We start from the raw sequence: 144179 nt of genomic DNA, 5'->3' as shown, positions 1-144179 counted from the left end.
AACTGCAGCCTGTGTAAGATGGTGCTTGCACCACTTACTTTAGATATAGGTTCACTATATCTATCTATATCACTAAACTTAAAATCCTATCAGTCACCCTTATGGCAGGCCTTATCAATCCTGAAGGCAAGGTGCTAGGTTTTACTCGAGAGGGTGCCCCTGCATGGGTAGGGCCCCTCTGCAGCCTTCGAAGACCACTCTCCGGGGTTGTCTGTGATTCAGCCAGACATATAGGTAGGGGTGCATTATAACCTCACGGTAAATGCTATCTCGAAAATGGCTGCAAAGACACATATCACACCTTGGAATTATACCTCGTGGGAGGTATGATTCCACTCTTCTAAAGCGAGCTTCGTGGGGTCACCGATCTACCCGGTATCAATAGTCTCGAGCCGGACAGCACAAAATGGAAGCTGCCAGCCACAGACACATTTCTGCCCTCCTGCTGCTGAGCCAAACTCAAGCTGAGAAAGGCATGAAAATAGGTATCCTCTCACGGGGAGGTGACAGGATACGCAGGCACCTTAAGCGCACATGACCAGTAGCTTCTCCTGAGCTTCTGCGGACTCTGAAGATTTCAGCTACACAGGAGGTTGGTTCCTAAAGGTCCCCGAGGTTGCTCTGCCCTCTCACTGAGTTTGAGGCCAGTACCCCTCATGGGGATTGCGTAACCCGAACCCCTGTGCACCGCTTCCATTTACAAGTGCATATGCTTGTTGGTGATTCCTGAACTTCTGCATTGGACTTTGTGTAGTCCTGACCCTGAGCAGTAGTTGCACCAAAGAACTTCAGCCTCCTCATACCGAGTGCTCCGTGGGCTGGTGCTTTGCAGTCTTGCTTGAGGTCCCCTTGTGACTCTTGGTCCTTTGGCCTGTGGGTCCCCCAGACAGTCATCTTGATTTTTCTTGGGATTTCCTGGTTGCTCCAGATGTGCCCTGACTCTCCATTGCTTGGTGATTCTCCTGGACCTTGCTGGTCCACACCGTTACCTGTTTGTCCATCCTGCATGGGTTACTGTAGCCAAGGCTTGTTGGTGCTCCTGCAGGACACTGACCCTTCAGCACTCAACATCCTTTGTGGGACTGCTCACCTCCAATTCCAGGTCATCCTCTACAGCTCTGGGACCTTGTGGCTGCAGAGTCAAGCATCCCTTCTTCGCACCTAAAGCACCCGACATCGGTGGGCATTAGTCTACCGAGCCCCTGGTCACTCTGAAGTGACCCAGACTCTGCTTTCAGGTTCCTCTCATCCAGAATCCACGCTTGGATTCCACTGGACCCTTTTAACCTTCACGGCAGCAGTGCTTCTTCACTTCCTTCAATAGAGAACGACAAGAGTTTCTGACGCTACTTCAGACCTATGCACCCGGCTCCCCTGGGATAGGTATTCTGATATCAATGTATCCACAGGTGGGGTGGCTCTTTATACTCTTGAGTTCCGAAGGGTTTGTTCGAAGTCCTCTTAGAAGGGTCCTTAAATTTATCTTTGCAACCGCAACTTTCCCATAGAGTTGGATGGAGCACGCAGTTGTGTTTCCTCACTGCACCGACCTCCGTTTGTCCCCTGTGTCATCATCTTGGGTGGTTCCTTGTTGTCCCAGCGATTCTACATGCACTAGGCACTGTGTCTGGTCAAGTCGTGATTGTTATACCACTATTTCAGTATATGGTTTGGTCTCCCCCTGGAACCCGCTGTGTATTGTGCTACTTACATCTGTTGTCTTGATCCAGTATTGCGTGTTTTGTGTTCTACCCTGGTGTAGAGGCTAGTAGAGAGTGTTATATTAATAAACACATATTTTTATATAACTACTTTGTGGTTCTCCTTCATTTAGTCATTCAGGATGTGATGTTCTGGAAGATTAAGCCTGAAGGCTGCTCTCCATAGCTACCACTAGGATAGCTTTCAATAAGGTTATCTTTGACCTCATACAACATAAGGGTCGTGTGGATTGGTACAGTGTGCCCACTTTAATTAGTGGACAGCATATACCAAGCCACCTTCTCACAGTGTCTGAAAAGTTTCAGCGCTCCGTCCATCATCTCTTTGTGTTTGCTTTGTTGGCTCTAAGTTGGCAAGGTATGCCCAGACGTGGGTCCCTTGCTCACTTTGCCACTGGATTCAAGATAGCCTGGCTGACGTGGGGTATTAGCCTGAAACCGGCCCCAAGATGCTTGTTTACGGTCCAGGGAAGACCTGGCTTGGCAGTTCGGGTTGGACTATTCCCATGAGGAATAGGGTTAGGACTGATTTGGATATGGCTGGGTCTGAATTTGTGTGGCGAAGTGAGCTAAAGAACGATGATGGATTCAACCCAGATCTGTGACTGGGGGTGAGTGTCTGAAAAGCTTCAGCACTCCGTCCATCATCTCCTTGTGTGTGCTTTGTTCGCCCTAAGTTGGCAGGGTATGCCCAGAAGTGGGTCCCTTGCTCATTTTGCCACTGGATTCAAGCTAACCTGGCTGATGAGGGGTGTTACCCCGAAACCGGTCCCAGGATGTATGTTTCCGGTCCATCGAAAACCTGGCTTGGCAGTTTGGGCTGGACTATTCTTATGAGGAATATGGTCAAGGCTGATTTGCATATGGCTGGGTCTGAAGTGGTGAAGTGAGCTAAAGAACGATGATGGATTTAACCCAGATGTGTGACTGGTTGTAAGTGTCTGAAAAGTTTCAAGTTTCAGCGCGCCGTCCGTCATCTCCTTGTGTTTGATTTGTTTGCCCAAAGTTGGTAGGGTATGCCCAGACGTGGGTCCCTTGCTCATCATGCCACTGGATTCATGCTAGCCTGGCTCATTAGGGGTGTTACCCTGAAACTGGTCCCAGGATGCTTGTTTTCAGTCCAGGGAAGACCTGGCATGGCAGTTAGGGCCGGACTATTCCCATGAGGAATAGGGTCAAGACTGATTTGTATATGGCTGGTTCTGAACAGGGGTGGGGAAGTGAGCTAAAGAATGATGATGGATTTAACCCAGATCTGTGACTAGGGTTGAGTGTCTGAAAAGTTTCACTGCTCTATCCATCATCTCCTTATGTTTGCACTTTCAGAAAGTAGGCATTTTCTTGTTTAACCATTCTGTGTGCCCCTGCCTGTTTTTGGATTGACTTTCTGGTTTTGGAGTGACAGGGACTGGAGATATGCATTCACTGTAGACAGCCTCAGGGGGGGGTTGAGGTGTGCCTGGCCCTTCCTGGATGGCACAGAGCTGAGCTGAATAGGGCTTGGCTACATTTAAAGTAGTGGGAGGAGATTTCCTTGCACCGGTTTGACTTCTTGCTGTACCGCTCCAGGTGGGAGGGGGCAGAGCTCCAGGAGGAGAGGGCAGGGAGAGGGTATCCTCACCCCTGACCTCTGTCCAGCCTATGGGTAGAGACCCCACGCTGGTGTACTAGTTGCAAGATAACACCCTTGAACTGGTGGGAGAATTGTGTGAGACACCTGCCACAGGGGTCCTGATAATTCTGGGGTTACCCCTTCAGGTGGGAGGGTGCAGAGCCCCAAGGAGGAGGACAGGGTATGGGAGAGCCCACCCCAATATCTTGTCCAGCTGCAGGGTAAAGACCCTGGACTGATGGGTCGTGTCAGGACACCATACTTGATTTGGCAGGAGGGAGAGTGGACGAAGGGTTCCAGGCACCTGTGGCTACTGTCCCCCACTCTCTGATGCCACAGGGGTTAGATAGCCCTGTGAGCCCTGAGACTTGGCTCGCATCATTGGCAGTTGTCAGTTGCCACTTTGACTTGCTGTCCTGTGGACAGAGTTGCCCCTTCGAGGGTACAGGAGTCACACCCCGGGGGTGGACACTGTGTTGGCCATGTGGGTACTTTCTACCTTTGGGACACATCTCTGAGGGAAGAAAGTTTAGACGCTGCACAGATGGGTCCACAGGTGAGGATAAGGGTGCCCCATGGGTCAGCATAGGGGACCCTAAGAGTATGGATAGAGGGATCCAACTGGGTTCAGGGTGGCGTAGAACAGGAATAGACCCCTGCTGTTGCAAGCCAGGTTCCATGTTCTATTATCCAAGCAGGGAAGCCAATCGAGGTATGGGTTGGTATACGGTGAGTTTAGGCTGGAAGGGGGTTGTGTTGGACGTGGCTCTTTTTGCAGGGTTATCCCCAAACTGTTTGCTTCCTCCTCCTATTTTCTTTCTGACCTTTTATTGATGGCTTTAGGACTCTGGGCACGTTACCACTGCTAATCAGTGCTAAAGTGCATAGGCTCTCTGTGTAAATTGTGAACGTCATTGGTTATCTATGATTGGCTTATTTGATTTACTGGTAAGCATCTAGAAAAGTGCAATGAGTGTGCCAGGGCTTGTAAATCAAATTTGACTAGTGGGTCTGCAGCACTGATTGTGCCACCCACACGAGTAGCCCTGAAAATGCATCTCAGACCTGCCACTGTTGTTTTGTACTGCCATGTCGACCTGGCAAGTGCACCCACTTGCCAGGCCGTAACCTTCCCTTTTCTTACATGTAAGGCACCCCTCTGGTAGTCGAAAGGCACCACCATGGGCAGGGTGCAGTGTATGTGAAAAGTAGGACATGTACTGGTGTATGTGACATGTCCTGATAGTAAAATACTTCCAGTTTCGTTTTTCACTACTGAAAGGCTCTCTGCCCCATAGGATAGAATGGGACATACGTATGTAACATCTTACAAGTATAACTTCCCATTGGGGCAAGATAGAGAAATAAAGTTTAGCCTCTCGGAACTCAGAATTTAATAACACATCTTTTAGTAAAGATGGTTTTTATATTGTGTGTTTGAAAATGCCACTTTTAGGAAGTACTCCAATCAGTAAGGTTAGGCAATATGAAATCTTTAAACAAAAATCAAATGTCAATACTGATACTCATTCAATCTATCATTCAAACTTGATGACCACACTCCTTAGCTGGGCTCCTCCCCCTCCACCTAGGACGACTCTTGGTGGCCCGCAGCACTTGGAAACCTCCCCACACCTACGTATCACACACACAAAACCACATAATCATCCTGAACTCCTCTCTCTCAATGAACTGCCAAATCAACACCATTTTGTCCTCCTACTTCCACACGCTCCGCCTGCTTCGTAAGATCTTCAAAGCCATCCACAATGCCGGACCTGCATAGCACAACCACCGCTTCTGCGTCTACAGTCTCCCCAGAAATCTCTTCTCCACCCAACTGGCCCTGACCACCATCCCACGGATCCGCAAGACCACTGCTGGAGGGAGATCCTTCTTCTACCTCGCTGTGAAGACCTGCACCTCAGGCAATCATCATCGCTGCAACAATTCAGGAAGGACCTCAAGCCCTAGCTCTTCGACTGAACCGCAAATCCGACCCCCCCCACTCATTGCTTTGAGACCCTCACAGGTGATTTATCCAGGAGTTAGCACAGAGGCATGGGGGAATCTTTAATTGTGACACTGTTTGGCCAGGTCGGGCGCTGCAAAAGGGGTACACATACTATCTGGCAGTTGGTGTACATAAAGGGGAGAAGATGCATACAGATGAGGTGTTGCTCCTTATCATATGCACTTGGGTTTTCCATTAATTTTACAGTGGGGGAGATCTTAGTATTACCCCTTGTTAGTTCTGGGTTTTGGCAGCATTTTTGTCAACTTGACCTATTCTGCTTACAATAAGCATGGAGCGCACTTTTGTTATCCGCTGCTTTTAACTATAGACTTTCTATGACCAGCATCTTTTAGCCATTGGCTTGAGACTTTGTCAGTCACGCTTGGCTCAACTCAGAGACTGTTTACTGCTCACTTAATGCACATCTCCCAAGATTTGGTGCACAGAACTTTTCATGAAGTATCAGACTTTTAGGTGTAAACCTTACTATCAGTTTTCGTAATGAACTTGCAGCTGGTAGCTGTATATCCATGAGGCAGTGATCTTCCCCTTCCAGCAGTGCAATAAACGAACATATACCCAAATTTACCTTTGTGTAAATCTTCAAGATTGCTGGGAATGTGACCCAGGCCATTGCAGTGTCAGATGAGGTTCTTCACAGGCACCCCCTTTCCTATCTTGGTCAGCTTTCTGTCATCCACAGGCCGCTGCAACTGCTCAATTTTGATGTTATCTTATGTTATGTGTATTTGTAACACACAATCGCCTGGAAAGGTATCCTTGCACTGATGCAGGAGCATTCTGGGACTAACTGAGGTGAAGCCTCATTGAAAGAGCAATGTCTTCAATTTTTGCTGAATTCAAGAATCGAAGAGTCAACTCTAATGTGCACGGACAGTTCTTTCCAGGCTTTTTGAACAAGTTAGGAGAAGTCGTGACCACCTGTCCTTGTTCTGTATATGTGTGGGATGTGTGCCAGTAGGAGTCGAAATGAGTGAAGGGGTCTGGTTGTTTTCTGGAAGCCGATGAGGACGTTCAAGCATGCTGGTTCTGTGTTATGTGAAGCTTTCAAGGTGTGAGTGAATAGCTTCAAAGGAGCTTGTCTGTGGAAGGGAAACCAGTGGAGGCTGCTGAGGTTTAGGGTGATTTGAGTGCGGCATAGTAGGTTGAGAGTGAGCCTAGCTCCTGAATTCTAAATGGTTTGGAGTCGTCTGGTCAGTTGCATGCTGATTCTGGCAAATAGGGCTTTACAATAGTCCACTTTGCTGGTGAATGAGGGCTTGGGTGACAGTTCTGCAGGTGCTGGTTGGGAGCCATTTGAAGATTTTTTTCAGCAACTTCAGAGTATGGAAGCAGAAGGCAGATACAACTTTAAATTGAGGACATGGTGAGTTGATTATGAATGATAATGCTGAGTTTCTTGGCATGGGTGGGGGGGCAGGTGTGAGTTTTGCTATCCACCAGGTAGAGTCCCACGGTGAGGAACATGTGCCGAAGATCACAACTCTGTCTTGTAAGTGTTCGGTTTGAGAGACATGTTTTACTTCATGCTTCAACCTTGGTCATGCAGGTGGAGAACTTGGCCCGAGTGTTAGGAAATTTGTCGGAGAGATAAACTTTCGGCTGAATGTCATTGGTATAAGACAAAATCTTAATTCCCAGAAGTATTAAGACAGGCTGACTGACTGGGCCTCGTCTGACAGGAAGGAGCATATCCAGCCGAGTGCGGGTCTTTGGGTACCAACTTTGTGCAGTTGAAAGAGGATGGGGTGAGAGACAGGGTCGAAAGCTGGGGAAAGGTCCGGGAGGAGGAGGACAGTGGTGTTTCCTGTCTGTAATCCTATGGGTGTCATCTGTTGTGGCGATTAGATCTGTTTCTGTGATGCGGTTCAGCCTGAAACCAGATTAACTGGTGTTGAGGAGATGGTTTTTGTTGAGCTGGGTGACTAGGTGCTTGTTGATCAGCATCTGGATTATTTTAGATGGGAATGGCAGCAGAGAGATGACTCAGTAGTTGGTTAGTTCCCTCAGGTCTGCAGAAGCCTTCTTGAGGAGGAGGGAGCAAGGAGGTGGAAATATTATTGCTTGTTTCCAGGATAGGTGGATACGGTGATGGAGGTGTTCATGTTTGGGGAGACAACTGAGCTGTAGGGATCTAGTACTTTGATGACGATGTGGTGGGGGCAGGGCTCCAAGAGGGCTCTACAGGGCATTTGCTTGTTCACTATCACTATCAATAAAACTTTATTCGATTTCTTGATTAAGACAATCATAAAAGCACATAAAAAAATACAATAAAATTACCAATTCATATAAATGCAATATGTACAATATCAAGGATTCATTTTAAGTAAAACAATGATCTTGATCTTATCTTGATAGAGAGTTGTCACATAATAATTGTATTCCTACATTTAATCACATTGTTCAAGAAGTAATGATAAATTCATTCTGTAGGACAGACGTGCGGGACGACAATGCCTAAAACCAAGTGATCTTAAAATAGGAACAATCCATCTCCTTCAATGAATGGAATCAAATTTGCAGAGGAAAAATAGATGCAACGTCGACTGTGACGATACATCATCGCATGGGCATTTACTCATTGGTCTCGACCAATCGTTCAGTTCAGGGAAACTAGTTGTTCTATGTACAATGCCTAGTCTAAAATGGGTTAGCAAGAACCTATCATAGTCACCTGCGACAATCCTTATATACGGTTGCATATAAAATGTAGTTAAAATAAGATGATGTCCTGAACGGTTGGTTTTATCATTTTGGTAGTATTTCTGTTTTCGTCCAGCTAGCGCAGGCAGCTATTTTTAAGATCTTTCCTAGTAACGGAACTCAAGGTATTAGTGTCATTGTAGTACTCTGGGTGACCTAGATTTTTTTTAGATCTCTTTATTAGACAGCTTGTGATAAAAATATGATCAACAGTCCAAACAAGGACTACAATCCGTAGCAAATTATAATCAGTACTAAAGGTGACCTAGATCACATGTAAATGTTTTTACATAATTTAACCAGCTGATTTGCAAAGCCCCATCTACCCCCCTACTGTCAATCAAGATTTGGCGATTAAGAAGTGCTTCCTCTATGGTCCAAATTCAATGCCATGGTAAGACTGGCTGGATCTTTATAATGTCCACTAAATATGGCAAACCCAGCTCTTTGTGACATATATACGTGGAGGTGCTATCAGGGACAGCAAACAGAGACCTAATAAAGGTATTCTCGGCAATCTGTAGGGAGTTGAAACAGCTTATGTGCTTGTTAGTTGTTGTGGTTTCTTCTGTGATGATGGCGGGTCAGGTGGTCAGTGTGGTTACTAGGGTGTTGGTTAAGATGATAGTAGTGCTGCGAGGGCAGAGGGATCAGATTGGGGTTCGAAGTTGTTATAGATTCTGTTTGTATTGTTGCAGAAGAAGAGGGACAACTCAGTGCAGAGGTCTTGTGAGGGGATGATGCAGGTGAAATCTTTCAAAAAGGTGAAGATTTCTTTAACTGTGATGGTTATCTCATTGATGCTGTCTGCAAGCCTGGTACATTTGGCGGCTTGGACCTGCTGGCCTGTTGTAGCATCTGAGGGCAGATTTGAAGGTGTTCCTGTCTGTGTTGTCCTAGCTTGGTCTCCTTCTATGGTCCAGCTGCTGGTGATGTTGCTGAAGGTGGTGAACATTGTGTTGGGTAAATGTCCAGCGGTGTATGTATGGTTCTTCCCCATACTCGGTAAGTGCAAGGTTGGCCAGGTCCTCAAGTACAAAAGTTGTGTTTGGTTCAGTATTGTTTTCTAGGTGAAAATTGAGGTGCTTGACTCATGCATCATAGGTGCGATGAAGTCTGCAAAGGTGTTGGGAAAGTTAGTGTGGGGTCCCAGTAGGTTGGCTATTTGCGTGCTTGTCAGGGTTAAGTTGGCTATGATGCGGAGCTTGAAGGATAGATGCTCTATGTTGCTTGGGGGCGGGTCTGAGGTGGTGGTGCAGTGGATGGGGTTGTTGATGATGACTGCAGCTCCGCCTCTGGGCCTGTGTGGTCTGCATTTCTGGTGATCTCGTAGTCTTGAGGAATAGTCGTGGTGATGCTGGGGGCAAATGCAGGGGCAGTCTGATTTCCATAAAGAAATCCCAGTGATTGGTTGTGAAGAATGTTCCAGACTTTGGTTGCATGTTGAGTGAGAGAGTGGGTTTTAAGAAGTATGTAACATAGGGAGGATTGCGATATGTGTCTGGGGCGTGTTTGAAGTGCTGTCAGTGTGGGTATGGAAGAGTGCCGGAGAACTTGCAGGTGGGGTAGGAGAGTGCTTGGTCGGTCTTTTGCAGCGTGGCATGGTAACATTGCAGTGAATTGTGTTCAGGGTTGGGCACATGGAGGGTTACTGTGGGGTAGTGCTAAGCAGGAGCAGGGTTCCTTTTACGTACGGGAGCAGGCGGGCTGTCTTTGGCCAGTTTTGGTGCACTAATGGCATGCCAACAGTGGGCATCCATGCTGTGGCTGCCATTAAGCAGTTCTGGGAGAGGGGTGGAGAGCAGGGGAGGTGGCTGGAGCTGGAAGGGGTGAAGAAGGCGGGAAGCTGGAGAGCAGTGCAGGTGGAAAGGCAGGAACACTTAAAGAGTGCCGGGAGGCATCAAGAGGGAAAAAAGCTAAAATAGCAGAGAAAAAGAGAGAAAAAAGAGTAAAATGGGCAGGTTCAAAGGATGCATGGAAAAACAAGCGACTGGCGCTCTAAGCATAGTGGAGCAGTTGTGCAATCGGCTGAAGGGGTGCTGTGGCACTACAAAAAATCCAAAATTGCATCAGTGGAGAAGCAAAGGTTAAATGTATGTAAGGCTAAATTCTGTGAGTTATTGGGAGATTGCTTAGATCCATTAGATATCAGACATGAGAGTTTCAGGGGAGAGTCTGTTCCTTTGTGGGTGCACCACTCCTTGGCTTTTGAATTTAAAAGGTGGAGATCTGTAGGACAACTATATGTAGCTGGGAGGGGACAATCCGCTCTGCGTCTTTGGGCAGGGGTCTAAACCCAAATAGTCCAGAACATATTCTACTCTTAGGTAAAGTGGGTGAATTGTAAAACCGCTACAGCATTCATAGCTCCTATTGGTTGCTTTCAGTTTGTGAGAATACAGTTTGATTTGGCTTCAGCGGCAGTGGTGTGAGAATGGTTGATGCACAAATTGTTTAATGCAAGAGATGTAGTAATTTTCTTCCAGGATGATATCCTTATGGGAAAAACTGAGAAGAGCTTGAATATTGCTTGAGGGTAGTGTTGAAAAGCCTCAAAAACATTTAAGTGTAGAATCTAATAGATGTAAGTTTGCAGTCCTATCTGTTACATATTTAGGGCATGTTGTAAGTGTAACATATATCAAACCCAGAGACGTTTCCAGGCTTGGGCAAAGTGAGCTCTGGCCCAGGGCCCCGCCTTTCATGGGCCCCCCTCTTTTAGTGATGGGAAAAGGTCTGCCTTTCATTTAAAACCAATTCTACTTCTCGCTTTAAATCGCTTTCTTTGTTCCCATCCAACTTATCAGCCCATGTCTCACTTATCCTTGCAAACATGTGTTACAAATGACATTGTGACACTAGTAGCAATCATGTTGTGGTTGGGCTGGGCATGCACATGGAGCTTCAGGTGGGTGTGCATGCCCAAATCAATCACATTTTTCTGTTCAATCTAAAGACAATGCAAATAGCTACTGAAGGAGAGGACTATTACATTCCTGCCTGGTGTCTTATGGATTCAACACCATTTCAGTTCAGTCTCAAGGTGTACATAAATATCGCCCCCAAAGTCTGAGGCAGCCCATCGATAGCAGACTGGCCAGCAGAGAGCTGTCAGCTTTCTGCTGTTTTTGTGCTATTTTACCGTCATGCAGAATTTCTGTTTATTGCTCCTTCAAACTATTTAAAATAAGGACCAGATGGCAGATTGGGACTACAGAAAAATGATCTTCCTATAAGCATTGTTTTTTCAAATGTTTTCAGGACTTGTGGAAAGTTACAAAGTGTTCCTTCTGTGTTCCAAATGAACAATCACTCCAAAGCAAATGAGAATGATGCAGATTAAGCGGGTTCCCTTTCAAGATGTGATGCTGTTAGGCTTCCACCCAAGAATTACAAACTGAGATGGATTTTATGTACTGTGTTCAGTCTAGGTGGGTTGCGGTGTGAGGGTAACAGATTCAGGATAATGGGATGCACACCTTCTCTTGAAAAGTTCCCTTGTTCTGTGTAAATGTTTGTCGTCTATGTACTCTATCAATTAGTCTTTGTAGGCATGCAAGCTCGTTATGCGCTCTGTCCCAATGCGCTGCAATTGAAAACTGAACACGTGGGCACCACATTTCGGTACCCTTAAAGCTGCACAGCCAGAAACGAATTCAATGAATCAATTCATTAAACCTCTTAATTTTTTCACCATTTTCTCCAACATATTTCATCCGTTTTACTTTTTGCTTCTCATCAATTCATTTTACTCATTTATTTGCCATTCTTTCCAATTCAAAAAAGGTCCAGGAATGCCAGTTGTTTCCTCATGTCACATTTATTGGTTACCCAATGCATTTCGGGAAAATTTCCCTTCTTCGGGGGTATGCCTATAATACAAATGAATGAATCAACTAGTGTTCGCTTGTCTTAATTAAAAATACATAAAACATGCTCTACGCACTGCTAGTTCTCCCTATTCTTCACTTTTTGTAATCTCGTATATTACATTCCTGTGCATGTCCGATATTGTTTACATGTGTAACCTTCTCCCTTGTCTTTATAAATAGTGCCAATGTTTGCTCAACAACCCGCCCTTTCTTTAATCTAAACATCAGATGCTGACCTACAAATTCGTCGCGCATCTTTAAACAAAGCAGCTTAATATTCCGTTTTCCATGCAACCTTTAAGTTCAGCCAGCTTACCGTGCCATGAGTCTATCTGTATTTTAGTCGAATTCTCTTCAACATATCCATCTCCATTGTATAATGTTAACATTCATTCCGCGGAGCACGCCGCTGAAATGCTCCTGTTTGTTCTTCCGAGGAGTGTAGATTAAACCTTTGCCGGTTTCTCCTTCCCTATTTCAATTAAGCTTCCCTCAGGTGCACGATCACGTGCTCTCCAGGCTCTCGCTGTACTCACATCAATCATCCTAACGATCTAGTCACGTCATTCTGCTGCTACTGATGTAATAAACTACAAGGGAAATTTTCCCGAAATGCATTGGGTAACCAATAAATGTGACATGAGGAAACAACTGGCATTCCTGGACCTTTTTTGAATTGGAAAGAATGGCAAATAAATGAGTAAAATGAATTGATGAGAAGCAAAAAGTAAAACGGATGAAATATGTTGGAAAAAATGGTGAAAAAATTAAGAGGTTTAATGAATTGATTCATTGAATTCGTTTCTGGCTGTGCAGCTTTAAGGGTACCGAAATGTGGTGCCCACGTGTTCAGTTTGCGGTGTGAGGGTGCCACTCTAAGCTGACTCTGAGAAGTACAACATCTTATCTCCTCTGTGTGTGGTGCCCGTGAGTCTTCCATATTGACAGTGCTGGTTCCTTGAGGCATCCACCTTTTTCCCATTGTTTTTTTTTTTAAATAAAAACTTGTCCTCATTGTGCAATAAACTGGTTGAGATGAGATGATAGGATTTTTTGCAGATTGGGGGCCGTAGATCTCGATCTATGCTATTCAGACCCTGTCCCCAGACATACACCTACGTTTGGAGGATTGGAGGATTTAGTGTATGTGGGGTATCCGTTCGGCCTCCCGGCCCCCTTCTGCACCTCTCCTTACTCAATCAAATGCCAGTTTTACCTGCACCAGCAGGTCCCACTTGATTTTATTTCCAGATTGCTTAATCATTGGACTTTCAAATTACCTAGGCATAGCTGTCTCACCGTTACAATTTTCCCCATGCTGTTCCCATATATCCCAAAACTTCGTCTCTTGGTACGTACTCCTGCCCAATCTAATCTATTTGCCCTACGACTGACCCCAGCCATCCCGCTAGGGTTGGAGGATTATGATGAATCCAGTTAATGCAAATTTCCCATCTAGCTTATAATATCGAGAGGAAAAGTAAGTTGTTCAGCTTTTTACTTAACCTGGGCCTTCTCCTACTGTCAATTCCATTTCCAACCCCAAACATGACTAGCTCCAGGCTTACCTCTATTTCCTGGTGTAGAACTTCTGAGAGAATCTTACCCACTTCTTTCCAGAAATCCTGTAGTTGGGGGCATCTCTGGAAGATGTGGGCATCGTCTGCTCTCTCCTCCCCACATTTCGGACACTTTTTCGCCTCTCCTCTGCTTAATTTGGACATTTTCTTTGGGGTCCAGGTCACCCTGTATAATGTGAGCAAATGGTTCTTCCTGAAAGGTGCGGACTTGATTATATGCCAGCATGTAGACAGTGATACTTGCCGTAGACTCTGTACACCCAGCGTCGGCAGGTCTTTCCCCCAGATCTCCATGGGTAAGCTGAAGACCTCCTCTCCTGCTGATATAAATGACCAGTACCACTTTGCTACTTCTTTCTTCATTACAACTCTTATAGTATTCGTATCTAAGTCTCTATTTTCTGTGCCTTCCTTCCCCAAAGAGTTTGTCCAGCTCAGCAGTTGATAAAATTTAAACTTAGACAATAACGAGAGTTGATCCCAACAGACTAGTGAATTCTTGCTTATTATATGCCAGCATGTAGACAGTGATACTTGCCGTAGACTCTCTACACCCAGATAAACTTCTGATATCTATTATTAAACCACTCTCTCCTAAATTCTAGTAGGATAGAATTAAAGATATAAGTGAATTTTGGGAATATGATCATCTTCACCAAATTTGAGCTGCCTAAGAGCGATAACGAGAAGGCTTTTCCATGCATTAAGTCATTTTCTTGTTTCAGCTAGGACCTTAATAAAGTTTACATGGGTTATTTTCCCTATATCCCCCACTACCTGTATACCCAGATACCATATTTGTTGCTTCACCAGGGGGTTGTTACTCTGTGTGTTCCACTCCATAATTTCGGTTTTCTGTTGGTTTATCTGGTAACCTGATAGTCTCCCAAACTGCTCCAGTACATTTATTGTGCTAGGAAGCGACCCTAGTAAGTCATCTGTAAATATCATTAAGTCATCCGCATATAGTGCGACCTTTTTAGCCCAGTTTTTATACTTAAAGGCATTTATTTGTTGGCTAGGTCTCAGGGCATTTGCTAAGGGCTCTATATACAAGTTGAACAACAGTGGTGAGAGGGGGCATCCCTGTCTAGTACCCCTTCCAATGTTTATCTCATCCGTTTGAGTTCCATTTACTAATATGCGTGCAGATGGGTTCTTGTATGTGGACTTTACTGCCCCTGCAAAGCTATTTCCCAAGTTATACATTTCAATCACTTTGTGTTTTGAATTGTTCTGCCTCTTACAAAGCCTTTCTGATCCTCATGACTCAAATTACTAGCCACTTTACCCAGTCTTTTTGCCAAAATTTGGGGGTAAATCTTGTAGTCACTAATTAATATAGAAATTGGCCTATAACATTGACACCGTTTTGGATCATTCCCGGTTTTAGTAAAACACAAATTGTCGCTTCTTCCCAAGAAGACCTTGGTAAGTCCTGTCCTTTAATAAATGACTCATTAAATAGTTTGGTTAGTCGAGGAATGAGCTCTTCTTTCAGAGATCTATATAGCTCGTTTGGCAGGGCATCTGGGCCTATGGCTTTTGCTGTTTTCAGTTATTTTACCACTCCCATTACTTCTTCCTTGGTTATTTTGGAGTTTAAATCCCCTCTATAATTTCTAGATAGGGTCTGTTTTATCCAAATCTTGAGATAGTCTACTATTTATTGTTCACTAGCCGAGTATCTTCTGTATATACATTTTTAAAGAAACTATTGAAAGCCCTCCCAATAGCAGTTTCATCTAAACTGGCTTCTGCTTGGCCTTCCTCTTGGATAGATGAAATCTTATTGCGACTTTGCTCAGTCTTTGCCTTCCAGGCCAATAATGTACCGCAGCCCTCTCCATATTGAGAGTGCGCTAGTTTACTTGCCTCTCATTTTTCCTTGATTGCAACTTCTAATATATTAGAGAGCTCCTCCTTCATCACATTAATTTCCTGTTTTAACTTATCCCTTACTTGTATTGTATGCTTCTCTTTTGGTCTTCTTTCTAGGGCTAGGCCTCCCTTTTCCAAGTTGCTAATCTTATTCTTGAAAGTCGTGTTCCTAAAAGCAGCTGCACTAATTAGAATCCCTCTAATTACAGCCTTATAAGCATCCCATCAAAACAGCCATGAAGTCTCATTTGTGTTCACTAAGAAAAAGGAATTTGTTTCAGTTTTCAGGCTTTCAACTATTTTGGGGACAAGAAGCGGGGTTTTATCCAATGTGCACTTTTTTTCACACTGTGGCTTCTGGAGACATATCTCCATCTGGACCCCTGAGTGGTCAGAGAGGTGCGCCAGGAGGTGTTCCACCCTTTTCACATTGTTACATAATGCCTTGTCTACTAAAAAGTTATCAATTCTCGATGAGTGGCCTAATTTTGTATTCTTAAAGGTACATTTTGGACATTTTGCTCCCTTTTCTAACCAGATATCTACCAGGCCTAGATCCTCTAGATAAAGTTTTAGCCAACTCCTCATTTTTGGCAGTGTAGTGTAATTCCTGATTGGCAATCTATCTTTTCTAGCGTATATCACCAAGTTAAAATCTCAGCCGATTATAACTTGAGCTGATATATCTAAAAGATGTGTATACAAGTCCTGCATTGCGGCAGCATCATCCATATTGGGGCCATAGTACCCTGCTAATGCATACATTCTCCCAGATATGCATACTTTTGCTATGGCCCATCTCCCTTTCTAGTCGCTGCTAGATGACTCTACTATTGCATTTGCTGATCTCTTGAACAGAATGCTCACTCTCTTGACACAACACTCCTGGTCTGTGCATATATAGGAGTCTACCCTGCCTTGCTTCTTCATTATTTCTTCTCATTCTGCTTTTAAGAGATGCGTTTTTTGGAGAATTACTATATCACAATTGGTACTTTTTAGATATTCTAATATTTTTTGTCTTCCGCTTCTGACCCTCAAACCGTTTACTTTCCATGGTATTATGCTAACTCCCATGTCCTTTAGTGACATCTTAACCGTTTCTCTTGTTATTGCACAAGTTGGATCAAATTGTTTTCATTTTTTTTCCTGTATGCTCCCACACCCTTAGTGAACTTACTCTTGGACACCCCTTTTTTTCCCAACCTCCCTGTGCTCCTAACCCACCCATAAAGAACCCTCCTTCTTTCTCTGCATTCCTTACACTGGTTGTGCCTTAATCTTATTTATTAGGGATTCTACTTATTTAGCCTCCTTCAGGTTGTGCATCTGTTTTCCCCACATTATTCTCAGGTACTCGAGGAAGAGCATCTGTACTGATGCCCCCAGAGATCTCAGCTCCTGCATATACTGCCCTAATGCCCACTGTCTATCCTGTGTTGCTTTTGAGATGTCCGATCCTATTCTAAAAGTCCAGTCACTTTTCATATGGGATCTGGCTCTTATTGTTCCCCTAGTATTTTCTCCTTTAGGGTATACGTTCTAAAATTGATTAGTATCTTCCTTGGGATCTTCCTTGGTTTGCCTTTTCTGAATGGGTCCCTGTGTACCCTCTCTATATCTTCTGTCAAAACCCATGGGAAGAACTCTTTGAGAAGAGTGATCATGAATCCTTTAATGTCCTTGCCCTCTGGTACAGTTAGGATTCTCATGTTATTTCGCCTCGCCTGATTTTCCAAAGACTCAATTTTACCCCTGAGGTCCTTCTCATTCCCCTTCAAAACCTGGATTTCCTCTTTACCACTTAGCTGATTGAGGGGAGAACCTGGCGGCCGGCTAGTGGACCGGTCGTGAGCTCCCGAGCTCTGTAGGCAATTATGGATCTTTGAAGTGAGAGGTGCGCAAAACAGAACATTGTTGCAGCAGAGGATTACCCGAGGGGAATTTGGATATGTCCCATGGGTCCGCAAACAACACAAGTGAATTTTCAGCGTGGTGGATGGGAGAAGAAACAAGTTGCGATATTGACGTGGGTAAGCAGGGTCTTGGAGAAGCGGCAAACTCGGTGTGGGAGCAGGCGGTTTCCGTGCTCAGAGTGAACAGGAAAGCAGCCGCCCGGGTTTCCTTCTGGGGTAAAATGCTGGTCAGCCCCAGTAACAGCGGTACCAGCATCTACACAGGGAGCTGCAGATCAGTGGAGATAACAAGCTCTGCCATGGCGTTTAGAGGGGCAAACAACCTGAGAGGAGGGTGGATAACCAGACAGGACTGCAGAGGAAGAGGGTAAGCAGGAAGGGTAGATGATCAGGCTGAAGGGGGCATCCACGGGCAGGACGTAAACGCTGTGCAAAGAAATAGGAGGAGAAAGGAAGGTAGAGCCAGAGGGTCTTTAAGGGAGCAGTCCCAAGACCTTACTCTGAGAAGGGGAATAAGATACTGCCTCAGGAATAGAAACTTAACTGCGAGTCTAGCAGTGAGCTCAGAACCAAGTCAAAACCACACTACCTTTACAGCGCAAAGACGCGAAAAAATTAACTGGCTACACCCCTGCAAACTGCAGAGTTTACCCCAGCATCTACCTGGACCAGAGCAGTAGGCCCAAAGGTGAAAATCTCCCAAGTGAAACAACAAATTTGGAAGGACAGAATATGGAGGAAGGCAAGCAAAAGATGGCAGAGGTCAGCTCAGTGGCAGATATTCTGCTCAGTACCAACAGATTTCAGGGGCTAGAATTGTCGATGCCACAGGCGAAGAATGCCCTCCTCAGAGCTCCGTAGAGACAGGCAGACAAGTTCACGCGACGCAAAGGAAAAGCCAGGAAGGAGCAAGAGGAACGGAGAGCTTAATAGAGACTATGTTCTCAGAAATAAAATAAAAAATTTGCAACTTCGGAGAAAAATCAGCTTAAAATTCAGGGAACCTGTGAAGCTTTGAAGACAAAAATTAACTCCATAGCGGATCGTATTAACATAGTGGAGGCTACCGTGGAGGAGCTAGGGAAATGTGTGGAAATCAACAAAGAGGAAATCCGCCTTTTTCCCATTGTGTTGCTACTCTGGGCTTATTGACTTAGCCCCTTGGCTATTCTTAAGCCTTTAACTTTGCCTCACGGGTAATCTACCTGGAGTATTAACATATATCTGTGTTGTTTTTGGTGCTCTCCCTTGGTGTTTTTTAAGCACTGCACATTGCCTACATTCTGAATTAATTTCAAGGTTACCGTTCCCACAGGCCATCCTCAGTCCTGATGAGACCCTCTTATCCCTTGTACAGTCCAAACCCTGTCAACACTATTCACAAACAAACCTCCTGTTACTTCACAACAGTGTGTGAATAGTCAACCTTTTGCCGGGTCTAATAAGACTGAACTATATGGTTGTTCGCTTACCAACATACCTTGGATTTTCACTCATTGTTTCACTTATTTGTTTGGCTGTGATTTGTGCTCACATGGTGGTCGCTTCACACTTGCAATGTCCATATAATCATTTTCAGATGTGACTGATGAGGTGAATAAATTCCCATTTTTGCACTGGAAACCCATGCTGTGGATTGCCACGATATAACACCACGGTAATTTTAATATTTCATCTATGATACTTTTAAAAATGAGCTCTATGTGAACTATTGTGATTGTTGGTACTTCTAATTCCCAGGTTCACGACATTTGGGTTGCTCTTTTTTATTTATACGTACTGAAGCACTTGTAATTAGAACTCTTTGGCATCATACAAAATATCAACCACATGTTTGGTGTGCAGACTTAACAGGCACATTACTCTTCATGTTGTACAACTACACTGACGCATGCTCTTAGACACAGCATTATACATCAATCTGTCTGTTGGGTGTTTATTACTTGGCTGATTGCTGTAGCTAGTCCACACCCTCGCTGATTCTTGCTTTTGAGTCATTGTTAGTGAATAGAAGGGGTGCCCCATTTATTCTTTTTTTATGCCTCTGCATGTAACATATCCCCTCTCTTCTGGATATCCTTCCACTTTGGACCAGTCCATTTGGGGCCTGGGTAGACATATGGGGATACTTCGCTAGTCTCTTTTTTAAATGCTGCGAGGGTCAAGTTAAAGTCAGTTTAATATTGGGGTTTATTACCATGCACCTATTGACTATTCACCTTTCCTATCAGCCTTTGAGAAGAAACACATCTGTGGGGAAATCTCATATAGGAATAAGTCAGCACACGTGTTCAGTGTTTCCAGATGTTCATTGGCAACTGCACAACATTTGTCGATCTCTCTACAAATGTGAAAAACAAGTAATTCTTGAAAAAAATCCAACTTACGCTCCAGAGACTGAATCTTCTCCTTGAAACCTTCCAAGCATGTAAGTATTAATACTCCATTAAAAAAATAATAAAGATTGTTGGAAACAAGGAAGTGGAAATAAGTCCTTTCATTCTGACCAATGGCCAGTCACATTTCACGGCTATTTGGAGAGTATAGTTAGGTCTTCCCTGGGGGAGAAGGCATGTACTCACAACTGATTTGTGAGTAAATAAGGCTTCAGTGTAGCAAAGAACTTCTGCATAAACATAAAATAGGAAAAAACCTGTGGTACATCAGTCCCTTATTGTGGTAGAAGTTGATATAAAGGTAAATGAGATTAAGGGCCTGATTTAGAGTTTGGCGGAAGGGTTACTCCGCCACAAACGTGATGGATATTCCGTCCTCTGTATTACAAGTGCTATGGGATATAATGCACTCATAATAAGGCAGACGGGATATCCGTCACATTGCAATAGAGTAAATTGTCCGCCGAACTCTAAATCAGGCCCTAAATGTTTTACTAATGCAAAATATGGTTTTGCAGAATCTGTTTTAGGGGCAGATATTCTCTAGAGAATACATAATATAGAGTCATAAAGAGGTTTCCTGAGGTTCTCCTTTGCACTTAACGTAATAAGTATCAGCAGTAAATTGCCCACTTAATGAAAGACTATAATTGGGCTATCTCCTAAACTGGATATAGATATGGTATTAAAAAAATCCCAGAGTTTAACACAGAGATTTACAAACCCTGTAATACAATCAAAGACAGCAGTAGGTGCTTGTAGATTGGTTCCATTAAACAAAACGATTGCTGATAGGTTCAGAAGCAGTTCTGATAGACAAATATATCCCTCAAAGGATGATAGACATTATCTTAAAAACCCTGAATAGCAAGACTTTTTCAGTTTGTTACTAATGTAACACTATCTGGAATAGAACAAATGGCTCTTGCACTCAAAATACCTGTGTGCACAGTAAACTAATTTACCCACTCCTGACATCGCTTGCGCCTGGAAGCCTTTCCTGTGCATATAGTGGTCTAACATGCAGTGCCTTTGAGTGACGTTATCTATAGGTCCAGGAGCTCTATAGTCCAGGAGCCCAACCACCTCTAATACTTGGGGTATAGCCTCCATTCTTCCCATGCAAACGGATGTGTATTGTACAAATATAATTTATGGAGAAGTTTATGTAAGTAATTGCATATCATTTCTCTATTTCTTTTAGGATTTCTGAAATGTTAACAATCAATTCGATATAGCTTGACATCAGTAGGGTATGAATGAGGTGAAAATGAATAATAAATTAAATGTTTTTTCAACAAGGGCCCCTAATAGGTTTTGTCCAGGGCCCTTAAATTCCTTAAGATGTCCCTGATTAATCCCAAGATCTTGTGAATGCTATTAGAAAGACGCCATTCCAATGAACAAGGGTGAGATTAAGTCATAAAATTTGAGTCCAAATTTGTTGAGAATTTTTCAGAAAAAAATGTATGAACTAAGTAACGACAGTTAAAGGACAAATTCAAGTTTGGGTGGAAAACAAAGAGCAAGGAAAATCTCGAAACAATTAAGCGGGACATCTGTAATGCTACATCACTGCATGGTTTAGACCCAACAGGGTGAAGAGAAGTTACTATAGGCTTCACTACTTGGCTGTTGTATCTGTTAGAAGACCGTATTCAGTGATAGACAAAGAGACATTGTCTTGTGCATGCTTCATGGAATGCTTTAAACCAGTGATTCCCAACCGTTTTAGAACCACAACTCAATATTTAGAACAACAAACCTCTGCAACCCAACTAGCTTTAATAGACATGATGCAGGTACATTTTTCAATGTAACTAAAGCATTGTCTGGTTGCACTGTTATTTACACACAATACATTTTCCATTCAAATTGGCACTAGATTTGCACAGATATACAGTCTTACTTATAAAACTATATTGCACACAAATGATAAATCGCAGAAATCGGGTTTCACTGAGGGGCATATGTATGAAACAACTTTTTAGTCGCAAATGCTGCAAATCGCAAAAAACAGCGTTTGCGACTAAAAATCCACAAAACGCGATGTATGAGCAAAATCGCATCACAATATTAAGGAATCGCAAAATTTGCGATCGAAGGAATCGCAAATTGCGATTCCTTAAATGCTATGCAACAAGCACCCAAGTTGTGCTATTTCACCTTAAAAAATCGCAAATTACCACCAACTTCAAATTGGTGGTAATTTGCGATTTCTTTTAAAAATGCACTTTTTGGCATTTTTCAAGGTGACATGTGGCGCACATACATGCCACATGTTCATTTCAGGGGTGCATCAGGGTGTCCTTGTGACACCCTTGCACCCTTGAAATTATTCTCAATTTGCGATTCCCAAATTGCGAATCGCAAATTGAGAATGACATCCCATACATTCCTATGGGCCTCCTGGCCCATAGGAATGAATGGGAAGGTATTCCTTAATTGCGATTTCGCAATTTGCTAATCGTAATTAAGGAATACTAAGAAATCGCAAACAAATTGCGAATATTTAAATACATCCCGTTTTCCAATTCTCAAATAGCGATTCTCAAAAAATCGCTATTTGAGAATCGCAAAAACGGATTTTCATACATATGCCCCTGAGTATTTATTATTAATAGATCACCAGGGAAAGGGTCTTGATTTGTTATGTTTCTATTGAAATCTGTTTTTCCATCACACATCAGTATTACAAAAAAGTGTTTTCTTTTTCCTCTCCCAAATGCTGTAAATGTACAGTTCATTCACAGTTATTTTCATTTTGTTGTGTGTTGCAAACATTGCATCATAAAACCCTTTCTTTCACACTTCCTGGACCCCAGCAAGATTGTGACATAATTCACTTTCCTTTTCTTTCTCTAACTGCAAAATGATTGTAAACACCAGTCTCAATGTTACAAAAATTAGCAGCAGTTTGTCAGAACACATTGCTTGTCATTTGACTTCTGTATTTGATGTGCAGTGAATATGACAAGAGAAATACAGAATTTAAAGGCATCTATTGTTATTGCTTGGACTTTCGTGACTTTCGTGACCCACCAAATATCAGCTCGTGACCCACAGTATCAGAAGTCCTGCTGTCAACAGTTAATATGGAGTTAGGAGGTTTTAACTACTGCTATTATATTTACAGGTTTGCCATGCATTTAATGTGATTACAAGATTTCAGTTACATCTTTTAGTACTTACCTATAGTTGCAGATTTTTTTTTTTTGTTGTAGATTACCATAGATGTTGCGTGAGAACGTGCATAATGAGTGGGATAAATTCCAAGTTGTCATGGTGGAAGACAAGGTAGTGTGGCTATTTCTTGCGAGGAATGGAGAATGGAAAGGAAGGTTATGTTGAGGGTAAAATATGGTGTGAAGTTAAGGATTTCATAAGGAAGGGATGGCTGATGAACGAGTGTGTAGGAAATCTACTGAAAGCGTTTTGGGAGATCATGAGTGAGTTGCGTTTGGAAGATAAATTCTTATGCACAAAGGGCAAGATCATTGCACCTGAGATGTTAAGGGTAAAAGTCATCCAATTGTGTCAAGATGGTAATTTTGGCATTGTGAAATGCAAACCTGGGGCAAAGGAATCCTTGGGCATCCCACAAAGGTATCAATATTAGTACTCACTGCTTTGTCAGAGAATGCTTTGAATGTGGTAGAACTAACAAATTACAGGTGACTCTCAAACCACATAATGCTTTGTGAGGGTTGTATGATAGTACAACGTGGGCTATTACCACGCGTGCTGTAAGCGCTGGATAGTGCAATAGTTTAATTTTCGATTCCAACTCCAGCCCACCTTACAGTAGGGAAGGTGTTGGAATAGAAAATTAAACTATTCCTTGTCCAACAGTGCCCTCCAGCGCAAGTTGTTGAAACGACTTGCGTTGTAAAAGCAGCGTAGTAATGGCAGAGCGTGGTAATGCCCGCGTTGTAAAGGCTGTTCCCCTTTGTGAGATGCCCAGATGGGTTGTTGGACGTTTCATAAATTGACACATAGGCCCCAGTCCAGAGGAGACATTTCATGTTCTTTGTTTTGCAAAGAAGAAGACATCACAGTATTTATCAAGGAGCGAGTGATGGGATTGATGTTCTGGAGTGACTTCATAATGACATACTCTAGGCTATCATCCTGTCTTTGTTTTGGATGAGTTATTATCTTGATATTTCTTTGCTGCTATAAATGTTTAATTACAGAAGGGGCTCATGATATTTGCCCGCATGCTTTTAATACAATGTAAATTATCTATCATGTTGGATCACTGCGGATGGTTAAGTAGCACCAAGGCGTCCACCAATAATATTAACGTGTAGCTCAAGGTAACTTTAGCAAATGTTGTTCTGAAAAACTGTATCTAATAATCCAGCTGCGGTAACGTGCTCAAATTTGAATATTTGTAGAGAAGTGCCACACCCAAGTAATGCATTCATACATAAATGGAGATAGCAACCATCTTTCCTCAATCTTCTGCACTTGTTAGGTCTCGCCTAAGCCGGGCATATGCGCTGCCTAGGTGGAGACCTTTTGAAATCGATTTGCTTTTTAGGCCAAAAACGTGCACGCATTGCATTGCTTTCAATGGCAACGCATGCACGTTTGGCCATTCCCTTGCGAGAGTGAGCCTTGACAACATCTATTTGTAATTAACTTGCAAACAGATGGTGCCCCTGGTCGCTCCCGCAAGGGAAATGCTCTGTGGGTCTGTTTTTTTTTGTTGCTCCTTTCCAAGCGTCGGGCTCCTTCCTAGGTTTTTCTGAAATCTGCATTTACGGGGCGTGACTCCTAGAGTCTATGCGGGTCTGTGCCTTGTTGTAGGAGGCACTTGAAAGAAGAATCTGTGCCTTGTTGCCATTCAGGTCCCTAGTGCTTTCCAGTCTTGAATAGAATACCAGCAGTGGACCTCTCCCTGGAGGATTCTACAACCGTCTAGGACCGTCCTGTTTTTGCCATTGTTTGCGCATATCTCATCTTGTAGTCTTTTTTTTCTTTACTTTTATTTGACAAAATTGTTCAAACGTACACATTTTCACGTTTACTATCAAGCTAAGCTGTATTTGCCGAATTTAAGGTCAGTTTTTGCTAGGTATGGATTAACAATATAGCTGCCTGTCGACTTTTGTTACTAATTCTTTAAAGACTGCATAATCAGCGTTGTCTCAATCCAGAGGAGTATTACTCTCTCACCTCACGCCGTTGGCCAATTCGTTACCTGTCCAATCCATATGAAGTGCTTGCATTGCAACACATGGGCCAATTTTACATTGAAAAAACTACACTGTCATCAGAGAATCAATTCAGTATCTCATTCATGCATTGTTTATGGAAATCAGTCCTTTTTTGGTATGTCCTTTACTTCAGTGACCAGTTTTGTTTTTGTCTGGACTAGAGTGTGAGGCATTGCCCCCTTCTCCCCTCCCCACACACATGTTTGTTCCCTGACCTATATAATTATCACCGCTGCCATTGCTGTCACCTTTGTCATTAACACTACCACCATTACTACCACACCACCACCACCAGCTCCTCCACACCATTTGTTGTTGTCTGGTTTGAATGCTTTATCTCATAAAAACAAGGCATATTGATTTTGCCAGTGCTTGTTTTTGTTCTTGTTGAGCCGATCTATCAGTTCCCAAAACCAGAAACTATATGCCAACCTACACATGGAAGGAAGGATCCTTTCTTGTCATCATAGACAGCTTCCCTGAAATTTATCCTTATTTATCAGTTTGACTTTTGATGAAACCCTAACTCTACCCAGCATGGTATGATACAGGAACTCGAGCTTCCTGGTCTGTAGTGTTGTGCATTCAATAATGACAGACACTTACTTGAGATTACTGGAGCTTTATTGGCACACTCCTTACTCGTCCCTGTCCCTACTCTAACTGCCCCTTTCCTGCCCGTGTCCCTGCTCTTCCTCCACCCCATGACTCCGCCCACGCCCAACTACTAGAATGCTCAAAACATAACATCTCCTCCTTTGTTAACAAAGAATGAACTGACTTTATTAGAGTTCTTCAATCAGTCTCTGAGGCCTGTGAATGTTCCTTCTGGGTCGCAGATTCATGCCACCATCATCCACTTCAGTGTCAGTCCTCTGATCAGGTCGCTGGACTGGGCCTGTTTGATTGGGTCTTGGTGTTTCCGGTGGATCTCCATCCTGTTCAAGCGCCTCTTTCAGGCCAGGTGTGCACTTTTGAAAATGGGACACATTCCTGGTGATCCTTCTCTTTTCAGACGCCGCCGTGACCATGGTGCCCTTCTGTTGGGTGACAACCAAGGGTTCGTCTTTGAAGGTGCAATCTGTCTTTCGGGATTGTTCTTGTTTGACCACCACACAGTCCCCGGTCTGTAGTGAAGGAGACTTGGCTCTCCTTCGAGTGTCTGCATACAGTTTCATTTTGTTCTTACTGGCTTGATCAGCCAGGGCCACCTCCTGGTGGACACGTGTCGGAGACACTGGTCGCAGAGCACCCTCCCACGTCGGAATCCTTGTTCTGATGGGTCGCCCCAGCATAAGAGTGGCCGGGCACTTTCCTGTGGTGGCATGGGGGGTAGTTCTGTATGCTCGCAGGACTACGTTGAGGGCAACTTGCAAGTCTTTCTTCTCGAGCATGGCTTGTTTAAATGTTTTCTTCAGAGTCGCCATGAACCGCTCAATGGTGCCATTAGCCTGTGGCCACAGAGGCGTGACCTTTCGGTGTCTGAAGTTAAGATTTCTGGCGAACTCGCTAAACTCCTGGCCATTGAAAGGAGGATCATTGTCTGTTTTGAGTTCCTTTGGGACACCCCATGTGCAAACACCTCATCCAGCACCGCAATTGTGCAGGAAGCATTAGTAGATGTCACGAATTGGGCTATAGGAAACCTCGAGTACTCATCCATGATAGCCACTACATACTTGCCAGATTGGAGGGGTCCATAAAAGTCCATGGCTAGTTCTTGCCATATCCCACTGGGTAACTTAGTCATTTGAAGCGGGGCTGGTGGTGTTCCATGGCTAACGAGTTGACACTGGGGGCAATCCTTGAGGGTGGCCTCCACCATGGAATCGAGCAGCGGAAACCAGACTCGCTCACAGAGATTTTTTTTGGTTGCAACCACTCCCCTGTAGCCTTCATGAGCCAGGTTAATGACTCCTTGTCGTAACTGCCTCGGGATGACAATCCGATGGTCTCTCAGGAAGAGCCCCTCCGAGGTGGCAGATAGCTCGTCACTGATGTGCCTGAACGCTTGCATTTCTTGGCGGACCTGAGGATCGGTCCTCTCTTCCTCGCTGTCATGCCTCCATCTATGGGAGCGCAGCCGGCGCATCACTCTCTGAAGAATCTCATCTTGGGCAGTAGTTTCCTGGATTGCCTCTAGTGGAATGGCTGGAGGTCGGGCTGATCCTACTACAAAGTGTATATATTCTTCAGCTATTGATGGAGGCGAAGCCTGGGATGCCTGAGGGTGTCGGGAAATATAGTCCGCGGGGTTCTCCCCTTTCCCCGGTTTGTGTATGATTGTGTATGTATATTCTTGCAGGCGCAGGCCCCATCGTTCGATTCTAGGTGGCATCTTGGCATTGGGGTTGCCAAATATGGTGACCAACGCCTGGTGGTCCGTTATCATGGTGAAATGTTTACCATATATGAAGACATAAAAGTGCTCGCAAGCCCAGACGACTGCAAGGCTCTCCTTTTCTGGCTGAGAATAGGCCTTTTCGGTTTCAGATAGACTGCGACTGGCATAGGCCACAATGTGCCGTTGATCAGTGTCTTTGTCGTACTTGGCTAAGATGGCACCTAGACCCACTGGACTGGCGTCCACCGTTATTACAGTCTTTCTTTTGGGGCTAAAGTATGCCAGGTTGTCCGCCGCTTCAACGGCCTGTTTTATTTCCCGAAAGGCCCTCTCACATTGGGAGCTCCACACAAACATTTGTCCTTGCTTGGTGAGGGTTCTCAGTGGATGACTGATAGTGGCATAATCTTTTATGTTTCGGGCACAATAGCTCGCCATGCCCAGAAAGGAACGAATGTCACTCACATCTTGGGGACTCTTGGTAGCATTGAGTGCAGTTACTTTTTCCGGGTCAGGCCTCATGCCTGCTCCCGAGAACACATGGCCAAAGTACTTGAGGGTGGATTGGTGGAATTCACACTTGTCCCTATTTAGGGTCAGGTTGGCCTCCAGAAGGGCATGGCACACTCGATCCAGCGCCTTGTCATGCTCCTGTGTATTCGACCCATATACCAAAATGTCATTGCTGTAATTTAGCGAGTTGGGTATGTGTCTGATGGTCTGACGAATCATTTCCTGAAATATTTCAGCTGCTGATGAAATGCCAAAACTCAGCCTCTTGTATCTAAACAGACCTAAGTGGGTAGCGAAAGTGGTTATATATCTTGATTTCTCATGGAGTTCCAGCTGGTGATAGCCTTTATTCAATTCAAGCTTAGAAAATACTCTGGCTCCATTCAGGGCGGCTATCGTGTCACTCAGGTGGGGTCCCGGGTGACTCTCTCTTTCTATGGCGGTGTTGGGGAGTCTCATGTCCAAACAAAAAGATTCTATCAAAGTGTAGTGATTTTTATTATTTTTATTAAATACTGTGGGTGAAAAAAACTAATAGATGAGCTCTCTCTTAGGGTGGTAAAGATGGGAGCACAGTGTGCTTTTTAAAATACCCCTCACACACTAAAAAAATCCAGTAGTGTCATGCTTCATCATTGGGGTCTTCCCGTCCCTCTACGGGGCGGGGCGTGCTACGACCTGACCGACTACGCGGGAGCACTAGTATAGTGACAGGACTATGTGACTGTGCAAGTGTGGGTGATGTCAGTGAAGTGTAGGGACCTAATTATGTGTGGGAATAAAAAAATAAAAAATCCTCTGGCTAGTGGAAAAAAAAATTTATTCACTTCCCTAGCTGGGGACGTTAAGAAGGGGGTTTTGGGGTAGAGCAATTCGCTACTACCTGGGCCAGAGGATTTTTAATTTTCCGTAGAGGGACGGGAAGACCCCAATGATGAAGCATGACACTACTGGATTTTTTTAGTGTGTGAGGGGTATTTTAAAAAGCACACTGTGCTCCCATCTTTACCACCCTAAGAGAGAGCTCATCTATTAGTTTTTTTCACCCACAGTATTTAATAAAAATAATAAAAATCACTACACTTTGATAGAATCTTTTTGTTTATACATATCTGACCGGAGGGTGATTCTGTCAACACCTCTTCACTTCCTCAATTGTTTTGGAGTCTCATGTCCACACATAGGCGCACTTTGTCCGGAGTGCCTTTCTTTGGGACGATGACAACAGGTGACACCCATGGTGTGGGACCGTCTGTTTTTTCAATAATGTCAGTTTGTAACAACTCCTGGATCTCATCTTCCACCGCCTGCTGAAGATGCAAAGGCACTCGTCGAGGGTGTTGAGCTACAGGGCGCACTTGATCGTTAATGTGTAGACGGATCTGGCATTTGTTCATCTTTCCAAGTCCAGTAAACAGCTTAGGGAACTTACGGATTATGTCTGAATCATCACTGAGTCTATAGAGGATCTCCACAAGGCGGAGACGTTCCGCAGTCGGCAAGCTGAGGAGGCACTCAGCCTCAGGGCCTTCAATGACATGGATGTATGCTGTCACAGACTTGTCTTCATGGGTGAGAGTTGTTTCAAATTTACCTAAACATGTAAGTGGTTTCTTCGCCATCCAGGTGAAGACTCTTACATGTGCTGGACTCAGGTGAGGTGGTGATCTCATTTTATTGTATTCTGTCACGGGCATGTAGTTGAGGGATGCCCCACTGTCGAGCATGAATTGTGTTGCATGGGTCCCCACTCTTATGTCCAATGGGGATACCTTTTTAGTTGATCTGGGTCTGATACCATGCAAACATATTCATCTGTATAATCAGACTCTGCAGACGTCGATCTTGATTCTCTCGACGGTGATCGTTTCGGTGACCTTCTGGTCCACTGGGATCCACGAGAATCTCGACTGGAACGGGACGATTCAGAGGATGACATCGCCCTGTCGTGCACTGCTTTGGCGTGATGTCTTCTGGGATCGGACCGCAGCTTGTTCGTTTCACCTCTTCGTTCTTTGTTGTATACTCCACACATCGCTTCAAAGTGATTCTTTCGCCCACACTTGTGGCACTGTTGACCCATCGCCGGACACACATCTGCATGTGGATACTCGTATCCACATCGATAGCATTTTCTAGACCGTTCTGACTTTCTTGCATGTTCGGCTTTCTTGTCTATCCGGCCAGACCCGTAGCGTTGACGTCCTTTGTGTTGATGACGAGAGGCCGGTCGGGATCTCCTCGGTCGTTCTCCCGAACTCCTGTGAGAGTTGGTATTTTGCGTCCAGAATGCTTGTTCTTTCCTCTCACTTCTTCCTGTCTCCATGGATTTGGCATGTTCCTCCGCTTGATCATGTACCCTTGTCATTTCTTCTATCTCATCAAGATTATGGCTTTTTCTTAGCAATCTCCTCCGCAGTGTCTCGGAGTGACAGCCCTCGATCACACGTAGTCGGATAGCGTCTTCCGTTGAGAACACATCAAAGTTGCAATATTGAGATAGTTGACGGAGTCTGGAGATGAAGGTGCTCATCCTTTCTTCTTTGTCTTGACGAGCTTGATGAAATACATATCTCTCGTAGTCTACATTCCTCTTGTGTATGAATTTCTTATTCAGCGCCTCTTTTGCTTTGTCATATGTTTCTTTGTCGTCTGCCGGCAGTTCTTTAATCACTTTGCAGACTTCCTTGCCAACCAAATTACGCAATGCAATGAGTTTGTCTCTATCTACAGTGACCTTTGACCCCTCAAGATAGTCCTCAAAATCTTCTAGCCACTCCTGCCATCGGGGGCCCATGCTTCCACCAGCCACTAGCGTCAGTGGTTCAGGGGGACGCAGATGTGATATTCGAGGCTCAGCTGGGGTAGCCACCGCAGCATTGCCACCATCTTGCTGTGGTGGATTTGACATCTTTGCAGGAGATTGTCAACGTCACCGTTCTTTCCACAGGTGTTGATTGTGTTTGTCAGTGCTTGTTTGGTATACACCAATTCTTGCTGACTTGCTGCTTACTTCTGCCAGTCCTTGTATTGCACGTCTCGACATTATAAAATGATTAAGACTGTCAGGCCCTCAGCTGGCTGAGGTGCACGCTGCGAGCGAGGACAGGGCTGGTACCAGTCCAACAGGATGTGAACAAACGTGGCTCACACAAACAACGCGTCCTCTGTGGGCGCCATGTTAGTTTCCCGCAGCTCGAGGGTGGGTGCCGCGTGCCAGATTGGACGTCTTCAGTAAAGTGACACCATGCTAAGTGCATCTGTGTGCCGAGGCTTCGCTGCTACAGCCCGTCCGTACCCTCTTAATAATGCATTATCCTTTCAAGAAAGCGGGTTTGGGCTTAGAGTTTTTTTTTTTTGTAAAATGTGAATACTTTCCACATAGCTATATATGCGCGCCAGATAAAGTTTTATATAGCGCAAACTTGATCTTGCTCTGACGCTATCGTTATGTGCGTGTGTTTTCTCTTTTAACATCTGAAAGTAAATACAAAGTGAAAATTAAAGCTACTCTGTATATTTATATCTCACCTACTAGGCAACAAAGGGCTTTTGTGGGTTTACCAAATCGTGCAGTCTGCTTACTGTCTGCATTGATTTCCGTTGGGTGGCTTTAGTGTCACTATAAAAACAAGAAGAACAATTCAGGTCCCGGGCCGGCACCAATCACAGCGCGGCCCGGGGAATGACGTCACGGGGGTGTCCCGGGCCGGCAGCCAATCACAGCGCGGCCCGGGGAATGACGTCAAGGGGGTGTCCCGGGCTGGCAGCCAATCACAGCGCGGCCCGGGACAAGGGGCGGGACTTAAAAAAAGAGTCAGAAATGCCCACGATTCGCGTTCTGACCGGGAGAATGTGATTGACGCTGATGTCTTCCAATGGCTAGCCTCCATTTATGGAGCTTGCCAATGGGAGACAGAGGCGTGACCAAAGCCCCATATGTAAGACATAAGATTTCGCCGTGGGCGCAGCAACTGCTACGCAGTTGCAACGCCAGGGCGAAACCTAAAAACCTTCACCCAAGCGATGGGTAATTGGCCCTTAAGGTTTAGAGACTGATATGGCCTCTTTTCTTATGGGATGAATTTAGTGAAAAGCTATTAAAGAAACACATTAAACAGTAGGTTTCATGTATTTAATGTCTTTACTTGGACTGCTTGTGTTGCGGTATGTGCTAACATGCGCTAAATTTAGTGGTTAGAAAAATAAGCTGTGGCATTTGCAAGTCTTTATTTAGTAATGCGCATCAGTAAAACTAAACTGGTTGGAAAAAATCTTTGCATTTCAAATAACTCCGTGTTGATTAATGTTTTCCCTTGGGTGTGTTTTTGTGAATTTCTTTTATACAAGGTAAGTAGGGGTGATAGAAAAATCTCTCCACTTGAAGGCTCATATAATCTTGAATTAGTATTCATGTTCTTCATTTTAGAGTAAAAGATGATCAGTGTAGACTTTAATTCCAATCTGATTTATTTTGTAGTCCGAAAAGCAGTGCACATGTTGCACTTTTTTTCAGAAATGTATCACTGGCACGACTTCCGTGAAACAGTTGCAGAATGTCTGATTTACTTTGTTTAAGATGTGTTTGGGACTACTTCCTGAATAATTCAATTAAGGATAGAAGCCGTTAAATTGAACGCATTCAGAACAATTATGGCACTCTGTAGAGGAGTACATTATATTTTTCTCTCCATGATTTTTTAACCTAGCCTCAGCATTGGGTGCTGGCAACCTTCATGTTGATTAATACTAGCCTGCAGTAGCACCCTGGTAATTTCTGCCTTTTATCTTGCCACAAGCGTAAATTGTATTAGAACATTGGAATGTGGAGCACTCCATTGAAGACAATGGAGTGCTCCGTGCTTCTACGGGCCGGTAAAGTCCTGCAGAGTAACATTCCAAAGTTGTTTTTACAAAACCCTCTCGGAGCTTGAGGGGATTTAAATCCCTTGGGCTCCGAAAGGTCTTTGTTAGAACATTCTGCCCTCAAGTGGCAGAATGTTCTAATAGCCTTATAGCCCTTTGCAGCTGGGCTATATCAGCTATTAAAGTCCTGCTCCCTTGTTAAAAGCCATTGCCTTTGGCTTAGGCCTTTAACGCTGGAGCGGACCTTTATTAGCCGGTATAGCGCGCTACAGCGGGTTATAAGGCTATAGAATGGCCTTGGTGGACATTCTAGTTGACTCATAGCAAATCATTTTTCTTAGATCGAATGACAACATATAGGCTGCTGGACAATGGGCTTTGTTTGACCTGTTAAAAGAATAAAAGTTAAGAATGTTCTTTTAGATAAAATTCACTAAGTGGAATCTTTCGGCTTTATCAAACCATTGGAATGTTGAGCGATCCATTGAAGACAATGGAGTGTTCCAGGCTTCTAATGGCTGGTAGAAGCTTGATGCATCAACATTTAGTGGTTGTTCATAGCAACAGTTGTGAACAAAGGCCTCACTTAGCCCGAGGGGATTTCAACCCCCTCTGGCTCCATGAGGCCTTTGTTTTACAAAGGAGAACATTCTTCGGATTGGGCCTTTAACGCTAGAGTGGGCCTTCAATGGTTGGTAGAGCCCGCTAAGGTGGGCTATAAGGCTATATTAGAACATTGGAATGTTGATAGCTACGCTGAAGACAATTAAGCTTCATGTTTCTGGAAAATGACAAAATGTAGTTCTGATCTAGATAATGCATCGTAAAACCTTTGAATAGATGTGAAATTTAGCCTATTTAATGACATTGATTTAAGGGTTTAATAATGGTATAATGATAATGACAAACAGATTTTCTACATGCAAAAATGTATATTTCCTATGTTAGAGATAAATAGTACATTAAATAAGTAACGTGCACTGAAAATGACATAAGAAAAGTAGGTGCTATACAAATTTTAGCTAAAGCTGTATTTCGTGAATCTTTCCTGTTCACATTCCTTTAAATATGTGTGCCTTAATAACATATAATCATAGAAAGACTTAGATGATCTATATGTGTGAAAAACTTTTAATAAACATTTAAAATATGTATGAGTACCCTATAATTACATGAATTAAGTATGATTTGATTGAAATGTTTATTAATGCATTAATTTGGGAGATTAATACTTCATGTTATGAAATGTGAGATTCATATTTTCGCATTGTGAAGAGAACTTTATTTACATAGACCTCAAAATTTGCTTCTTTTTCTTCCTTTTTCGAAAGTGAACTTATGAACTGCATAGTTTGCAGCCTATGGGAACTTGTGTTCTAACTATCAATTGCTTCCTTTGACATCGGTAGCACAATTTGACTGAACTCTCAACAAAAACTGATACATGCTAGAACAGATGCATGGGAACTAGCAGGCGGAAATATGAGAGCATGAACTCGCCTACTTATTGAGTGTCACATTGTTCATATGACTAAACATACAATGATTTTAAGGAAATTATGTGATTTGGACTACTTAATTCTTCCTGATTTGCATACTTTCTATCTACTGCATCACCTCATCCTATCGAAGACGACCAATGGGACAGAGTGGTCTGACAAATTTGGTGATGCCAAGGGGTGTCCCCCAGAAATTAATGAAGAATAATTGCGCAAATTTCGGAACTGAACAGGAGATAGATGCTTCTTTGCCTTTGAGAGACTGGCTTGGCTTACCCACTTTACCCCTTAAGACTGACAAGGACAACGCAAACTGTGGCATAACACTGATTTTGGCTGCCGGCTAGTATGCTAGCTTGGTAGAATAGGTTTGCACCATGCTGCTGTGACTCCGATGTTACAGCGACGTACTGAGACAGATTTCCTGTCTTTAACAAACTGGAACTGGTCATTTGGAACACACTGAACTTTCCTAATGATTTGTATGAGGCTCAACTGATATCCCATTGATTTATATGCTATGGATATCCATGATTTCCCTCCTTTGAGGAAGATTAATTTCACTGTCATCCTTGTAACTTGCAGTGTTGGTTTTACTTATTAAATCTAACAATAATTATGATTTTAGGATTAAAAGTGTGTGCCATTCAATGTTCTTTGCCCTTAAAACTGAAATAGTAAACTTTTATATTTAACCTAAAAATCTGTTGATTCTGACTCATTATTTCCTTATGGGTAAATCACTTGACCAACGTTCCTTTCTGGTTGAATTAGGTTTCTGAATGTTATGAATATAACTTTGTAGTAATTATCTTGTTCCTGGGCCACATTCAATAATTGCTTATCCTCTGAGTATTCCAGTCCTTTTCAGAACAGAACAAGATCCATCGGAGGACCAAGGAGGTTTTGACAGGTAGCAAGTGGTTAAATGAAATAGGAATAACATAATTAGATTGTACAAACCAAAGGCCCAGCATGTCAATGCTACAACACAAAATTTAAATATTCTAATACACAGACTCTGCCTTTCTCTTTCCTGCATCTCGAAAATATATTAATTAGGCAGAGGAAAAAGAAAGGCAGAGGCCATGCAGGAGGACACACACAGCCTTCACCCATCCCTCCTTCTGTAGCACAGTGCTACTAGAGCTTCAGATCGAGGAAGGGTGAATGCTGCTCAGCGCTGGGTCTCCCTGGTTTGGCTGAACTACAAAAAGCTGTTCGGTCAAGTTGATGAGAACTGGGGCTGATTTTGGCCCCCTTTCACAGCTCTTCCTGTGAATGTTCAAAAGTAACCGCCATGTCCCTCCATGCAGCTGTTAGCTGTTCAACATTCACAGCAGCAGCTGTGAACAAACGCCTCACGGAAACTGAAGGCATTTCAACCACCTTGGGCTCCATGAGGCCTTTATTTTAGTAATTAGAACTTATGCCCTCAAGGGGCAAAATGTTCTAATAGCTTTATATCCCACGTAGCTGGGATATACGGCTATTAAAGGCCTGCTCCCTTATTAAAGGCCCTCGCCAAACGCTGGAGCAAGCCTTTAATGGCTGTTATAGATAACCAATTGAATGATGGAATTGGAATTAAATTGGGCTTTGTATGTAGCAGTGTATGATATGTCCTAAAACATACACTACCAAGTGGATTGAGTTTAAATCATTTGTAACTGGTCATCTGGAATTTCTACTAGAAATATAATTTCAGAGAGTTGTTATAGTTGCTAGAAAATTACATTTGATTTTAAATGATCGAACATTAGGATGATTTATCAAGGACGATCTTTGAGTGGAAGCTTTTCTAAGGATGGGTATAAGACCAAACATAATAAAAAGTTGGTTTAAAATTCTATTAGCTTAATATGTGTTTTTTATCAAAGATTTGGATACTGCATGCTTTTGGTGCGGTTGGATGACACAGCCAAGGTTTAGTCAAGTTTGTTTCCAGTCCAATAACAAAAGGCTAATTTCGAATAGTTGCTAATTTCATCACATACTTCTTCATTGGATCCTTCTCCCAGTCAGGCAATGATGATAGATTATTGGAGACTTCATTGTCAATAGGCCATCCCCATAATTTAAAGAATGAAACCAAATTCTTCCCAACTGCTTTTGAAAACATATCTGCCCAGAGATTCATCTTATACTTGTTTTCTTTCTTGACTTTGGAAATATTATGGTAGGCGGAGAAAAGTTGTTTGAAAGGCTCCCAACCAAATCCTTCCTGGAGCTGGGGAAATAAGGAAAAGATAGTAAGTGGAAGTACTCAAAATGTTTGTCAGTAAAAACAATATATGTTTCCACACAATAGATACGCTTTTTTAAGAAGCCTACATTTCTCAATTCTCACACTGGCTTCATGCACTAGAAAAGTGACAGGAGAAAACAGAACGTAAAAAGAGGAGAGGGGATGTGAGGAGAGCGGAGAGGATGGAAGAGGGTGGTTTAGGTCAATGTATAATAAACCGTTGTAATTACACCATTGTTATATTTTCTGATGTCTCAGAACTAAATGGGTGCCCCCTTAAACAACATACTGTGCTGCGGTCTCTAGCAGGTCTGGAGCAATCTGCTTTCCTGCTCTGTGGGCTCACAGGCTATGTACAATGGTCCAAGGGATAAGGGAGGGTGGGAGGGAAAATGCTTTGGCTCAAATCAAGGCAACAAGGAGGGAATGGCAGCAGCCCACATATACCTTTCATGAAACCTATGATACTTCCTATTACCTTTGGAATAGATGCACTTGGAGTACCCTACGCCAATATGACTCATTACAACGTGTACTAATACCACACGTGCCATTACAACGCAGGTATTACTACACGTTGAAATTACAATGACGTGCAATTACATTGCATACTTTTACCACGCATATGCTTTGACAATGCATACCATTACAACGCAAAGGCATGTGTGGTAAAGCTATACTCATGGTAAATGTATGCAGTGTAAGTGAAACTACCCTGCACTAAACCCTAATTTAGTAGCCCTGCATGACTATCCCTGACCCCCAGTACTCTCCCTACATTAAGACTACCCAGCACGATCCCTGACACTACCCTAAACCCAACAACACTACCCTGCACTACACACACACCACTGCACTACCCTAAACCCTTAAACACTACCTCCAGCACAACCCTCCCCCGAACCTCAGTCCGCTCCCTACACGTAAGCACTTCCCTGCATGATCCACAACACTACCCTAAACTCTAAAATACTACCCTGCACTACACACACACCATGGCACTACCCTAAACCCTAAAACACTACCACCAGCACAACCGTCCCCCGACCCCCAGTCCGCTACACTTAAACACTATCCTGCACGACCCCCCAACACTACCCTAAACGCTAAAACACTACCCTGCACTACACACACACCACATCACTACCCTATACCCTAAAGCCCTACACAAGCACAACCCTCCCACAAGCCCCGTTCGCTCCCGACACTTAAACACTATCCTGCATGACCCCCAACACTACCCTAAACGTTAAAACACTACCCTGCACTACACACACACCACAGATCTACCCAAAACCCTAAAACCCTACCTCCAGCATGACCCTCCCCCAACCCCCAGTCCGCTCCCTACACTTAAACACTACCCTGCACGACCCCCGACACTACTCTAAACCCAACAACATTACCCTGCACTACACACACAACACGGCACTATCCTAAACCCTAAAACATTACCTCCAGCACGACTCTCCCCCGACCTCCAGTCCGCTCCCTACACGTAAACACTACCCTGCAAAACCCACCGACAATACCCTAAACCCTAAAACACTACCCTGCACTACACACACATCACAGTACTACCCTAAAACACTACCCTCAGTAAGACTCTCCTCCTACCCCAAATCCCACTTACCTCTCTCTTCTCGTGGTTCCTCTCTCCTGGTTCCAGCGATGTCTGAGGGGCGGTGCAGGTCGTTGTGAGGAAACGGAAGAGCCTCAGTTTCCTCACAACTATGTGGATAGCCATTACATCGCATGCGTTGTAAAAACACATGCGATGTAATGGTATGCGTAGTAATGATGCGCGTTGTTACATTGCATGCATTGTAACACTTGCAATGTAATGGTATGCGGTGTTAAAGCCGCGTTGTAATGGCTGTTTACCACCGCACCAACACTTGTAAATGTAAATGTATTTCAATTTATATAGCGCACGAATCACCCAGGGGTCTCAAGGCACTTGCTTAGGGAACCCGTCCTGGTATTCCCCTGTGAGATACCCCGGCAGGGTATTCACAAGGTGAAAGCCAGGCATCCCGCCGCGAGGGGCTGTAGTGGAGATTAAGCAAGCTATTGCCCAGAGTCGCAGAGTGTGACCCCGTGAGTCGAGTAGGCACCGGAGCGAGAATTGTCGAGTCCGTGGAATTTTTTGAGCCCGAGACCCGCCAAGGCGGGGAATCGAACCCTGGTCCACGGCTGATCTCAGCTTCCGGGTCTGCCGCCTCTAACCACTGAGCCACGCTTCTCCACAATCACTTCACATATCCAATTACTACTCACACATATTGCTCACATTCAAAGGGATAAGAGAGAGCCTAGAGGACATGAATGTCCAATGTGAAAAATACAAATCAAAAACACAGTGAAAAAGAATCAATCCCCCAAATCTGTAATTGTTTGTGTTGTATAAACATGCGTTAAATAAATGGATGTAAATCAGACCCCTCCTTATAGTCACTGCTAAATGAACCTGCCTAAGTGTAGGTTAAAAAACTGAGATGATGCCAGATGTTAACAAATATAAAAAGCATGCAAATTCCATTTTGTTGTTGAGACCTTTTGGAATTAAAGTGTCCAAAAACCGTTTCAAATGCGTTTCACGCTGTAATAGTCTCTTGTTGTAATCCATGTCCACTTGCTGTTGGACTACCTCCAGAATAGTGAAATGCATTTGCGCAATAGCGTGATGACACTCACTCCAATGTACAGCCAGTGGCGAATTTAAAGATTTGTTTCTGATGCTGCTTTTGTGTTCCGTCATTGTTATCCTGATTTTTCTTTCAGTTTTACCCACATAAAGTAAAACGCATGGGCATTTGATCACATAAATCACCACTTGAGTGTTACAATCTGCTGTGTAGTTCAGATTAATCATCTTCCCAGTCCAAGGATGAAAAATGGTCCAGCCTTCCAACACATTGTTAAAATCAGTACAGTTGTAAAAATGTTTTCATCCCTTTGTGCATGATCTTCCCAGTAGTGCTTTGTCTTGTCAACAATTCTCTCAAATTGCGGGTTCTTCTATATGCAAATAAAGGCAGCTGGGCAAATAAATCAGGTTCTGTCTGAACCAACTCCTATCGTTCCAGAATGATTTTCTTAATCAGTGATGATTTAGTGGAGAATGTAGAAACAAAAACCGGTTGGGATTGGGTATCCTTGTGCTGTTTCTTCAATAAAGATTATCTTTCCAAGGATTATACTCTTTGAACAGCATGATCGACTACTTCCAGAGGATAACCGTGTTTCAAAAATCGCTTTTTGTATTCATCCATAGCAATGACACAACTGTCAGCATCTGAAGTGATCCGTTTTATTCAGGTTAAATGAAAAAATGGCAAGTGTCGCTTAAGAGTTGGAGGGTGGAAACTACTGAATAGAAGTGCATTATCGCTATCTGTAAGCTTTTTATATACCTCAGTGCGAATCTGTGTCCCTACTAAGGTGATTTCCATGTCCAAATAATTGATCTTCTGTGGCTGAACACTATATGTGAACTGGATACTAGGATTCTTCTGATTCAGGTCTTCCAGGTGATTCTCCAAATCTAGTAAATCTCCCTTCCAAATTAGAAGAATATCATCAATATAGCGACGATACAATAAAAGCCTCTGCGTCCACTTATTGTCTGACAAAATATGTTCAGTCTCAAATTCCTGCATAAACAGATCAGCATAACTGGGTGCCCCCGAGAATCCCCTGGATGTCCCATTCGTTTTAAGAAAAAATGTGTCCTTCCACTGAAAATAACTGTGGTACAAACAAAAATGTAACAACTCAAGAAGAAAAACTTTGTTGGCTTCCAATTCTCCCACTCTTAAATATTACCATTCAATGTCCTCTATTCCTTCATTGTGAGGGATCGAGGTGTACAAGGCTACCACGTCCACCCTGCATTGCCAGATCTGCTCATCGGAAACCAAATGAACATCTGCAAGTAAATTCAGTAGATGAATTGTGTCCTGCAGATAAGATGAACCAGCTTGTACCATTGGTTGTAGAAAACAATCAAGATATTGTCCAAGTGGTTCATGAATTGACCCGCAGCCTGTAACAATTGGTCTAAAAGGGGGTCATTGAGGTTTTTGTGAATCTTCGGTAACATTTATTTTATTAAAATTTTTATTTTATTTTACAGAGTTTTATATAGTCCGAACTTGACTTGAATCGGGTATCAGAGGCTTTACATAGCACCAGTTGCATTACAGGAGGACACATTAATCATGTTTGTTAGGCAGAAAGGTATTTTGGGATGTTCAATGTATAGAAACTGTTTAGTGATCTTGGTAATCCATTCCATGTCCAAGGCGCGTGAGAGTAATGTCGAGAGAGTCTTCTGGAACAAAACCGTTGGGTCATCAGATAATGGCAAGTATGTGAGATCATCCTGCAAATGTTCAATAACCTTTATTTCATAAAACTGGCGGTCCCTTACAACGAGTTCTCTCCCTTTGTCAGCTGGTGAAAAAGCTAATGAATGATTGCTGGTGAGAGCTTTTAAAGCGGCTTTCTCTTGTTTAGACATATTAGTATGTCTAATAGTGAAAGTGTATACTTTTTTAAGATCCTTCTTAACGAGGGTCTCAAATAGGTCAATAGCTTTATGGGACACTGGAGACACAAACTTACTCTTTGGTTTGAATTCTCGATATCTAGGTTCTTCCTGACTAATGTGAGTGGAATCTCAATTTTTATTTTTTTTTAAATATTGAAGACACAATTTTCTGGTGACTCTGTAAACCACTATCTCCGTGTCAAGAGATCTGGTGTGGATTGTCGGAACAAAAGAAGTTCCTTTATTAAGGACCGATGTCTGTAAAGTGTCAAGGTGGTGCTAGAGATGTTGATCACTAGTGTTTTTTCGTTTGTCACCTGGAAGATCCTGCCGGTTTTATGAAATCTGTGCCCTCTGTGGGTTTTGCTGCTTCCTGAGATGTTACTGATGGCTGCGTGGACGGGTTGTTTGCTGCTGGTCTTATCTCTAAAAAAGAGACCATGGAAGTAGATGGGTCACTGGTAACAATGTTTGTTTCACCTCTAGACAACATCTCAGTTACTGGGGGGCGGGGCAATTAGCCTTGGTTTCACTGAGGGAAACAAAACTCTCTTCAGAGGATGCAGTGTTCGATTTGTTAAAGTTTCTCCTTTGGGCGTACACCTCCGCCCAAATGTAAACTTCATCTAATTTATAGTCTATTGTGTATCTCTTAAACATTCATATTTTCCGATTGTGTATCTCCTTAGCATAAATACCCAATTTGCTATTGATGTCATCTAGTTGAGTATCCCAAATACTTGAATCCATTCGATATGCCAATGAGTCTTTTATTCTTTGATTTCTTCTTTAACCCCTTCGACGCTCATGACGAGCTCAGCTCGTCATGGAGTTGCCATTCATTTCAATGGAAATTACATGAGAAGGATGGAAAAGGCCTTAGCATCCAAGTGGTTAAGACCGGAAAGAACCTGCGACAGTTCCTCTATTATAAGTAGCCTGAGATGTAACGAGCATTTATCTAAAATGGCATACCACTTATCCATGAATTTCTTATTAAGTTTGAACATCATGTGTTTAATGGCTAGTCCCAAACCCCTAGGGATCCTACTAGATTTTTGGTCTGGTACCAGTGTTGTGGCATGGAGTCTCTGGTTATACTCTCTACGCATTAAATATTCAAGTTCTCGAATTTGTTGGGTGACTGGACTGGTCGAAGGACCAAAGGTCCTAATTTCATGTATGATGTTGCATATATCATTTTCTTTCAATGCACATTATTTAGTAGTGAGTTGTGAGCATGATTTACGGGCTGTTTTTACTTTTAACTGTAAACATGCATGCATTCAAATGTATACGCGCACGTGTGTCCTTGTTAGCGTAGGTTTGGAGAACTTAGGAGATGTGTTTAATGTTTATGTTTTCTGTCGTCTTTAATAAATTGGAGAGTTGAAAACATGGCTTTGGGCTGCTGTTCGCAATACTCTTTTTACTTTTGATATCACGCATTTAAACGCGGAAGCGTACACGTGCCTTTGCACACACTGGTTTGAAGCATTCGGGTCTGACTTGTAGAAGTGCATGACTTCTTGTTTTCTGGTGAGGACACTTGCATGCCGTTTACTATTGTTTTACCATTTTTTACCACTTTCGTGAACTGATAGAAGATATTGGCTCACTGGGTCCACTTTCTTTTCTTTTAGATTTGGAAAGTTGAAAGTATTGCTTATGGACTTCTGTTTGCAGTCCTCTTGTTACTCCTAATGCGCACGCATTTAAACGTAGACGAGAACACACTCGTCTTGATAAAAGCTGGTTTGAAGCATCCGGGTTCAACTTATAGAAGAGCACGACCTCTTGGGTTCTGGTGAGTACACTGGCATGCCATTTTTCTATGTTTTTTTTTCCACTTTTGGTGTATTGATAGAAAAGATTGGCTTACTGGGTCCATATTCTTTTCTTTTAGATTTGGAGATTATAAGTTTATCTGATTATTTGTCTTTTTGAGCACTAATGGTATGGATCTGATTCAGTTGTCCGTTGCATGCGTTCATTATCGGTCACACTTTTCTTGATACATTGTTTTATGTTAGTTACAGAGGAGTAATCGGCTTTCTTTGGAGTCAGGGCTTCCCCGGATCTCCATTTTTGAGCACTTTTTGGAGTTCTTTTAGATGATTAAGAATGCAGTTATTTACTTCTCATCCACTGGTGACACAGTTGGGTTCGGTTTAATTATGGTCACGAGCATGAGTTTTGTCACTGATTATTTTCATGGGCACAGGGAGTACAGTGGATCCGTCTCTTTCTCTTATCTCTCACTGTTATCTACTTTTCATTTATTGTCCATTACTATCTATTTCTATCCTTGCCCTCACCACATGCAATGGAAGCTTATCATGCCACTGGACAGTTTTACTTCAGAAATTGAGTCAGTTCACTATGTGGATTTGAGTTATATATCTTCCACTGGCATCTGCCTACAATTTCTCGAATGAATTGTGATGATGGTTAAACATATGAGCCACACATACCATTGATTTGCTGTCTTTTCACGTATGAGGTTGTTTTACATTGTATTAAGATTGATATGAATCAGGTGTATATTCAGACAATCGTTGCTTCTATTTAATTTATAGATTCCCGTGACAAAGGGCTCACTGGAAGCCCGAAATGCATTGGGAAGCACATTGAATTTCATGATCATCTGAGAACTCTGTGTTATGAGTCAAGAATCTGGTCTATGACATTAAATTGACTGGATCCATATTTCTCCGTTTTATTGAGACTTTTATATACCTTCGAACCATTGTTTTTTAAGAACCATGTTGTTAAAATGTTTAGATTTTTTTTGAAGATATGCATATACACGTGTAATTTTGACTCAATGATTGACCCTACTGTGGGCTCTAGTAGTGCACACTGTTTCCAGATCATCCACTCAGATTGCAGGAGTGCACACTAAACTTATTCGTTGGTTTACATAGTTTAACATTTTGGATCTAATTAGGAGTGCAACACAACAACCTGCACACACTTTTAGAAAGTTGAAATGTTTTCTCTGTACTTACTGCTCTTTGTAACTGACAGCTTGTCTCTTAAACATGTCTGGGCTGGGTGACAGACACACTTTGTGCACTCCCTATAGACACCCACAAACACAGGAAGGCCTGGGTATGACAGAGGACCCAACTGCATTCTGATACCTTCCCTGGGCAGGAAGGGGGAGAGGAGGCTCACATTTACACCTAAATTGGCTTTTTCCTGTCCTCACACAAAACACTTATTTACCTCCCAGGCTTAGGCTGGCAGACATGGCTGGGTTGAAATGGATCCTCGTGCACTTCAGAGAGTACTTTTGAAGTCGCCCCCTACATCAAAGGCACTTTTGGGTATAAGTAAAGGGTCTCTACCCCCTGCACTCAGACACTTCTTGATCTTGAACTGAACCTGTCAGAGGACTGTTGTGCTGCTTAAAAGACTCAACTGGACTGCTTTTCAGGAAGGACTGCTTTTCTGCTTGTTGCAATACTGCCTGGTGCTCCCTGACTCTACTGGAAGGACTCTGCCCACCCTCTAAGGGATCTCCAAGGGATTTCTGACTTGCGTCTTGTTCTTCAACTACACTGCCATTAAAACCATTTTAGTCAGGAAGTTTGGGTTTACACCTGAGAAGTACAGGCAATGGTTTAGGGCTAGTCTCAAACTCTCTACACAAATATGGGTGGATGTCTTGGACAATTCTGGCAAGGCACTGAAGGGCTGGGTGAGGGGCAGCAAAGTTAATGATTATGAAGGGTTGTACAACTTGTTTTTGTAGGAGCACTTTCTTGATACTTGTTTCCCAGAGTGAACCAACACCTGATTGATAATAAGCATACTGACGCCAGGAAGCACGCTGAGGAGGTGGACCTCTGGGTCAGCAACAGATTGTCCAAAATGGTATTCTGGGGGGGAATCCCAAAAGGGTGGTCAGAGTTCCAACTAGAAGAAGGTAGGGGGAGGTAAAAAGACTGAAAACTCTAAAGGCCACCAGAACAACTCACAGGGGTAAGGTTCTGGTTCACCTTCCCAATCTGGCCACCAGAAGAAAACTTACCCTGACAAAGGTCAGCAGCCCAAGCCTCTCAAGTGCTATGAGTCCTACGAGTCTGGACACTTCAAACGGGATCCCAAGTGTCCAAAAAGAACACCAGTTCCTACTGGAGGGTAGATTCCAGCAGTGGCTGTACAGTGCTACCGGAGGAGTTTGTCCCAGTTAATGAGGGGGGAGTTTATAGGGGTTACCCTAGTGTCTCTGTGTAACAGTGAGACTGTTCCTAAGATCCATGTGACCTGAAATATTACAATGTATAGGCAATGGGTCACCATCAATGGGCAAGGTGTTCATGATCTGAGGAATACAGGAGCCAATATGACTATGGTAAGGAGTCAGAGTAGATCATTTCTAATGCATTCGACCAGGTTGTAATGGCTAAGAACAGAGAGGATCGCTATCATGTGGCCCAGGTTCCATTTGAGTGAGGTGTTCAGGTCTTTTGAGAGTTTCAGTGAGTACTGCCATGCCTGTGGATTGTTTGTTGGGAAATGACCTGACCCACACTACCTGGAAGGAAGTGGAACTCCAGGCTCATGTGGAAATGTTAGGGTTATCTGAGTGGATCTGTGTCACAACAAGGACCAAGGCTGCCCAGTAAGGGAGGCAAGAAGGGCTGGAGCCTGGAACAATGGCCCGGCCTGTAAAGAAGGGTAAAGGCAGAGGGTATGATAAACCAGCCCCTAAATGTGCCTCCAGTGAGATGGACGGGGCACCTGCGGTGGCCATCTCAGAGTCCACTGAGGAGGACATTGCTTCCCTTGAGCTTGCAGGATGGCATATGAAAGGAGGACCCACCTAGGAGGATTTCTGTAGGGCACTAAGGGAGTGCCCAATACTTTTGGGCATGAGGCAACAGCCTGAAACCCTAGCAGCAGATGATGCCTCTGGTACTTACCACATTTACTCAGAGGCAAACCTCCTGCATAGTGAGTCTAAGGCTCCCGGGCATGGGACATCTAGGGCCTGGGTGGTCCTGCAATGCTAACCGGCCTTCCTACTGGAGCTGGCTCACTAGATTCCCCAGGCAGAACACATAGGCCAAGACAAGACATTTTTAAAGAGTAAACCCACGTCTATTGGCCTAGGATCAAGAATTCCTCCAATGCATCTGAAAATCTTGTATGACGTGCCTGGCTAGTGGCCAGGCTAGTGGGAAAACAGGGCAGAGGCTGAAATCCCCTCTTAACCCACTGCCTGTTGGTAGCACCTTCTTTGAGAGGGTGGGCATCAACATTGTATGAGGGCCTATGGATCCCAAGACTGCATCAGAAATATCCTGGTTCCCGTGGATCATGGCACTCGGTACCCAGAGGCAATCCCTCTGAGGACTACTACAGCAAATGCAGGAGCAAAGACCCTGATGGGAATTTTTACCCAGGTGGGTTTCTCCAAGGAAATTGTGTCTGACAGGGACACAAACTTAATGTCTGTCTAAATGCAGTAAATGTAGAAGTGTGGGGTAACATACAGGTTCTCCACCCCTTACCATCCACAAACCAATGGGCTTGTTGAGAGGTTCAACAAGACCCAGAAAGGCATGCCTGAGGCCTTGAGAAAAAAGTGGGATGCCTGTTGTTTGCATACCATAAGTTGTTACAGAGAGGAGTGGGTTTTAGTCCATTTGAGCAGTTGTATGGTGACCAAGTAACAGGACATCTAAGTCTGTTGAAAGAAGAGTGGGAGCAAGCACCCAGGAAGGTACTGCAGGATGTAGTAAGCTACATGCTGGCCTTCAGAATCAAGATGGCTAAGTTATGGAATCAAGCTTCCACCAACCTTGAAGCTAGCCAGAAAGTCAAGAATGAGTGGTATCACAGAAACCTGGCCTGGGCGATGGAGCCAGTAAATCCCATGGCCCTCCAGAACCACTGGAATGGTCCATATGAGATGATTTAATGAAAAGATGAGGCCACATACCTGGTGGACCTCAAAACCACTAGTCAACCCCACAGGGTGCTGCATGCAAATCGCCTCAAACCACACTTAGTGAGGTCTGAGCTTACCATGCTTATCATGACTGGTAGAGAAGAGGGCGAGGGGAGTGAACCTCTTCCCGACCTCTTGGAATTCAAGGAGAAGGATGGGTCAGTGAAAGGGGTAATCCGTTCACCGACTCTATCTCCTGAACAACAGAGAGACTGCCACCAAGTGTTGAGGCAATACTCTTCTCTGTTCTCCTTTATCCCTGGGACTACTCACATATGAACCCATCTTGTGGACACTGCAGACAACCTCTCTGTCAAGAATAAATCATACAGGATGTCAGATAAGGTGACATCCAGCATTAAGGCTGAAGTGTCCGAAATGCTGGAATTTGGGATGATAGAACCCTCCAGTAGCCCTTGGTCTAGTCCTGTGATCCTCGTACCAAAAGCTGGCCCAGAGGGCACCACACCTGAACTGAGGTTCTGTGTGGATTACAAAGGGCTAAATTCTGTAACAAAGACTGATGTTCACCCCAGCACCCGGGCTGATGAGATTATTGATCGGTTAGAGGCTGCTTAGTATCTCAGTACCTCTATTATCACATCATGGAACTGGCAGATGTAGATTAAACAACTCTCCTGCCACCTTCCAGAGGCTGCTGAACCAGCTCCTTGCTGGTATGTAGGCCTTCTATGCTGCTTATCTGGATCACATAGCTGTCTTCAGTACTAGCTGGAAGAACCACCTTTTTTCACCTCCAGGAAGTGCTTCAGGCTCCACAGCAGGAAGGCTTTACTTTCAACACCAGTAAGTGCCAGATAGGGCAAGGCTCTGTGGTGTACTTGGGACACCTGGTGGCAGGGGGAAGGTGCAACCTCTTCAGGCCAAGTAAAAAACCATCATGGACTGGCTGCCCCCGAAACCCAGACTGAGATCAGAGCATTCTTGGGCCTCACTGGGTGATATTGGAGGTTTTTCAAGGGATTTGGCACCATTGTTGCCCCCTTGACTGAGCTGAATTCCAAGAAGCAGCCCAGAAATGTGATTTGGACAGAGGCATGCCAAACTGCATTTGACTCCCTGAACCAAGCCATTTAAAGAGCTCCTGTGCTGAAGGACCCTGATTCCTCCCAGGAGTTTATCATTCAGACAGATGCCTCAAAGCATGGCATAGGGGCAGAACTCTCCCAACATAAAGAGGAGGGCCTAGACCAACCTGCAGCCTTCACCTCCAGGAGGTTACTCCGCAGGGTACAGAGGGGTAGAGTGCTATTGAGAGATTAGCTTTTACTGCGGTCAGGGAACTAGAAGAAGTTGAGGTCATACATGTTTGGCACTCACTTCCTGATGCAGGCAGACCAAAGGCCCTTCAAGGTGGCTCATGGGAATGAAGAGTGAGAATCAAAAATTGTTGAGGTGGTCCATTTTTCTAGAGGGTATGGAATTCAGAGTGGAACACAGACCAGGAGTAGACCATGCCAGTGCTGACGGTCTGTCCAGGTTTTTCTGCCTCAGTGATGAGAACTCCATAGAGGTTGGGTAGTTCTCCCCACTTTCAGCTGGGGGAGGAGCATGTTTTAGATCTACCATCCTTACAGTGGTCTTTCCCCCAACCTGTTGTCTCCCATTGTTGCTGATTATGTTTGTTGAACTTAGGACTCTGAGCAGTTTACCACTGCTAACCAGTGCTAAAATGCATGTACTTCTCCCCTAATCATGATGGCATTGATGTATACCTGATTAGCATAATTGTTGTACTGATAAGTCCCTTGTAAAGTGGTATACCATTTACACAGGGCCTGTACTTCAAATGTTGCTATTGGGCTGTAGCACTGGTTGTGCCACCCACAGAAGAAGTCTTTCAAACCTGTCTCAGGCCTGCAACTGCATTGCCCATGTGCGCAGTTTACGGACACTCAACTTGCCATTTAAAACTACTTCTCAGGCCTTAAACTCCACTTTTATTACACATAAATCACTCCTAAGATAGGCCATAAGTAACCCTAAGAGCAGGGTGCTATGTAAATAAAAGGTAGGACATATACCTTTATGTTTTGCATGTCCTGGTAGTGACAAACAGCCTATTTTGTTTTTCACTACTGTGAGGCCCACACCTCTCATAGGACAGCATTGGGAATTAATTTATATACTTCCAAGCTGTAATTCCATATCAGAGAAGAGTAGCTTTTTCATAATTCATATGTTTTCGAATGTAATGATACAATTTAACATTAATGTTTTAGAAATGCCCCTTTTAGAAAGTGAACATATCTCTGCACTTACTGCTCTTTGTGCCTGACAGCATGTCTCCAATACACGTCAGGGCTGTGTGACAGCTACGCGTTGTGCATTCCCTCTAGCCAGCCACAAACACAGGAAGGGCTGGGTGTGACCGAGTACTCATCTGCATTTATCTGCATTCTGATAGCCTACCTGGTTTGAAAGGGGGAAAGGTGGCTCACACTTACATCTGAACAGGCTGTGTCCTGTCCTCACACAAAGCACTGGTGTACACCCCAGAATTAGCTTGGCAGACAGGACTGGGTTGAAAGAGATCCTATAGCACTTTGGAGAGTTCTTTTGAAGTCACCCCCTACATTAAAGGCACTTTTGGGTATAAGTATTTGGCCTCTGACCTTCTGAAATCAGACACTTCTCGAACTTGAACTGAACCTCTGTCTTAAGGACTGCTTTGCTGCGCAAAGGACTAAACTGGACTGATTTTCTGCTTTTTGCCCTGCTGCCTGCTGTTCCCTGACTCTTCTGGAAGTACTCTGCCTTTCCTCCAGTTGATCTCCAAGGGCTAGTTGGCTTGCCTCCTGTTCTCATGAAGTCCCAGGGAAAACCAAAGGATTCCTACAATTTTGCTCGTGCTGCTGGACTCTGCGTTCTGTGAGTCCTACCCTTGCCTGAGGTGCCCCTTCCAAGCTCTGGGCAGAAGTAGGTCCTGCAGCTGCTTCCATCAAAAACCGACACATTGCATCGACTTTGTGAGAAATTCTGGCCCATTGCCCTTCAACGCTGATGCAGAGGCTGCCCAACAACAGTGGTACCATAGGTTGCATGGCTCAATGATGATGCATTGACTTTACTTCAGTGAAGCTCAACAACGATGCATCGACATGACTGTATGGAAAAGATTGAAGCACCAAACCCTCAGTGTCGAACCTTTTCTCCATCCAATGTCCTTTCTCAGTGGGCCCTCCGTTGGTCCTGTAGCCCGCCTGCCCTCAATTGCAGTTGGCTTGAACTTTGGTTTGGCCTGTTGCACACGACCTCAAGTAACCTTTTGACTGCTAATGATCTCGAAGCACTATTTTTGATTTAATATTTAAAAATTAATATCTCGACTTCTACTGTTTGGATTTTTGTCCTTTTGGTCTTATCTTGCTCAGATAACTATTCTCTATTTTTCTAAACCTTTGTGTAGTCTTTTTGTGGTGTATTCATTGTGTTACTCAGTGTGTGTGTGTTAAACAAATACTTTACACATTGCATTTGTAGATTAGCCTGACTGCTTTGAGCCAAGCAACGAGAGGGTGAGCACAGGTTACCTTACTGTGTATCTAGCTTAATCTGACTAGAGTAATCCTGCCAGGCCTGGGTGCATACCTCAGCTAACCAGGAATCCCATTTCTAACATATAGGGCCTGATTACGATCTTGGCAGAGAGAGTTACTCCATTACAAACGTGACGGATATCCATTATATCCAATCAAACTTGTAATACAGCAGATGGGATATCCGTTACATTTGTGACAGAGTATCCTATCTACCAAGATCCTAATCAGGCCATTAGTCTTTCATCCTTGGGCATGAGAAAGGGGAGACACTTCCCTGTTGTCACACATTTGTCAACAGAAAGCAAGTCAGTGCATCTTTGTTTGTATTTATGCATCTGTGCCCCACTTTCTTATTTGTTCTTGACACCAGTGTTGCCAGACTCATGGGTGTGCAACATAGAAGCATACTAGACTTACTTCAGGTGCAGTGGCCCTAGCACCCAGCTCACTAAATCCATCCATCTCCCTCCCATCTTGCACTCCTCAGACGTGCTAGATCCAAGTACAAAAAACACATCTTAAAGGAAAAGGCATCCTTTTTCCGCACACAACTTGATCATGCCAAAAACAGACCGAGGAAACTCTTCAAAATCATTTGAAACCAAACTGCCCCTGCACCTCTAATTCTGATCTCCTCCTCAGCCAGATGTGAAGAAATGTCCCACTTCTTCTCGGAAAAGATAGCCAAAATGGATCAATCCTTCCTTCCCACGAAGCTCCCCTCTAACTCCAAATGCAATCCTGACCTTAACTCTAATGCCTTCTCCACATCCCCTCGACCAGTTGACCCCTTCTTTTGCTCGCCCACTATTCTATCGAGGCCCAGCGACTCTCCTCACCTGACTACTCCCTCAGCCCCCACTAACCACTCCCCACACCCTACCACATCTCCGGAATCCAACTCCCCTAACTCTCAATTAAAGAACAATGCCTCCTTGATCAACTTCCTCCCCATGACTGAGCTAGAAGTCCTTAAAATAGTTGGTAATCTTAAACCGTCCTCCCACACAAAAAGACCACTTACCATCTATCCTTGTCCCTGTCCTTAAACATATCATCGCCCAATTCTGTACCACAATCACCCACATATCTCTCTCCACTGGCTGTGTCCGCATCAACTTGGACAAATCTCTCCCATAATCAAGAACTCCAAAGCTGACCCCAATGACCTAAACAACCTCTGCCCCATCACTAACCTCCCCCTTCTCTCAAAGGTCCTGGAAAAATGCGTCCTACTACAACTAGATAAACATATCGAAAACTTCAACTTACTCGACACCTTTCAATCAGGCTTCAGGAAAGGTGGCAGCACCGAAACGGCAATGCTCAATGTCATTGATGACATCCACCACTCACTTGATAACGGCGAGACCTGTCTTCTTATCCTTCTTGATCTCTCTGCTGTGTTCGATACAGTCAACCATTCAGCCCTACTTAAAGAGCTTAAGACCCGCTTCGGCCTTAATGGCACTGCCTACAAATGGTTTGTCTCCTACCTACAACATCGACCTCAGCACATCACAATTCAAAACTGTCTCTCTAACCCCACTCCTGTCTCCCATGGAGTCCCCCAAGGATCTATTCTCTCTCCCTCCCTCCTTAACCTCTTTATGGAACCCATCACTGTCATTCTTAAACAAGCAGGCATTAACTACCACCTCTACGCCGATGACACCCAAATCTGTTACAAGGTTAAAAATCACGCTGACATCCTACACCCTCACCAAGATCCAAACCTGGTTCCATTCCATTCATCTAAAACTTAACGCTAACAAAACCGAAATCATTCTCTTCTCCCCTAAAAATGACCCTCTTCCCGTTCAATCCTGGAGTGAGCACTCAACTGCTCACTCACCCTGTCCAACTCCATCAAATCTCTTGGTATTTCTATCGAAAACACACTAACCCTTAACGTCCACATCAAAAACTCCGCTAAAGGAGCCCTCTGCACTCTCCGTCACCTCAAGAAAATAAAAACCTTTTATACCTACCTATGACTTTAAACTTGTAGTTGAATCACTTGTCCTTTTACGTATAGATTATGGTAACGCCATCCTCAACGGAATCCCCAAGGTCCACCTTGCTCCAATCAAAGCTGTGCTCAACCTTGTAGCCAGGCTCATCACTGACTGCAAACGCTTCAACCATATCTCCCCAGCTCTCAAATCTCTTAAATGGCTCCCTATAGAAGGTAGATCAGCCTACAAAACTGCTTGCATCACTCATAAAGTCCTCCACCAAAACATTCCAGAGTACCTCTCCAAGAAACTCCTCATCGCAGGCACCACACGACCTCCGAGAAGCACCAACACCCTCCTTCTAATCCCACCACTGCATAAAAAGAAATACACACAATCACGCTCCTTCTCTGGTAAAGTCCCTATCATCTGGAATGCCCTCCCAAAAAGCCTGCACTGTACCCCTCCTACTTTTAGCTTCAAAAAGGACCTAAAAATTCACCTCCTCAACTATTACTGGGGATCATAACTTGGGACCTGCACTTAATCTCCAACTCACCATTTTACTTATTGTCAGTAATATTTATCCTTTTCCTGTACATCCTCCTACAAACCACCTAATGTGTACAGCTCTTGCCCCTATTAATCTATTTTATTTGTATATCTCATAGATTGTTTTCACTATTCTTTTATCTACTTGTATGGCATGTTTGGCCAATTTAATATTGAGCGTCATAACCTGTGACCTGCACCTGTCTCTCCAATTCATCATGTTATTTTTGTTTGGTAACTATTTGTCCTTTTTCCGAACATCATCTTTCTAATTACTGGTTGTGTATAGCTTTTTGCACATTTATTTATTCTTGATTTTATACTTTACATGTTGTTTCACAATCTTTTTATCTTTGTGTATGTCATGTTTGCCTCATATTATCTTCTCATGTAAAGCGCTCTGATACCTCCTGGGTCTAGCCAGCGCTATATAAAACTTTAAAAATAAAAATAAAATAAAATAGGTTGGACAATTAGTTATTGTGCTACTGGGTGATTATTCTGAGCTTGAGCACTTGCCACTACCCTCTGAGAAGCCTGTGATTGCTCGCCATTGCTACTGCTGAGAGTGAAGTATTGAAGGTGTTGTACTTGGTACAATTTGCCGAGCCATAGTGGTATGGATTCCAGGACATCAGAGGTAAATTACCCAACCCACACAGTTTAGGCCCAGTAGCCCCTGCTTACCATATTGTCCACTGAACGGGGTCTGACAGTGAACCATATTCATAGATCCCCAACTGCCTGGTGGGGATCTCTGGGCCTCATTCACTAAGGTAAGCTTACAAGTTTGCATTGTTTTGGTATTCACATACTACAAGTTCATTGTACGTTTACGACTGCGGAGACTGCACAGTCGGGGGAAAACTCTGCTCATAAAATTATATGACAGGTTATTCTTTTCTTGTGTGTAGTTCTCTGCGCTGACTGCAGAGTCCTCACAGTCATAAACTTACTTTTAACTGATAGTTTCTGAATACCAAAAAAAAGTAAACTTTCAGAAAGGTTTAAGTTTACCCCTGAGAACCAGGCCCTCTTTGCCTTTAGTGCATCAGACACCAAATATGAAATGTTCATCTGTTCCCATTATTAAACATAATAAGGCAACCCAAGGTTATCCTGTTGTAGAGGTAGGTTTCACAGTAGTGAAAAACAAATGTAGGAGTTTTTCACTACCAGGACGGGTAAAAGTACATGTTCAACATTTTAATTACGATGCATCCTGCCCTATGGGCTACCTAGGACCTACCATAGGGGTGCCTGAAATGGAAAAAAGGGGCGCTTAAGGCTTGGCAAGTGGGCTTGACAAGTGCAGTAGCATCATCCACGTTCTCTTTGCTTAGAGGAGCTGGCATTAACTCGGCAGCCCTGATCAAGGGCCCAGTCAGCCAACCCACCCAAAATCTTACAAGCAATTCAAGTTCAAACTGGAGTTGGCACCCAAGTCTTCTAAACAAAAGGAATGAACATTGACATCATTGCCCGTGGAAATCGCCTCATCACAGAAACCTTAGGCACTGCTCTTGGAGCATTGCTGGCCTTGAAAGCAAACTAGGAAGTGATGACGTTTCTCTTTTAGAACAAGTTTGATATAGTTGTTCTACAGGAAACTTGGGCGGTCTCTCCTCCCAGCATCCAATAATACTCAGTTTATTACAAACCGGCAGGAAAAAAAAAACAAATGTGGCCATTTTACCGAAGGGGTTAATTACCTATACATTTCTTGCTGTGGCAGAGTACATAGAGTTCATAGAATCAGACCCAGGTATCCAAGCCACACTAATATCAAGTGCAACATTTAACTGGTCCCTGTTTATATAAAATGTCTACATTCAACTGTCTCCCATTTAAAAAAACACAATAATTAAGAAAATTAAAGGGATCGTTCTGTCTCAAAAGCGATGTATACCCGAGCCCGAGATCATCATTACTGGGGATTTTAACATGAACTTGGCCAGCACAGAAGCAACTGATGAGTTTATCATCCAACAGAACAACTTTTGGAACATTCAGGTTATAACCCTTAGGAACCGGAAACATAAGTGCAGGTAAATGTTTTACTTGACATTGAACACCGAGGGATGATGGCGCTTAACGGCGGGACATCAAAGGACTGCCCAGCAAACTTGGCTTTTATCAATCCACGCTTGGCCTCCATTATCAACTATACTTTTATATCACTTCCACTATTTGTTGCTGTTTGTTCTTTCCGAATAGTAGAGCATTGTGAGAGTGATTATCAGGCAGGTCATCGAGAGAATTCCAGCCATGCCTGGCTCCCCATTCACGGTGAACTATAAAAAGTGAAAATGGACGGAATATTCAATTGTTGCAATTATTACTAGAGCCAAGGCAGCCGTGGAAGAGTGTGAAAGTTTAAATCTACCTCTCCCAGAAACCTTGGAATATTTCATGACCCATCTTTTGGCTGACAGCTACCGCAATAGGCCTGCTCCATCTCAGCAAAATGGGTTCGTACACCCACTACTCCACCCAAAGTACAAAAAGAAATATATAGCATGTCGTCTGGCCAAGAAAAAAACAAAACCAGGCTCTGTCGCTGGTTTGCAGGAGTAGGCTCACAACAAAAAACTACAATATGGATGCTCTAAGGATGGCAAAAAAGGAATACCAAAAGGCCAACTGGTCTGACAAGAATAAAGACATGGATGCCGTCTCGGCCAGGATGCTTTATAACAGCAAGCAATCTAACTCAAGATCTTTTTACAACACTTCTCGGCTGGACTTGTACTGGGATCAACAACACATGCCGAAGTTCACCCTGTTCTGTCATCATCTTTCGGACGGGCACCCTCCTGCATCAAGTATTCTCCTTCACCCACACAGATGCGAAATGCGCCATCAACAAATGTCTCCTCTGCAGGCCAAGCCCCAAGCCTGGGCATATGGTACATTTCTGATCCCTGCTCAAATGATCACTCATTCTTAAGTGCAAACTTGACTTCCTCCTTCAGCCGAGAAGGTGGGCAACTGCCACAACAAGAAGTTTTTAAAGTTCAAATATCTTTATTGTTTATTTATAAAGAAATACATTTGAAATACAATAGCAATACAGCGACTCAAGATCAAATAGATATTATATAAAAACGAAGAATTTAAAAAAGGATTTAATGACCAGAACTATTGGACTGGGATAAAAGGGATGACATATTCACCATTTAAAAAAATGATCAAATAAATAACTTGACAAATAGTAAATATTATAAATTCATCAAATATTGAATATAAATCCCAGAAGTATGGAACACATAAAGCAACTACGTATATACCACGACCAAGACATATATTAGTTGTTTTGCTTAATAGAAAGATACATCAGCGAGGGAACACAGATGAAAGAAGTGAAAAGAAAAAGAAGAAAAAGAAATAGAGAAGAGGAAGAAGGGTAGAAAAGATGGGAACGGACAACTGCTACATCTCTAAGAATTTAAATTAAGAGATTGAATCAAAGGGATATTGAGCTATCTATCCCTGAGAAGACACATTTATATAATCCTCCAAAGGCCGCCAAACAATATTAGCAATTGCAAGTTAGTAATGCTTCTTTTCAACAAAAGTATAGGCTCCACGTAGAATTAAACCCATGCCCACCAGGTATGATAAGACAGAAGAGGGAAATATTTCCATTCCTTAATTATATTTTTAACAGCAATGGATAAGAGTAAATCTAAGAGCTCCAAATCCATGTTGTCAAGGGTAAAGAAGTAACTGTAGCCCATGGCCCTAGCAAAATCATAGGTAAAGAGAGAACTATAGATGTATTAAAAATGAGTGATAAATGTTTCTGTATCAGGCCCCAGAAAGTGTTTAATAATGTACATTAAAAAAACATATGTTGATGGGTGCCTGGTACTAAATCGCAATTCCAACAAATATCACTATCTCGTAACTTCAACTTATGTAAATGAGCAGGACTCCAATGTACAAGATTTAATGTGAAGAATTTAGATTGGATTAATGAAGGAGCAATTTTATTACATAGAGACACTTGCCCAATCAGTTGCCAAGTGTTTTGTGAAATATGTTTAAAAATCTCATCTTCAAAATGGTGAGACCATTTGACATGAGTAATTGTAGGGTGTGAAGGCAGTGGAGCAGATAAGAAAATGTACACATTTTAGAAGTGGTATGAACTGAATATATACATAGAGACGCGAATGAGACAATTACTGGATCTATAGAAGGTTAGTTTAGAGAGTTTAACCTTTAGTATAAAAAGAATAAAAATCCATGTTACTGAGATTATATTTCCTGGCTAGGAAAGAAAAAGAAAGAGGATCATGATTAGTATCATAGAGGTCTTTCACTAGTCTGATAACTTTGGCAGTCCACAAGAGAGCAATGCTAGAATCAATGTCAATGAGAAGGCAAGGATAAAACCATAAAGATGACCATCTTAAGTTATGAATAAGTTTGGATAATTTCTTATCAATATATTTTAAAGCACTAGCCGTGTCTGATATAATACATTGAGAATGAGCTAAAACAAGTTTAGAGGCTGTGATTAAGGAAGGAGTGGAAAAAAGAGCGAATAACTCTCGTACAATACGAATCCAAGGAGGTATATGTTGGGCATCAGGTAAGAACAAAAGTGCACCTTGAGACGCCAAAAAGGAAATTTGGTATTGTTTCCAATCCGGGAGATTACAGCCACCCACAACAGAGGGTTTCCTAATGTGTTTGTAAGCAATTCTAGCTCTCTTATCATTCCATAAGAATCTTGAAGTGATTAAATCAATCTCATGAAATAAAGAAGAGGAAAGCTTGATAAGAAGCGTAGAAGAAAAATTAACGATCTGTGTTATCATAATTTTAAGATTTTGTAATCTACCCCACCAGGAAATATATTTAGGAGACCAGGAGGACAAAAGATCCTTAACTTTAGTTATGATATGAGATTCATTATAAGTGATGGTATCTGGAAGACATAACCAGATCCCTGGATATTTAATACAAGTAGATTGCCATATAAAACCTGAATTACCCATGTGAGAAGGAAAACACAAAGGGTTTAGAGGGAACAATTCAGTTTTCTCTATTTTAAGAGTATAACCAAAGATGACCGAGACATCACTAATAATATTAGAGATAGCAGGGATCGCTGACTCAACATCTTCCGAAAAAATCAATACTTCGTCCGCGTAAGCAGCCAGTTTAGGTGTATACGAACCAAATTGGGAACCTTTAATATCCAGGTTCAGATTAGGTAAACAAAGAAGTGGGTCAATGGATAGGAGAAAAAGAAGGGGAGAGATAGGGCATCCTTGTCTAGTGTCCTGGCAAAGATTAAAAAAAGACGATGTTGTACCAAGTTGTACCAAGGTTATGAGATTCTAACACTACTTGTAGAAAAGCTAAGAAACTTTATCAAAAGCCTTTTCAGCATCAAGGGCAATCACTGGCGAAGATAATGAAGAAAGTTTTGCTTTTTCTAAAATATGACTAAAAGTACGGATGTTGTCTCTGGCAAGCCTACTCTTGACAAAACCTGTTTGGGAATCATGGATAAGATTAGGAATATGACTTTCTAAAATGTTTTGCTAAGATTTTAGCAAATATTTTTGATTCCATATTTAATCAAATAATGGGGCGGAAGTTTTGGAGATCTGAATGATCTTTACCTTCTTTTGGTATGACTACAAAATTAGCCTCAGCAGCCGTACCTGAAACCTAGTCAGAGACAATATAGTTATCGAAAATCTTCTTAAGATAATTCATTATTGAAGAAGTAAATGTTTTATAAAAGGCAATAGGAAACCCATCTGGTACGGGAGCTTTCCCAGAATGTGTAGCCTTAACAGCTTGAATAAACTCATCAGTATCAATTGGTTTTCTCAGCTCGATCATATCGGCATGCGAAATAGTATTAGTAGGGAGTAAATTAAGAAACTTTAGGCAGGCACTCTTGGTACATGGATCCTGCGGGGCATACAGATTTTCATAGAATTCTCATAAGACCCCAAGGATTTCTTGGGTATGAAACTTTTTCGAGCCAGTTTTATCAGTAATATGAGTAATATGGGTAGCATTGGTATTCCTATTCTGCTATTTTAGAGTAGCTGCTAACATCTTACCAGCTCAATTCCGTAACAGGATTTTTGAGAATGTACTCCAATATAAGCTATTTGAGTGACAATGGAGTTAAAAGAGTATTTTGGATGTTTTATATCCTGCAAGAGTAGTTTGTCATTAGTATGTCTACATAACTCTTCTCTCCGTTTAATGTCATTTCCCAAAGACTGAATAGATTATTTTAGGTCCCTATTTCTTTTGGCCATTTTTTTAATAATGTGACCCCTTATGGTACATTTAAATGCATCCCACAATACTATTGGAGAGTCGACTAAGGATTCGTTATCTTTAAAACATTTATTATTCTCGTTGTTACTTTTTTTGACATCATCATCTTCTAAGATTTCTGTATTTAGATGCCAATTACAAGGGCCTTTCGTATTCGTAAGCTTGAGGGTGGTTAAAGAGACTGCAGCATGGTCAGAGACAACTAGCGGATGAATCATCACATTTATAGTATGTTTTAAGAGGGAAGCATCAACCAAGAGATAGTCAATACGAGAGAAACTAGAATACAGAGAGGAGAAAAAAGTAAAATTGCTACTCGTAGGATTATGTAATCTGCATCCAAGAGATGATGAGACACACACATATTGAGCAAATGTTTGTGTGCTGTAGGAGGCCAAAAGTTAAAGGCAGAGTGTCTATCCAAAATAGGCTCAAAAGGAAGATTAAAATCACCTCCAACGATTGTGCTTGAATTTTGTGGAATGTCAGTGAGTTTTTTTGTTATTGCACGTCAGAAAAGCTGATCATCTATAATTTAATTTAATTTAATTGTGGGTTTATATAGCGCTAGGAATCGACTCCCGGAGGAGTATCTCCACGCTTCGACCGCTGGGGAACCCGTCCCGGCTCACCCGTCCTGGCTCACCCTGAGAGATGGTCCCAGATGGGTATCTCTAAGGTGCGACCAAGCATCCCCGGTGATCTGGGGGGGCCGTTGTGAAGATGAGGCAAGCTGATGCCCAGAGTTGCCACGTGTGGTCTCTGACTAGTGTAGGCACTGAGGCGAGAATTATTGAGTCCGCTGACCCTGGTCCACGACCCTGCCGCGTCGGGAATCGAACCCTGGTCCCGGGCCGTTCTCTGCTTATGGGTCTGCCACCTCTAACCAGTGAGCCACACTTCTCCACTCTATAGTGGGAGCATATAAATTCATAATATATAGATCATCTGAACCATTAGTTAGGCGAGTAATTAGACATCTACCATTGGTATCATGTTCGGTTGCAACTATAGACAAACCAGAGCTTTCAGAGATAAGGGTAACAACCCCATTTCTCCCTCCAGAAAGCTTCGGAGCTTGTAACATCTAGTACCCAATCTTTGCTCATGAGAAGAGCTTGAAGTAAGACTGCATCACCAGATATCTTACAATAATGTAAAATCTTGGTCCTCTTAACAGGGTGGTTAAAACCCCTAACATTAAGGAAAACTATATTTAAGCCAGGCATTGATATGTATGGGACATAAATAGTGAATACTTCTGATAAAAGAGTACAAGGGCAGTTAAAATATACTTAAACACTAAAGGAAATGTAGTAGATGTTCCAAAAGGAAAAGAAGCAGATGTCCCAGAATTAAAGTGGAGATAAAGAGAATGGATGAAGAGTAGGAAAAAGAAAAGAGGGAACAGATGCACTTAAAAAAAAATGGAGCAACATCAAAGTCTAACCCCACCAGGGGATGTCTGTAAGAGACATATTGCATGAGGAGTCAACGTGGAGGAGCAACAGCAGAGGCTATCAACAACAGTATAGACAGCTCAAGACCAAACAAGCCGCAGAGCAGCAGAACTACTATTACCTTCTCAAATGTATAAGTGTGGCACATATATCCCTTGCTTGTAACAATATTAGTAAATTATGTATATCTCTTGCTAATCAACGATAGATTATATGAGACTGAATAAATATAATATAACTGGACATCTGAAAAAAGATGACATTCCATAAACAAATAGAACATACAAAACATGCAAGTAGAACATGACTATAATAGTACATAAATACTAGCATATATTAATACAAACCCATACATAAGCTTCAATCAGATAAGATCTAAAAAGATACTCACAATATATAGGGTACTTATCCAACTGTAAAGATGTGGAGTAAAAATCTCATGAACAATACCATGTAATTGGGGTAAGTATTAAATAAAATATTAGATGTAAATGGGATGCCTATCATTCAGATAGGATCTAGAAAGGTACTCTCAATATATAGATATATATGAGTATATCATATTTATTTTATTTTTAGCAATAATATGTACCATGAGAATGAATATAATATAACTGAACATCTGATAATAGATGACATTTCATACGCAAATAGAACATATAGAACATGCAAGTAGAACATGACTACAATAACACAAATATTAGTGTATTCGTGTTTCAACCCATCCATAAGGTCCATTAAAATAGGATTTGAAAATGTACTCACAATCAATAAAGTACTTATCCGACTGTAAAGTTGCGGAGAGAAAATGTTATGAATAATATCATACAATTAAAGCAAATATTAGATAAGACATTAGAGGTAAATGAAGCAAACAACATAAAAAGCCAATTAATTAACAAACCAATCTAAACAACTATGCAGCTGTCATTCCAGTGGTAAACAATTGCGCCATCGAAGAATATATAACATGTAAATAAATACCACTGAGAAAAAGGGCACAGAAAAAAGATAAGAGGTAAAGTTAGAAATAGAAACAAAGGTTGAATACTTATCTATAACAAGGGTTTATAAAGAGACAAAATAAAGATGAATAAGAAAATAAATACATACATGCGGCCATTCAGTTAAAACAATATACCTGAAAGGAAGCATATTAACAAGGTAAACCAACAATATACAGTACCTATCTGTAGGGATGTAATCCAAAATAGAACTAAATGCAGCACATAGAAGTGCATAGTGCTGTAAGAAAACATGCAATTAGTGGAATGTGGCTAATCTAGAGTCAGAGAAACTTCAAAGTAATTACCACAAACTGTATGATAAGTTCAATATTTAGCAAAACCTACTGATATTGTGAACAAAATATAAAATAGGACCAACAGATACGTTAAATAGATGGAAAAACATTAGAAACATGTGAGGTCAATAAATACAGATCATTTGGAGCAAGAAGTACCCGGAGGAGAATCTGAGTCCATCTGAGATTCAAATTGATTATCCAAGAATGTTGAAAGATCTGAAGGTTCATAGAAAATCTGTGGACGACCTTTGAAAGTGATCCGGAATCTAGAAGGCCCAGCAAAAGAGAATGGAATGTTCATATCGGAAAGTCTTTTGCGTAAATTCAGGAAGCCTTTGCGACGGATTACAGTGTCTCTGGCAAAATCTTGTGAAATAGATATTCCATGACCTTCCCATTGTATTGTCTTGATCTTCCTTATTTGTGCCAGAATTTGATCTGTATGTTGATGGTGTAAAGGTTTAAAAATCAAAGGACTTGGAGAAGACATAATTCTAGGTTCAAAAGTTTGGACCCCATGAGCACGTTCCATATCAAAGTCTTTATTGAAAGAGGGATTCAGGGCATTTGGGATCCAGGTAAATAAGAAATCAATCACTGAATGGGCACACTTCTCACAATCTTCCAGTAACAGGACAATACGAAGATTACTTCTGCGATTCTGATCTTCCTGCTCTGTTAGAGCTCTCCTAAATGAAGAAATGGAATGCTCCAAGTTTTGAATGTGCTTCGCTTGCTTGTTAGTAAAGTCTTCCACACTACTTATTCTCAATACTGCATTAGAAACATGTAATGCAAGATTTTTTAGGTCATTACGAATTGCAGCCATCTGTACCTGAAGCAAATCTGTATTTGCTCTAGTACTTTGTACAATATCATGGACAGTATTGAGCTTGAGAACTATAGCTTCCAAAGTTGAGGCAGACTCAGGACTACCTTTAGCTGGTGATTCCGGGGTAGGTGAGGTCTGCTTGGAGCATTTCAGATTACCCTTGGAGTCTCTGTCTTTGGTGATAACACCCATGCCTTCCACCATTGGATAAGGTTTTAGCAACTACAACCAGATAGCCTTATTTTGGTTAGAAGGATCAGGTAAGGCAATATATTGGCATAAAAATTGGGGTGAGGAACTGCTGTGCGTAGCAAGTTACTCTCTAATACACACATGAAAAGAAGCGCAGGTTTTGTACGAGAGGAAAGACACCAGTAATAAGCCCCCAGGAAGCAAACCAACTAAAGAAAATGTGGCAAAAACAAATCAAGCGCTGACTTATAACTCGCTACTAAAAATAGAGACTATCAGCAGGCAATGTGCACATAATAAAGGAGATGACAAAGGCAGCCAATTTGTAGCGATAAGACAGGTATAATGACAGACAACTTTAAAATGCAATGTCACAGATAAAATACCCCTTAGTGGTAGGCCTGCAGTCTTGAAGGAAATGTTTGTCTCTCTTTCCCTTATGTTTTGTTAACCCCTTAAGTGCTGCCGTCGGCCAACGGTCGTCACGGGCACTACCTCCCCAGTGCTGCGTGCGACCGCTGGACGTCCAGTTCAGCACCGGATAATGGACAGCGCAGCACTGGGGAGGTTTGTTTACTAGCTCCCAAGTGGTTAATCACACAACTGGTTTAAATTGACGAGTCTTCTTTGTAACTTGGTTGACTACAGTATAATGATGCACTGTTCCTTATATGTATTGTGAAGGAGTTTTTAACTGCAAAAACATTTCATGGAATAAGATTGTGTTTTTTTTTAAATTGTTTTTATGGTTTGTTTTAATAAAATTTGTACATTTTATACACAAAACTGTTTATGTTGATGCTAAATTGAGCTTTCTGTCCAAGACCAATATTTGGGCATATTCTCTCAGTAATCTGACCAAGGGAAACTACCGAACTTTACTGTTTACAAGTACCCTACTCCCCTGGTTTCTAAGGGGTCTCTCTCAATCCTTTTACAATTGAAGGAAATGCCAACAAAATTATTAGTCTTGTGTTTAAAAAGTATACCATACAGAGGAGTTCCTGTCAGCTGCCACTCTATTGTATGCTCTAATGGCGTCAGAAGCAAGTGCTCCCTTGACTAAAAGTTGGAAATTGGAAGACCAGTGGTCTAATATTGGAAAAGTTGATGCTCACAGTACCTTATGTTCAGCATAAGAGTTAAGCACCTGGAAAGTGCAGATAGGGAAACTCCAACTTCTAAACAGCGAGCCGTGACGTGACTGCCATATCGGGCGCCTTTTCCGATTCTCGTCACGGTCAAGAGTACCTCATGAGGAAAGACGCCCAATGAGGCACTGTAGAATATCGTTCAGCTGCCTCCCAAAGTCACGGGTCGTTCCGTCGCTGCTCAATGTCCAAGGGTGTTCAAAAATCACCCAAAAGACATCTTTAATCGAGCTTACTCATCGGTGATACTGCAGATCTCAAAGAAACGCCTCCATTTCCGTTGCATGCTTAGCCATATCCCCCCGACACAACAAGAAGTTGAACTAGTCATCATAAAGCCCGGAAAGACGTGTCCCTGGGCCAAACGAAATACCCCAGGCCATCTACAGGCAAGATCCTCTGTTCTGGGCAAGTAAGTTGGCATTCCACCCATCCAACATTCCACAACACATGCATTCTAGTTGAGCAGCAGGAAGAAATAAGATACAACACTGCCCCCCACCTTCACTCCAATGAAGTCTTCACAGAGGTCTTACCCGACACATGGTGCAGGGCAGCCATTACTACCCCGCTTCATAAGGGAGGGGATAAAAAAAGCCCAAAATATTACCATCTCATAACACTCCTAGACAATGAGGCAAAATATTGTGCACCTCTCATTCTACACGACCTAACCACCTTAGCTGATGAGAATCAATAAATCCGACTACCTCAATCTGGCTTTTGGGGAGGCTCTGATACCATGATTAATATCCTAGCCCTTTCAACCATCTAGGGGCAAATGGAAAAGCAGAACCGTACCACCTATCATTGCTTTATTGATTATAAATCAGCGTTTGATTGCATAAACCGAGTGAAGTTCCGGAAGCAGCTTAGGTCTTGGAACATCCCCTCACACCTGTTTAGAATTATCAAGGACTTACACAACCACACATGGATGTGGATCAAAATCAGTGACAGCTCTTTATTATCACGAAAAATTCACACTCATTAAGGCCTTAAACAGGGGTGTGTGCTAGCCCCAGTCTTTTGAATATTTTTATGGCTGACCTCTCTCCCGCTCTTTGAAGAAAAGAATAGCCATGCCTCCTCCCCCTTCCCCCCCCAGGCCAGACAACTTCATGCTGAATCATCTTTTACATGCTGATGATATAGTACTATGCAGCTTAGCTAAGTTTGGCCTCCAGAGACATATTAACATGCTGCTCCAGCATGCAATGCAAAATGGCCTGGTCATCAACCAGAATAAAACTAAGGTGGTGATGGTCAGCAAAAAAATAAGAAAAACGTAATCTGCTATCTTGGCACTCACACATTAGATGCAGTAAAGGAAGACAAGTACTTAGGGTTCCTGCTGGATGACATAGGATTAGCCTCTAAACAGCTTCGTAGCATCCCAAATAAGGGCAAAGCTCTCATTGCTGCCTTCTCCACAGTGATTAATAACTTAAAAGGCCCTTCACTTGATCCACTGCTGAAGGTCATGGTGGCAAAAACCCTGTCTACTCTGACATACGGTAGTGAGGCGTTCTTGGTCCATGACGCACCCTCACTGCATAATTTCCAACCAAAAGTCCATTATTATGTATGTAACCTAACAAGGAACACCTCTCCCAGCCAAATCTGACTAGAGTTCGGACTCAAAAGGCAATCAATTAGTCATCAGAGAGCTATTGTCAAGACCTGCTTCAAATTAAGACAAGCAGAAATCAACATCTTGTGGTTGGCAAGCAACAAAGAGGGTTGCAGTAACATCTTTAAAGAATTCTTGGACAAGTCATTAAAGAACTTGCATATTGAAAACCTTTGGGCATTGTCACCTTCATATAAAGTCTTCAAAAAATTAGTGAAAATAGGCCAAGGTTGATTGGTCATCAACATTTAAGACAAATTAATCACAAGCCTTGTATCTAGCCTGCACTTACTCACTTAATCTGAAGCCTCTACTATGGCAGTGCAGCCTGGGCTACCCCCATCTTTAGCGGAATAACCAGCATGGAAATACACAGGGAATAGAGGGTGCCGGTTATGTGGGGCAACTGTCGAAAATCTCCTGCCCCTGACCTGCATTTGTCCAAAGCTTGGTTTGGAGAGGAGGCGCCTTCTCAAGCCCCTATTTCAAAGTAAAGGAATCAGTACATGTAGGCATGCCGTGATATTCTGTCTAGGTATAGAAAACAATGGTCCTAGACTAATTGCCTTAGGAAGGTATTCATTCAGTCAAGTGTCGATTGAATCCTAACACTGGTAGATTAAGGCATCTTAGTGCCCCACTATAGCGCAGTCCCGATGTTCAGTGTTGTACTCCTCCAGTCAAGCTATGGAGGCTTACTAAAATGCCTAAATCCACCAGTGTTAGGATTCAATCAACACTGTGGTCCTGATTACTGCCCATTGTATTTCAATACCTATTCTAATTCACCGCTACAATTATGTGGACTGCCACCTGAGGGGCTGTAACCCTGACTTTGCCTTGATACAGGTTGTCCTCCCATCCCCGTCCTGAGGAAGACCCGCTTGCAGAGGATACAAATCCTGCTCTATGCGCCAGGGTCGAAACGTCAACACTTCCCCCTTGTGGGCCTGTACCCTACTTCACCCCATCCCTACCTCTTTACAGAAGATTATATTCTGTACAACATCAAGAACGAGAAAATTACTTTTGAATCCATGAGAGACAAGCCCCATTGTAAAACTGATGCTACTGTAAACCATGAATAGTTTACTAAGGACATTACTATGTATAATTGATTCTTTTAACTACTCCCTGATTTCCCTCCCTATACATCTGTTCTATTCTCACAAGCACAATCCGTTTTCCACACTCCCCCTTGAGCAATCCTCTTTTCTGTTTTGAAACGTTCCCTACAGTGATCTGTTATAATAACTCTGAGATTAAACAGTCACTTTTGAGGCTATTTATGGTGCTTGTGTGTTTTTATGAGGATATACCTAATTGAATTGAGAAACTACTGGGGTACACTTATGATGTAACTTGAGTTCTATGTCTATCATGTTCATAGATTTTGACTTAATGAATACCTTCCTAAGGCATTACCAATACTAGTATTTGTCACCTCGTTATCTTGTAATGGTGAGATTCTGTTTAGGCCCAATGGACTCCATATCATCTTGTTTCTTCATGTAGTTCTCAAACTAATTTGAACAAAAACTGTCCAAACAAGTAAATTACTGCATCATGGCCCAGAGATCTTATTGATCAACCAGGGGCCAATCACATCCTCATTCGCACCTAAACCACTGACTTTCCGTAAGTCTCTCTCCGACCTATATGCTATCCTGGCCATGGACAAAGTCGCCAGCTGGACTCTATATCAAAAGTGGCATGACGTTAAGCTATTGAATTTGCTGTGCTATCTTTTGCCGTACATGTTTACTTTTATATTCTTGTGACTTGCACTTTACATGGATATCAGAGGGGTCACTAGTGAACAAATAAGTTTGGTTATCACTGGACTGCCCCTGTCTACTAACAGCTGATGCACGCTTGCACTTCAGCTTGCATTTATTGCTGCCCCCATAGTGACAGTGAATGAGTGATCATCTTATTCCTTCTTGCCATTCTGGTCTCCAGAGGGGCCGCCAGTGGACTAACATGTTTAGCAATCACTGGACTGCATAACTACTAATAGCTACTGCATGCATTCACTCTAATTTATTGCTGCTTCCATAGTTACTTTGAGCGAGAGGTCCTTTTATACCTTTCTGCCAGTTGCACTTTACCTGGTCCCCTGGTCTCATGCCTTGCCATCATGGGAGAGATCCCACAGAGATGAATAGTAGCTGTATCTTATTGTCTTGATTTTTATTGCCGCTAGTCACCCTGAATGAGTGGTTTAAAAGGGTAACAGTATCACCCAAGTAACATCTTTGAAGTAATAGACCTACTCTACTGATCCCTGGTATTACAGTCAGTTTGTTTTATGATTTTTTATGATCAATTCTTGTTTGTAAGATTTTAATTAATCAAATACAAATACAGATTGATTTGATTTGAATAGGATCAAAACAAATCAAGACACTTTCCTTGTGTAGAAGGAGCTTGTATGCCTGACAGGTGGAGTAGGCCAATAGGTATGAAGGTTTAAAGTCCCAATGAAATCTCTTATAACTATCTACTAGTGCTGGAAGGGTAATTGCTTTACATTTGTATTTTAAGATAAACTTGTTTATATGCCTTAAATTAAGGATGGCTAATTATGTAATTCTCAAGGAACCTATTATTATTGATGTGGTACCATTCCTTTAACATCTCCTAGATCACAAATATTGAACTTAATGTTGAAACTCTGATTGCTGTAGAGAAGGTTTCTTGGCATGGGCAGGAGTTGAAAAGACTGTTAACATTCTTGTGTTCCAACAGGGCTTGAACCCACAGATAAAGTGATCATGCACAAGCACCTATGTATTGCCTGTGAGCTGGAAGTCTATTCTGTTTCAACCCAAGCATACAAACTGTTTCTGGTTTTTAATGCACTGATTTTTTAGAATAAAAAAAGTAGATCCGTAGAACAGCAACTTTCTCACTTTGTGTTGGGCTTTAGCTTTGAGGCCATAGTTATGCGACAAAACTGTCATTGTCTCCTGTCCTCAGATCCACCAAATCAGCTGCCACTCTTGATTAGTGACATCTTGTCCTTCTGTGACAGCAAGGTGCCTGGAGATTAAGAATTTTCAGCAGCCTTTGCATTCTGGCATAGCTAACAGTCTGCAGGAGGGGGGGATCAAATTAGTGCTAAGCATCCAGAATCTGATAGGAAATATATCCATGTTTTTAATAGTTTTCTGAAGTTTTGCTCTGTTGCAGATTGACGCAGGGATGGAGGCAATTTGTTCCATGCCTTGGCGCCAATGACTGCTATGGATTTTCCTCCTCTGGTCATCATCCTAAACCTGGGAACATGAAGCAGATTTGCAGTGGATGACCTGAGTGCCCTTGACGGATGGTATGGTCTAAAGTACTTACGCAGATACAGTGGGCCTTGATGGTGAAAAGCTCTGTATGTAATGATGAGAACCTTAAACAGGATGCGCTTATGTACTGGGAGCCAGTGTAAGGCGTCCAAGGCTGCCGAGGCCGAGGAATTTCTGGGCAGTCTAAGGACTAACCTGGCAGCTGCGTGCTGGACCATTTGAAGTCTGTGCAGGGCTGATTTGTTTAGCCCTGCATATAGACTGTTGCAATAATCCAGCCTGGATGTTACTAATGCTACAGCGACCGTTCGTCTGGCACTCAGAGGAAGAAGGTCGAAAAACTTTCTAAGACCTCTAATGATATTGAAACAGACCCCTGCTACTTCTTTGGCTTGTTGGTTAAAAGACAAGGTGCTGTCGAATTTGATGCCCAGGTTTCGTGCAGCCTTAATAGTTTTTGGGGGGGCTTCTACTTTTTCGGGCCACCAATCTTGTGGAGAAAAACAGTTGTTAGGTCCAAAAGGCACAATCTCTGTTTTAGCAGAATTACATTTTAAGTGGTTATGTGTCATCCACTCAAAAGTTGCTGCCAAGCATTCTCTTAATGTCATTTCCGCATTAGATAGATTTTTGTCCAGTATCAGGACCAACTGAGTGTCATCCGCATAGGCAATTGTGTTGATGTTAAATTAAGAAATTAGTTTTAACAGGGGGACCATATATACGTTGAACAAAGTGGGGCTCAGGCTTGAGCCCTGTGGAACCCCTGTTATCATAGTTTTTTCTTCAGAACAAAATTTGCCCAGCATGACAATCTGACGCATGTGCGCCAGGTAGTTCTTAAACCATTCGAGCACGGTTCCTGCTATGCCTGCCGTAGCTAGGTGATGTAAAAGGATAGCATGGGAAACCATGTCGAATGCTGCAGAGAGATCTAATAGGATCAGGACAGCCAACTTTCCCTGATCCAGTGCAGCACGAATGGTTTCGGTGGATGACAAAAGTGCAGATTCGGTGGAATGGTGGGTTCTGAAACCTGCTTGACATGGGTGCAAGATGTCATTTTCGTCCAAGAATGTTGTTAGTTGTTTATTGACAAATGTTTCTGTGATTTTACAAATGGCGGGAAGAAGAGAAATGGGCCTTAAGTTGGACAGGGTTGTAGGGTCTTGTATAGCCTTTTTTTGCAGTGGTCTCACTGCTGCCACCTTCCATTGTGGGGGAATCTCCCCTGATTGGAGGGACGAGTTAATGAAGGAGTTTATGCAGGGATTGACCTCATAGATTATAGATTTGAGCAATACAGGGGGGCAGGGGTCAAAAGGCGATCCTGATTAAAGGGCAGATATTCCCCAAAGGGAATCTTCTAAGCTAATGTAACTGAAGCTTTCCCATCTGGGTTGATGCAGGTTCGGGTCCATTTCATCCTCAGGCTCTTCTTTCTCAAATTGGGGAAAGTCTTTAGTGAGGATGTCTATTTTTTGGGTAAAATAATTGGCTATATCATTACACAGGGTCTGGGAGGGAGGGATCTCTTGGGTTAGAATTTCGGGCTAAGTGAAGCTATTAACGATTTTAAAAATTTCTTTTTGTTTGTTGTTTGATGCTTCAATGCGGGCGGTAAAGTATTTGATTTTTGCATGGTGCGTCCCCACCCAGATGTGGGTGGGGACGTCTGTAGTGCTTGTCCCTGCAACTAGGATGAGTCTCTCCTGGGGGCACATAGGATAGATATGATTGGGAGCTGGCTCTCAAAGAGTTTTTTTAACTGTGCTCAAAGACTGTGGAAATATGTGCCTTGTTTGGACCATTAGGCCTTCTTTGGCTGCTGTAGTTTATGGCTTGGAGTGTTTTGGTTAATTCTGAGATTTGCAATGGTAGAAAGAGATATGCATAAGGAATCTGTTATGGTACAGTAACAGATATAGGAATCTGTTGGGCATTATGAACACATTTTAATAAATTTTTTGAGACCAGTAGAACTGGAGATATGCAATTTTAAAGTGTCAGCTGAGTATAGCACCTAATGCACAAAGCACCACTTCCAGTCATTTGGTTGTGCTAGACCAGGGTAAAGTCACAAGTTGAGGCTGATGGCAATGGAGCATGGGCTGGATACAAGGACCAGGTTAGTACCACTAAAAAAGTTACCTTCTCAAAATTCGGCACGAGGAGTCCAGTTCAGGGCGGAGGAGGCCGTGTGAAGGGCATCGTGGGTGCTGTAGCTTGAAGAGCAGGCCTAGCATCACAGATGCTTGTCGCTTTAACAAGGAAATACGGTTGGGCGTCTCAGATAGTTCTTGCTGGATCTTCGAGTTGCCAGTCCCTGTGGATTGTCACTGCTGTAGCGTGAATTGAAGATCTTGCATTGCTGGTGGTCGCAGGCAGCAAAGTTTCAGCATGAACGGGGACATTCATGACCAAAACCTCAGGATTTCTCCCTTTCTTTCAGAGGAGTGTACTCTGATGCCAGCCAAGGGCCCAGGGATGGCACCTCTTGGGGATCAGGGACTCACTATAGCAGAGGCCAGCAGGGCTCAGGCAGGTCCAGGCAGGTCAGCTGGGCTGTTGCAGGAAGGCCTCTGGAGCTTGCTGTGTCTCAGTAGGTCAGAACAAGAGGTCAATCAACTGACCTTTGGAGTCACTCAAGTCTTCTTGGGAACAATAAGATTTTCCTATCTCTTTCAAAGAGCAAGGAAGGCCTTGAGCAGCAGAGCAGTCACCTGGAGAAGAAGTGAGGCCTCAAGAAGCAGGGCAGTGGTCTGGTAGCTGTAGGGCAGTCCTCTGCGAAAGAAGGCAGACCTCAAGCAGCAGGGCAGTCCTCTGAGTACAAGGGAGTCCTTTTGAATTCTTCCACAGGATCAGGAGTGAATTGAACAGTGGGTCTGAGGGTCTTATTTTTATATGTGGTGCTAGCTTTGAAGTGGAAGAAACTTCTGGAGTTTCCTCTCCTCCATAGATAATTCTGAAATTACCTTTCTTCCTGCCCAGGAAATGTAAGGGGGTCAGGGAACAGTTCTGCCCCGCACATCCAGGCAGGGTCGCACATTCTGACAACACCTATTCCCTGTTGTCTCACTGTCTCTAAAGAATACACAAAGGCCAACTGCTATGCTGATCAAAGTCCTATTGCCCAGGACACAAGCTGCAGGCACTTAGGGCATCATTAGCATAGTGTATAACGAACACTCCTTCTTGAAAATTCTATCCTCCCTAAACCCGAACAACCACTTCATTGACCCACTCCCCACTAACTGCCTAGCTGCCGCAGCTCAATCCACCATTCCTAGTTGGACTGCAATAATTAACGCCTCCTTTCTACAGGGGTCGATACCTGATTCTCTGAAAGCCGGCCAAGTCTTCCCCATCCTAAAAAAAAGCTGCTGGATCCTGCTTCACCTGACAAATTTAGACCTATATCTAATATGCCACTCTTAGCTAAAGTTCTGGAGAAATGTGTGCAACAGCAGCTGAGTCAACACATCACCAACTTCCACTCACTAGATGACTTCAATCTGGATTCAGGCCTGGGCACAGCACTGAAACCACCATTCTTCACATCTTGGATGATGCCCTTTGAGCCCTTGACCAAGGCAAAACCTGTCTCCTTATCCTCCTAGATCTATCCTCGGCTTTCGTTACGGTCAACCATGAAACACTACTTGAACGCCTCAAATTCAGGATGGGACTGGATGGCCCTGTTCTTGAATGGTTTAGGTCCTTCCTCCAAAACCGGTCACAGAGATTCCTAATTAACGGTAACCTGTCCTCTCCCTCTCCGATCACGGTTGGAGTCCCCCAAGTATCAACCCTGTCCCCCACCCTCTTCAAACTTTTCCTCAAAACGCTAGTCAAAGTTCAACGCACCGCAAATATCTCCTACCACTTGTGTGCTGACGACACCCAGATTTACATAAAAATCTCTTTTTCTGAGGAGATTCTCTACCAGAATGAGGCCTTGAAATTGACTGTCCAATGGCTCACCTTTAACCAGCTCAAACGTAACGCAAAAAAAACTGAATTTCTCCTAATTTCCCCACCCAATACCAACCCTGACATTCAGGAATGGATCAAGGCGATCACAGCTTTAAACTGCCTACCAACCATAGTGGACTCTACCAAATCCCTTGGTGTAACCCTTGACTGAAGTTTGAACATGCATGACCACATCAACTCGATGGCCAAACCAGCCATATTTCACCTGAGCTACCTAAGGAAATTGAAACCTTTCCTGGACACTCCTGACCTAAAAATGGTAGTCCAGGCACTTGTCATCTCTAGACTGGAATATGGCTGCTCTACCCTCTCAGGTTTACCCAAGACCTCCTAGCGCCACAAAAAGCATGTCTCAATGCGGCCACAGACAAGTAACAGGCTCAAGGAAATTGAATCATATTCCTCCACACCTGGAAGTTCTGAACTGGCTTCCTCTTGAGGCCAGAATCCAACTTAAATTGGCATGTATCATGTGCAAGACCCTATACTCAAACTCTCTGGCATTTCTTGCCCAGAAACTCATGATATCCGGAGGAGCCAGAAACTCCTGTTCCGCCAGAGACCTTTTGCTCCAACCAGCACACTTGCTGAAAATAAACGTACAATCAGGCCTTTTCCTGGGGCCGCACCAAAAATATGGAACTCACTCCCGACCGGCATTTGATGAACTCCATCTCTGGTACGCTTTAAAAAGGATAACAAAAACTTCCTAATCGGCAAATTCCTCTCCTATTGACTTGAAATCACCTCAGTGACCTTGTCCCGCTTCCATTTACTTCCGACCACTACCTCTCATTGGGCCTATCCTGTTGCCATCCACCCGGCTCCTCCGGGCACCCCCCCTGGGATCTGTGACCATCTGTTTCTCGTAAAATGTATTTTCCTGTGTTTATCCCAAATATATCCACCATCCTCCTCGAAGTCTCTTGTATACATCTTGTGAATCCTGTAAAGCGCTCTGATACCCTAAAAGGTCAAGTTTATGCTCTATAAAACACAAATAATATATTTTGTCCAAACGTTTAGGGCATACCCTAGTAGTGGCTTATATGTATTAAAAACCAAGATTTAGGCATGGCGGAAGGTATATTTTGCCAGGTCGAAAAGGGCAGTGTTAGAATTGGGGGTCTCTGGTTGGCGCAAGTATTCACTTGTGACAAGCAGGGACCCTCTCCTCTAAGTCAGGGCGAAGGATGACCCCTTAGAATTACCCTTGCTCACCCTCTAGGTACGTGGCGTGAGCAGCCAAGGCTATTCTCCAGGCGTTGTTAGTTAAGCACTTGTAATAACACACACAGTAAACATACCAATCCCCCCACAAATGGACACCAGGCTGAAGTTATATAAAAATACGTCTTCTTTATGTAAAAATATATATATACAGGCAAGTATTTATCACAAGACCATCAATAACGTATTTTAAGTGGGCCACAATACTTTTTAAATCAAGGTTCCTTTAGAATAGTTCAAAACAGGTTTAGTCTCTTTGGCAAATGTGATACTCCTTTTACAAATACTTCTTCTGTATTTTTTGGTACATTAGGCCAGTCTTAGGCCAGCTGGACGCTTTGTAGCGCTTCTGAATGCTTTAAACGGGTGAAATCGGCAGCCCCTACCAATAATCACGCATCTCGCGTGAGAAATGTACCCGAGGCCCTACCAACTCTCACGCATCTCGCGTGAGTCGGCGTACGCGGCGTACAGCTTCAAGGAAATGCAAAACAATGGTACGAGCCGTACCCAGCTTGTGCGGCTCGTACTGCGGGGTGATTGCAGCGTACTGGGCACTTTTCAGAAGCCCGAGGCGTAGCAAGGCAGAACCCTGGTACGAGCCGTACTCTTCTTGTGCGGCTCGTACTGCGAGGGGGGGTTTCAAAGTACTGGGCCCTTTTCAGAGGGCTAGGGGCGCAGATTGGCAAAGCGCTCGATTTCTCTTAGCAACAAGCGCACTGTTTGGTTCTGTGGGGCACAGCAGGCAATACGACGCGCACAGCTAGATAACGGGGAAATAAAGCGTTGCGGGCCCCAAGCCCATTGTGCTAGCGCCGTATCACCATACTGCAGTTCTTTTTCTGGGAGAGTCATACACGGGGAGTGCGACTCGTTTCTTGGCTGTGTCCTCGGATCTCTCCTTTCAGCGGGTGTGTGCGCTCAGGCGGGCGCGGCCCACGACCTCGGTACAGATGGTACTGGGGTCTTCCAACAGGGGGGCGGCGGGGCCTGCAAACTCCTCGGGTCGGCGAGCGGGGACAGCAGGGCACGGTCCTTCGTGCGGGCTGCAGTCTCGGTGTAGGTCACCGGCCTTGAGGAAATTCCAGCGGGAGGGGCGAGTGAGCGCTCAGCGCGCTCCAGTGGCAGGCAGGGGCAGAGGAGCAGGCAGCCTGACCCGGGGGCAGAGAGCGACTCCAAGGAGTGAGGCTCTCACGGGTAAAGGGCAGGCGAGCTCCCGAGTGCCACAGCCCTAGGAGGGGGCGATGAGGGGCGCAGACTCAACTCCGGCGGGAGGCACACACGGCTGGCAGATAGAAACGAGCGAAGACACAATGAACCCACTGGTCCTGGGGTTCAGTTCAGGGGGCAAGCTCAGTCAAGCCCTTGGAAAAAGTTTCTAGCACAAGTCAGCAAAGTCTTTTCAGCAAGTCTTTTCCTCTCCTTCCTCAGCAAGGCAAGCAGCAGGCCAGTCCTTCTAGCGTCTTCTTCTCCTTCTAGTTGGGCAGAGGTTTGTTGTGGGAAACGGGATTCTGATTTACAAGGAGCAGGGCTCCTACTTTTATACAGCATTTTCTTTGTTCTTGCAGGCCAGGGGGCCTCTGCATAACTTCTTTCAGTCTCTGAGCACTTTGTTGGGTGTACTCTGGTTACTGCTTTCAGTGGGAGGGGCAGGCACATCAGACGCTCCACAGGAGGTGGAGCCAGCATTGTGTGGACAGGGGGTAGCCAGGAGTACCTTGTTGACAGTGCTTCGCCTTTCCTGGGCCAGGTGTCGGGCTGAGTCATCAGTCACTCCCCAGGGGGCGGAGCCAGCATTGTGGTGGCAGAGCACAGCCCTATTCAGAGTCCAGGCACACTCCCTCCTCCCACTAAGGTGTAATCCTGACATTCACCACCTGTCATCCCCCAGCCCTGTCACTCACATATCCCAGACAGTCAGATACAGATCCTAGCAGAGGCGGGCTGAAATGGTTAGGTAAGCAAATGCTAGCTTTCTAAAAGTAGCATTTGCAAACACAGAATATTAAAATAAACTTTACTAAAAGAAGTATTGTATTATTCTGAGTTCAGGCATACTAAACTTGACTTTCTACCATGTTCCCTGAGCCTGCTAGGATTATAGAGTGTAATAATTTCTGTAGCCCATCTTGGCCTAAGAGAACAGGTAGCCTTACAATAGTGAAAAAAGAATTTGGCTGTAATTCACTATTAGGACATGCCACATACATCAGAGCATGTCCTACCTTACACTTACAATGCACCCTGCCCTTGGGCCTACCATAGGGGTGACTAATATGAAGTTAAGGGAAGGTTTAGAGACTGGAAAGTGTGTGCACTTGCCCAGCCAGCATGACAGTACCGGACTGCACCCAGGTTCTGCAATGGCAGACCCTAGACACATTTTAACAGGCTGCTTCTGTGGGTGGCGCAACCAGCTCTGCAGGCCCACTAGCAGTATTGGCGTTCACAAGCCCTGGCACTCCTGGTGCACTTTACCGGGGACTGACAGTACATCCAATGAACCAATCATGGAAATCAATCACATTTACATTTTGCACAGGCAGAGCATATGCACTTTAGCACTGGTCAGCAGTGGTAAAGTGCCCAGAGTCATTAAACCAACAAAAACAGGTCAGGTAGAATATTGGAGGAAGGCAAAAAGTTCAGGGATGAACCTGCCAAGAGGGCCAAGTCCAACAGGCAGTTTAAAATGACACCCATGGTGCAATGGTATTCCTGAGATTTGTTTTACCAGGCTCCTTAAGTGGGTGGCACAATAATTGCTGCAAACCCACTGATAGTGTTTACATTTACAGGTCCTGGGTACATGCGCCATTTTACTAGGGACTTATACGTACATTAAATGTGGCAATTGTGTGTAAGCCAAATTTTCATTGTTTAGAAGAGTGAGCACTGTAGCACTGGTTAGCAGTGGTGAAGTGCACAGAGTCCTAAGGGCAACAAAAACAAGTTCAGCAAAAAAGAGGGGGGAAAGCAAAGCTTTTGTGGAAAGACCACCCAAAGGGCACATACAAAAGAATATTTGTGTGAGTCTGGAAAGGCAGCATGGTTAGATAAAAAGGTTTTAAACCTCCTTTAAAGGAAATAAACTCTAAAAAATGTAATTCGGGGCCTGGAATGACATAATTCAATGGTGTAGCAGTGCGAAATTAAAAGCAGAAAGTATGAGGCAAAAAGCAAGCATGGAGAGTGATATCTACAAGAAGAATGTTATTCCTTGATTCGTCATTAATGGCTGTAACATCACCTGCAGGTAGGTCTCCAGGCAGGTTGCCTCATGCCAGTTCTCCAGCCTTGATCCGTTCTCCAGATAGCGTATGGTTCTGGCACTTCTCTCTTCGTCTTGGAGGTTTGGGTGAGCCTTGTTCCTGCTGATATTCAGCACCTTCTCATGCACATACACTGTCCACATATTACACATGGCTTCGAAGGTGTGAGGCATGATTTGCCATTCACTGCGCTGTTGGTTGTGTCCTAACTCATGGATGGGGCCCCATAGGCCCTTTGATAAAATTGATTTGGCATCAACCAGACTTTTAGCAGACTGCACATGACACATTATTGGATATCCTGAATGCATCCAACCTAAAAGAAAGACAAACGTGCGAGATCTTTGTAAAACATTTACAAGTACAAAGGGACAATTTTGAGAGAAAGCAAAAGAAAACACTACAAATTAGGAATTCCTATTGGTACTGACCCTGTGGTTCAAATTCACACAGATTTGTTTCACAAAATGAGTGACTTGTGGTTTAACAGACGCAGCCTATTGTCTACTTTGGAAACCCTTTGGCGTCAATGAATATTTTCCACTGACAGCAGATTTGGATAGAAAAATATGTCAACAAACTCAGCGTTGGTGAAAGCCTCACCCTGGCAGGACCAACTGTCACACCTATCACTGCTGTATACATATGGGCCACAAGTTTTTGGATTTGAAAAACAGATGTACTCCGCTGCTTCACTATTCTTGAGTAAGAAACTACATGTACGCTGAGTTTTATTAACTTAATTTAAAAACATCATGATTGAAAGATGTACCCTTCAATATAAAGTTTACAAGCAACACATTTGATAATAATTCAATACAAGACACACAGAGCCACTTACAAGATGCCAGATTTAGTAGTAGTGTTAGAGCAGATTTATTATTTATAATTATTGTTAATTTGCTTGTGATTAAGTTAGCATAACAAGGCTGCAAAATAAAATCACTGGGACTTTCTTTGCCTACAATGATGGCTAAAGACAATGTGGCTTTAAAAGTTACGAGGAAAGTTTCCTATGTGCATGTTTTCTCCTGTGTTTAATTTTCATGGGATAGTCAAAATAGGATTAATTCTGTGGTGAAGTTTACGAACTGCATCTAACCTGTGCTTCATGTGTAAGTTGTTCCTGTAGTGTTGCAAATAATCAAGGCTGTTTCTGTTTGCAGTCACAACTTTTTGTTTAGTCATTTAAATGTTTTATTGTTTAACAGTGAAATGTCATTTTCCCTGCATGTAGGGTAAATTAGATAATTAATTATTTAATGTTTAGGCAGTCTTTAGAATAGCTGTTTTATGTAACACAATTTCTATGATATTGATTAGCTTATGTCATCTAACTTTTTTAGTTTAGCTCATGTTGCAACTACACGCCATACGAGGAGCGTGGTCTTCTACTCCTCTAAACCTATAAAAAGTGCATATTCTGGGGTTGTGTGCCAGACCTTTCCTTGTTTCCATACCAGCAGTCTCTAAGTTAGACTGTTTTTTGATTTTGTACTTAGAATATTTTTTGATTCTACCTATTGATTTATTTCTGGTGATTGCCCTTTTATTGAAACTTCTCGCTTATTATGAATTATATTGATAGAGGTTTTTGTTTTCTATGATGGTTCTTAATTTTGAAAAAAACTTCATGGTTTGTTCTTTGAATATTGTCCTGCGTAGATTTTTGCCTTGCTCCAATATGAAAAAACGAAAACAGGATGCCAGAGCTGATGTAATAATTTAAACAAACAATGTGCTGACCAGAACCTGAAAAGAAAATTCAAGAACGGGAATTGCTACTTAATAGCTTTTTATTTCAATTTTTTAGAAAAGCGGATTTATGTTTTTTCAAACGATCAAAAAGAACATATTCAAAAAAGGACACGTACAAATGGGAGGACTAAATGTTTGTCTTCAATCATTCGTTATTACAGACATATCACAGGCTTTCAACAAACTTTCACACCATTCAGGGAAGGGACTATAGAAACATACATTATAATCTTAAGAAATATATATTTACAATTTCTACTTCACAAAAGAACATAATGCCACGCTCTGCAAACACAGTTTTGTAATAATAGTGAAAAAAAGACTTTTTTTCAGGTGTACATTCGTCTTAGATAAATTCTAACTTTCAACGTATGATTATTCGTAATGTACAAGCGGCATGGAGAAATTAATTAAATGACCAAGCCGTTTTTGCAGATATATTGTGGCAGGAAGCCTACGCGTTTCGAATCCCAATTGTTCTCTTAGGATTCTCCTCAGGGCCTTGAATAGTATCTAAACAGGGCACAGAAAAAGATAAAACACGAAAAATAAATTAATAAATCATAAATACTGGATGACAACCAGAACAACAAATAAACAGATCAGGATTCGCCTTTTGCTCATAACATGTATCTAGACCAACTATCAGGAAACCTAGCTCGGCCAACCCACCCACACACTCTGTGGCTTACCAATAAGTGAAAACGTCAGGATGGTGGAGGAGGGTCGTACGTTGTAATCACGGAACCGTATCTAAAGGGTGGAAGAACATATCTCAAATGATTTTGTCAAAGAGTTAGGTGCAATCTGAGAAACCCACAACACGTTGTTGATACTTGCCTTCATGAAGCGTTATGCTGCTTGGAGTGTTCAAATTAAAAACCAGGACGGTGGGTGGTGGATGAATGCGGTCGGGATACAGATATCTGCCAATTTGAAAGGAAAGAGTTTTTTTTTTGTTAGGGCATGCCTCTGTTTAGGTTTGGACGGAGAGCGGAAAACCGTACCTAAGCACCGGAGTTACAATTAAGAAAACCGCTTGCGGGTATTTAAAGCCAATGTCACACTACGTGCCTAAGGCAGGGATTTTGACACTAAACTGCACTGGTTAGCGTCGGGCTCTAACTAGATGGCAGAGCGTTCTCTTACCTAGATCGAATTTAGACTGCTGCTGACAGTCTAGCAGAAACAATCCTGAAGACACTTTTATTTTGTTCGTGCACGGGAGCGGTAGGTCGGGGGTCGGAGTACAGACGTCCTTTAGATTCCTAAAAAGGGTTACAGAAATGTTTTAAAAGAATGGAAGTGTGCTACACGGGGGTTGCCGTGACTTTATTATGCCATACACAAAAAAGCCGTTGGACGACGTAGGGTATAGTCTGGTGCACTAGGGATAGTACACTCAAATAACGATATTTAGCACTCCACCAACTACTGGGGCATCGTCCTAACCTCAGATTAGACTACACAAATAAAAAAAGAGCTGGGAGTGCTTGTTTATCCAGAAACAATTAGATATTTTAATCTTCAAAAGACACAAATAAATCAATGGTCCAAAAAGTATAGTGTGTAAACATATGCACAGTCAAAATTCTTGATTTCCTTGATGTTCAGCAGCCGACGCGTTTCGTCCTATAGGCAGGACGTCATCAGGGCTGCAAATGCAAATACAGAAATACAAATATATCAATACATATATACACTCTCAGTCAGTCATACCCTGAAAAGAGAAAAAAATCTGAATATTATTACAACTATTAGGTACAGTACAGCTCATAGTGCCGTGTAGTGCTAACAAAATATTTTTTTTTTTTTTTCAAATAGCTTTATACTGTTTGAAAAGGTTCAAAAAATCTGAGACATAATAATAATACAAAAAAGAGGAGCCTCATTATAAGAGTACGAGGTGAGCTGTGTGTCAATAATACATTTTTACGAAATAACTATGCAACAGTTTGCAAGCGTTTTATCCCAGGATGTAAATAGAAAATTTGTGGGTTTCTATGAGAAACAGTAGATTTGATTTCATATGAGAATTCCAGGCAAACAGTGCCCGCTCGCTTTTCAAACAGTATAAAGCTATTTGAAAAAAAAAAAAATAATAATAATTTTTTTGTTAGCACTACACGGCACTATGAGCTGTACTGTACCTAATAGTTGTAATAAGATTCAGATTTTTTTCTCTTTTCAGGGTATGACTGACTGAGAGTGTATATATGTATTGATATATTTGTATTTCTGTATTTGCATTTGCAGCCCTGATGACGTCCTGCCTATAGGACGAAACGCGTCGGCTGCTGAACATCAAGGAAATCAAGAATTTTGACTGTGCATATGTTTACACACTATACTTTTTGGACCATTGATTTATTTGTGTCTTTTGAAGATTAAAATATCTAATTGTTTCTGGATAAACAAGCACTCCCAGCTCTTTTTTTATTTGTGTAGACTTTATTATGCCTTTTCAATTCGGAAACTCACCGTAATGTATACGGACTCCTAGCTTACTGGATCAGTTTAAACTACTGGCGGCGCCATGTCGATAACTGAAAACAATTATAAAAAGACACATCTTAGTGTGTACACTGTTATTGACATATCGACGTGGATCGTAGCTAGCTGAATCTCAGTACTTACTTTGGTATCATGGAGAAGGACGTGAATCCGCTCGCGTCTATGTCGGCACTACCTCTGGGCACATGCGCATAGCAGGCCCAGGCGAGACACTGTCAGGTTTTTAAAGGGGCATGACGGAAGGCAAACCACCGACTCCTTAAAGGAATACCGCACATTAAATCATAATACCGCGTCTTCGTGGGACTCAGTCCCCTCAGGGGCTGCAGTCTTCCCCCTAGAGGTTCATGGGCCGACCTTAGTATGCGAGACCATCATGCTTCAAATTTTAAAGTTCATTACACATAGTGCGCACCACCCCCACCTGGGGCAGGCTGGAAAGCACATGGGCACGCTTACTGTTTGGGACGGCAGGAATCAATGGCTCATATTTCAAAGTGGAGTGACAACCTTGGTGGTGGTATACACTTCGTGTTTACAATTTGAAGATTTCACTCAATTCATTGAGACCAGAGATTGCCGTATCGAATTTTACAATTAAAAAGGCTTCTCGTTTGGAAAGTTGTAAATTCAGATCACCTCCACGAGGGTCCTTTTCGATTCTCGATATCACGGTCCATTTGAGATCACTAATTGTATGTTGCATTTTTGTCCAATGTTGAACCAAAGGGGCATTTTCAACTTTTTTGTTGAGTCTAGACTTGTGTTGGGAAATGCGTTGACGCACTTCTTGACTGGTTTTTCCTATATACAGTTGTTGGCACGGGCATATAATGCCATAGACTACAAACTTAGTCTTACAGTTACTGAAAGTGTTGTGTTTCCAGTAGATCCCATTATGCTGAAATAGGGAACCTTCAACCGTAGATTCACAACAAAGGCAAGTTCCACATTTGTGGTGTCCAGTTATGGGAGGCAGTCTCATCATTTGACGCAATGTAGGCGGTTTTGAAGCAGGCATGGCTGCACGGACAATGTAGTTGGCAATATTGTTTTCCTTTTTAAAGGCAAACAAGGGTAGATCTCTAAGGCTCTCGTCTAAGTTCTTGACTAGGTGCCAATTTTGTCCAATGATCCGCTTTAGCTGGTTTGCGTTAGGGCAAAAAGTAGTGACACATACCTGTCGCTTCACATTAGCTTTTACTTTTCGTTCCAGTAATGTTTCCCGTGGGGTCCACCTAGCTCTCTTCATGCAATTTTTTACTAACTTTTTGGGGTCACCCCTATCGCATAACTTTGATATCAAATTGTCAGCATGATGATTGAAGTCTTCCTTAAACGTGCAGTTCCGGCGGACTCGCAAGAACTGCCCGTAAGGGAGATTTTCTTTGAGGCTTCTGGGGTGGTTACTGTTGAACATTAGAGATTTATTACGATCAGTTGGTTTTACAAATAATGTGGTAGCCAGTTTGCCTTCTTTTGGAAAAATCTCAACATCAAGGAATGCGATTCTGCTGGTAGACTGGGTTAAGCTGAATTTTATATCAGCAGTCCTGGAATTTAGCCATTGATGGAAGGCGGTTAAGGTGTCACCATCTCCTGTCCATATCATGAACACATCATCAATAAATCGGAGCCAAGCTCCGATATATTGATGGAACGGGTTGTTAGAATGTATATAGGCATCCTCATACATAGACATGAAGAGCACTGCCAGCTCCGGCGCAAAGGGGCAGCCCATTGCTACCCCTTTAGTTTGGTAATAAAATTCTCCATTGAAACAAAAATAGTTTATCTTAAGGGCAAATGATGCAAGCTGTACCAAGAATTTAGTTGGTACTTGCACTGGGCGGGATCTTAGATCTAAGAAGTGTGACAGGACCGCGACTGCTTCGTCCTGAGGGATCTGTGTATACAGTGATGTCACGTCTAAGGTGACTAAAATATCACTGTGTTCACGATAGTTGATGTTAGCCAATTTGTTTATGAAATCCGTTGTGTCTTGTAAGTAGGATCTCACCTGACACATAAACTCCTTTAAGAAACAATCCACGTATTTGGCAATTGGCTCAAGCAGAGAGCCACATCCTGCCACGATGGGCCTGCCTGGCGGTTGGTTTTGATCTTTATGGATTTTAGGTAATACGTAGAACATCGGGATTTTGGGGTATTTGATCTTTAAATATTCCAGCTCTTTGGGACCAACAAATCCTTGGTCAAATCCTTCCTGTATTATATTAAACAGTTCGTTTTGAAGATCTGTAGTGGGATCTTTACCTATCTTGCGGTAGCAGTTGGGGTCGTCTAGTTGCCTCATTACTTCGGTGGTGTAGTTGTCGGTGTCCCATATTACTATGGCACCGCCTTTAATGGCCTGTTTAACTATTACCGAGGTATCATTCTTTAAGTTGTTTAATGCAGTCATCTGCTTTTTGGTGGTGTTGAATTTCACAAACTTTCTTTGTTTTTCCATGGCTGAGATGGCAGAAAGGACACTTCTTTCAAAAGTAACAAGTTCTTTCGGAATTTTATTCACAGGGGGGCAGAAAGTGGATCTATTTCTCAAACCGGTCACTTCCGCCGGTTTTTGTATGGAGTTGTCACTAAAAAATAGAGTAAGCCGTAGTTTTCTGCAAAATTCAATGAACTCAGACTTCATTTTCACAAAGTCGGTTCTTTTCGAGGGTACAAAGGATAGACCTTTTGCCAGGATGTCTTCTTCTTCTCGTGTAAGTACCTTCTTAGAGAGGTTAAAGATGGGCGACGCCTTTAATTTTTGTAATGCTGGCGTCGTGTTTTCATTTCCCATGGGATTGTGTATCTCGCCCTGCCTCTGGGGCGCGTCTGGCCTCTCCCTAAAAAATGAGGGTTAGAAGATTGAACCTGTTGTTGTTGATTAGTGTTCCAATTTTTATTCCGGCTGGGGCGGTTGTAATTGCCACTGGTGTCACTATCTGTCCCTGATGAAGATGTATCTGAGAAAGAAATAAACTGTTTTCTAGACCTTCCTTTGTTATCGGGGAGAAAGCGTCGTGATTCTGTTTTCGAATAGAAGTCTACTTGGAGATATGGATTGCACCTAACTCTTTGACAAAATCATTTGAGATATGTTCTTCCACCTTCCACCTTTTAGATACGGTTCCGTGATTACAACGTACGACCCTCCTCCACCATCCTGACGTTTTCACTTATTGGTAAGCCACAGAGTGTGTGGGTGGGTTGGCCGAGCTAGGTTTCCTGATAGTTGGTCTAGATACATGTTATGAGCAAAAGGCGAATCCTGATCTGTTTATTTGTTGTTCTGGTTGTCATCCAGTATTTATGATTTATTAATTTATTTTTCGTGTTTTATCTTTTTCTGTGCCCTGTTTAGATACTATTCGAGGCCCTGAGGAGAATCCTAAGAGAACAATTGGGATTCGAAACGCGTAGGCTTCCTGCCACAATATATCTGCAAAAACGGCTTGGTCATTTAATTAATTTCTCCATGCCGCTTGTACATTACGAATAATCATACGTTGAAAGTTAGAATTTATCTAAGACGAATGTACACCTGAAAAAAAGTCTTTTTTTCACTATTATTACAAAACTGTGTTTGCAGAGCGTGGCATTATGTTCTTTTGTGAAGTAGAAATTGTAAATATATATTTCTTAAGATTATAATGTATGTTTCTATAGTCCCTTCCCTGAATGGTGTGAAAGTTTGTTGAATGCCTGTGATATGTCTGTAATAACGAATGATTGAAGACAAACATTTAGTCCTCCCATTTGTACGTGTCCTTTTTTGAATATGTTCTTTTTGATCGTTTGAAAAAACATAAATCCGCTTTTCTAAAAAATTGAAATAAGAAGCTATTAAGTAGCAATTCCCGTTCTTGAATTTTCTTTTCAGGTTCTGGTCAGCACATTGTTTGTTTAAATTATTACATCAGCTCTGGCATCCTGTTTTCGTTTTTTTGATAATCCGGCTCAGCCTTGCTGATTGGAGCCCACCCGTAGTTATTTTCTTGCTCCAATATGGTCATTTTGATTTGTCTATTCTGCATTTATATATGAGATGGAAGTTACAACTGCTCGATCCCTGTTAGTTTCAGAGGGGAGGGTGTTTGCTGTACGCTATACCATTACGTGGAAAAGTTCCATTGTGGAGTGTAGTCACACAAGAGGGCCGAAGAAAAGCAGTTGGTTCTGGACTGTGGTTGACCTGTTTTGTAATAATTCGTATGGATAACCTGAGGACCTGTGTAGATGCATCATATTTCATAATGAGTGCAGTGCACAGTCAAGTGAGAGTGCTTGTAAACCACACTGATTGTCTCTTTGTTATTAGTACACCATCACAATGAGAACTCTCCTATTGAGTGTGATGTCGGCCTTAACAGAGGCGCAATGGTACTCTACTCAAGCCGTATCTCATGCAACAATGTGCACTGATCATTACTGTTTTTTTTCTTCTTTTTTTTTGCCAGTAGTTTGAGAGCCTTATTCCCAACATCATAGAGGCAATGCAGGGTGGCCAGCGCATACGCCCATGCCTCACCATCCGCCAGGGCCCGCAGGCCCCGCTGTTTCAACGCCAGATGGTGTCGCGCCCCCACACTGGTCAACAACGCTGCCTCGTCCTCCATCTGGCTGATCTCCTGCACAAGCTGCCTAATTTGCAGGGTCTCTTCCTTCTTTTTGGCCTCTGTTAACGCCTGCGCCTGTCCCCACAACACAGCTTCCCACAGTGTGATGGTCGATTGGACCGTCCCCCTGTACTCTTTAAAGTAAAGCTCGGACCTCTCCCTCAGTTTGTCACCCACTGTCGGATCACACAGTCTCCTCTCATCTATCCGCGGGAAGGCAGCCCTGTCAATTAATGGGCTTTGAGTGACAGATACTGGCGCATGATCCGATATCCCCCTCGCCATATGATGGCCGTAGAGAAGTCACCTACTCTGTCTGTGTGAGTGAACAGATGATCAATCCTAGAGGAAGAATCATGCCTAGCCGAGTAGAAGATGTATTTTTGCAGAGCAGGGTTGTGCGCCCGCCATAAATCCACCAAGCCCAGTGCCCTCGTGATGTCTGCTAAGCCCTGCTCCCCCTTTGTGCTTGATCGAGGGCCTGACCTGTCCATTTCAGTGTTCATTACTGTGTTAGTGTCATCTCCAAGAAGCAGTGTGCCTACGGGGAGGTCTGTAATAAGTGAAGAGAGCTGAGTGAGTATCACCGAGTGGAGCCTCGGCGATACATAGCAGGACCCAAATATCAATACGCGCCCCTCCCACTAACCCGCAGCCGCGGCAAAACACCCCTCCTTGTCTGACCAAGTGCCCATGAGCACTAGGGGTAGCGCTTTGCGCACCAGAATACCCACTCCCCGTGCTCCGGACGTGAACCCAGAGTCTGCTACCATTGTGTACCCAAAGCGATCTAGGGCTTTACAGCTGTTGCCCCTGAAGTGCGATTCCTGAATGAGAACGACGTCACGAGAGTGCCTCTTCAGGTGTTACATCACCAGCGTACACTTGATCTTATTGCCCAGCGCGTTTACATTCCAGGACCAAATCTTCATCATAGTTGGTTCACCCATAAGCCTTGCGACAAGCTAATGACAACGGGGCCCTCCTGCACCCCGCATCGTACTCCATGTCAACTCACGACTTCTGTTGGATATGTAGTCCTCAAGCGTCCCCCCCTGCAAACAAAAACAAATAACAATCCCAACGCCCCACTCCCTGCATCCCTGCCTGGTGAGCCCCCAACCTCCCACCACCCAAACTTGCAGAGTGCCTGTCGCCCTTTAAACGCCCAAAAACCCATTCGTGAGAGGTCGTGGACTAGCTTCCAGTGTCAAGGAACATCAGTCTGCTAACTGGGATCTGAAGCCCCACAACCATGCCTCGCCAGACCAGCACATGTTAAGTTCTCCCTGCAGTGCCACCGTCACCTCTATCAGGCAAATATCAACTTCACGCATTTTTATGGTCTCGCCGGCAGGAGTGCATCCCTCAAAGTCACACAGTCTCTGCAGCATCAGAGATCCCCCCTCTGCCCCCCAAATCCCATCCTCCCCCCCGGAGCACCAGTATAGTCTTGACCCCCTGAGAGTGTTGCAGTGGTTACTCATCTGTCTCTCAGCAGTGCCTCTATCCACTGGGCAAGGTCTCGGCCTCCATGTCCGACTCTTCACCACTCCGAGCAGCCGCCGATCTCCAGCCTCCGCCCTTGCGGCTGATGGTGCACCAGCCCTCCAGCCAGTTGCTCGCCTCCTCCGGTTTATCAAAGAAATATGCCTTTCCATAGTCCAGGATTTTGAGTCGGGCTGCAAAGAGCATCATATATTTCACTCCCTGTTCCCAAAGGGCTCATTTCACTCTGTTGAAGGAACGTCGCTGGCATTGTACGTGCAGCGTAAAGTCAGGAAAAAAACCGATTGTGGCATTCAAGTGCCTTGAGATATCCGTGCATCCGTGCAGCCTGTAGTATGGCATTTCAGTCCCTAAAATTTAGGATGCGGGCAATGATGGTGCGTGGGGGGCCCCCCGGTCGGGGCCTCTCCTCCAGGGCTTTGTGAGTCCGCTCTATGGAGAAGAACTGCAACAGGCGTTTCGGCTTGAGATGATTCAGGATCAAGTCCTCCAAGAAGAGATCCATGGCAAGCCCTTCCATGCCCTCCGGCACCCCCACTACCCGGATGTTGTTGCGGCGGGTCCTCCCTTCATGGTCTTCGAGCCGGGCATGGATGTCAACCTGATTCTTTGTGAGGGTCAGTACCTGTTCCTCCAGGCGTTTCGTTTTGGCTTGAACACCTCCAATATCCGCTTCAGCCGTGGCCACCTTCTCTGACATTTTGCGAAAGTCAGCCCACAGGAGGTTTACCTCTTCGGTGACAGAGTCCAGTTTTGGTTCCAAGGTTCCCTTCAGTTCACAAATCGCCCTCATAATATCTTCCAAGGTCGTATCTGTGCCATGGTCGAGCTGCTCCTCATGCGTGTCTCTACCAACCGCTACCTCCTCACGCCCCATGGCTACTGTATATTTATCTATCTGGTTGGCCTGCCCGGGCCCTGCCCCCTTGTTGCGTCCCATGTTGCCGACTGTGGTGCAGCCGAGGCCCCCGCCTCCCTGGACATGGCCTGTTTTGCTGCAGTCCACACCAATTAGGGAAGAAGGGTCCCCTCCAGTCCACTCCGTCAATGCCAGCCGATAGTGACCAAGCTACCGCCCAGTCTCCTATGGGGCTTCACCTGTGTGTCTGTGTCAAGCCAGGGCCCTCCACTGCCAGCAGATGGCTACTGTAAACACTCCCTGCTTGTCGCGCTCTCAGGTCAAGGTCCTTCACCACTCCCCAACAGGTGGTATGATCGTTCAACCACAGGTGATTCGCCGCTCACCAGACAGAAATAGGGGGGGTGAGTCCACTCCGCACCCCCCAAGGCCGAGCTGGTGCACTCACTCCATGCTGGATGCCACTTCACCGGGTGCGGAGCCCCCACCACCAAGGACAGCCCTGGTTCAGCACCATCCAGCTACACCCACTCATGGTTAGGGCTGCATCTAAATTGCTCTGCCGAGGCCCTCACATGCTCCACCAGGACTCTGCTGCCGGTGCTAGGCCGCCTCGCTGTCCCGTTGCAGTCTCCCTGCTCTGGGGTGGACGCTGGGACCCCTCTCGTTCAGGTACCTCTCGGGCTGCCTCCCAGCCGACTCACCCGCACTACTCCAGTCTTTGCTCCACAGGAGGACGGCCCTCACCTCCACTTGCAGCCTTGGCTTCACTCTGCTGCTTCAAGTGCAGCCTCACTTCCCTGAGGGAGAACCCTTGCTGGATGCGTACTCGGCCGCACCTACTCTTCTCGGGCTCCGGAGCCGATCGGGGGGCTGCGCTGTGACCAGCCCGCCTCTGCCAGGATCCGAGACGGCCACTCCGGGGAGCTCGTTCCGCCACTCTTGGCCCGCTGGGACGCTCTCCGTCTCCGCGAGTCACCACAGATCATCCGCCGGCGGAGGCTGGGACACAGCTCGTATCCGCAGCGGCGATTCCAACGGCGACTCCTCCTACTGCCTCCGGAGTGTCACCATCTTGTAAGCTGTCGCAGCTGGCCACCGAAAGTTCCCCAGCTCCACCTCTGCTGATTTCTGCCCGAATTTCACGGTTTAACGGGCGCCGCTGCCTCCCGAGATGCTCATCCCTCAGAATCAGCGCGCCGAGGCAGGATTGTGACGGATGTGTGGGGCTAACAGTGCTGGTAGCTAGTGCAGCACACTCAGCCTACGGCCTACTTCCGCGGTAACTAACCACGCCCGATCATTACCTTTCTGATCACACCTCAAATTACATCATCAATGATCATATTTTGGATGACAAAATTGATGAAATCACTGATGAGAGTACAAAACAATTACTTCATTGATGTAGTCACTTTCTGTAAGGGTACGCTGTGTAGATTCTGTGCACGTGAAATAATCTCCTGAACTAAATTCAAATTACACCGCATTAAATGAAAAATGAAAAGGCATTATTACTCAACACTTTAAACAATTAATACGGTTAGCACCCATTAGTACACGGACATTAGTCCGAGTACCATTACTACGCAAGCGTTACAACGCATGTGATGTAATAACGCATAGCCTTTAGTACGCAAGTTGTTACATCACATGCGTTGTTACAACGCATGCGTAGTCGGTGAGGGGGCGTCCATTTTCTGGAAGAGGGTCTGCTGCATGCGCAAATCGGTGAGGGGGCGCCCGTCTGCTTTGGGACTCCTTATTCTGACTGCCCACGGCGGAGGAATCCAGAGGAAGCAAGAAGGGGGAGAAGATTGGAACCAAGCAAGGAGGTGAAGAGAGGAACTACGAGGAGAGAGAGGTAATAGGGGCTGTGTAGGGTTGTGCAGGATTGTGTACTTGTGTTTGTGTAGTGTAGAGTAGTGTTGGGTCGTGCAGGGTAGTGTTTGGGGGTAGGGACAGGACTGGGGTAGGGGCAGGGTCGTGCTGGGGGTAGTGTTTTAGTGTTTTGGGTAGTGTTCTGATGTTAGTGTAGAGTACTGTTTTAGGGTTTAACGTAGTGTCGGGGTGTCGTGCAGGGTAGTGTTTGGGAGTACGGACAGGACAGGGGTTAGGGGCAGTGTCGTGCTGGGGGTAGTGTTTTAGGGTTTAGGGTAGTGTTCTGGTGTTAGTGTATGGTAGTGTTTTAGAGGTTTAGGGTAGTGTCGGGGGTCGTGCAGGGTAGTGTTTGGGAGTAGGGACAGGACAGGGGCTAGGGGCAGTGTCATGCTGGTGGTAGTGTTTCAGGGTCTAGGGTAGTGTTATGGTGTTAGTGTAGGGTAGTGTTTTAGGGTTTAGGGTAGTGTCGGGGGTCGTGCAGGGTAGTGTTTGGGAGTAGGGACAGGACTGGAGCTAGGGGCAGGGTAATGCTGGGGTAGTGTTTTAGAGTTTAGGGTAGTGTTGTGGTGTTAGTGTAGTCTAGGGTAGTGTTTTAGGGTTTAGGGTAGTGTTGGGGGGTCGTGCTGGGTAGTGTTTGGGAGTAGGGACAGGGCTGGGGCTAGGAGAAGTGTTGTGCAGGGATTAGTGATAAAGGGTTTAGGGTAGTGTAGCGGTGTTTTAGTAGTGTAGGGTAGTGTACATTTTGTGGGATTTTGGGAGTGTTTTTAACTTTTGGATGTGTAGTGTAGTGTATTTGTATGTAGTGTTGTTTTTCTTTTTTACTAGGAAAGTTTTTAGTTCACATACATTAACACTTTCAATGCAATGGTATGCGAACTAAAAACGTGCGTAGTAACGGTTAATGCTAAGAAAAACGCGTAGTAATGGCATGCAAACTAATTGCATGCGAAATAACGAGTCATATTCGTTAATACCGCTATGATGATGCATGCAATCGTTCCCCTCAAGAATTGCATAAGCCATCATCATTGCAACCGCAAAAGACAATAATAAAAAAGTTATTAATTGGTATCTAAATACATTGAGACATGCAAAGATCTATTAAGATAAAAGCCGTCAATATACATTGACCATTGTCTACCTTTTTTCTATGTATTCCAGATTTTGGAGAGCTCTTGTCTTTGGATTTAAGGCAAAACAAGTAGGCTTTGTCACCCCAAATAATAGTGAAGAAGCAGTCAAACTGGCTTTTTACTCATAGCTGGTTAAGATGAGAGTGATTGAAACTAGAAAAAATCTAAGAAAGTTTGCAATTAGAATAATCAAGCATGAGGATATTGTGCATATTTCATTTGATAAAACGTTCTTCCTGTTATGGCATGAAGTTTTGACCTCCTGGTCAATGTCCTGGAGGAGAGGCCAGTTTCCCCTCTGTCCTCCCCATGATACTGTCTAATGGAATCCAGGTGGTAATTCAGAATGAGTAGTCTGGAGAAAGAAGATCTATTGAAAAAGTGTACATATTGCATTGGTGTTGGCTCCACAATATTCATGCTTGGTTTCACGGTAAGCGGTGCCCTGGGATAATTTTATGAACAAATCAAAGTAAGTCTTACCACCTGATATTTGCACGTCTGCCACAATTCTCTCTGGCCTTGCTAAGGGAAAATGCACACCAGAGAGCTCAGCAACAGCCTTCATCATCTTGTCCCAGAGAGAGAGGAGCTCTGCAGGGTTTTCTAGAGAGCGGACGTAGTCTGAAGGAACCGTGAGAATAATGTTGTCAGTGGCGAGCTCTGACCATGGAGCTGAGTAATGGCAGATGGTTTCCGTCCAGCTTGAGTTACTTGTTTCACCTGCAGTATCAGGCAGAATGGATAAAAGAACACATTTTGATTATCCATTAGAAATATATTTTTTAATTTGCTGTTCAATACTGATTTCAGTTTAAAATAGATCATTCAAGAGATGGTGTTCACCTGGATATTAATAACTGAATGGATTTCGGTCCTGGGTTTCACATCATACTATCAACATTTGCATAGCGTAATGGAGAAACAAAACAAATTAGGAACATTCAACAACAAGCATTTGCAATGCAATAGGTCTCGCATTTACACGAGTTTGAGCTATTGAGAATGCAAATAACAATGCCTTTTATTTTTGTTTTCATTTTTAAAACATGCGAAATGTGAGACCTGTTGCATTGCAAATGCTTGTTTAGCGGGCCTCCAGGCATGGGTAAGTACCCCACCACATCAAAAATAGTCTTGTGCCCACCACCTCTCCTGCCTGCCCCTTCTCCCCGGTGAGATCAGATAGACTACTGATGCCAGGCAACTAATTACAAGAGGGGTCAATTCTAAGTATTAGCATAGTCGGTAGTTTTCGAATACGCGTGCTTACATAGCGTACATTCTGGCAGTGGTGTGGCCTCGCAGCGCAAATAGGAAAATAGAGACATAGGGCTTTGATGCGGCACATGCGCGGTGTGAAGCGCTATATAAATATGTGTCTTAAAACCTTTGAGGAAAGTGGTGGCATTAAAAGAGCAACCGATGTTCACTATAAACCCCAATCCCTTGGAAATGCGCCCACATACTGCACCGATGAGAGGTAATAATGCAGGATTTTCAATATTTGAATGACTAGGGATTATGGATGAAGCGGGATAAATAATGGGATTTGACAGAAAAAACAAACAAGTGAAGCAAGCGAGCAGTTAAAAGTTTAAGGGAGTCACACTTTTCAATAAAACTTGCTTCGGAAATCTCTATATTTTTAAGAACAAAAAATATAGATTAGAAACTTCCCATAATGGGAAAAGTTAACAGTGGTATAGAAAAAAAATATTCATAAGAAACGTCTTATTGAAGAACAGCTCTCGGGGCTTTGTGAGTAATCGGGAGCCGAAGCGCTCGCCTCGTCAAAATCAAAATCATTTTCTGTTTCTCAGCTATTGAATCGTACAACTGTCGAAGCGATTTTAAGCAAAATATGGGACGTGCTCTTGTAAATCGCTTCCCATAAAACGTACCAGAACATTTCCCGCAGAGTTGCAAACGGATAGTTTTTGCTTCATTTTCAATGACTCCAGTAAAAGATATCACAATCTGGGCTGTTTGACGCGAGACCCTGCAGCAGAAGTAAGGATGGTGACTGTCTGCCCCACCCACAGGCTGTCCTGTGCCTGAGACCACAAAACTGATCGGGCTCATGGGCACATCGGCAGGCAGATCGTCTTACGACGAAAATATGAATGCATTTTCTATATCCTTAAGTTTGTTTACACGTGGACTCTGCTGGCTTGCTTATTGAAGTATTCGCTTTTCACATAGCGCATTATGTGCCTTTTCTAAGCGCTGTAGTTAACAAATAATGCGTATGGGTGGTGCTAGGATCCTGGCGCTTACAATCCTTCTTAAACATGGCTGCAACTGCACATGTTCATGTGGGCTTTGAATATCTGTATTGCTAAGCACAAGGCGTTATCCAATAAGTGACCGCGTGAGGACAGCGATCTCGGAGGGCGATGGGGAGAGAAAAAAAATGGAGAACAAAGACTGATTTTTGGCAAAGAAATATAACCTATAGCACCCAATTACAGATACCTACACTGCCTCCCAGTAAATGACTAAATCACATTCAAGATTCTACGCCTAAGTTACAAATGCCTTAAAGGCGCAGTTCTCAACCCCAAATACTGGTTAGAAAAATAAAAAATGGTCAATACACTCCTGTGTCCACTCGAGACTCAGCAGAAAAGCGTCTCCCTGTGACCCGTAGAACCAGAGGCACGCACTAGAAGTTTGAAACAACGTACCCAGAGCAATCCAGACATAACACCGGTAAAGCATCCGGCATGTATACGGTCAATCGTTAATATAAATAATTATGCCTCCAGACAGCAAGGCCCCAACCACTGCACGCACAATCCTACCCATCCGCAGCATGTATGCTGTGCTGTGCTGTACACACAGTAGAGGGGGCCGGCGGTCGCCGCAGCAGATTAGAGGTGTGCCCGCCTCCCGACACTGTGAAGTCCTGGAGAGCTGCAGCCAATCCCGGCGCAGCCCTCTGATGACGCGGCGGGAATGGCTGAAACTTTGAGCCAACCACAGCGCGGCACGGAGGTGAAGTAGGTGGAGCAGGCAACGGCGTCCCAAGGTTCCCGGGCTGCTGGCGGTGCTTCTAATGGCAATGTTGATGCACTCTCACACGGCGGTGAAGTTGGGGGGTAAGTTCACACACCATAAGAACCTTGGGCCAGTAGCGGTGATCTTATCACGTACAGCGCTTTCCCTGCAGCGCTTCCCAGTTCTATATACGCAGACTCCACCCTCCCTCCCTCGGTGAGCGTGTGTGTGTGTGTGTGTGTGTGTGTGTGCATGCATGTGTGTGTGTGTGTGTGTGTGTGCCTGCCTGTGTGTGAGTGTGTGTGTGTGCCTGCCTGCCTGCGTGTGTGTAAGCCTGCCTGCCTGCGTCTGTGTGCATGCCTGCGTGTGAGTGTTTTTGCGGGGAATCTGAGGCAGGGGATGGGCACGGCGCCGGCCTGGGCGTGCGCGCCCACGAGGTGCAATCGGCGCGCGTGTCCGAACCCTGTCTCAGATTCCCAGGAAACTGAAAACAATAGTTGTCGAGCTAGACTGCATGCTACGCATGCGCAACTCTAGCTCGACCTAAAAAGCGGCAGATCTCCTGCTCACCATGTTATGGTGTTCTAGAAAAAATGGGTAACCCGGAGACCTGGGTGGGAGAATTATTATCAATGCAAAGGGTTCCTATAGGAACCGAGTAGCCCTTGACTTCCATGGCAATAGTTACAATAAACCGTCTGCTTGTAAAGTTTATTTTGCGATTTGTGCATTTATTTAAATTTTTCACAAGTACTCCTGTGTCAGAGCAAGGACTTGGTTTAACAATCCCTGTATCACATTTAGATATGGTGCTCCTATTTAGTGATGGTGCAGTGAAAGTGATTGAGTGAATTATGATGTAACGTATAGCACTCAATGTAAAAGTGTCAAAATCCTCAATCAAATTTAAAAACCGTCCACTGTACAAATCAGGGCCAGACTGGCTACCGGGCGTTTTGGAATGCTGCTGAGCTGGGGGCTGATTTCGTTGATGGGGACCTGCGTGTACTGAACGGAATTCGTTTTGCTTTAATTATTTTGAAGTACACGCAGGTCTCCATGAACGTAATCTGCCACAACCAGAGTGACATCAGCCCCCAGCTCGGCAGAATTCCAAAACGCCCGGTAGTCAGTCCGGCCCTAAGCAAAATTGTCAATTTTTCGATCCACAATACAAAATTATTTAGAAAAGAGTCATCATAAGTATAGAATAAAGTTGGAGACACCAAAGGATCGTGGCAACAGTCCTACAATCTGAGATGTGTATGACAGTGGGCATGGGGGTACATTCACAGTACACTCTAGTAAAAAACATTGACCACACAATCTCTGTTCTGGACCAAAATCATCAATGCCTCTCTCTCTTCAGGCTGCGTACCTGAATCCCACCAACTATACCAAGTCACACACATTCTCAAAAAACCAGGGGCAGACCTCAAAAACCTCAGACCAATCTCCAACCTGCCTTTCCTAGCTAACGCGACTGCGAAGTGTGTCCTGTCACAACTCAACCAACACATAGATAAACTCAACCTCCATAAATCCTTCCAATCAGGATTCAAGAAAGGCTGTTGCACAGAAACTGCTATGCTCAATATATCTGATGACATCCTCGGAACCTTAGATGACGGTAACTCCTGCCTCCTAATCCTACTTGATTTATCGTCAGCATTTGACACAGTAAGTCATTCGGTTTTACGTTGAGAACCTAAAGAATCACAGACTACAGTCTTGAGATGGTTCACATGACTATTTGCAACATCACACTCAACAACTAAAAACCAGCAGCTGTCTCTCTAAGCCAACACTAGTCATACAAGGTGTACCTCAAGGCTCAATCCTCTCTCTAGCCCTGTTTAATTTCTTCATGGAATCACTCACAGGTTTTTTGAAACAAGCAGTGATCAAATTTGACCTATATGCTGACGTCACAACTCTACTACAAAACCAAAGACATTTGGCACCTGAACGCCACACTTAATAAGATTCAAACCTGGTTAAACACCAAACACCTAAAGCTGAACCCCAACAAGACTGAACTTCTACTCCTTTCCCCCCAAAATAATCCTTTATCAATTCAAGAATGGCTCAAAAACCTGGACGCACTTAACTGGCATTTTTCACTTTCTAACTCCGTAAAGTCCCTGGGTCTCACCCTGGATCAGAAAATATCACCGAACAAGCACATCAACAACTCAGCCAAAAGAGCGTTCTACACACAAAATATTCTCAAGAAAATCAAACCATTTATTCCCCCCAACAATCTCAAAATGGTAGTGCAATCACTAGTCCTCTCGAGACTTGAAAACGGCAATGCCATCCTCCCTGGAAATCGGAAAAGTTAAGTCAGGGGGAGAAACCCGGATAATCCTTATGAACCAAACCAAGTTTCCGTTAGTAGAGTAAACTAGTGTCTCTAGAGCCAAAACAGACAACCAGAATCACTTCTGCTCCCTCCCTCTGAATTCTCAACAGAAGAGAGGTGTGGAATCTGGAGAATTGGATGAAAGAGATACAACAGACCACTAGCGAGTTAATGCATCCAGCCCTGCTGACAGAGTGTCTCTGAACTTGGAAAATCAGTAGAAGGGCATTGGTTTGATCTGCAAAAAGATCTACAGAGGGACTGGTGAACCTCTGACAAATATTTAGGAATATTTCCCTTGAAATTCTCAAATTCTGAAAAGAGCGAAACACCGTGCTGAGGTGTCTGCTAGTACGGTGTCCTTGCCCTGAAAATTGACCGCTCTCAGGGATACTATTATTCTTTCTACCCAGTATATTATCCTGACCCCTTGCATCTATAGTTATCACCATAGGCGTTAAAGGGCAAAAAAAAAACGTCCCTCTCCAAATTGGCTGGAACTAACCACCAAAGAAGTTGAGCTGTCAAGGGCTGTGTTACCGGAGTAAGGTGCTCAAAGCAGTAGGATATTGGAAGCCAGAGCTGAAGCATGTGGAAACAGAAAATACCAAAACACATTTCAGTATAATTAGCGGCCACTACCAACATCAATCATTAAAGGAAGCTAGGGTAATGGGAACACTTAACATGTATCCCTGTACCCATAAGAATTAGCTTGCCGATGCATGTGCCATGCTCCAACGAGTCAACACTCTGTGAATTAATTTTAGTCTTCTTTCTACTGGAAAACAGACCAGACCCCAATACTTCTGGAACCAGGTTCCAATATTTGTTAGACACTGAGAAGGGATCATACTTATTCTCTTGATATTAAAGAGAAAACCAAACATCCTTAGGGCCTGTACCACTTATGCAATATCTGATATCAACCTTTGGGCAGAACTGAGACAATCAAACAGGCAAATATGCACCTGAATATTCATTCCATGCAGAAAGGCAATCATTGAAGTTAAAATCTGGATGAACATCCTTGGAAAAGTCTTCTAGCCCAAATGGAAAGACTCAAAAACTGCCATTGACTCTTACCCACTGCAACCTTAGAAACCAAGGTTAATCCGAAGGAATGGGAATTTGTAGGTAAGAATCCTGAAGTTAATAGTATGCTAGGTAATCCCGCAGATGAACCATTGGAATGAAATGTTGAAATGAATTTATCTTTAAATGAATTGTATTTATAAACAGATTCAGATCTTTATGATTAAGCAAATCTCCCCAAAGCAGTTCTTCACCAGAAAAACAGTAGAGCATCAACCCTCACCTTTTTCTGAATCTAGAACAGGTACAGTAGATTTCTTTTGCAGCAGTGATACAATGCTTGACTCTTTCCTGGAGTCGTTCGCAGATGAGTGCATAGAAAACAATTATCTGCTCATCGCTTTGGCTGTCCTCAACATAATTGCTGATTAGATTTTGTATCCTGGGAATTCTTCAAATTACCTCACCGGGAACTAGGGTCAGAACCGATTCTTAATGAAAGAGGTGTCAAATTACTTACCGCTAGGAATGTTATACTATTTTATTCTATTTTAAAAGGTCCTTGATTCATCTTTGAAGGTCCGAGTTTGCTTTCTACCTTTAAATGACTTTCAGGTCATATTCTTTAGCTCCTCTCTGAAGCGATTGTCACCTGAAAAAAGCATTTTCAACAGGTACAACTCATGAGAAGAGCCAGTTTTGCATTCAGTCAGGTACCACTGTCTCATAACAGCCACTCAGCTCCTTGAAGTTATGGCTGCATTTCCTGGATTATCAAAAGTAATATCTTAGAGAGATTTTGCTTCCACCTCCAAAGCTACCATCAAAAGTGTGATATCTCCCACTCCTGAATAGCAGTGGCAAGGGTGTGAAAAGTCCTTTACCAGAGTCTGAGATTTGTAAACCATTTAGACCACTCAATCCTAGATTAAGAACAGATTAATCAATTTTCAGATATGTCCCAACCCCCTTATCTACTGGATCTGGGGCTAACCTCAACAGATATTAGCTTGGCCAAGTGTTTAGGCTAGCCAGAAAATGACCAATGGAGAGCTTTTGGAGAAGATCAAAATCCTCCTTAGGGGGGAGAAGGGGAAAGGTGTTTGCACCTCCCACTGTGTTTTTCCATTATAAACACCAACACACAAAATAGGAAAAGGAAAGGAGCTAAATAGTCCCCCTGTAGGACCTCTCATCAGAAAAGGTTCCCACTCGAAAATCCGTGCAAAAACAGTACTCCCAAACACATTTAAAATAGAAGCAAGCCCTGTAACCAATTACTTATAAAGAAATAAAGAAACCCCTGCCCTTTCCTATCTCTGAAGGAAGGAAAAAGAGAGCTCTATTCATTAGGCATCGAATAAGGCAGACCATCTTTCCCTTTTATTATCAAATCACGGCCACCTCTGCTTTAAACAAGCATTTGGTAAATGCATCAGTTACAAGGTGTGGGAGCAGTGTATGAGTGCAGGGAGAATAGTGTGAGTGTTCTCTGTGCAGGGTGAATGGTGCCTGAATGAAGGTTGATAAGTGTCTGAGTGCAGGGTGAAGGTGCCTCAATGCATGGTGATTGATGTGTATTCAGTGCAGAATGAGAAGTGTGTGAGTGTACAGGGTGAGAGATGTTACCGTCTAAAAGGTAAGAGGTTTAGCTGTGTGGCCGCTCATCTGTGGAACAATCTTCCCCCCAACATCAGGCAATTAGAAGAGTTTCTTCAGCTTAGGAAGAAGCTTAAAACCTATCTCTTCCCTAGGATGTAGTGCAGGATAATCATCCAGTGGGTAAATATGTGCATTTAGGGGAACCCCTGTTAATCTCAGCGCCAGGATACCCGTGGGGTGATAGTGCACTTTGTAAGTCCATATGACATTACATTACATTAGAGGTGTGCGAGTATAGGGGGAGCGGTATGTAGATAGTATAAGTGCATGATGAGCGGCTTGAGTTCAGTGTGAGAACTGTGTATGTAGGGTGAGAAGAATGTGAGTGCTGGGTAAAAGATATGTCAATGATGTGTGAGTGCAGAGGCAGCACTGAGTGAGTGATAGGTCAGCAGTATCTGACTGCCAGCATAATGTCAGGGTGACTGTGCATAGTAAATGGTGGATAACTGTGCAGGTTGAGCGGTGTCTGAGAGTAGGTGAAGTGCTTAGAAGTTCTTGTATGGCAGAGCTTATATTATTTTAGACAGATGTACCTAGCGATTACACGTTTCATGGGCAGTAGGTGGCAGAGCTTATGTCCTCACATTAATCATTAGAAATTTGTAAACATATATGTACAATATAAAATCAGCATTTGTTGGCGAAAAATGAAATTGGGCCCTCAGCTTTGTGCTATGGAGGATCAGTGAGAAAGACCGTGGTGGTTCCCTCAAGTGAATATGGGACTTTGGTGAAGAAACTTTGCCGTCCGCAATCTGGGGAGTTATACAGTTACTGTTACCTCGATGTTGTCATTTAAGGTAATGGCAAAACCCAAACCTCCCTTTTTAGGTCTCGGCTTGACGAAGCATGCAATATCTCGAAGAAACTTCTTGTGTTTAATCTGTGGGCTTCAACCCACTAATAAACTTATCATGTGCTTGCTCCATCATCGTTCTCATTTCCTTTGTCCCCATTTGTCCATTGCATGCATGTATCATGCCTCCTCTTGTGTTTAGCCCTCCCCCAGAGCATAGACTAAGTATTTGTGTCCATCCACTGCTCCCGTTTTAGGAGCTACTTTTTTCTTTGTGTTTGAACACTCCACATGAGTGCTCGTGTTTTTACAAGCTCCGTCTCCTCTCACCTGGGCTTCATTTCGTACTGCTCCTGTTTTTTTTCTTTGTGTTCTTTCTTAAACAACGGTCGGATTTCACTATATCCAACAAAGTAAAAGGATCTTTGCTATTTTAACAATATCGTTCTGTGCTATGCAAAAAAAAGCAATATGCTCCAGTGTCTGAAAACGGGATATCTCACATAATATCTTGTCACATTCTCCTTGTGTTATACAGCGCAGGTTGGGTCATAGGGCTTTTTTTACATGACTTTCAGCGATGTTGAACAGCAGGTGTGTTGCTATTCAGCATGGCTAAAAGACATTGGCATTGAAAATGCCACTAACTCAGATTGTTGAGATCTATTGACTTTGCCAATGCTTGTTATTATGTGTAAGTCACCCTTAAGGTAGGCCTAATGAGCCTTAAGGCAGGGTGCTGCATGTTAAAATATGGAACATGTACTTTAACATGTTCCAGCAGCAAAGACCCTAAAATGTCATTTTTATTGTGGAAAGGCTAGTGTCTCCATTGGCAAGTACAGAGATACAGGCTGACACCTCAGCCCTGCTAACTTCTGAATGGTACTACTAAAGTTGGTACTGTAAGGTATCAAAAGAATCAGTGCATGAAATCTGTTTATTGTTTAGGTAGACAGGCTGCACTAGGGATGCGGAAGGGAAAGCCAGTTGTCAAACCAGTTTTCCGAGGGCTTGTAGCCCCCTTGGTTGCCATACCTGTGGGTTGGGTTAGGGAACCCCACATGCAGGGAGAGGGATTGTGCCAGATTGAAAGTGGGCAGAATAGGATGCCCAGATGCCACACTTCTTAAGAAGTGGTCATTAGCTGGGAGGGAACCTTGTAGCCCATTGGCTGCCAAGTGCATCCTGCCCTGAGGGCATTTTCTGAGCATAAGTAGGGTACCCCTGGCACCCGAACTCAGATCTCAACTGGACTGGAAGAACGACTGAAGAAGGACTATCCTGCTGCACAGTAGAATTGGCAAAGAGAGACAGCACAGTCATGCACTGCAACTGCTGAACATGGTTCCAGCATAGGAGAGGGACTGTGCCTGCCATGTCCTGCTCAAGGACAAGTCATCTCCAGAGCCCAGCTAAAGTTACGAGACTCTAAGTCCCAGCTGACTGGCCTCCTGTTCGCAGCACAGGGACTCAACCGCTGCAGAAGCCTGCTGGGGCAAAGGTTTTGCCCAAAGTCTTCAACCTGCCACCATCCATCAATGTACAACACCAAAGACCAGGACCTGCCACAAAAAATTGCATCCAAGTTTGCTGAGCTTGGGAATGCTGTTGGAGTGCATCTGGACCCCCAGATGATAAGTTATCAACCCAGGAAGGATTGACAGATGACCGCGATAATGGGGACTGGTAGTCCAGTGGCGACTGGACTTTTGCTAGCACTGAGAGTACCTCGAGGGGCTTTGAGCCTGTGACCAGGATAACATCACCCCCTTCATGGACCAAATAGTCGCAGCAAGACCCCGTCGACTGCATCGCATTCACAGTATCCTTGAGCATCTTCAGAATCCTTCATCCCTTACATCATGACACACTTCTATAGGAAAGCCCTACAACAGTTAAAAGTGCCTGAAACTGACTGAAAACTGCTTCACCTGCTAAGGTAACTGTTTCTGAGGCCAATGCTGGTGCCCCTGACTGGCTCCCTACTCGAGTTGGTTGCCTAAACGGACTCCTTGTGACCGCAGTACAACTAGTCTAAACTTTTACTGAAAAAGATCAAGTGTCAATGTACTTGAATTTGCCAATGCTTGGTTACGGTTGAGTGAAAAGCTTTGATTTACTATACCTTGTAAATTCTATTTAGATTGAACCCTCAAACTGATCTTTTTAGTTGTAGTGTCTAAAAAGGCACAAAAATATCGTCCATTTCTGTAAATTGGTGTCTGATTTATTTAGCGTCTTGTTGATTACTTCTTTAAATGTGTTGGTGCTGTTTAAATGCTTTACACTAGTTCCTTTGTATAAGCCTTGCTGCTCAGAGCCAAAGCTACCCAGGATTTAACTGAAGGTTTGACAAGCAAAACCTCAGGGTCCTAAAAGGGTTGGTAAGTGAATGACACCGTGAAGTTCTACAGCCACTCCATATAACACACCCCATTTCCTCACAACAAACGTCCAACATGCTCAAAAAAACCTGACCACCCCTTCCACCCAACCCGGCCACTATCTATGATTTAACCAGGGGCGGCTCCTCCGTTTGAGCAGAGGAGTGTAGCCTCACTAAGAAAAACCCCAGGCCAGAGCTGAAAAATAAAATGATAATAAAGTTTATTACCATTTTATTTTTCAGCAACCTGTCCTCAACTAAGTGTCAGAGCGGGGCAAGTGCTCCTGAATGGCAGGACCAGGGAGCTCTGCAGTGCGCTTTAAAATATGAATGTCCCTTTGGCCGGCTGTCTTGTGATGGCCAGCCAGACATGCGCATTTTAAAGTTCTATAACCTAGCTGGCTTCGACCCCTGAGTTAGAGAAAGCACTTGGCATCCAGTGCTCCTAGGAGAGCTGAGTGAGGCCGCTCCCTCCAATCCTGGCCATGCTCTCATGCTGGTAAGAGCCACGCCAGGACTGGTTAGGGGAGTTTGCGGGGTCCCGCATTGGAACCTTTCCAGAAGACCGAAAGAGGATGTCCCGGAGGAAGGTAAGTCTTTTTGTTTTTTACACCCGCCGTACTTGGTAGCTGCCACTGAATTTAATGTTCAGCTTTGCTGGGGGTATACTGTTTGTTGAAGCAGAAGTATGGGGTAAATTGTTTGCGTAAACGTAAGCATGGACTGCATTTTCAGTATCTCAGGTGAATAAAGGCAGTTTACAATTTCCGCAAGTCACCTACATGAAAATTTAGGTATGCTAGGAATGCAGTATTCCGTTTACGTTTTGGTATTTGTCTTTTCGTGCATTTGATTTGCATTTATCTGTGATGCTCTAGTGCAGGGGTACTCATAGTACGGCCCGCGGACCTTGCAGACATCCTAGCACGACTCTGAGAGTCTCTGCTGCTCTGTGGGGGCCAGGGGCGGGCGATTCTCATTTAGCCAGAGGGGAGCTGCAGGGGCCTAAGAAGAGGTGGAATACAACAAAGCCTCATTAGCATGCAAATGGCCTTTAACGACCTGTGAAGTGCTTGGGTGCGGCTGTGTGTGTCAGGAAGCTGTCTCACCCGGGGCCGACACACAGGCAGGGTAAGATGACAGAGGGTGACAGAGGGAGGTCGAGGGACAGAGACAGAGGGAGGGATGGAAAGAGAGGGAGACAGAGGGAGAGAGGGAAAGGGAGGGAGAGAGAGAGAGAGGGGAGAGGGAAAGGGAGGGAGAGGGACACAGAGAAAGGGAGACAGAGAAAGGGAGACAGAGGGAGGGCGGCGACAGAGGAGGACGATGGAGGGAGTGAGGGTGACGGAGGGAGTGAGGGTGACAGAGGGAGTGAGGGCGACGGAGTGAGGGCGACGGAGGGAGTAAGGGCGATGGAGGGAGTGTGGGCAAAGGAGGGAGTGTGGGTGAAGGAGGGAGTGTGGGCGACGGAGGGAGTGTGCGCGACGGAGGGAGTGTGGGCGACGGAGGGAGTGTGGGCGATGGAGGGAGTGTGGGCGGGGGAGTGAGGGCGGGGGAGTGAGGGCAGGGAGTGAGGGCGGGGGTGAGAGGGGAAGTGAGAGGGGGATGGAGTGGGAGGGAGTGAGAGAGAGAGAGAGAGAGAGAGACAGAGGGAGGCAGACAGAGGGAGGGAGAGAGGGAAGGAGGGAGGGAGGGAGAGAGGGAGAGAGGGAGGGAGAGGGAGCGAGAGAGTGAGGGAGAGAGGGAGTGAGGGAGTGAGGGAGTGAGAGAGAGGGAGTGAGAGAGACAGACAGACAGACAGGGAGGGAGCGAGGGAGGGAGGGAAAGAGAGAGGGATCAAGGGAGGGAGAGAGGCAGCGAGAGAGGGAGCGAGAGAGGGGGAGAGGGGTGGAGGGACAGAGCGAGAGAGGGAGGGAGGGAGAGAGAGCGAGAGAGTGAGGGAGCGAGGAAGGGAGCGAGCGAGGTAGCCAGGGATGGAGAGAAAGAGGGAGCGAGGGAGGGAGAGCGAGGGAGGGAGAGAGAGGGAGTGAGAGCGGGATGGAGGGAGACAGAGCGAGAGAGGGAGGGAGAGAGGGAGCGAGGGAGGGAGATAGATGTGTGTATGCCGGGTGTGGTGGCGCAGTCGAAGAAGGCATCCGCTGCAGGGACCTGTGATAAACCTCATGGTCATAGGTTTTTTTGTTGATCGCGCTCCGCCCCCTCCCCCACTGACCCCGCCCCCACCTGTGCGGCCCTCTGAAACAAACCACACTGTAAATTTGGCCCCCGAGAGAAAGTTTGTGAGTACCCATGCTCTTGTGGGTTCCTCTGTACAAGAAGACACATACATCGCAATCAGAACAAGTAAACAAGTCTCTTTTAACTGTGTCGCTCATTCACTGGTGCCTCTTTTCTTTCATTTCAGGAGTAAGCCATGAATACTACAGGAGTATGTCACATCTAATAGTAATAGTCTGTGAAAAGGACAAACAGTATTTAGTTGTTCTCATTATCCAAAATATTGCATGTATGCCCTCGTGATTGCTTCTTTCTATCAAAGGGTTAATTTCCATCATTGTCTGGTATTACCAGGCCACAGGGAGAGAGGAGCTCATCTGACGAGCACGCCCATCTCCACCCACACGCACGGTGCACGCTGTATTTACTAGGAACTACCAGATCCCTTCTGCCTAAACATTGGCAGCACGCACAGCTGTAAATGCATTCCCCTAATGGATTTACTAGCACTTACAAATCCAGAATGTGAACCATTCACCCCATCCTGGGGGACTCTGGGAGCTGCGCTGGGTCACTGCCAGCTCTATATAACATCGCAGGACATCTGATACCACAGCTGTTGTTTGTCTTAATGCAGTCATATTTTACATACTACACTGGTCCACATGTGGGGACAATTACTGAGTAGACTGAATGGCAAGGGCGTCCACCTTTCATCAATAACTGAACCCCAAACGAGTATCATAGACACAGTTACAGTGGGTGGCTGTGAATTACTTGGGTGTAAGGGTTCTGAGTGACGTCAGTTAGACAACCAGAGTACAGCTCAAGTTGTATATGATGGTACTCAGCGCCCCGAGGGGAAAACATCCCCATCGTTTAATAGCCCGAATAATCTGCCCGCGTTTCCAGCAATGTACAGGGGGGCATAGGAGTAAAGGGGTGCCCATAATTAAATTGTAAAAAAAAGTGTTCAAAAATCTGGAATCCAGCCATCCCTCCTACCCTTGAGTTACCCTCCCTCTCCCTAAATTAAACCTGGCCTCCTGCCACCGACCCATACCACACCCTCAAACTGAAGGAAAGTAACCGCGCCTCTTGCCACCCCTTCCCAGCCTGACTGGTCTCTTACACTTAGAGCAGCGATCCAGCACTACACTGACTGCGACTCTGTGAGAGCCTGTGAGAGCCTTGGTTCGGACTGGCCTCCCTCCACAGGCCCACGACGACAAGCGAGACGGCGCTTGGTGCAGGAATAACGTCGCCTGCAGCCTCCTGCCTCCCTTGGACCTGCAGATAGGCGGGTAAAGGCAGGTGAGACCACTAACCTCCATTTCACCACCGTGCTGGGGTTTCTTTAGACCTGAGCGAAGTGGGGGATCAAAGAGGAAGCGAGGGCGCCCTCCTGCATGGCCGTTCTGTGGATTTTCTGTCAGGATGCAGGATCCAGGCTTATGAGTTCCATTAGACCTTGGCATGAAACCCATCAGACCGCAAGGACATCTGATGCTGCTCTGGACTACTCTCCCTTGGATGAGGCCCCCCAAAATGTACTGAGCTCCATGTCTGCCTGGCAGGTATCTCAGTAACTTCCATGTAACTGCCGGTGCAGTGAAAGCAGAGCACTTGCTGAGCCTGGCACAGTTTTCTTGCTCTCTAACCTGGAATTTGCTTTTGTCGTGCAGCAGGGTCATTAATCGAGGAATCTTGAATTTATGGTGGTTCCCCCACTCTGCCAAACTCTAAATGACCCCCTTAGTTCTTATTCTTAAATGAGAACAGCAGTGAGGCAGACAGTTCATTAGGGATTCCGAAATAAAATACTAGTCATGCTGGCCAGTGTTTATATCCAGAGCCGACCAATCAGCTCTCTTAAGTACCACAGATGTGTAGAGTGCTCTTCCAATCAACCACTGCATGTCCAATGAAGGATCAGCTCAAGCCAGAACCATAGACAATGGGACCCTTCCTTAGCTAGTCCCAACTAGCTCAGGTAGAGATGATTATTGGGCCACAGAGCAGGGCCAATCTTGTATGAATGCAAGTCAGGCACGACGATGAGGCAGAATAAAGAGCACTCTGCAGGATGAATGCAGGTAACTTTACTACAAAGAGAGGGATCTGACAACTCCCTAATAACAGAGGACTGCAAGTCTTCACAGCGGTAGGCTGGAGTTGGAGAGGGAATGTCAAAAGTACAGGCTTTTACATCGACGGAAAACCAGACAGACCAAGCAAAGTCCTTGATAAGGCAGGAAAGACAAATTGCTTTAGTTATTAACATATTTCTTGAAGTAACAAAACACATGCGAAAAATGTGCCTTTACTAGACTCATGTATGCTTGTGTGTAGAATTAGTGTGCAGTTCATTTTCAAAATGACAAACAGACGGTGCTAAATGCAACAAGACATCATTTCTATCACATTTTCGTTGCTAGGACCAGACTAGGCCTTTTTGTCTTCCTGTCTTCCTTTATTTTGTCTCTTTAGAAAATAAACACTTTAGGAAATGCTAAACCATGGTAGCTGCCCTGCATTTGACTTTATAAAAATGTACTACTTCTGTCTATGTTGCATATTTGTATTGTATTTAGCCTACTATACGTTCACACCATATTGAATAGGGGATATTATACTAAACAATAAGGCTTACATTAAGGCACAAATCCCATGAAATCGTCTAAAAGTCTGCAAATGATACGTTTCAAATGTGAAGTAGTTAGTTCATTGTTACTCAATGAACATTGAATAACTGATAGCTAGGTTATGCTGAAGCTCTCATGAAAATTGAGGGTGCATATTGCAAATATAAAATTGTCGCACCAAGCCTAACATTTCTTAGTAGTAGGTTGTCGACTTTATGCATTTACCGTGGGACTGAAGGAAGAAGCAACATGCCATCGGACAGTGGCTTTCCATTGGTTCGAGATGATGCAGCAGAGAAATGGATTGATACATGTGTTTTTGTATTTTATATTAGTGTGTGTATCAAGTAAGAGTTAGATACTTTTTGGGGCTCTTCGATTCCCCCCTACACTGTAAACTGTTGCTGACGGCTATTGTTACTGTAAATTATAGGCAGTGACTTCATGACTTGATTTGCTTTTCTTATGCCTTTAGGGGTGTAGCTACTGCCACACCTACTTATCTTGGGAGACTCAGCTAAGTTTCTCGGAACAACCCTATAATGGGAGGTCTACATTGATGCACCATTTATCTCACTCTTTCCAGGAACTCTGTATGTGTGCAACTCAACCTCCTAAATCGGATTTATATAGAATAGGAACTTAATTCCTTAATGCAATACGTTGCTATTTTACTTATGATTGCCACTACCATGATGTTCTTGATATTTCTGTTAACAGATGTATGTGACTGACTAATTTGATTAGAGTAAATAATGAATTTACTAATCTCTTAATGAGAAAATAAAGGTTTTTGAACCTATCCCAAGCTTTTATCATCGACTGTAATGATGATTCTATTTGAAATGTATTGATGTATTCTCCAATCTAAAACAGTGGCAAAGATCCATTGGCCTGAAGGAGAATATAGAGCGGTGTTGGAGCCCACCTTCATAAGTTGCGGGTTGAACTGTGTACTGGCGGATTCATAATTTATTGATTTCAGCGCTAACATCCTACTCCAGCTTGGATTGGCATGTATACACTGGGAAGTTAAAATTGATTCTCTTCGGTACTCTCTCATACATGCTCACAAGCTCTGCACTCCTAATTCATCAGTGTACAAATATATCAATTTAATAAATAACTCACACAGATGGAAATAAAAGACACCATAGGAGAAAGGAGCAGTACTTCTCAGAAAGAGGATGCTAATAGCTCTTACCCTGTGAAGGAGACAGATAAAAATGTCTGTCCCTTCCCTACAAATTATTCTGCACACACATTCCCACACATCCTGGGTAGAAAAGGCAATGAGGGAGCACTTTAGGTGTCCACCTCGACCTCAGAGCACTGCTATGGGGTCTCAGTCCATGTAACAAAGAGGCCCCACAGTTGTTTTTCATGATTGTTGGCTCAATAGGGGAGCAATAAAAGCACAGCAACTACACAACAAGGAAAACAGCAGAGAACAGAAAGGCACATGCAGGGCTGGATTTAGTACTAGTGTGACCCAGTGAGACATCCTATGTGGAGCCCCCCCCCCCCACCTCCGATGACGTCCTCCTCCACTGATTCTCTCACTAACACTCTCCGAGGGTGCCCCTCATCTGATAGGCAGTCTATTTAAAGATGGCTTGGTCTGGAGAAACACATACTCAGGATTTATAATGTTACACAGAGGATGGCATTGTTTTTATTAATAACAACTTATATCTACCCAGACGCACCTAGTTTAGCAACCTTAGAATAACGAAAGACTGGGGAAAAACATAAGGTTGCAAACCTATGCTGTGCAGTTTGCATGCAGTTCTTTAATGCCAGTGCTTTGCACACTGTTCTATATTACAAAGATTGTAATTTATGAACTGCAAGTAACAAAAAGAATCTCTGAGGCAAAATATGTAACCCACTGAGTTATCTACATAAAATAGAAATTCTATGATCACTGTGTTACATGTACTTTGCAGCAGACACATTGAACCTCAGCACAACCTTGTGATGATTCAAAACTACTTTTAGACAAAACTCAGATCTCTATAGCAGGTACATTAATCACCAGTTATCTTGACAGTTTTGTTATTGCCTGAAATTGAATATTAATACATACCACTAAGATGCAGTATTTAGAAGGGCCAACCTTACAAGACTTTCCAAATACCATTTGGTATTTGGTCGCAAACCCAAATTGTGAAACGGTGGCGTGTTACCGAATCACAATTTAGGTTGGTACAATTCTGTGAATTGGATTCTTTGTGGCACCAAAAAGGCTTAATACATCTGGCCCTAATTCCGGTTACTCTTTTTCCCATTACTGTCTTCTGCCACATTATTAAAGGATCCCCAGTCCTTTTAAATGCGCGTGTATTGTGAAATGTTTGATGGAATTTGTAATTCTGAATGAAAACATAATGATGTGTTGAGAACCTGCTCATCATTTTATCTATGTTGCAGCCCCAATATGTTTTCTGGTGCAGATGACTCATGTCACAACACAAGTACATAGCTGGAAAGAGGCACCAGGTGGCCCGTCACTCTCGCGTACCTCCTCAACCCTGAGGTCATGAAGTCAGCAAGTGACCCTGTGAGAGGCAACTGAGAGCTGGCATTTCCGAAATGCCATCTCCCTTACTAGAAAGTGAAAGTCATTCAGCCCAGTGTGCCTTCCAGCAGCTGTTTTCTGAACCTGCAATCTGCTGCCACCCATACATCCTGATTCCACACTATCCCGCCGCCACATGTTGCCTCAACATCACAGTGCACCACCCATTGCTGTTTCCCTATGTTTCTACCCACCCAGCAGATCCGATATCTAAGAGATCTTTCTGAATATCCAAATAAGAAGGTTTATCAAACAGTAAGCTATGTACACTCATATGTATTGCCTGAACCGGCTATTCTACTCCCACAAGGAGTAAACCTTGACTGTCTGATGCAACTATCCCTGAAAGTAATAGCCCACATAGGAGGCCCTTGTATTATTGCTTTTCCAGGTACTGTAAAAATATCTGTTACATAGATGACCTCACTGCCATTGTGTAGGTTCCAGAGAAAGGATCTGATAATTGCCAAATACAAAATATTTAAAAGAGAAAGACTACATGAATCACACATAAGGGTTGCGTCATTTCTGAACCCCGTTCCGTGGCACAAAAGTGACACAACCCTGTGATAAATATGCCCCCGAATGTCATACTCCCTTTCCCAGCACTTCCAAGTGCCTGACGCAGAGCTAACAGAGACTCAGATAAATGAGACCATAAATAAACGTCTTCCCTCCGTGCAGTGCTCAGTTAGGGCTTGTAGCACCTCGCTGTGTATGCAACGTCAGGATAGTAGTCACGTGCACAGCCTAGCTGAAGCCTGGCCTGCCTTTTTGCCATTACAGATGGATTTAGTTCCAATCATGGGGTTAGTGAAGACTCCTGCCTGATCTCAACCTTTCCCATGTTGAGACAAGGGCCCATATTTATCAAAGTTTTGTGTCACCCTTTGGCTAGTCACAGGAGTGCAAAGGTGACAGAAAACCTAAGTGAGATTTATCAAGCAATCTTATGCGGCCCGCATAGCTTAATAAATCTAGAGCAACACAAAGAAGCACAAATCACTGCCTTGTGTTACCCTGCGGAAGGGAGGCGTTCCGTGGGTGGAGCTTGAGTTTTCTCACTCACCCAGCCATTGATTTTGGGGCATTGTCAGATTCACCATTAGTGGTAGACCCGCGAATGCGTCATAATGCTACGCCTCCCCAGGAGAGGCATAACGAAGCAAAATATATTTATTTCTCATCAGTTTTTCCTCTTTCTACGGTTGATGCATTTTGCAGCAAACATACCAAGAGGGAAATGCCTCCCAGATTAAATTTGTGCAGGTAGGCGTTCCTATGGCCCCTCGCGGCGGGATGCCTGGCTTTCACCTTGTGGATACCCTGCCGGGGTATCTCACAGGGGAATACCAGGACGGGTTCCCTAAGCAAGCGCCTTGATACCTTCGGGTGATACGTGCGCTATATAAGTCGCAACACATTCCTGCATAAAAACAATCCTGCCTTCAATGCAGGCACCCTTGCAACATGATCCAAGGGTGCCTATATTGTGCAAGGCAGCCAAAAGTGTGCCAGTGCTAGCAAATGACAGGAATGCACCGTATAAAGGTAGATATGGCACATTCCTGCCCTTTCTCTTTCACGCAGTGCAGCAAGGCGTTGAGCTGCGTTAAAGATTATTAAATCTGCCCCAAGATGTATTGTTATTTTTATAATGTGACTTGACACCAGTTTTAACAAAATTAAGGGGGCAGAGGCAGGACCAGTGGCTTCTGGATGTGGTGTATAGGACCTGATAATGCACTTAAAGTGTGGTTAGTGGACTTCTAGTCTTGTCACAGGGGATTGGGATGACACATGTGTGTTTTTGTCTCACACAATATGCTGCACAAATGCTATCTCACGCTAGAAAAGTCTATATGTCACTAAAAGCATGTTTAACATACTCATCCATTCAGAAATGAATATTAACAAACAATGACAATGACTGAAGAAATAACGAAATGCGTTAATAACTGTCTCAAACAAAAAAAATGAATGTTGTGGATTTTACAACAGTGACAATCCAGGATAAGGCCTAGACTTCATTCAATTCTAGTAGTAAGATATCAGAATAAGGAGAGTCCAAAGTAGAAGACAAAAAAGCTTGTGTGACAACATAGGCCAGGATTATCTACACAGGTGTAGACTGACTAATGACATCATCAAAACCTGCTTTGCCTTGTCCATGTTTCTCTGACGAGCAGCTCATGAGCTGCTGGTAAGACTCCAGGGGGCAGATTTACAAGCCCCTTGCGCCACTTTTGCGTCACTTTTTCCATCTTAAAAGTGACGTAAAAGTTGCGCAAGTGGCTTGTAAATCTGCTCCCAGATACTTAGCAGAGGCTTACTTCTGTGCAGTACAACCTAATAAATAAAAGGGTTTGCTTGCATGAATTAATATACGTGTACCATAATTGAAAAGTGTTTATTCAAGATGTAAATGTCTGTATTTTCAGAACCTAGAAATTGATGTTTGTAGAAAAATGCTTGAATTTTCAAAATATATTTAAGGTTGATATTTGAGTGAGACATCATTGCAGGTTTGGGGACGCTTATTACTGATTTTACTATTTGGCGCCAGGAGCACCGAACCTATGGCTGATATGTATTACCGATGTGGAGGCATTCCACATTGACAAAGTCTTTTCTACATTACCACTAGAAACCATATCTGATTAACTAAAGTGATCACTGATCTTAATCTTGAAAATAGTTGCCACCTATGTAATCTTGTCTGAAGTGGTCCCTATAACAACACTAATATTATTGGTAGCTCGTGAAGGGCGTGGCTAACCGGACTGCGAGATGGCCGCCATTTGAGCGAGCTCCGCCGGCCATGGCGGCAAATCCTTCAATAATCCTATAAAGAGGTGACTCCAGAGACCAAAAGTCGGCGCCTTGAGATCCTGCTCGCCTGGTGTATGTGGCGAGCGATTTTCGGCTCCCTAGCGGTTCCCCCTGGTGCGGTTCGTGGCTCGAGCAGATCACCCCGGGGCAGCCCACCTGCTGGAGGCCAGAGCGGAGCGCTCCCTTCCCCCGTGCAGGTGTGAAATACAGCCCGCGGCTTCGTGGGTCTTTCGTCGCTTCGGGGGTGCAACTCCGAGGAGGCCCTACCGTGCTGCAGGGTCGCAGTGGGGACGAGGTGAGAGGCCCCTCCGGAGTGGAACTGTCGGGATGCCCTTATCCCGATAACACAGCAGACGGAGGTGGCGGAAGATGGCGGCTATCCGAGACAGCCAGAGGCGCCATCTTTCGAACTGCAATCTATACCCCGGACGAGACACCGAGCTTGCGGAGGGCAGAGCTCCGATGGCAGTGACCCACAGACACCAACACACGGTAGGAGAATGAGCAGCTGAACTATTGAAAGCGTGGCGCGGCTCACCCCCCCCCCATGTATAGAGACTTCTGCAGGTGCTGAGTGGAACCGTGGTTCGCGCTCCTCCAGACGGCACTGTAAACATTGCAGGACTGGGGGCGCCATTTTAACACAGCACACAACAGACCTCGTATCCACCTGGGGGACTTACTTTATTGAGGTGTAGTGAACTGGAGCGCGCTCGGCCATCGGCTAACGCTCCCCTCACATTAACAAGCTGGCATTGGCGCCACCACCCTGCCGACCGGACCACGTGAGGCGTTATGAACACCACCTTTTAGCAGCGATCTTGTTCGAAGAGCGGAGAGGAGCAGTGGAGTGGGGGTAACTCAGTTTGGGGGCAAAGAGCCAATGATACCAGGGGTCCCACCGCCACATACCCTGCCAGCGACAAGCCGCCTTCACTATATGCTCCCAGAGCGATCAGGTGGAGGTGAAGCGGGCGCGGGTAGTGATACACATCTACTCCCAACACGATCTTGATATCTGAGGTGGGGCGCGGGTCCCATCTGCTACCGTGTAATAGAGCTGGGAGGTGAGCTAGACTGCTGTAGTTGACGCTGTGAGAAGATACCTGAGACTCAGCTGGTGGCTCAGCCAGGTGTGTCCTACTCGGGCCACCATGGGGCGAAACGACGTGAGACAGGCGAAGATATCATTTGACAACGCCCGACCTGTGAGGCCTAAGGAGGCGCTGTCGGTGGAGTCTGGGGCTACTGGAGGCGAAGGAAACGGGGTTGATCGGGAGGAGGACCTTCGTACCCTGATGTTAGATGTGCGCTCTAGTCTACAAAATATTGATGCAAAATTGGATACGTTGACCGCCCAGTTGGACCAGGTAAAAACACAAGTTTCTACACATGAAACTAGACTCGGCGGGCTGGAAAATAGACATACGGAGTGCATAGAGTTTCAACGCGACACGAAGGAACAACTCCTGCACATGGACAAGCTGCTTATGGTTATTAAAGCGAAGAACGATGATTTGGACGCACGTTCCCGAAGGAACAACCTCCGAATCACGGGAATTCCAGAGACAACCAACATAGGAAAGATGGAGGTGTATGTCACTGACCTGCTCCATGAACTCTTTGACCCGAATTTGTCCCCAGTGTTTGTGGTGGAGCGGGCACACAGGGCGCTGGGCCCGAAACCGCCAGTGGGCGGTACGCCGAGGCCCATTCTTGCAAAGATCCTTATTTATCAAGACAGAGACCTGATTCTAAAACTAGCACGCGAGAAAAGCCAAATATCTCACAAGGGCAATAACATCTCCTTCTACCTGGATTTTACACCTACTGTACAAGCTGCGAGGAGGGAGTTTCTACCTGCGAAACAACTGTTACTGCAGGCGCAAGTGCCGTATGCGCTCCTATACCCAGCCAAACTGAAGGTAACACATGAAGGGTCGGCACATTTCTTTACGGACGCCAAATCTGCCCTGGATTTTGCTAAACACATCTGCGGCACGAAAAAGAAAGCTCCGAGCGTGCGGCAAGGCCCAGAAGAGGATCAGCTAAGTGATAATGATTGACATTTTGATGCGATGAAGCTGCAGCATGTGGGGGTTGGTTCCGGGGTTGGTCGGGAGGGAGTGGGTGACTAGATATACCTCTGGGAGTAATTATGTTCTTTGATGCTACTTAATTGTCGTACTTTGGGATGGTATCCTACAGCCTGACGATCTATGCTGGGGCAAACTGATATAGCTCATTGAGGTCATAAGGGGCGCTGACTGGAGCCACTGGAGCTGCCACCATGGGCTCCATGGCCACCCTGTGCAAACAGGGGAGTATGTCTGGGGATCCTCGCCCACCTGGGGTGTATCCCAATGGTTAGTTACTTACACGCATTGCGTGTATGCGGGGGGATTTTCACACAACCTAATTGGGGGGTTGGAGTGGGAGGGGGAGGGCAGGGATAGTTGAGGGTCTGTTTTGGCATAGGTTGCTACCTTTTAAGCTATTAATCACACTACATAATCATGTGTCTGAAAGTCCCAGAAGGGAAGTACAAGAGCTAATGTCAAAGAGTCCAGTGACGCGACTAGAGAGGTGATTAAAATCATAACGTGGAACATAAGGGGAGTGAATGATGGCAGGAAGGCAAGGTTGATGCATGCTTATCTGCAGAGACACAAGATAGATATTTGTATATTACAGTAAACCCATCTAAACTCGAAGCCGTCGGTGAGGTTGAAACACAGCAGGTGCGGCGAGATCTACTCCGCAATATACTCAAACTATGCAAGGGGGGTAGCCATTATGATACGCAGGGAGCTGGACTGGAGGGAACTTTGCATACATGCTGACCCAGAGGGGAGGTACATCATAGCTCAAGGACAGCTTTGCGGAAGATCAGTGGTGCTAGTTAATGTGTATGGCCCGAATACGGATACACCGGATTTTTTCAGAGAGGGTTGGCCTCGAGTTGAGGCGGCAGGTTGTTCCACGATCATCTGGGGGGGAGATTTTATTGTGGTACTGAGCGATTCCCTTGATAGCAAGGTGACATCCAGACAGCTACACCCCCATGCAAGTCTCGCGCTCCGAGACATAATGGTTGAAGGAAATCTGATAGATTTATGGAGAGTGCGTCATCCAGGTACCCGAGAGGGCACATGCATTTCCAGACAACACGCGGCCTGGTCTAGACTGTACTTTTGGCTGACGTCTCCTGACGTTGCAACATGGACCACGGAGGTCAGCCACCTTGCCAGGTCCCTATCGGATCACTCTCCGTGTCTTCTGGAATTGAATCCCCCGAGCGCAATCCAGCGGGTGTTTAGCTGCCGGCTCCCCCCACATGCCTTGTTGGATGCTGCCTTTAAAGAGGAGATTAGAGTTGACATTACGGACTACTTCACTCTAAATACTGGATCTGTGTCCACGGATTCGGCCCTCTGGGAGGCATTTAAGGTGGTAATACGCGGGCAATGTATTGCACGACAGGCCGGTGTGCTTAAGGCCATCAGAGGCACTTTGAGTAAACTAGAGGGGCAAATTAAAAACCTCGAATGCGAGTTTTGCATCACCCCTAACCCGGAGATGGCGTCTGCAATAAAAGAGAAACTATTAGAATTTGCGGAGGAGGCACAGCACGAACTTAAATTCCTTGGTAAATACGCGGAAGCTAGGAGGTACGGCGAGGGGGATAGGCAGAGCCGCACGCTAGCGGGACTCATTAAAAAAACGAGAGCTACCCCCTTTATCCACATGATTCACTTCTCGGAGGGAGACGTCATGTCGGGGCAGGAGAAGATAGTGCAAGAGTTTAAAGCCTTCTACTCCGGCCTAAACACTACCACACAACCCGAGGCTCCGGAACATTTAACAGACTTCCCAGAATCCATAGCGCTAGTATGGTTTAACGACGCCCACCGCAAGTATATGGATCTTCCAGTGACAGTGGAGGATATCAAAAAAGTGATACAGGGCATGCCACTAAACGAAGCCCCCGGACCTGACGGTCTGATGACGGCTTTTTACAAAACCTACTCTGAGGAGCTGGCACCACGACTTCACGCGGTTTATGCTGAATCTCTGGAGACCGGGATTCTACCTGCATCTATGCGGGAGGCCTTAATAACGACATTGCTTAAGCCGGACAAAGATGAGCACTCGCTTGACTCTTACAGGCCGCTATCCTTAATTAATGTCGACGTCAAAATATACGCTAAACTTGCGGCAGAACGCCTCCAGCCTCTTCTCCCGATGGTGGCCCTCCCGGACTAATCAGGGTTCATACCTGGTCGTTCGACGTCATATAACCTAAGGACGCTGTTCTCAGTGCTGCATTACCTTCACCCATTGGTGCATGCTGGAGCCATATTTTTAGACGCCACAAAGGCGTTCGATTCACTTGAATGGCCATATATGTTTCGGATAATGGAAAGCATGGGCTTTAGTCCGTTATTTATAGCCCAAGTCCGACTTCTCTACACGAGCCCGACAGCGAGAGTGCGCGTGAACGGCATGATCTCGGAACCATTCGAGGTGTCCAGAGGCACGAGACAAAGCTGCCCACTCTCGCCTCTACTCTTTGCGATCGCAATGGAACCTCTTGCGGCGAGAGTAAGGCAACATCACACTGCTAGGGGGATTGGGTTCAGTTCCAGTATCTTGCTGATATCTATATACGCTGATGATGTCACCCTGTACGTCCTAGACCCCTCAGCTAATTTAGACTCCTTACTGAGAGAGTTCGTAAAATTCGGCGGACTGTCGGGTATATCGATTCATTGGGACAAATCTGTGATCTTCCCTCTGACGGATAATACCCCTGAGGTGTGGTCGGAGTTTCCTCTGCGTTGGACGGCGGACGAGGTAAAAAACCTGGGAATCTGGCTAAGCCGTAATCTCCAAGACATTTGGACTTTGAATTTTGGGCGTGCGATTGACTGGCTGGAAAGTAAAGTAGCGATATGGTCTAAATTACCCCTATCTATCGCCGTGAGGGTGGCCCTGTCCAAAATGGTAGTCTTGCCTAAATTCCTTTATTTATTCGCAAAATATTCCTATTCCACTAACCAAGCAATTCTTTCATTCCCTTCGATACCACTTGCTCTCTTTGGTGTGGGCGGGTGGACAGGTTCGAGTATCTTGGGCCCTGCTGACCTTGCCATTACGACAAGGAGGGCTGGCTGCTCCTGATATGCACCTGTACGCCTTGTGTGCACAAGCCCAATTTCTGCACTTCTGGTCATATCCCACACCGTTCCAACCACATGTAGCGGTCGAACAGGATTCACTGGCACCCTTGCCCCTGGCGGTCGCTCTCTACCAGAGAAGCCCTCGCCCTACTACTGACGTTGACTCGGCAAATACGCTACATTGGGCATGGCGCGAACTACAGAAGCGAGCACGGCTGCCAATTCTGTTTGCCCCTGCCATTCCCCTGAAAAACAACCCGATGCTGGCCTGCCTGGAGCACTGTGGAGGACAGCTGGTTCTGGGTGGCACCCAGGTTCACACATTCTCTGACCTCTACCCGGATGGGAAGTTCCGGGACCCGCAGGCAGCAGTAGAGGGGACGACAATCCCATTTGGGGAGTTATTCGCCTATCACCAGCTAAAAGCGGCGTGCCGGTCCCTTTGGGAGGGATTTCTTGAGGCCCCTCCTACGCTGAATGCCCTACAAAACGTTCTGGCCCGCGCATCCCCAAAGAAGCTGGTGACAAGACTGTATAATGAAATGCAAGAACAGGCCCCAATAGTGAGGCCTAAGTCCATGCTACTCTGGAATGAGGAACCATACATTAGTTGTGCCACTGGAACCATTGTTTCCGATATAAAAAAACTCTGGAATGAGGAGCTGGACACTCCCTTATCCGATGACCAATGGTCATTTTGCTGCAAACAGCTTCTGGAGCTATCTCCGAATTACAAGTTACGTCTTGTACATTTTAAATTCTTGCATCGTTACTATCGTACCCCGGTGAGCCTTCACCGAATGAACATGCGTGATGACGCTAGATGTTGGAGGTGTGGAAGTGATAATGCTACCTTTATACATATGGCCTGGAGCTGTACTAAACTCGCTGGCTATTGGCTAGACATATTTGAGGCAGTAAACCAAATAGTTGGAAGGTCAGATGACCCTTCCCCACATTTGGGCCTGTTGGGTATGGTAGTCGATACAGAGCCCAGGTGTAGGAAATTGCATGCTTTGTTGTTATTATACGCGAGACGACAGATTGCTCTTAGGTGGGGGCGAAAGAAGTTGCCTACATTTAGCGCTTGGCTGGCGGATGCTACGTATGGGCATGCACAATTAGGCACATACTGGGAGCTAATGCCGGCTGCTTCGCGGCCCGAGATATCTGGGAACCCTTTCTCCAGTGGGCTCGTGCCAGGGCAATGACTCCTGCTTCAGAGGGAGTGGCGCCTGTCATTGACGACCAGGGTGGGATGACAGGCCTATGACTACACTACACTGATGACCCGGGGCTGCCTAGCAGAGGTGGTAGTCCCCCCCCCTCCATTTTCTCCCTCCCCCCTCCCCCAGGGTTTCACGACTAGTCAGCAGAGGAAGATTTGAGGCACCTGTAGACTTGCTGCCGTCAATTGGTCTGCTCCCCTCCGATAGCGCACACTACAGACAGTTAGCTGCACAATATGACATAGTCCAGGGTGACATTCAGACTGTATATGCCAGTTATATGGATGCCCCTTGGATGGGCTGTGAGTCGATGAATCTGATTATGTTAGCGCTTACTATAGCAACCTATGTTGTTTTTGTTTGAGTTATGTATAGTTAAAGATGTTCTTGTCTAAATGAGTCTGCAACACCTACAATACACCTGCTCCTTTATGCATATAGGGACTTGATATTCTTAATGGGCATATATCCTTTATAGTTGGCTTTCCTTTTCTTTTATATTGTAATATATTTGCAATGCCTAACATTTCAGAGTCTGTAGCTACATAATTTTAAGTTACTTGAAACGCGGCCGGCCCAAAGCGGTTGTAGGCGGCATGCTGTTTTAACCCATGCTACTAATACGATTAGTCGACAAGTTGAATGACGCTGCAACTGAGGAGCTGCCGGCCATTATTTTGGTTGTAGGCGTTAAGCTGTGTAACAATATTAAATGCTAATAAAGGTTTTGAAAACTCAAAAAAAAAAAGAATATAAAGTAGCTCTTATTGCAGAAAAGGTTTGAGACCTCTGGCATAGTCACTAATACCATCATTACTCAAAAGTGTGCTGAATGCCATACCAACATAGAAGACTTTGTGTGTGCATTATGGTAATTCGCCACAGCTTTGCCACAGAAAGGCAATTAAGACATATTTGGGAACAAGCCATTGGCAGCATCCTAAGACAAGTTAAGGATGCATTTAAATCCAATATGGCGTGGCACATCACTTACTCATGGGCACCAATGCAGATATGACAAGTACAAAGTACCCCCACAACATTGTTAGCTTCTCTCTCACCATAGGTTCCACAGACTGCACACACTTTACACAAAAAGAAGGTCAATCGTGTACTGCAACTGCAATATACTAGCTTCAACAACCAATTGGCAGATGGGACAAAGTTATGCTTTTCAACGTTCTCCGAATGCTTCCCGGATTCTGTTATGGTGCATTGATCATAGGCTGTAGAAGAGTTGAGGCACATTTGGAACGTTGGTGAGTTATGCACACAAACACAAAAGACCATGAGGTCCTATTGACAAAGGTACATTTACACTTGCAGATTTACTCATGTGTCAATTTACTACTTCACGTAGGATAGAAGTAACTTTACTGCCTTTTACTGATCATCATTTCCAAATGTAAAGTGACTCCTACATGCAGAATTTGATGTCTCTGCCTGCTAGTGGAGCCTAATACACCAGGTTTTATGAGTGTAAGGTTACAGCACATAACTTTTCACATGTAGCAGGAGATCTCTGCCGCTAAAGCAGATATGTCACTAATTTAAAGTATAGGGACATTTTTTAAAGTTAATGAATATTTAAAAAAATATTAAACATGTAATGTAAAAAATATGTACAATTTAACTTAAAATAATTTATATTAACGTGGAACCAAGTAAATGAATATTACATGTCTAATTTTATCAAGCTATCGGTCTATCTATCTATCTATCTATCTATCTATCTATCTATATATTGCAAAAAAGAAGAAAAGAACTCGGTAGTTCCCAAGTTTAAACCTAAACTTGGGAACTACCCAGAATTCTCTGCTTCTTTTTGCATATTTTATGCAGCACTCTGAGCCTGATAGGGTATTGCAATTTTACAGCTCGGCATGGATGGCACTAGCTAATACTAGGCTTAAAGACTTTGCTTTATAAATGGCAAAAAATGTAGTCCCTTTCTAGCTCGGCATGGATGGCACTGTGCTTTTCTTCTACTTAAAAACTTTGCTTGAAAAACAGACATTTGAAGGTGAGCACATTTAGAGCGTCATTGGTGTTGTGGGTGCTCTCTATAGACTGCAGGGGCATGTGGGGCTTCCGTCATTCAGCGTTTGCCCAGTTGTTTTTCTCGATATTTTGCGAGTGCTGCGCCATTTTGGATCTTGCTGCGGAATCCTGCGTGAGTTTGGCGCCCGCGAATACGTAATCGCGGCTTGCCACCACCTTGCACAGCACGCATCGCGAGAGTTCGCAATTGCGAACATGTAGGTGCGGCGGGCAGGAACAATCTCGCACTCGCGAAATGGAGATTTTGCAATTCTGCACAAGAAATCCACCAGCAAACAGCATAAACCTTCAGAAAATGAGGATTTTTATCAGAATCACTTCTCAGGTTGACATTTGCCTGCACTTTTTTTTGCAAGGAGTCCATTATTTGAGGGGGGGGAGGAAGGAAGTGCCCCACAGTCTCCAGCTTCCTGTTCCTGTCCAGCAGGCTCCTCCCAGTGCTTTCTTCATGTGCTGGTCACTTTCATTTGGACCTTGACCTGGAAGGATTACTTTTTGTGGGTGCTGCTGGATATTTGGATTTGAGGCCTTTTAGACTTTCTTTGGATCACAATTGGATTAGAAATCAACTTTCACAAGTAAGTTTGTTTGGGGCATTACAGTTGCTGCAACCACAATTTTGGAACTTTTTCAGAACATTAAATAAAATATATTGTGGGTAGCCACAGTATCCAGTAGGACCAGGGTTGGTTATGGGTGCATGATACAACTGTTTTGTTGAATTTAAACATCATTGAGGCCATGGATGGGCTGGGATTGTGCTGATTTTTGTGTTTTTTGTCGATTTTTTGGGGCTGCTGTTGGGGCCTTTTGCCCAGGGGTAGTGGTGCATGGACTGAGTCTGCCTGTGTGGTCTCACTCTCTTTAATGTAAACATCCTGGATGGCATTGGATTGTGTTGATTTTTGTGTGTTTTTCGTTTTTTTTTGGGGTGTACTGTTGATGTGGACTGGCCATGTGGGTGGTGGTGGTGGCCATCTTGAGTGCTGGTACAGGCAACATGTGCTTGGGGTTCAAGGGGCCATTTTGAAGAGAGGCAGTGTCTGAGGCCTGCACCCATTTTGCCTAGCTTTCATCCATTATGCCCAGGGGTAGTGAGTGGTGCATGGGCCTAGTCTTTCTGTGGGGTGTCTTCTTGAATTTAAACACCATTGAGGCCATGGATGGGCTGGGATTGTGCAGAATTTTGTGTTTTTTGTCGTTTTTTTGGGGCTGCTGGTGGGGCCTTTTGCCCAGGGGTAGTGAGTGGTGCATGGGCCTAGTCTTTCTGTGGGGTGTCTTCTTGATTTTAAACACCATTGAGGCCATGGATGGGCTGGGATTGTGCTGAATTTTGTGGTTTTTGTCGATTGTTTTGGGGCTGCTGGTGGGGCCTTTTGCCCAGGGGTAGTGGTGCATGGACTGAGTCTGCCTGTGGGGTCTCACTCTCTTTAATGTAAACATCCTGGATGGCATTGGATTGTGGTGATTTTTGTGTGTTTTTCCTTTTTTTTGGGGGTGTACTGTTGATGTGGACTGGCCATGTGGGTGGTGGTGGCCATCTTGAGTGCTGGTACAGGCAACATGTGCTTGGGGTTCAAGGGGCCATTTTGAAGAGAGGCAGTGTCTGAGGCCTGCACCCATTTTGCCTAGCTTTCATCCATTATGCCCAGGGGTAGTGAGTGGTGCATGGGCCTAGTCTTTCTGTGGGGTGTCTTCTTGAATTTAAACACCATTGAGGCCATGGATGGGCTGGGATTGTGCAGAATTTTGTGTGTTTTTTGTCGTTTTTTTGGGGCTGCTGGTGGGGCCTTTTTGCCCAGGGGTAGTGAGTGGTGCATGGGCCTAGTCTTTCTGTGGGGTGTCTTCTTGAATTTAAACACCATTGAGGCAATGGATGGGCTGGGATTGTGCAGAATTTTGTGTTTTTGTCGTTTTTTTGGGGCTGCTGGTGGGGCCTTTTGCCCAGGGGTAGTGGTGCATGGACTGAGTCTGCCTGTGGGGGTCTCACTCTCTTTAATGTAAACATCCTGGATGGCATTGGATTGTGGTGATTTTTGTGTGTTTTTCGTTGTTTTTTTGGGGTGTACTGTTGATGTGGACTGGCCATGTGGGTGGTGGTGGTGGCCATCTTGAGTGCTGGTACAGGCAACATGTGCTTGGGGTTCAAGGGGCCATTTTGAAGAGAGGCAGTGTCTGAGGCCTGCACCCATTTTGCCTAGCTTTCATCCATTATGCCCAGGGGTAGTGAGTGGTGCATGGGCCTAGTCTTTCTGTGGGGTGTCTTCTTGAATTTAAACACCATTGAGGCCATGGATGGGCTGGGATTGTGCAGAATTTTGTGTCTTTTTTGTCGTTTTTTTGGGGCTGCTGGTGGGGCCTTTTGCCCAGAGGTAGTGAGTGGTGCATGGGCCTAGTCTTTCTGTGGGGTGTCTTCTTGATTTTAAACACCATTGAGGCCATGGATGGGCTGGGATTGTGCTGAATTTTGTGGTTTTTGTCGATTATTTTGGGGCTGCTGGTGGGGCCTTTAGCCCAGGGGTAGTGGTGCATGGACTGAGTATGCCTGTGGGGTCTCACTCTCTTTAATGTAAACATCCTGGATGGCATTTGATTGTGGTGATTTTTGTGTGTTTTTCGTTTTTTTTGTGGGGTGTACTGTTGATGTGGACTGGCCATGTGGGTGGTGGCCATCTTGAGTGCTGGTACAGGCAACATGTGCTTGGGGTTCAAGGGGCCATTTTGAAGAGAGGCAGTGTCTGAGGCCTGCACCCATTTTGCCTAGCTTTCATCCATTATGCCCAGGGGTAGTGAGTGGTGCATGGGCCTAGTCTTTCTGTGGGGTGTCTTCTTGAATTTAAACACCATTGAGGCCAAGGATGGGCTGGGATTGTGCAGAATTTTGTGTTTTTTTTGTCTTTTTTTGGGGCTGCTGGTGGGGCCTTTTGCCCAGGGGTAGTGAGTGGTGCATGGGCCTAGTCTTTCTGTGGGGTGTCTTCTTGAATTTAAACACCATTGAGGCCATGGATGGGCTGGGATTGTGCAGAATTTTGTGTTTTTTGTCATTTTTTTGGGGCTGCTGGTGGGGCCTTTTGCCCAGGGGTAGTGAGTGGTGCATGGGCCTAGTCTTTCTGTGGGGTGTCTTCTTGATTTTAAACACCATTGAGGCCATGGATGGGCTGGGATTGTGCTGAATTTTGTGGTTTTTGTCGATTGTTTTGGGGCTGCTGGTGGGGCCTTTTGCCCAGGGGTAGTGGTGCATGGACTGAGTCTGCCTGTGGGGTCTCACTCTCTTTAATGTAAACATCCTGGATGGCATTGGATTGTGGTGATTTTTGTGTGTTTTTCCTTTTTTTTGGGGGTGTACTGTTGATGTGGACTGGCCATGTGGGTGGTGGTGGTGGCCATCTTGAGTGCTGGTACAGGCAACATGTGATTGGGGTTCAAGGGGCCATTTTGAAGAGAGGCAGTGTCTGAGGCCTGCACCCATTTTGCCTAGCTTTCATCCATTATGCCCAGGGGTAGTGAGTGGTGCATGGGCCTAGTCTTTCTGTGGGGTGTCTTCTTGAATTTAAACACCATTGAGGCCATGGATGGGCTGGGATTGTGCAGAATTTTGTGTGTTTTTTGTCGTTTTTTTGGGGCTGCTGGTGGGGCCTTTTTGCCCAGGGGTAGTGAGTGGTGCATGGGCCTAGTCTTTCTGTGGGGTGTCTTCTTGAATTTAAACACCATTGAGGCAATGGATGGGCTGGGATTGTGCAGAATTTTGTGTTTTTGTCGTTTTTTTGGGGCTGCTGGTGGGGCCTTTTGCCCAGGGGTAGTGGTGCATGGACTGAGTCTGCCTGTGGGGGTCTCACTCTCTTTAATGTAAACATCCTGGATGGCATTGGATTGTGGTGATTTTTGTGTGTTTTTCGTTGTTTTTTTGGGGTGTACTGTTGATGTGGACTGGCCATGTGGGTGGTGGTGGTGGCCATCTTGAGTGCTTGTACAGGCAACATGTGCTTGGGGTTCAAGGGGCCATTTTGAAGAGAGGCAGTGTCTGAGGCCTGCACCCATTTTGCCTAGCTTTCATCCATTATGCCCAGGGGTAGTGAGTGGTGCATGGGCCTAGTCTTTCTGTGGGGTGTCTTCTTGAATTTAAACACCATTGAGGCCATGGATGGGCTGGGATTGTGCAGAATTTTGTGGTTTTTGTCGATTATTTTGGGGCTGCTGGTGGGGCCTTTAGCCCAGAGGTAGTGAGTGGTGCATGGGCCTAGTCTTTCTGTGGGGTGTCTTCTTGATTTTAAACACCATTGAGGCCATGGATGGGCTGGGATTGTGCTGAATTTTGTGGTTTTTGTCGATTATTTTGGGGCTGCTGGTGGGGCCTTTAGCCCAGGGGTAGTGGTGCATGGACTGAGTATGCCTGTGGGGTCTCACTCTCTTTAATGTAAACATCCTGGATGGCATTTGATTGTGGTGATTTTTGTGTGTTTTTTGTTTTTTTGTGGGGTGTACTGTTGATGTGGACTGGCCATGTGGGTGGTGGTGGTGGCCATCTTGAGTGCTGGTACAGGCAACATGTGCTTGGGGTTCAAGGGGCCATTTTGAAGAGAGGCAGTGTCTGAGGCCTGCACCCATTTTGCCTAGCTTTCATCCATTATGCCCAGGGGTAGTGAGTGGTGCATGGGCCTAGTCTTTCTGTGGGGTGTCTTCTTGAATTTAAACACCATTGAGGCCAAGGATGGGCTGGGATTGTGCAGAATTTTGTGTGTTTTTTGTTGTTTTTTTGGGGCTGCTGGTGGGGCCTTTTGCCCAGGGGTAGTGAGTGGTGCATGGGCCTAGTCTTTCTGTGTGGTGTCTTCTTGAATTTAAACACCATTGAGGCCATGGATGGGCTGGGATTGTGCTGAATTTTGTGTTTTTTGTCGATTTTTTGGGGACTGCTGGTGGGGCCTTTTGCCCAGGGGTAGTGGTGCATGGACTGAGTCTGCCTGTGGGGTCTCACTCTCTTTAATGTAAACATCCTGCATGGCATTGAATTGTGGTAATTTTTGTGTGTTTTTCTTTTTTTTTTTGGGGTGTACTGTTGATGTGGACTGGCCATGTCGGTGATGGTGGTGGCCATCTTGAGTGCTGGTACAGGCAACATGTGCTTGGGGTTCAAGGGGCCATTTTGAAGAGAGGCAGTGTCTGAGGCCTGCACCCATTTTGCCTAGCTTTCATCCATTATGCCCAGGGGTAGTGAGTGGTGCATGGGCCTAGTCTTTCTGTGGGGTGTCTTCTTGAATTTAAACACCATTGAGGCCATGGATGGGCTGGGATTGTGCAGAATTTTGTGTGTTTTTTGTCGTTTTTTTTGGGCTGCTGGTGGGGCCTTTTGCCCAGGGTTAGTGAGTGGTGCATGGGCCTAGTCTTTCTGTGGGGTGTCTTCTTGAATTTAAACACCATTGAGGCCATGGATGGCCTGGGATTGTGCTGACTTTTGTGGTTTTTGTCGATTTTTTTTGGGCTGCTGGTGGGGCCTTTTGCCCAGGGGTAGTGGTGCATGGACTGAGTTTGCCTGTGGGGTCTCACTCTCTTTAATGTAAACATCCTGGATGGCATTGGATTGTGGTGATTTTTGTGTGTTTTTCCTTTTTTTTTGGGGTGTACTGTTGATGTGGACTGGCCATGTGGGTGGTGGTGGCCATCTTGAGTGCTGGTACAGGCAACATGTGCTTGGGGTTCAAGGGGCCATTTTGAAGAGAGGCAGTGTCTGAGGCCTGCACCCATTTTGCCTAGCTTTCATCCATTATGCCCAAGGGTAGTGAGTGGTGCATGGGCCTAGTCTTTCTGTGGGGTGTCTTCTTGAATTTAAACACCATTGAGGCCATGGATGGGCTGGGATTGTGCAGAATTTTGTGTGTTTTTTGTCGTTTTTTTGGGGCTGCTGGTGGGGCCTTTTGCCCAGGGGTAGTGAGTGGTGCATGGGCCTAGTCTTTCTGTGGGGTGTCTTCTTGAATTTAAACACCATTGAGGCCATGGATGGGCTGGGATTGTGCTGAATTTTGTGGTTTTTGTCGATTTTTTGGGGGCTGCTGGTGGGGCCTTTTGCCCAGGGGTAGTGGTGCATGGACTGAGTCTGCCTGTGGGGTCTCACTCTCTTTAATGTAAACATCCTGGATGGCATTGGATTGTGTTGATTTGTGTGTGGTTTTCGTTTTTTTTTTGTGGGGTGTACTGTTGATGTGGACTGGCCATGTGGGTGGTGGTGGTGGCCATCTTGAGTGCTGGTACAGGCAACATGTGCTTGGGGTTCAAGGGGCCATTTTGAAGAGAGGCAGTGTCTGAGGCCTGCACCCATTTTGCCTAGCTTTCATCCATTATGCCCAGGGGTAGTGAGTGGTGCATGGACCTAGTCTTTCTGTGGGGTGTCTTCTTGAATTTAAACACCATTGAGGCCATGGATGGGCTAGGATTGTGCAGAATTTTGTGTGTTTTTTGTCGTTTTTTTGGGGCTGCTGGTGGGGCCTTTTGCCCAGGGGTAGTGAGTGGTGCATGGGCCTAGTCTTTCTGTGGGGTGTCTTCTTGAATTTAAACACCATTGAGGCCATGGATGGGCTGGGATTGTGCAGAATTTTGTGTGTTTTTTCGACTTTTTGGGGTGTATAACTGATGTTCCTCTGTCTTCCATTGCTTGTAGGTGCACAAGAGAACCACCAGTGCCAGGAAGAAGTCCTGCTGCGGTGTGTGCAGCACAACGTCACGTGTGGCCACAGACAACTCTGCAACTTGTGCAACTGCTGCCTGCTGTTCAGAGTGACATCTGAAGAAGATGGCCCCAAAAAAAGTTCCCCGTAGCTCCTCTAGCAAGAAAGATGCCAGAAAGGAGCAGAAGAAGCAAGTTACCAAGCAGACTGGTGTGCCGCCCGCCACATTTTTTGGGAATAAAAAAAAAAGTACGCCTGCAGCAGCAGCAGGATCTGCTGGGGACCAAGCTGGGAGCAGCACCCCCGCTCCATTGGGCTCAGTGCCACCACCACCACGCCAACTTAGGTCCAAGCCCTTGAGTGCTGCAGAGGCCGCCAGTATAGTTGTTCAATCACCATCGACCAGTGATGTTGGCTCATCGCAAGAAAGTAGCAGCAATGTCCCTCAATCAACACAGGTTGTTGTAACTCATCTGACGATTGTTGAACAACCACAGCCGCAACAACAATCACATGTGCAAGTACAAGCCCAAGTACATGTGGAAGAAGAGGCGGCGCAAGGAGAGGAGCAAGCAGAGGTGCATGGAGGGGCACAACAAGTGCCCACAATAGTTGTTCCTCCAGAAGTAGGGGCACATCTGGAAATCGACAATCAAGCCGAGGTATCATTCGAGGAAGCCACTCCTCCTGATGATCATTCATTGTCTTCCACATCCCGAGCAAGGAAAAGATCAAGGGTGTTGGTGTCTACATCTTCTTCAAGCCCACCTCGTTCTGATGATATGGATCTTACTTGGGAACCAGCACCACTGCCGTCTGAGAGTGAGGTTGAGGAGGCACACCATGATCTGACAAAGGTAGCTAAGCGTAAAAGGAAGGTCGTCGAAACTCTCATAGTTATGGAGTGTGATGACGCTCAACAAGAAGTGGCGTATACTCCTGCTGCTGAAGACTCACGACGACGACGCAGTCATCATCACTAACGTCACTGAAGCCCCAGCGGGCATGCAGCAAACAGCCCGACAAGCTGCTGAGCGTGATGATGAAGTCGACGAGGAGGCAATGGGAACACCACAATCATTGATGTTAACTAGTACACCACAACCTACCGCTTCCATATTTCTTACTCGCCAGAAGGGACCTCCATCCACCTCGACCTCAATTAGTGGTGGTGAAAGTGCACAACGTAGTGAAGTTCAGCAATACACATCCTCCACTTCATCTGGCATTAGCAGCACAACCACCACCAGTATCGCCTCCTCCGGCCCCCACAGACATTTAAAGTCCGCAGTTTGGGACTTCTTTAGTGTTTGCCCAAAAAGGGAAAACATAGCCATTTGTAGCATTTTTAAGCTTGCAGTTAGTCGTGGTAAGCTTGGTACCAACTATGGGACTGGAGGCCAGAGAGGTCATCTTAAGAGACAGCACACTGTCCAATGGTTGGCGCACCTAAAGGAGATCAAGGAAGCCCGAATTGCAAGTCGAGAAACGTTGATGTTCCATCTGATGATGACGAGGAGGAAGAAGTGTCACACACTTCACTTACACCCAGTACCCCTGTCAGCACACCCCCAGTGAGCCACACTAAGAGTGTGGGACAGAGTGAGACACCAATGTGAAAAAGTTCATCAGCGAGCGTAACTGGGTCGAAGAAGTCATCATTAAGTCATCATCATCATCCCGTAAAATGGTCCAGGGCAACATTAAAACAATGTGGTTTTCAGACGCGCCATATGACCGCAACCACCCAATGGTGCGTCTGTATAACACTAAGCTGGCTAAAATGCTAGCGCTGGATCTTCTCCCTTTTTCTTTTGTAGAAGGGGTTGGTTTTCTAGAATTAGTGGCAGCGCTCTGCCCTAAATGGAAGGTTCCTAGCCGGTACTATTTTGCCCGAGTTGCGGTTCCAGCACTACATGAAGATGTGCTGGAGGTGATTGGGGCAGCTTTGCAGAAGAGTGCTGTTCACACTATACATCTGACAACAGACATGTGGACCAGTGGCGCAGGCACTGATTACATGTGCATCACTGCACACTGGGTCTCTTTTTCAGGGGTTAAAGCAAAGCTAAACGCAGGTGCTGACCTGGACCAAGTTTTTAAAGCTGCTCGGAAACATGCAACACTAGCCATGTTTGGCTTGGAGAAACGTCATACAGCACAAAACATTTTGAATGAGTTCAACACAAAGGTCTTTCACTGGCTGTCTCCAAAAAAACGCGGCATTGGTTATGTTTCCACGGATAATGGCGCCAATGTAGTTAAGGCCATGGAACTGGGTGTCTATTTCAGAGTGCCGTGTTTGGCGCACTGTATAAACCTGGTTGTTAAAAAATTCTTGGATAAAGACAGTCCAGCATGCCAGTTAGTGGTCACCTGCCGAAAAATGTGCAACCATTTCAGCCATTCTTTTAAGGCCCGGAAGCATCTGAGGCGCCTGCTACATGAACGTCGAATGCCAGTGAAAGCACTCATCCAGGAGGTGCCAACACGTTGGAACTCAACCTTCTACATGCTTGAGCGTCTGTATGAACAGTTTACGGTACTCGGTCAGTATTTCTTAACAATGGGTACAGCTGTGAAGGAGGACCTGAGGTTAAATGCGGTGGAATGGGAGCTAGTTAAAAGCCTGACAGACATGCTTCGTCCTTTTGAGGTCTTCACGCGTGCAGTCAGCAGGGAAGACTGTAATTTGGAAAAAGCTATCCCATTGTTGCGCATGCTGGAGCACAAACTGAAGGCGGTGTCTTCAAAGTTTCAAAAAGATGAAGAAAATCAAGAAGCTTTTGTTTTGGCGGAGAAATTATTAGAGCGCCTACTTGGCGATGAATGTCTTCAAAAAATCCACTCAGAACAGCATTACATTTGTGCTACTATTCTGCATCCACGCTACAAAAAGGCGCTGGCAGGCTGTGCATTATTTCCTTTTAGTGATGAAGATGTTGCAAAGTACAAACGTTGGCTAGCCTTGTCAGCCATCAGGTTTGAAAGAGAACTGAAGCAAATTGAAGGAAAAGGCAGTACATCAGCATCAGCAGGCCATCCCCAGTCAAAAGACTCCACTTCTGCACCTGTGGCTGTGGCAGAAGTGACCTCTCAGCCGTTAAAGACACCGGCAACCGCATCATCTGCACCAGACACAACAGAAATATCAGGTGATGAAGAGGATTGGCTAGCTGAGATTGGTTATGGTTCTCAAAAGGTCCGAGCAAAAATTCAGCAAAGTGGAGGAACCGTGGAGAACTTTGAGTCGATGGTGCAGGACTATCTGAATGACTCAACAGAGGTCTATGTTAATGCTGACCCATTGGCGTATTGGCATGGGAAAAAAGAATTGTGGCCAGAGATCACCCGCCTGGCTATACATTACTTGTCTTGCCCACTCGCAAGTGTGTCTTCTGAACGTGTTTTCAGTGCTGCTGGTGGCATTGTAACTTGCAAACGGACCCGCCTCTCGCCCAAAAATGTGGAGATATTGACAATGATCAAGATGAATGAGCACCTCATACAACCAGATTTCAAAGTACCAGATTGCACGACGGAAGAAGACGAGTAGGACAGCAACTTAGATGAGGGAATTTCTTCCGTGTTAGGTGACACTGACCTACTCCTGTCTGAATTTGCAGAGTATGAGGACAAACTCTTCTTCCCTGACACCGAGCCCTGAAAATGAGCCAATGAATTCAGAAATTTTCTTTTTCGTACTTATTCACTTTTATTCCTGTGTTTCTGTCTTTCTTTGTTTTGCACAAGTTAAAATAATTAAAACTTTAATCACCTATACTTTTGCTTTTTGGCTGTTTGGGGGTCTTCTACTTGTTTTCGCCTGGGTTGACGGCTCTGGGGCCATTGCTGGGAAGGTCTAATACCGGATAAAACTGGTTTAAACAACATCCATGAGGAAAAAGGTTTTGCATTTTCTGACTTTTCGCTCAATGGAACGTTTTCGGGGGCCTGTTTGGGGGGCTTCCTGGTGTTTGTGGGTGGGTTTTGGGGTCTGGGAGCACTACTGGGTATGGATAGTTTAGATAGCAAGAGGTTTGAAGGAAATCCATGGAGGCAGAGGGGATTTAGGGCCTAGCTGCAGAGCGCGCGCTCAGTGATTTTGCAAATTTTCAGAAAAGTGACTAAGTCCACATTTTTGCACTTTTGCTTTTTGGCTGTTTGGGGGTCTTCTACTTGTTTTCGCCTGGGTTGACGGCTCTGGGGCCATTGATGGGAAGGTCTAATACCGGATAAAACTGGTTTAAACAACATCCATGAGGAAAAAGGTTTTGCATTTTCTGACTTTTCGCTCAATGTAGCGTTTTCGGGGGCCTGTTTGGGGGGCTTCCTGGTGTTTGTGGGTGGGTTTCGGGGTCTGGGAGCACTACTGGGTATGGATAGTTTAGATAGCAAGAGGTTTGAAGGAAATCCATGGAGGCAGAGGGGAGTTAGGGCCTAGCTGCAGAGCGCGCGCTGAGTGATTTTGCAAATTTTCAGAAAAGTGACTAAGTCCACATTTTTGTACTTTTGCTTTTTGACTGTTTGGGGGTCTTCTACTTGTTTTCGACTGGGTTGACGGCTCTGGGGCCATTGCTGGGAAGGTCTAATACCGGAAAAACTGGTTTAAACAACATCCATGAGGAAAAAGGTTTTGCATTTTCTGACTTTTCGCTCAATGTAGCGTTTTCGGGGGCCTGTTTGGGGGGCTTCCTAGTGTTTGTCGGTGGGTTTCCGGGTCTGGGAGCACTACTGGGTATGGATAGTTTAGATAGCAAGAGGTTTGAAGGAAATCCATGGAGGCAGAGGGGCGTTAGGGCCTAGCTGCAGAGCGCGCGCTGAGTGATTTTGCAAATTTTCAGAAGAGTGACTAAGTCCACATTTTTGTACTTTTGCTTTTTGACTGTTTGGGGGTGTGGAAAAGTAAATTTTGCCATGTTCTGTGTCACTACGTGTCATCCATCATATGTTATGTGTGCATGATTAATATGCATATGTATTCCCCATGTTCGATTCAAGACACAATTATAGTTGTGTCCACCTCTAGTATGCCAGTTTCCAGTCCTCGTGAATACTACGAATATCAGGCCTATGTAAAGCTACGTTGCCACGTCTCTCAGTGTGCACGTTATTCCATTATAAAGTCCCCGTTTCTAGGCCTCAAAAGGGCCTGGACACCAGATTCAGCTCCTGTCTCCTGAAACTTCGCTGAGGAGCGATACCGCACCCACCTGTATCCTCGACCCTTCACTTACTTCCTGCCTCACAGTGCCCGGTTCAGGCTGGCTCTGCCTTTGAGTCTGCCAAGAATATGTTATGATTCCAGTTATCAGTTCAGTCCTCCTTCTCTGCATTCCTAAGCTACTGAACTGCATCAATAGTTTCCGTCATTGTCTAGCCTTTCCGGCTCCATGTAAGAGAAATGCTGCATTTAATGGTCATTTAATATTCTTCATCACGCACTACATGTAGAATAATGCATGGTCCAGTCTTAGAATCAAGTTAGCCTTTCCCCTCCTGACTTCTAGTTTATATCAACATGTTCTCTAAACATCAGATACTAGATACTGTTTAGGTACATGTCGCCCTGACTCTCCAGACTTCAGTCTCTGCTCCTAGCACAGAGTTCATAGCCCCCAGCTTCTCCTAGTGATACGTCATTGCTAGTTTGCGCGCACCATCAGGTTAGAGGTCCCGGCTCCTTAGGTAGCCCCCTCCATGGTTTCCGCCCCATTCATGACATATTCTGTTACGTTTGCATCACATGTCTATGTATACGCCCTGTTACACCTCTTTTCACCCTTATCTTTCGCGACTGCTATGCGTCACACCTTCTGCTCCACCCACTGCTACGCCGATTGCAATGTAATGCTATGTGTTTGCGTTATGTATATATGCTCATGCACTGTTATCAAAAAGTTGTTCCCCTTGTCCCGATCCTGTCCCCAGCAGCGCTGCTGGGCCTTACCATCCTGTTCCTGCCCTTTATGCTGTAATAAACCTGCAAACTCCTACTACCTCGAATCTTGACTCTTATTTATTGAGCTATCTGTTATTCATTTATACATTCAAAAATAGGGTATTATTTATTTATTTACCACATAATGGCGCCCGAACAGGGACTTGCCCTTTCCCCACGCGTCGGTGAAGCCACGCCGACCCCCTGACCCTCTGCAGTCGTGACGGAACTCTTCTGCGCACCGGCAGATATTTCTGCTTTAAGTATCCCTCAGGCCCACGGAGGAGACGGAGGAGGCGGTCCAGCATCCAAACGAGACGGTGGAGGAACGCGGCGAGTCCCGACCAGAGCCCAAGCCGAGAGTCCAAGGTCCGAGGTATCCGGAGGCCCACCTGTAACAGAAGTCCGAAGTTCGTCCGTCCGACGTCGAGGCAGTCCAGTCCAGTCTGAGGCCTTCCGTTCTTGCTGCCCGGTGAGTACCGTTACTGGGGTAGTATCTAGACAGGGTCAATTTAATTGACTCTGGTCCGTGGGTTGGTGGTACACAGACCCACAAACGAAGTGTCCACTTCGGTGGATGCGGGTCCTGACGTGTCTCTTTATGAGACCGGTAAGTTTCGTACTGTTTCAGCAGTGCATCTAGTTCCTGTTCTAGTCAGTTCTGTTCTCGAGAAAATTCATGTATTCCAGGTAGTATTCTGTTCGAACTGTTATTTTTAAATGTTCTTCATGTATTTTTAATGTCGTGGTATGAATGGGGAATAAGTATCGTGTTCATTGTGTATTGTATTGTGTCTAGATTACAGTCCAGTCATGCCCTTGTTTTCGAAATTACGTCAGTTAAAAACCAGAAAGGGTCTGCTGGAAGCAGCAGTTCCGGTTCCGCCTAGGGACAGTCCAGGTCATTTTATGTATCAGAAGCATGGCATAAGTGCCATATTATATCTAGATTTATGGGTAGATTATACCAAACAGTTAGAAGAAAAGTATAGATGGCTCGTATCGGGTACATGGGATGCCGAGTGCATCATGCGAGTAGAAGAAGCATTATGGAAAAAGAAAGCCAGACAGTCACAGAAAGATGCCATCGAGTTATGGCGCAAAGAAGCTCATAAAAGAACTGAAAAGGAAATCAGAAAGTCAGAATTAAGGAGAGAATCCTTAGAACGAGCACAAGGAAAAGAACTAATCGAGATAGGTGAACAAGTCAAAGCCGAACAGTCAGACAGACAGAGGCATGCCCTTATTAGGGGTATGTATCCTCTCTTTGCCGAGGGCTTGCCAAAAGCGACCCCAGAGGCATCCAGTAATTTCCCGCCACCATTAGTTCCGACCAAGCTACGTCACAAACAGACCGCAGCTGATATTTTTATTTCGTCCTATTTGGACGACACAGTCCCAGTATATGCAAATCCTGTTCGCGCTCCGCCAGTCCCTGTAAATCAGGCACTTCCCGCTCCTCCAGACACCGGAGTACCTGTTACGGTACCCCCGGTCCAGCCCGCCATACAAGTCCAGCCTGCATTTCCATTTCCCACTCTGCCAGGACGAAGAGCCTCAGTAGACGACTCTAGTTTAGGGGCCGCAGGGGGAGGTACTCCTCAAACCCCGCCGCCACACAAGCGTTTAACGACAGCCGAATTACATGCACAAGCGTCACAGCGTACGCCCAGACATCAGACTGTAGCAGAAATAAGAAAATCCCTTGCCGAATGCGGCTATGATCCAGTCCCAGGCGAGGATAATATGGTTTTATATTCATTCCGCGTAAGAAAGGTGGCCGAGTATCTAGTCACCTTACCGAATATGAAAGAAGATCTAGACAGAATATATCGTTTCATCCGTACAGGGGATGATCCAGAAAGCATTAGCGAGGCCATGTCTCAAAGGAAAGCCGAGATCCAGCTCATGATATTAAAGTTTCTGATTAACTGTCTAATAAGAGAACAAGATTACCCGTCTAAAGATCCGGCTGAAATGAGAACCCTGACAAGGTGGAGTGATAATATAGCCGAGGGTAAGCACAAGACCGTCGGTGCTATGGAGAGTATGTACAAGAAAATCCGTAAAGAAATAATAAAGTTACACGAACAGCGTAAAGCAGCACAAGTAAGCGAGAAAGAAAGTAACTCTGATCCGGAAGAGGTTGAGGACGAGAATCCCAACAGAATAGCGTATGTAGGAAAATCTAGATTTCCAGATCGCCATTTACGCCTAGAACACAAGTCTATTTTTCATTCTCCAGCACCAGAACAAGGTTCACTAGAACAAGTGTTTCAAGCTACCGATCACATTCTGAAATCACGAATCGGTTACAGTGAGTTAAGTACCATGCATGAACAAGAACTAGCCCGATCAGCAGTCCGATGGATTACTGATTCTACCACTTTTCCAGACGAAATAGTGGCACAAATGTTTCTGAAAATGCCCCCAGCCGAACAACGACTGGTGGGTATGTATATGATTCAGCACCTCATTACTTTGTATGAGGGTCAACACTCTGATTCAGGTCCGTTACATGATATCCTGAACGAGTTACTCCAGTATAGATGGAGAGGTCTAGGTACCGATTTAATTAGTGTCATTCTAGAACAGCGCCACAAATATAGAACGTTTCTGAACCCGCATTTTGTTCATGTCTCACCCCCAGAAAGTAAACCATTTTACATGGAGAGACAGAATCCGTTACGAGAAGTCCACCCAGTTAGAGGAACGGGTGGCGAACTAGAACGAGTGTTTGTTTACACTCCGATTACAAAGATGGAACTTCTAGAGATGAAGAAATTAATTCCCTGTCATGATAAAGATCCAGCAGGGTTCCATAGAGAATTAAAAGACATGCTCCGTATGGGAGAATACACGTATCCAGATATAATTAAAATGTTAAAGGTTCTGCTGCCCGCAGGGGTGTATGAAAAGCTCAAGGAAAAAGAATGGGAGGTGGGAGAGAAAAAGATCGATTGGGCAGTTCTAGAAGCTGAAGATAAGGCACGAGTACCAGGTACCGGTCTTGGAGATAAATGTAAAGAATTACCGGAATTATTAATACAAGTTTTACCCAGATTATTGACAACTAGAAAAGAAGACTGGGATGCAATCTCTGCCTGTAAACAGAAGCAAGACGAAGATATTAGTGATTTTTATTCTAGATTTGAAAAATGTTTTAGCATCAACAGTGGCCTCAAGACGAGTAGTGAGTCATACCCTCACCTTTTTGTTACTAAATTAGTCGAGAATTCAAGTCCACAAATTAAAAATCGAGTTTTGAAAGTCGAAAGTACCTGGCAAGCTAATACCCCGTCCCAGATGTTGCAGATGCTTCAATACCACCAGAATAGGATCAGAGAAGAACAAGAACACGAAAGAAAACGTATGAAAGACACGAAGATGAAAGTACTAGTTGCACAATCTGTTCCTCAAGACAGTCAGAAGAGGGGTCCGAATCAAGCCAGTCATCCTGCAGCTCCCGTTAAAGGGAACTGCAATTATTGTAAACAGCCAGGTCATTTTATAAATGAGTGTGCAGTTCTGAAACACAACATAGCTACTGGTAAGACTAAAGAAAGACCACGTCCGCCTAGACAAGAACAAGTTTCACAGATTCCTCAGCCACAGAATGCACCACAGACAGTTACCGCACCGCAGCCTATTGCTGCAACACAGCACGTTACACAGCAGATGTACCAGTATGCACAGTCTGAGTATCCAGAGTACCAGCAGTATTCATGAAACAGCCTAGAGAGGGAGGTAGGCTTGCCTCTCATCGAGATACCTGTAGATCAAGAAGGTCCCTATGTTCATAGTCAAGTATTAGGGAAAGACAGAAAGTTTTTGATTGATACAGGGGCAAGTAGGACCACAATTAGTCACGCCGAAGTTCCAGGGGCTCCGCTCTCAGGCTCAAGAAATGTTTCCCTTGGATTTTCAGGAAAACCTATCGTAAATGAGATTTCAAAGCCAGTTTCTCTAGAAGTAGGTCCATTGTCCCGCACTACTGATCTGTTACTTACTAAGTCATGTCCAGAAAACCTACTAGGCATTAAGACACTGAAAGAGTTAGGTGCAGTTATATGCTGTTCCCCAGAGGGAATACGATTGTTCCTACGTGACTTTAAGGGTCACTATGTATTACGAGATTTTGATTCAAGACTGTCTAATGTTCCACAGCATCTATGGGCGCAAGGTCCAACTGATGTTGGTTATATGCAAATCACACCCTATCGTGTGACTCTCAAGCCAGGTGTAGTGTTACCACGAATCAGACAGTACAGATTGCCACCTGAGGCTGTAGCAGCCTTATCCAAAATTATTGACGAGCTCATGGCTCAAGGAGTGGTTGTAGAAACTGACTCCAATGTATGTAATTCTCCGATCATTCCAGTCATGAAACGTACTGATCCAAATGCACCCCCAGTATATCGATTAGTGATTGACCTACGAGAGCTTAATGAGTGTATTATTCCTCAGTACCCAGTTGTCCCAGACATCTCTTCCCTATTAACGGCCATTGATTCCGAAGCCACGTTCTTCACTGTCATAGACCTCAAGAACGCGTTTTTCAGTGTCCCTATTCATCCAGACAGCCAGTTCCTTTTCGGATTTTGTTTAAATGGAAGGAGCTATATGTTCACACGAGCTCCTCAAGGTTTCACAGAAAGTCCTAGTATTTACAGTCAAGCACTTAAGAGACAACTAGACAACATTCACATGCCAACTGACACTGCCCTGCTCCAGTATGTCGATGATCTCCTGATCACAGCCCGTTCTGAACGTGCTTGCGAACGAGCATCCCTTACAGTCTTGTATTTCCTAGCCGAGATGGGGCACAAGGTGTCCCCTTCTAAGCTTCAATTCTGTGTCCAGCAAGTGGTCTACTTAGGACACTTACTGTCAAAGAGGGGTAGGCAGTTGACACCAGACCGTATCCAGTTAATAGCGAGTCTTCCTCAGCCCAAGACCCAGAAGGAGGTACGTGCTTTTATTGGCCTTACTTCTTACTGCAGACAATGGATTCCCCAGTATGCATTTCTAGCCAAGCCACTGATACAGTTAACGACACAGGAGGCAGCCGTATTGACTGTCCTCCCTTGGACATCTGAACATACACTTAGTTTCAATGAGTTAAAGAAAGCTCTATGCCAAGCTCCAGTTCTAGCGACACCGAACTACAGTAAGTCTTTTACACTTTTCGTAACTGAACGGGAAGGTACAGCATTATCTGTTCTCACACAAGATCAAGCAGGACAATACAAGCCCTGTGCTTATTTTTCGAGCACATTAGATCCTGTAGCCCAGGCTCTGCCTGCGTGCCTCAAGTCAGTTGCAGCCACAGCACTAGCTATCAGACAAAGTGATTCCATAGTCTTAGGACACTCCTTGACAGTACAAGTTCCACATTCCGTGGAAGTTCTTTTAAACCGAACACAGACTCAGCACTTGACAATTGCACGTTTAACAGGTTATGAATTGACACTGTTCCAGCCACACATAGAAATCAGACGCTGCAACATCTTAAATCCTGCTACACTGTTACCATCAGTTACTCCGAATTCTGCCACACATGACTGTGTGGAAGTAGTTAACATTACGACAAAGCCAAGACAAGATCTGACAGATATTCCGTTACCAGACCCCGACCTGACACTTTATGTGGATGGTTCATGCATGAGAACTAGTACAGGAGAACTAGTCGCCGCGTATGCAGTGACTACTGATACTGAAGTTATCGAGACACACCGCATTGACACCCTGTCCGCTCAAGCAGCAGAGCTAGTTGCTCTGACCCAAGCCTGCATACACGCCAAGAACTTGAAAGTTAATGTTTACACAGATTCACGCTACGCATTTGGAGTTGTACACGACTTCGGAGTGCTCTGGCAGGAGAGAGGTTTCATGACTTCTCATGGAACCAAGATTCAGCATGGTCTCCTTATTCAAGCTCTGTTAGATGCCATACATTTACCGACATCTATTGCTATCATGAAATGTAAAGCACATACGAAAGTTACTGACATTATTTCCCAAGGTAATGATCTAGCAGATCGCACAGCCAAGTTTACAGCACAGACTCCAGACATTCCAGTTAATCAGACACATACTCCAGATCCGACCACATGTATGACAGTTAAGGACCCTACACAAGATGTCATAGACATACAGTTACATGCTACTCCTGATGAAATCAAGAAATGGTCCGAACAAGGAGGGGTCCAGACAGATCAAGGATGGTTAACGAAGGGTAGAGCCACCTGGTTTCTCCCCGACTCTATGGTTCAAGTCATTATTAATACCGCACATAGTCCAGCACATTTAGGAGAAAAAGCTATGTTAGACAGTATCCAGAACATTTGGTTCAACAAGCATTTACGAGCTGCAGCCAAGCAGAAAGTCCGTACCTGTATGATATGTTGTCAGTTTAATCCAGGTAAAAGTGTCCCGGTGGAACAAGGTGGATTCCAGCCCCCTGACCACCCTTTTGAAGTCCTCCAGATGGATTATATTCAGATGGAGCGATGTCGAGGTTTCAAGTATGTCCTTGTAGTTGTATGCGCTTTGTCCAGGTGGACAGAAGCATATCCAGTCCCAGATTACACAGCCGCGACCACTGCCAAGCAGTTGGTTCGTGAGTTTTTCCCTCGTTATGGACTCCCTAGAGTCGTATATTCTGATAACGGTCAGCCATTCTCATCTGAACTCATGAAGCATGTTTCCCTTTTGTTAGGGTACCAGTGGAAGTTTCATTGTGTACGCCATCCTGAAGCAGCCGGTCTCGTAGAGAGACATAACCAGACTCTGAAAATCCGAATTGCCAAAGTGTGTAAAGAGAAAGGTGTGGACTGGCTAGTAGCTCTGCCAGTCGCTTTATTTTATATGCGCATGGTCGCACATTCCAGATCAGGTCTGTCCCCGTATGAGGTCGTTTTCGGCCGCCCCCCTAACATGTGGGGTACTCCTAGACCCCGAAGTATTACCGATGTTTCAAGTAATATGCTGACAGATTACCTAGCTTCCTTGATGTCTGCCCTCAACTCATGTCGTTCACAGGTTGCCGCCGCATTTCCAGACAATACCGAGGTGGCACCGCATGAAATCGTTCCAGGATCCATGGTGTTGGTGAGGAATTTTGACAGATCAAGTCGGCTGGAGCCTCGCTGGAAAGAGCCCCGACAGGTCCTCCTCACCACCCGTACAGCCGTGAAGTTGGAAGGTCGCAAAGGCTGGGTGCACCTTTCTCATGTAAAACAATTTAATGGACTGAAACCCGTCTTAAAGAACATTTCCCAGGATTTGAAGGATTGCCAAAATATTGTTCTCAAGGACTGTCCCGCAAAAGACATTGCTACAAACCCTCCCCTGTTAGAGAAAACTCCGCAACAGGAGTATAAACTCAAACTCCGGTCTAGTAAAATAAGTCAGCCAGTTTGATTGTCTAAGTCCTCCCCTAGGTGAAACGGTTAGACTGTTTCTGACATGTATAAAATAGACCCCCATAGTGAGAGAGTTAGTCAAAACTCAATCCGATGTATCATTTTTCTATGTTTCATATTATTTCTCAGTATTATGATTTCCTGCACCAGTTATGCGTTTTACCTGTACTTTCCAGTTTCTCACGTAAATATGTCTGCTAATGCTACAGTAGAGCACACGTTTAGTGATCTGCCTCCTCATGAACTCTCTTACCGCCTCGCTATGCGAAATAATTCCTTTATCCGCATGTTACATTACTCACACCAGTCCAGCAATGCCACTAATTGTTGGGTGTGTGGTCGACTCCCCCCTTTCCAGACACCGAAGGGAGTTCTGCCACTTTTTCCTTATCCTTTTTCACATAATGGTTCGTGTGGAGCATGGTCCACGTTAACGTCATCCTCAACAGATATGTCTTTTCTTAACAGTACATGTTTTCCAGACAAGCAAGGTCTTCCCCACAGAACCGGGTTAGATCTAGAAAATGAAGTGTATAATTTAGGTAACTATTCTTCGAATTTCATGGTCCTGAATGTTCAGTCTGATACTACTCCAGACTTACCTGCTATTTCAGTACTGCCAGTCAAAGGTGAATTATGTGTCCGAAATAATGGTTCCGTACATGTAGGACACAGTGATTGTACTACTATTATCAAGTATAGTGACAGTGGGAAATCTATTTTCAAAGCTTCACGTCATTCTTATTTTATTTGTGGTCAAACTGCATATGTTCGTCTGCCCCTCGATTGGGAGGGAACCTGTTACATTGCCTTCCTACTGCCACCAGTTTTCCTAGCCCCATCTGATTATCATAGAAACACACATCTAGTACACATTAGACATAGAAGGGAGTCCCCAATTGTCGATTATACTGAAACTGCTCTAGAACAGTATACAGATTTCAACAGAGGTTTCTTTTTCTTTATAGGACCTATCCAGAATAGTAAGCTAATCCGTAGGTTAACCAGAACCCTTGAAGCAGTAGTCAATGAGACTGCCTCTGCTCTAGGTAACTTAACCGAAGAGCAATCTGCTATGAGATTTGTCGTTTTACAGAATCGTCTCGTCCTTGACGTCATACTGGCCGATAGGGGCGGGGCCTGTAGAGTCATCGGATCTAGTTGCTGCATTTTCATTCCAAATAACGCACCGTCTGTTTATTCAGCTATAACCAGACTCCATAAAATTGCCCATCTGATACACCAAGATCCAGGCACCTGGACATGGTCCGGTTGGTTCTGGAATATAATTTCCGCATGGGGATGGAAAATATTGTCCTTCCTAGGTATTGCAGTAGCGATCATATTCAGCTGCTGTCTCTGTATACAATGTGGCCCTGCGATTTGCGGCATTTGTGCTACCTCTTGTATTCCTAGTCCCAAGCCCCGTTCTAAATCCCGTTCCAGGATAATTCGAGACGAGCAAATGATACTGTATGAAATGATAGATAGTATCATGAATATTGATGTTTCCTGATGGAAACGTAGTGACAAGGAGGGAATGTGGAAAAGTAAATTTTGCCATGTTCTGTGTCACTACGTGTCATCCATCATATGTTATGTGTGCATGATTAATATGCATATGTATTCCCCATGTTCGATTCAAGACACAATTATAGTTGTGTCCACCTCTAGTATGCCAGTTTCCAGTCCTCGTGAATACTACGAATATCAGGCCTATGTAAAGCTACGTTGCCACGTCTCTCAGTGTGCACGTTATTCCATTATAAAGTCCCCGTTTCTAGGCCTCAAAAGGGCCTGGACACCAGATTCAGCTCCTGTCTCCTGAAACTTCGCTGAGGAGCGATACAGCCCCCACCTGTATCCTCGACCCTTCACTTACTTCCTGCCTCACAGTGCCCGGTTCAGGCTGGCTCTGCCTTTGAGTCTGCCAAGAATATGTTATGATTCCAGTTATCAGTTCAGTCCTCCTTCTCTGCATTCCTAAGCTACTGAACTGCATCAATAGTTTCCGTCATTGTCTAGCCTTTCCGGCTCCATGTAAGAGAAATGCTGCATTTAATGGTCATTTAATATTCTTCATCACGCACTACATGTAGAATAATGCATGGTCCAGTCTTAGAATCAAGTTAGCCTTTCCCCTCCTGACTTCTAGTTTATATCAACA

The 144179-nt window shown here is 44.5% G+C and overlaps 1 protein-coding gene across 1 annotated transcript; it reads right to left on the bottom strand.

Moving 5' to 3' along the window:
• Window positions 1–36132: 36132 nt before the first annotated feature.
• Window positions 36133–107151, bottom strand: LOC144828207 (TRPM8 channel-associated factor homolog). The gene is made up of 4 exons (XM_078686298.1): window positions 106590–107151; window positions 92471–92710; window positions 77684–78021; window positions 36133–36399 (listed from the first exon to the last, which is right to left on the bottom strand). Exons 1-4 carry the CDS (start codon window positions 107149–107151, stop codon window positions 36133–36135), a joined length of 1407 nt encoding a protein of 468 aa, XP_078542424.1.
• Between the last annotated feature and the right edge of the window lie 37028 nt (window positions 107152–144179).

The sequence above is a fragment of the Lissotriton helveticus genome, chromosome 4_1 (genome assembly GCF_964261635.1).
Source record: "Lissotriton helveticus chromosome 4_1, aLisHel1.1, whole genome shotgun sequence".
Lineage (NCBI taxonomy): Eukaryota > Metazoa > Chordata > Amphibia > Caudata > Salamandridae > Lissotriton > Lissotriton helveticus.
Note: the sequence above shows the minus strand (reverse complement) of the source record. Positions and strands in the feature narration are given on the sequence as shown.

What these genes read in the sequence shown, in the direction of transcription:
- LOC144828207 (XM_078686298.1), bottom strand. Translation starts at nt 107,151, where the DNA reads ATGACCCTGCTGCACGACAAAAGCAAATTCCAGGTTAGAGAGCAAGAA. An exon ending in GCTGGATCGCTGCTCTAAGT is followed by an intron (nt 92,711 to 106,589) that starts GTAAGAGACCAG and finishes CTGATACTGCAG; the next exon opens with GTGAAACAAGTAACTCAAGC. An exon ending in AGACGTGCAAATATCAGGTG is followed by an intron (nt 78,022 to 92,470) that starts GTAAGACTTACT and finishes TCTTTCTTTTAG; the next exon opens with GTTGGATGCATTCAGGATAT.